A 144,179-nucleotide genomic window follows, 5' to 3' on the forward strand; every position below is an offset into this window, starting at 1 on the left:
TTAAGCTAAAAACGTGTAAATGAAATTGAAATGTAATAGGAAGAACAAAGAGTATTTACCATTGAAGAGAGCAAGTGACACTCCAAACAAGAGTACTAAGATAGCCAGAGTCCTCATTTTTTTTGTAAAGTCATGGTGGATTGTTGATTTATTGATGGCTAAAAACGTGTAAATGAAATTGAAAGTATTTACCATTGAAGAGAGCAAGTGACACTCCAAACAAGAGTACTAAGATAGCCAGAGTCCTCGTCATGGTGGATTGATGGAGGTAGCTGAAACTGGAAAGAGATGTAGGCTTTCGGTACTTTGAAGGTTGGATGTGAAAGCAAAAGAGGATTCAGGTTTATATAGGCTCAGGTTTTATCACGGATAGTGTTAAACACAACTAAACATGAAAACAAACAAATGTTCTCATTTACAGTGATTAGTTAATTGTTGTATTATTAACAAAGGTTACATGAATAGTGACAAGAACATTGCCTGAAAGTCAGGGTGTGACTCAGCAATGCTCAACATCAAAGATAATCTTATTTGTTTCTTGAATTCAAAATTGATAGACAATGTTTCAATTCAGAAACATTCAAGAGTACTTTCCTTTCTTCATTCTAGGTCTAATTATAAGATTTTAGAAATAATACTTGTTCATCTTATCATTGATTCGACTGACATTGCTTTTTAGGTAGATAGCAGGTTTGTTGAAGTCGCTATAGGATTTAACGTATAAAGCTTACCGCGTTTACATTATCAAACTACAAACAAGCAAAGGATATCTTCATCAGTACGCAGAATAGATGAAATATACATTGAAGCCTAATTTTTCCGTAAAAGTTTTCATTGATATATAATTAAAAAATAAAGGATGAATTCATAAATATATTAAAGTTGTTTTTATGTGTTGAAATATGCAAGGCTAAAATTAATTCTATTTTCCAGAGTAAATGTATTAATTCATCATTCTTTGCATATATTAATTCCTAACATGCGTCATTTTAAAAAGAAAATTGCGTCACAATCGACAAACTGTCAAAAACTTTTTGCAATGCCATAACATGCCATTGTAATTTAACTGTGTGAAATGTATATACATGTAAATTGTCATTTGTGTACTTTATGTATATGTATTATTATTATTACTAATTATGTCTTTCAAAAGCTCTACAGACCTTATTTGATTTTTTTTTAAATCTGACTTGAAATAAAATTTTCTGATTCTCATAAATGGGACGTTTGTGCCTTACAAAAGAAACAAAAAGCGTTTTTAAAAACAAAAAATCGGTACGAAGATGGCGAGTTAGCGGTGTTAAAATCTCTGTGTTTCATTAAAATAGTGCCACGCTGTGGGAAACAATGACAATGTTTACATGAACACAGATAATAAAATTTGAATACACGGATCACATGCATTATTTTGTTTGAATTATTGATGAATTCATATCTTATTCAAGTCGCTCAGGCGCTCGAAAATATTGACAACGCACTGACGTAATACACATGTATAACTTCTGATAAAAATATAATACTTTTTTTAAAAAAATTGTAAAACTTCCTTTTTTAACATTTATTGTGTTGATAAATATAAAGTTCGTCTGTTTCATTTTAATATTTTGAGCGGGGTTTTGAATTGCGTGTCCTGGTGATAATGGAGTAATTTACAATATATTTCATTAAAATGGCGTCAACTGTTCTCATCAACAATGGTGCAATTGAAATTACAATATAAATGCACAGACGAAAATAAAAAAAAAATCAGAAAGAAGATATTGAAACGTAAGGATTTTGTAAATATCAACTCCTTGACAGTGGGGGGCTCAAAGTTGAAACCAAGAGAAGCATCATTTGATATGCTGTTTATAATCATATATGTTCGTTATTTTTATATTTTATTGAATATGATTGATACCTAAAGCGATGATATTTATTAAAAATCAAAAATTGTGACATTGTGCATTAAAATTGATATAAAACACTGCGCAGAATGGAAACTGGTCTCTTCCTTTGTCTTTTGTGGAAATTTCATTGTATAAAGAATAAAACAAAACCATAAGGAAATGTCAAATCCTTGATCAGTCACACTCGAGATATAGCATCAAATACAAAAGAAGTTCCTTACATCAGTCATTTCCTTCCATTGCCAACTTTTCCCATGTTATATTCAAATGAAAAATCAAGTACACAAACTAGAAAGATGTAAACAAGGTTCACTAACTATTTCCTGATAAATCTTACTATTTATACAAAATGCTCTTTCCCTACTTGACAATATAAATATAAGAACATGTAGAAGATACTTTTTAGGCATTTTGAGATTTCGTTATTTTTAACAATCCTCACGCTGATGTCTTATAAAAATCTATAACATTAATATCTTAGCTTCAATAAGAAAAGAATGAATAAAATTTCATATTTGGTCGAAGCTTTATAATTCAGTCTGTCCCTTCTTGAATGGAGATGGCCTCTTTTATTACGTCGCAGAAGATACAAATATGATGTTTTCATGAAACGAGGCAATTCAAATATGGAGATAACGTTAACTAGCATTATTCTCACTCAAAGTCAAATAAAACCACGTTGATACGAATATAACAAACAGACTTCAAAATCAAAGTCAATTTAACAATACAAATCCGCAGTAGAGCAAACTTGGATCTCCCAAATCATCAGAAGCGGGATAAAGTGTCATCTAGGAGTAAATATTCTATGCCAATCCTTCACAAACGCTCTATGCTCAGCATATATACAATATTATGATAGTTTACATTTGCAGACGACAATGTCATTGTATCGACCATTAAATTTGCGAAACGATTACTTAACACCATCTCTATGAAAGTGTTTAATTTGATATTTTTTTCAAATTTAGCAAAAACTAACTGCAGTGAATTTGCCTAGCATGAGAAGACATAAAATAAATTTGGAGACATAAGCTCCTTATGCAGTTTATAGGAGTATAATGCTGTATAAGTAAGGGGGTTGGTGGTTGGAAATTTGAAATAATCACTTTTATCATTAAGGATTGTCGTTAAATTTTCAAAAATATTTATATTTCTTGTAAAATATCAAAATTTGAACAATAAATAATGTCTCAGATCCTGTGGATCTCTCATTCCAAGTTCACGGAGACATATCAAGTTAAAAAATGAATGTAAGTAAGTATTTGGAATTAATACTACTTTGTGGAAATATTTAAATATCGAATTCAGAGCCGCATTTATCCTTGGAAATTCCGACAGACTGTTGAAAGTCCTGAAATTCAAAAAAAAAAAAAAACAAACGTTTTAAAATCAAAAACTCAAGCATCTTTTTAATAGAAACTTGAAAGTTTTGTACGTACAATCAAAATGTTTTATACTAATAGTAAAGTGCAAATAAAGAGTCTTGTTTGAATATTTACTGCCTTTGTTCCTTTGATTAAATGAATTTGTATGGTCGCACATGTTATGCAGTGTTTAGAACGTCTGCTCTAGAGTCGCGGAGTAGGAAGTTGATTCTTACAATGCGGAATCGAATTCCACGGTTGGACCTTGAGCCCAGTCCTTCGGATGAGACCGTATAAACCGAGGCTCCGCAGTAGAAGGTCCCTCGCTGCTCAGTGGCCCTAGGTGCTGAGTATAGGTATAAATTTGCAGCCCTTCGTCGGGAAGGCCTGGATTTTCCGCATGAGAACAATACTCGAGAGGGACCTTAAGCATCAAACAAACGGACTTTTTTGAGGTTTAGAAATCCAGGTCGGTATTATAATTCAAATTCACTTTGATAGTTGGTAAAATTAAACTTATTAAGAACTGGCATATGATTTTGAAGAAATTCCTCTTTAGAACTGGAGACAGACATGTGTTCAAGTGTCAAAGTTGGATAATCACTTGCATAGTTAAGTCCAAGGTCCTTTAAACTACATGTACATTAACCCTCACGGGTTCTTTTTCAGCATGATAGACCTGACCTAGATTGCGAGACTGCCATCTTGCATCTTTAACATTTCCAATTTGTTTGAAAAATTGCTCATCTTTTTTTTTATTTTGAATGTACATGCCAATGAAAGGAAAGCAATACCAAACTTTTCGGGATTTTTTAATGAAAAAAATGAAAAACGAAAACTTTTAACAATTAAGAAATCACACCATTATCTTTTAAGTGACTAATTCATGATTAAGGATTCTTTCGGGAAAAAAAATTCAAGACAGGTAACGATATTTTGTTTTCAATATGAAGGTAGGTCTACATGCTTTAAAATGAAAAACAATACCAAATTCTGAAAATTTCATTGAAAAATCAAAACGTCATGGTTAATCATTAGAAAACTGGCTTATGTTCACACAATAGACGATGTTTCGTGACTTAATGGTATGTCCTGAAAAATCACTCAAAATTAATACCAATTTACAACATTTTGATATGAAATTTTGAAGACCTGTATCCGCGTAACTTTTGAACGGCCCTCGTAAATAATAAAAAAATCATCTAATATAAATACAAGTCGAAGCTTATTACAATAATTGATTTTATATTGAAAAGTATGGGAAGTATTACACGAAAAACAATATCAAATTCTGCACATTCCAGTGATTTTTTTTAAATTGTCACTTAAGGTCATGCCCTATTATTCACGACCTTACATGTTGAGGAATGTTTTTTTTTTTTATAAAACTTTAAGTATTTTACCAATATTCTAACAATATCAAAAAACTTTATATTTTCTAAACTGTAAATATTAAGAATCCTTGGTTATTTCCAAATGGAAATATATCCGGTATATGTTATAAATTGGATAAGAATTCCAAGGTGTGTACCAAAGTGCTCTCGTATTCTTGTATCTTCAAAATGGAAAATGGCTCATAGTCTTCATTTTATTCAATTTCAATATAATATGATATAAAATTCCATTTCACAATCCTTTTTAATATACTTTTCATTTAAAATAAAGGAATTATGTTCCCTAGAAATAAAACACAACTTTTATAACCCACTTGACATCAGAAGCTAATCAAGGTTATATAAGATTCGACTTTTAACACAAAATGGAGATTAGACGTACATTTCATGTATTCTCTCTTTTGAGTTATATTTTCAAATCCGTCCCATCTTTGTTTTAAACATTGCCTCTTTCTTGAAGCCTGTTTTTCGTATTTTTTATGATCATTATAAATACCATTAACACTGGATCATATTTTAGGTGACATTTTAATACCAAATTTTACACCCTTTGCTTTTACGTATTTTTCAGTCTACCTGATCAACGAATGTGGCTCACGGCAGGTGTAAACAGTCATCAGGAGATACTTACTCCTCCTTGTAATATGCTCATATTTTTGTATTTTTCGGGGATCTGTATTTTGCATATTTGTATTGTTTGAAGTTATTTTTTAGATGATAATGCTCGTTTCTTACCCTTTTCATTATAATACATTTTAACTGCTAGGGTTATGGAGATCGCCACATCAGGGCAGTCTAGGGTAAATTATTTAAACTGAAGAAGTGTGAAGTTTTCCTAAACTTTGTTCTTAATGGCATAATGAAGGGCAACTCGTCGTCACGTTTCAGTTCATAGAGTCAGATCATATTTATCTTTCTTTGTATAATATAACATTAGCTTAATTTACGTGTTTCTATGACCGACATACACAGCAATTACTTCCAGTTGATCTTGCTTGTCTGATATCAAACAGTTTTCAAATGTGGGAGGAAAATAAATCAATCAATGATAGGTTTCTTAACCTTTATTACTCAGAGCACCTACTCTGAAAATGAAGTAATAATGTTCTTTATAATCGTTTCCGCGTTATAATTAGATCAGACATTAACCTTTGATTTGATATATAAATAGGAACATAGCGATAGAAAATTCAGACGGATAAACATCTGATAAATATAGAGACGAAAGAGAAGAAGGTCACTGAAGAAAACTTGATCTGGATAATAAATTTTGTTCTTAAAATGTAATAAATTATAGTTTTAATTATGTATAATTCTTTTACTATGACAAAAAATACTTGCACTATAACTTTTGTCCGTTTTCCAGATCATGATAAGCACACGGCGGGTGTGACCTGTCGGCAGGGGATGCTCACTCCTCCATTGCACAAGATCCCAGTTTCGATGTTTTGGAGGTCCATGTTTGCTTGACTCCTTATATGTATTGTTTGAGTGGACTTTGAACTTGATTTTTTTTTTCATTATCTCTATGTTTCATTCTCCTCAATATAATCATTTAGTCCGTGTTTCATGAAGATATTGCTGTGAGAAGATATACAAACATGCTGAATAAATCTTGATCATACTAAACTATCACTGCTTTTAAGGAAACTTGTTAATATTTCTATCCAAAACATTTACTGCATAATCAATGATTATTTTTGTGTCATTTCTGAGTTATTTAATAAATGATAAATAATAGCATACAATGATGGTGGAATGTTTCACATGTACAATAATTTTTTTTTTTTTTTTTTTTTTTTTGCTATTTAAAATTGTTTTAAAATTAAAAATCGTTATTTTTTTAATATTTCCTGTTTAGGTTAAATTAGAGGATGCTCACTCCTCCATGGCACCTGATCCCACCTCTGAGGTTTCGGAGGTCCGTGTTTGCTCTGCTCCTATTTTGTATTGTTTAATGGGCTTTGATATTGAATACTGTTCGGTATCTCCATATCCTTCATTATTAAAATCAAACATTGTTTCTAATAGCTTACAGTTCATTATACTTTCTGAGGGAAAAAATCAACATTAGCATATCGAGCATTTTTAAAGATGTAAATTAAAAGCTCGAATAACGTCGTCAAATGAACTCTATCAAACGTTTGTGATATAAAATTATCAACAAAGGGGATTTTATTCAGCGTTTCATGAATCAGCATAAAAGAGCTATCATTTATCTGCGTCCCAAAAGTCCAAATTCCTCGATTCAGTAATGAATGTTTTAATTGTCCATGATTAAATCACTTGCAAATAAACTTTCTAAAACCTTGACATGACTTGACAGTGGGAAAGATAATTGTTTATATGATAACCAAAGCCTACTTAAAGAAAAAATATGAAAAATACGTCTCCTTTATTCACGTAGAAAAAATTCTGCCACCTAATTTGGACCTCATCTAAGAAATTACTGGTACCTGTAACATGTGCAGTGTGTTTTGTAAGGGTTTTATAGAGTTTTGGAATACAGTAAAGTAAATCAATATCATTTTCATGCACTGAAATATTAAAGTATTTGCAACAGAAAGATTTTAAGAAAGTCTTTGAGTGTTTAATCTTATGAAAGAAAGGGATAATTCTAGTTTAAGAATGTTCATAGTTTGGATTACTGGGTCTTCAATTTAAGCCAAATTCTTTACAAATGCGGTTGTAAGTCTTATAAACATCCCTTTTTGTTAAGAGCTCTGTAAGTTGCATCCAAAAAATGTTCTTGTGGTAGTTCTCATTCCTTTTTTACTTTCAGTTTATTGAAATTGAAAGATAGTTTTACCATAACATTTTGCATTTTAATGTTCTGAATTTTGTGCATCTTTTCTACAGAACGTGAAAAAAGAAATATATATCCATTATTGTGACTATTCCAACTTTTGATTTTAAATCATATCATGGTTTATATAACCCATAGCTTAACTATTTCTCCATCAAAAAAATTTAATTTGATGTCAAAGTTGCAAAAATAACATCATAGATCTTGTATACATTTTTCAAAATAGACAGTTGATTCTACTTATCATGGATTCTTATACATGCGTGCAAGGAGTTCTTCATTCGTACAATCAATCATATATTGTTCTTACCATTTTCCTTCGAAAGAAACATGGAATATCGATGTAAACAATGAATTCAACATAAGTTATATTTGTCATGCAAGATGATTTACGGAAAAAAGATTAATCAACCCAAAAACACAGACAGATATAAAATCGAATTCCAAGCTTTGTTCAAGTTTTGATTATAATACAGAGTGCTCATTCAGCAGCGATGAGGGAACTTCTACTTCTATTGTTGTTTATTTGCCTATTCATTGGATTTTCATTTGCTCAGTTTCGTAAGTTGATGATCAAATTAAGAGCTTTAAGAAGATTTGCAGTAAATGCCAATTAAGAACAGAGTTCAGTTTTGCAAATTACTTCATTCTGTTATTGTAATTTTTGAAAGTTGCCAATATATCTTTTACAATTGTACATTAATAAAATTTTGATAGAATAAATTTTATAACTTGCATATTTATTTATTTTTAGCTAACGTTAACTCTCAAAAGGTTAAATATTTTGAATAAATAAGACACGAAACCTTTAATTTGGTGACCTTCCTATACCAAAAGAAGTCATCACGATGCAAAAGCCTAATACTCATTGTATACAATCATGACAATATAGCTGGTCTCTGTAAGGTTTTTCTCTAACAACAGGCTGGCGTCGAGGAGGTTTTGGTTGGAATGATTGGAATAATGGCTGGAACAACGACTGGAATAATGGATGGGACCCGTGGTGGGACTGATTCCTTATAAAATGTCTCTACAGGATCCAGGCTAGCTAAAGATACGGGCAGAGGACTTAAATACCTTCTGGATTTGATGCTTATTTGTAAATATTAATTATATTGATAAAATTAAACATGTAAGAAAATTGTTATGTTGTGTTTATCTTTGAGGGCTTACACCACACAATGTGAAATAACTTATTGATATCATGGGTTTGGAGACAAAATAAACTCATTACTAACTCATTACAAACTCATTACTAAGTACTTGACCTTAATGGTTGCCAATGTCTACCATGACACTGAATCCATTGGTTCGATACGCTAGAACATGTTTTACATATGAAACATATTTTAAAACGAGGTAAGTTTTCAAAACATGTGATGAAACAAGAATATCAAAAGTCTCGTATACAGTCTTCATTTCTAAGTTCTATGGTAGATACAATGACCTTGTCAGCAAACACAATCAATCATTAGGTCAAATGCTAATTATAGTTTTTTCTTCATACTAATTGTTAGATCATTATTTACACACTAGGTCGTAGATGGATTTTCCCGTTAATTCCGCATTATGACAAGGAATAGGTGATACATGGCAGGTGATACAGGTCTGATCCCACCTCTGATGTTTACACAATTTAATGTGAAAATCACGGTTTAATAATTAAAGTGAAAAAATGTCAGTAAGCATTCGTCATAATGACAGACTGTACTTCTGACATGGTCGATGTAACGACCACAGAACTTGTAAATAAAGGATATGGAGATAACGAACAGTATTCAATATCAAAGACCATGAAACAATACAAAATAGGAGCAGAGCATACACGGACCTCTAAAACATCAGAGGTTGGATCAGGTGCCATGGAGAAGTGAGCATCCCGTGCTGACCTTCACACCAGCCCTGTGCTCCTTGTAATGATCGGGGAGTAACGGAAAAAATCCGTCGTCAATTTAGTGTACAAATAATCGAATAATAACTGGAATGAAAAAGGTCAGTCAGCATCTGACTCAATGATAAATTGTATTTCCTGACAAGTTCATTGTATCGACCATAGAACTTAAGAATCGATGACTTTAAACGAGACAACTGATATTCTTGTTTCACCAACTTGTTTGTCAATAATTTACCTCGTTTTAGAATTGTTCATACGTACAGCATGCTCTTGCGTATCGAATCAACTGAGATGAATAAACGCCGTATGCAGATGATGAAGGTGTATTGCTGCATAATTAAGGGAAGTTGACGATAGAAAAGTTAAAGTCATCACGTTTATCATAGAGCCTGGTTGTTAGATTACCATTAAAGTCTTTTTCAAGTAAGATATCCAAAAATGAAACAGATGTGTCAGACTCTGTGGTATCTTTTATTTCAAGCTCACTAGGATATATCGTATCGACATAGGAATGGAAATTACCATTGATAATTGAAATACGTCGTCGATATATCTAAATGTTGAGTTGAAGGCCACAGCAAGTATTTTCTTCTTTTCATGTATAAGATTTTGCACAATTCTGCTTCATATGAATACAAAAATAGATCTACTAATAGCGGGGCGCAATTGGTTCCCATGGAAATTCCAACAGATTGTTGGAAGACCTGGTCTCCAAAAACCACAAAGATATTGCCAATCGGAAACTCAAGCATCATTTGGATGTCAATTTCAGAGTACTTGTGTGTGCAATCAGAATATATTTTAACAAAATAATTTTGCAAATGACCAATGACCAGGTACGAAAATTTACGAGTTCCATTTTTATTGAAAATGGAGCTGTCAAATATATCAAAAAGCTTGGACTATAATTTATCGTATGGAATGCTTGTGTATAAAGTTGATAAGTCGTACGTTTTTAAGCTGTTGATTTTCGTAAAATCTTTCGATTTCAAATTGTCCAAAAGTTCTTTGGAATTTTTGAGTATCCAGATCTGATTCACACCACTTCTTGAATATATTGTTTAACAGTATTCTTAGAGTTCTTTCTTCACTACTGTCAGTATCTTAGTGAGGAGTAAAGAAAGAGGCTTGGTTGAACATTTACTGGAACCCGCAATGAATCTTTGTTTGTAAGGATACGTATGAACTATCGGAATTCAATATATATATGGTAGTTCAAAATCATTTTGGTTCTTTGGGATATTAAAAATATTCAAAACTGCCATATGATTTGAAGAATTTCCTCTTTAGCAAGGGAACTATGAGTATAAGTTCGATTACCATTTTTAGAATTAAATCCAAGTTCTTCGAAAATGCAATTTATGTAATGAGCTTTACAAACGAAGACAATGTTGTAACCTGCGTGATGAATTTTAACAATCATAGAACTTTCAAAATGATTTCAAACGAAACTGTTGGTATTCTTGATTCGTCAACTTTATAAATAGGTTAACTCCTTTTGCAAATTGTTTGTATGTAGAATCTCTTGCGTATTGAACAAATGGGAGACATATTTTTTTTTAGAATTAATTGTTATATTATTAAAGGCAGCTGACGATAAAAAAGGAGTCATCACGTTTATCATAAAGTTTATTGTTCGGTTATCATAAACATCCATTTTTTTCTAAACTATCCAAATATGAAACATTATATTATGTTAAACACTGTAGTATCTTTTATTTCTGATTCAAGGGGACATATTAAGTCGACATATAAATGAAGGTGTTTATTGTTCATATATAATGCGTTGTCGATATATATCTATATGTCGAACTGAACCCAGCAACAAAAGTTTCCCTCTTCCCAGTCTCTGAATAAATTCAGCTTCATATAAACACAAAAAGGCTTCCTTATAACGAGGTATAATTGGTACCCACGAGAATAAAATGTATGGAGATAACCAACAATATTCAAGCTCAAAAGTCCATCAAACAATACAAAATTGGAGCAGAGAAGACACGGACCTCCGAAAAAAATTCAGAGGTGAGATCAGGTGCCATGGAGAAGTGAACATTTCCTGCCGACTGATCACATCCACCATTTCCAAGTGGCGGATTCAGGGGATGGGGGTGGGGTTGGGAAACTTTAAAAATGTTTATACATAGTAAATTTTAAAAATATGAATATATAGATACTTTAATCCCAAGGCACCACAATTTTTTTCAAAATATCAAAACAATGGCATTATTGTTCTACCTGGAGATGCCTCTACAAAAAAGAAGAAATTGTTTGGTGTTTATAGTGCCCTAAAATTAAATGTTTTGAATGATAATAAAATAAGCTTGAAATTAATTTGATGAATGAAATATAAAAAGAGAGATAAGCAACAGTATTTAAGCTCAAAATTCAATAAACAATACAAAATAGGAGCAGAACAAACATGGACCCCCAAAACATCAGAGGTGGGATCAGGTGCCATGGAAGTATGAGCATCCCATGCCGACCGTCATACCCACTGTGTGCCCTTTGTCATGATCGGGAAACTACGAAAAAAAAATCCGTTGTCAATTCAGTGTATAAATAATGGACTAAAAATGAGTACGAAAAAAGTTAGTCAACATTTAACTCAAATGATTAATTGTATTTGCTGACGAGGTCATTGTATCGACCATAGAACTTACAAAATAATGACTTTAAAGGGGCGGGATGGGAGTGGGGTTGTGGCCACTCTCAGACTATTTTGACCTCATGTAGAAAAAGAGCTCCATATAAGGTTATACAAAAAATATCAAATTTTAAAACTAAAATGTGTGAAATTTTTCTTTGCCAAATGATAGCTGACAGCTTAAGATATCAGATATAAAAAAAATAAGTTAAATCTGGTGGTGAAGTTGTTGACCCCCCACCCTCCCAGCCTCCTGAAAGGAGACTGCTGGTATTCTTGTTTCATAAATTTGTTTGTCAATGATATACACAAATATTTAAAGTGTATTTTTAAAGCTTTATAAAATTCACAATAAAAATTTGGGTCAATGCACTTCTTTTAGTGCTGCTGAGCATTCATTATGACCTTTTCCTGCACTTTATCTAACACATAAATCAATTTTTAAAGTTTTTCCTCTAACATTTTTCATTCAAATAAATCATGTGAACAAACACAGTCTTTTTTCATCTTAAAAAGTGCCATTAATTTTTTTCTTAAAAACAAGTTTCAAATTACTTAGCAAAAACAATTAACTAACCTTTCTGCTCTATAAAATATCCTCTTTCTGGAAGAAAAAAAATAACAAGCAACAAAATCATTAGAAAGTAATACATTTTACTGAAAATATATAGAATAGTAAAACATTATCTTATATACATGTATTTTGAAAAGAAAATCATAGCTTGGATCTATGCAGATCATGTTTATACATTACTAAAATAGAGTTAATTTAAAGCTTAATATTTTTCCCTCAGGACTTTCAAGATGTATTTGCCTCATTTATCAATAACATGCAGATGTATAAATTTTTTTAAAAAAATCATAAAAGTTATTTTAAAATATAATTTAAGATTACCATAAAACATCTTATGAATCTATTTGGGGGTTAAACAAGTATTCTCTTTATTTATTTTTTACATGCATGTTTAAATACGCCCAAACTATACTTAATATCTGAATTTCTCGCTGTCCCATATCGTTGCAGTTTTTCTTTTACGTCTCATTGTGACGTCACGTAAACGAGTTTCACCGTGTATATTTCTACGCGTGTGAATGCACGAAAATGGAGTTAATCCTTACGCCTTGGGTTCGACCCTATTGTGGGACATAGAGACCAGTCCCTTGGACGAGATTGTTTAAACAGAGGTCCAGTCTCGCAGTCGGTGCTGGCTTCAGAAAGAACCCTCACTACTCTATATATATGTATAGGTTATAATTTGCAGCTCTCCAACGGCAAGTGGTGGCGTTTTTATATGAATGAAAAATTCTCTAAAAATTGTACTCTGACAAGTATAGACCACAGAACTTACGAAATGTTGATTTTTTTTAACGAGACTGCTTATATTCTTGTGTCATCAACTTGTTTGTCAATAATTTACCTCGTTTTAGAAATTGTTCATACGTAGACTATATATGCCATTGCGTATTAAATCAACTGAGAGATATAAAACCCGTATGAACATGATGGGGGAATTAATAATAACTTTATATTTCAAAGCATAGGTTTCGTTAAGGAAAACATTTTTTTATGCAAATTAATTTACACTTAAAAGTAAAAGTTGCAGATCATGAAAAGTGAAACGTATTTTTTACTGTGATTATTAATTAACAAGAATTCAAAGGAAAATATATTTGCTTCGTAGGTGGTGATCTTTTCATTTATCATATCCATCTTTAGTAAAAGATTTTTGAGCTAATTATGGTCTATTATTTGTCATGAATCTGCATTAAAGTTTGACACGATGTACTTTGTCATTTACAACGTATGTGCATGTGTCCAACTGCTTAAATAAAAATGAAAATTATGGTGGACTATAAATCAGATCAGAAAAAGTCCAGAATCTAGATCAATCCGACCTTTTATCTGAATAAAAAACAAATAAGGATATAAAAAGCGGTTGGACCCCTCGTCATTTTTATTTGTTTAAATATAAATTATTAATATAATTGTATCACATCTTTGCTCCAAAAAAAGAAATTTGTCAACAGAAACATAACTGCGACTTTCTGTTCCAAAGATTTGACATAATTGATCTCTGAAAATACATAAAAAAATATTTGTTAACATGCTGTTTGACAGAAATATAACAAAAATAACAAATGACATCAAGAAACCTTATTTCTGCATGTTCCATCTGCTCTACTATAAATATGGAGCAGGATTTTGGAATCGACAGTCTTTCTTACAGCCATGTTGAGACTTCTGTGTTTGGCATTCCTCCTCTTCTGTATTGGTGTGACTGTTGCGCAACGACGTAAGTGTTTAGAACTGTTTTAAATAGTTAGTGAACGGTTTATTATTTATTTTCATTATTTTATTACTTTTAGTCTTCAAATATGTCAAATATTGAAACATTTAATGTTATTTTAGATGGAATGTAAGAACCCAAAAATTTCGAATATCTTTAAATTCAGATTTTAACTATTTATGAAGAATTTCTCACATGTATAAGAAAAAGAATTAGAATATGTATCCTTAGAATACTTTATAACGTAAATTGTAATTTTAAACTTAACAGGCGGTTGGCGTAGAGGAGGGTGGAACAATGATTGGAATGACGGATGGAACAATAACTGGAACAATGATTGGAACAATGGATGGAACAATGGCTGGAACAACAACTGGGATGACGGCTGGCGCGGGGGCCGCTGGCCCAGGCGAGGGTAACAAGTGGTTCCCAGGGTCATCACAGCTTTAAATGTCGGAGTACTCGGAATAAAGAAGTGTCCATGGACAACATGGTGGCTTAATTTAGTCTGTTCTTCAACCAAAATATTGTTATCTTTTGGATACATTTAAACTTTTCGCGAAAATAAATATTTTTTTGTTTTTTTTTTCTTTGATTTATTTACTGCAGTCTTTCTCCAAATGGCATATAGAGGTGAAAACATAGTAGTTTGAGGAAAAAGAAAAAATATTGATTTTTAAAGCATGGTATTGTACACTACAGATATTCAATTCGTTAAAGCACCTGTATTCATGCATTTAATGTATTGTGCAAAGAACAAGGTGCCTTTAATTGCATTCTTCTCTTAAGAGGTAATAGGATTTTGAGCTAAATAAGTGTTACTACCTATGTAATCCCTGAGCAGGATATTCTAATAGAAAAATGTATGACGTTACCGAGTTAGGGAACATTACTGTATGGAAACAGAAAGATGCTAAAAAAAATTGCAAAGTTTGTTTTAAAATTTGATTACTTAAATTTCTTCTTCCATTGAAATATTTTTGAGAGAAGATAAAATAAATGATGTTTCTTATAAGTGCATTACACAAACGGAATATGAGCCTGATCAATTAATTTTTTCGTAATAAGATAAACAAAAAAGTTAACATTAAATACAAGGACTCAAAAGGGAAAATTTAATGTTTTGGGCTATAACGAATATCATGTACTAGAAATAACTTTGAATTTACGAAAAGTCTAACATTAATTGAAATGAATTTAACCAAAGATGTATATGAACAATGTATGTAAATCTGCGATGAAAAGACAGAAAATTGAACACATTGTTCAATGAAAATTTAAACTGAGAACTGCACAAGCATAGATAGAATGAGCAATTTGTTATATATATATTCTTAAAATAAAAAAAAATACCTCTTGTAAAAATGAATTCCTATAAGTGAATATTTTTTTAAATGCTTGGTGTAACGTAAAACCATTAAAACAATAATACTGGTGAATTTATATGGTCCTCAAATTTCAAATAAAGATTCACAGCTGTTCATGATGTTATTTTCATTAATTTTATTTTATTTTCATGCTAATTACTTGATAGTTATACATTCTTAAAAGTATATAGTGAAATATTCGCACCTAAACGTTTGGCGAAAATATTGCTTATCTGTATTGGATGTAATGAAATGATAATCTATTCATAAAATGACATAAAACTAATAAATATCGCACCCAACTATATCGTTTATGTTTCCCAAATTTTATTACTTTTTTAATTAGTTCATATTGAAATACTATAAAAGAGATTAGCAATACATATTCCTTAAAAATTTTTGTCATGGCATCTCAAACGCTAACCATTGTAGTCTTGGGATTTCTATGTCTCCAGTCCGTTGTAATCTGTCAAATTTATAGAGGTGAGATATAAATCAGTACATATCTAATATGTTCTTCAGAGAGCAATTCTAAACAATACGTATTGAAGGGAGATTTAGACAATCAGTACTCTATTAAATATTATTGTATTTTTCAGCAAAACTATTTCATCAAACTAAATTATCTTCCTCTTCAAACTCTCAAAGCCTTTTTATAATATGATATTCAATCTTTTAATTGGTACAATTAACGACAAAAACCAATGATTAATTAGTAAAATTAATAAGGATAAGTAAAATCATATATCGTAAACTTTCCTTATATTATGCAGCAGCATAGTTAACTAATCATGTGGGATTTATGTCAGTTTTTATTTCAAAGCAAGCTATTTTAAAACAAGTTGATAAAATAAGGATATATGTCTCATTTAAAGTCATCATTTTGCGAGTTTAATAGTCGATACAATAACTTTATCAGCAATTACAATCTATCATTTAGTCAAATGCTAATGCTCACTCCTCCATGGCACCTGATCCCGCCTCTTTTGATTTGAAGGTCGATTCTTACGTGCTCCTGATTTGTATTGGTGTCTAATAACATTGCATTTTATATATGATCATATATTACTTGATCTATTTTTATTTTTTAGAAATCAAATCTATATACTTATGATTATGTCGTTATTATACAGAAATTTATTATATACAGGTCGTTCGAAATGTAACAATGGACTTCCTAACTGTGGTTGGCATGTTGACCCCTTCCCTAATCCACAACCAAATCCCTACCCACCACGCCGTAACCCCTACCCTCAGCCAAACCCTTACCCAGGGCCTAATCCAGGATGCATACCCCCTGCTTGTCATGTTGATCCCCTTCCCAGGCCCCGGGTACGGGGAGGAAGTGTTCGATTAGGAGGACGCCCCGAGCATGGATATCCAGGATAAACTGAAGACAGAAAGAAAAGGTAGAAATCGTCAGATACATAAAACATAGGTAATTATCATTCTAAAACATATGTATCTTTCAAGTAGAAAACTTAATCGTGTTCATTTGAATTTAACTGTTTTTCCTCCTAAAGAAAGGGTAAATTATTTCGATTAAAAATTAGTTTATAAAAATAGACATTTATTCGGATTCTGTGTTGATTCGACAAATTTCGACACATTTAATCAAACTTTCCAAATAATTATGTTTTAACTGATAAAATACAACCCGCGAAAGGAGGAATTGTTTTAATTGTAGAAAAAAATTTAAAAATAACAATTTTATCAAATGAACAATTTAAGTTTAAATAAAATTGCATGTCGTTTTATGCACTTAAGAAATGTGTATATTATAATCCTTTACTTTAAAAAGTCTACATTTCCAATGTTCTACTGAGGGCATATTTCAAAAATGAAGGTTTGATCTCAAAGTGAAATGTTGAACATAACGGCCTAAGGCAAACAGTTTGATTCTTGAGTGCAACAAAACAGACCCTCGAATCCAGTCATTAAATGTATATTTATACGATTGAACATATTTTGGAGATAGGTGTTTGTAGAGGATTTTGCAGTATGTTAATTGCCTTTGAATATTGAGTAAACTATTTTCCTTCTCTGTTTCAGGACAATTGATTGGCAGTTTGATTTGACGTGTCATTGTCAGTACTAGTGTTTTCTTGATAAATATGAATTAGAAATTTTCTCTGTTTTCCTTGTATAGATTTCTTAAGTGTACTTTCATATCTATTCAATAAATTTAAACTGAATGTTAAAATTGTTTCTTCTTAAAGTAAGAATGGTACTTAGGTTTCGGATTTACATTCGGCAACAATGTTTAAAACCTAGTACAGGGTCTGTCAACTGTTAACTGTCAGGGTCTAGGGGATATCAACAAACGTCGAGATGTTTTTAATTTTTTAAAAGGATTAAACTATAATACATATTGTTTACAAGACACACACTTTACTCCCAACTCTGAGAATGATGTTAAAAATTTATGGGGTTTTGATTGTTACTTTAGCTCATATTCCTCAAATTCGAGGGGAATAGCTATTCTTATTAATAATAACTTTGATATACAGACTTTAAAACAAAAAGGGGATGCTGATGGAAACTATCTCTTTCTAGAATTCAAAACCGAGGGAAAAAAAAGCTGCTGCTTTGTAACATTTATGGCCCAAATAATGATAACCCAGACTTCTATGAAAACATACAAACTTGTATAGATGATTTTAATTGTGATAATGTCATTGTATGTGGTGATTTCAACCTTGTATTGAACCCAGATATTGATTATTATATTTACAAACATATAAATAATCCTAACGCAAGGCAAAAGGTTCTCGATTTTATGGAAGATGGGGGTTATATCGATATATACAGACAGTTTCATCCAGACACTAAGATACACATGGAGGAAAAAAACCCACTAAAACAAAGCAGGCTCGATTTCTTTCTAATCTCAGAAAACTTATTGCCAAGTGCAATAGGATGTACAATTGAAACATGTTATAGGTCCGATCATTCCATGATTAGTTTATCGCTAGCTTTTAATGATTTTAAAAAAGGTAAAGGTCTTTGGAAATTTAATAATTCGCTTCTTAGTGATGAGAAATTTCTTGATACTATAAATGAAGTCATTAAGAATGTTAAGAAACAGTATGCTGTTCCTATATATTTAATGGAAAACTTACAGCAAGTTAATAATGAAGAATTAGTCTTTACAATAAATGATCAATTGTTCTTAGAAACCCCACTCATGGAAATTAGAGGAAAATGTATTTCCTATTCTTCATACAAAAAGAAATTAACAAAACAAAAAGAAGAAAAACTTGTGGAAGAAATAAAATATCTTGAAGAGACAATACATACTAATGCTGACAATGTTGAACTCTTGGAAGAAAAAAATAAGGAATTAGAGGATATAAGAAAACAAAAGATGAGGGGTGTTTTAATCAGATCTAGGGCAAGATGGGTAGAAGAAGGGGAAAAACCATCACACTATTTTTGTAACTTAGAGAATAGAAATTTCACAAGCAAGATCATTCCAAAAATAGAAACAGAAAACGGTAACATTATTTATAAGCAGGCAGAGATTTTGAACGAAGCAAAAAAATATTATGAATACTTATACAGAGACATAGATAATTCTGTAAACGATATAAATGATCTTGATGATGAATTAAATTTTCCAAATATCGCTAAACTTTCAAAAATAGAGTCCTTGGAGACAGAGGGTAAAATAACATTAAAAGAAGCTTCAGAAACACTCAACAATATGAAATCAAATAAATCTCCAGGTTCGGATGGCTTTACATCAGAGTTTTTTAAAGGTTTTTTGGAAGTCCATCGGTGTTTTTGTAGTAAGATCTATTAATTATGCCTATGAAAATAAGACTTTAAGTATTACACAAAGACATGGTATAATAACCTGTATACCAAAAGGTGAAAAACCAAGACAACACTTAAAAAACTGGAGACCCATTTCGCTACTTAATACTGTTTATAAAATCGCATCAGGCTCAATTGCTAATAGAATGAAAAAAATATCTTGATAAAATTATTCATCGTGATCAAACTGGTTTCATACAAGGAAGAAATATTTCTGAAAATATAAGACTTATATATGATATCATGCAATTTACAGAAGAAGAAAATATACCAGGACTTTTGCTTCTAGTGGACTTTGAAAAAGCTTTTGATTCCTTGTCTTGGTCTTTTATACAGAAATCCCTCATTTTTTTTAATTTTAGCAATTCTATTAGGAAATGGGTTGATATTTTTTACACAAATATTACAGCTTCCATTAATCAAGGAGGAAATTTGTCGAAATCTTTTAACCTACACAGAGGCTGCCGTCAAGGAGACCCTTTTTCTCCATATCTATTTCTTATTTGTGCAGAAATCCTTGCAATCAGCATTCGAAACAATAAGGATATAAAGGGGATTCAATTTATGAATACTGAAAAAAAGTTAAGTATGTTGGCAGATGATACTTCTTTAATATTAGATGGAAGTGAAAGATCACTCCAAACAAGTCTCAATACTCTTAAAAAAATTGCGAATATGTCAGGCTTGCATATAAATTACAGTAAAACTCAAGTAGTCTGGATTAGGTCTAAAAAAGGCAGCAATTATACCCTAAGTACAGATCATACATTAGAGTGGGGAAAGGTAACCTTTAAATTATTAGGCATTGACTTTGACACAGATCTAAAAAAGATATTTATGCTTAATTATGCATCAAAAATAAGTAATATAAAAAAATCAATACAACACTGGAACAAAAGAAATTTAACTCCTCTTGGTCGTCTAACGGTTCTAAAAACTCTTTTATTGCCAACATTAAATCATGTTTTTGCATACTTCCAAGTCCTTCTGAAACTCAAATGAAAGAATTAGAAAATCTATTTTATACATTTGTAATGGGAAGTAATTTTTCAAGACTAAAAAGAAAAATTTGTGTAATGAATTATAAAGAAGGGGGCTTTAAGATGATTAGTATAAGAGAGTTCATTATGTCCTTAAAACTAGTTTGGATGAAAAAATTGTTACTGCAAGACAATGGGTTAGATTCCTTTTTAGATATTGACATTAAAAAAATTGTATGTTGTGGACAAGAGTATGTTGTCAAAAAAATGAATAAATTAAAAAATATTTTTTGGAAGGATGTGTTACATGCATGGCTAAGCTTTTGTGACAAATCATTACAAAATGACAAACTTACTTCCTTAGAACCATTATTCCACAACAAAAAATTAACCATTAACAAAAAGCCATTTTTCTGTAAAAGATGGTTTTCTCTTAACATTTTATTTATTAACGACATACTCAATGAAGATGGGACATTTTTGAGTTTAAATGACCTACATATGAAATATGGGATAAAAACACATTTTCTTGAATATAGTGGCATTAAGGCATCAATATTAGAATGGCTGAGAAAGATAAACAGAGATCAAAATAACTTATCAAAGATAGCTTACCCATATATCCCAGATAATGTATATTCACTCCTGAATGCCAAAAAATCACATGATTTATATGAAATACTCATTCGACAAAAAATTGAACCGTTGGGTAAAATCTCTTGGAATAGAATATTTGACTTGAGCAATGGTGAATGGGAGATAATTTATTTACTTCCATTCAAAATTACAAAAAACACCAAACTTCAGTGGTTTCAATTTAGAATAAACCATAAAATACTAGCGACAAATTCCTTCCTACACAAAATTAATAAAACTGATAATAAAACATGTACCTTCTGTAAAATAGAAACTAAAACAATAGAACATTTGTTGTGGGAATTTGAAAATGTGCAATCTCTTTTAGAGAATTTTGCAAACTACTGTTTCAATAAAATCAACACTACTATAACTTTTTCCAAAAAAGAATTTTTATTAGGCTCTGTGCAGAGAACTGATAAGCTTAAAAATATTATTGCCTTACAAATTAAACATTATATCTATCTGTACAAATGTACAAACAGAAACATCTCCTTAGATGGGTTGATATCCTCTATTAAAACAATGTATGAATTACAAAAATATATATCTTACAAAAATAATGAAAAAGAATCTTTTGATGAAAGCTGGAGGCCATTGACTGATTTATTTTCTTAATCATCTCTCTCTCTCTCTTTCTCTGTCCCCTCTCTCTCTCTCTCTCTCTCTCTCTCTCTCTCTCTCTCTCTCTCTCTCTCTCTCTCTCTCTCTCTCTCTCTCTGCCTCTGCAGTCTCTCTCTCTCTCTGCAGTTCTCTCTCTCTCTCTCTCAATGTTTTCTTTTTGTAAAAAAGTTTTTCAAAAAACAATAAATTATAAAAAAAAAAAAAAAAAAAAAAAAAACCTAGTACATAAATAACTAAGAAATTTTACAAATGATTATTATATAGAAGTTTAATAATTTACTATTATGATTTTATAACCCTGTTGAGTCAAGATAGTCCCAAAGATGTCCGCAAGTGTTCCATACTTTGTACACATTAAATCTACAATACTTTTTTTTTTTAAATTATGACAATATTTAAAGAAAATTGGGGAATAAGGCGGACAAAGTGCCTATAGTGCGACAGATAAGAAGTAAAAAAAATTAATCTCAATTATTATAAAAATTTTATTTGATATTTCATCTAATATTAAAGTATACTTAATGTAAAATCTCTACAATTTACAAAATGTTCACAAAGACTGAAAATATTTGTCAATGAAAAAGCATACACACACTAGAAAGAACAAAAACGATCATTTTCTCGTACTTTAAAAAATTTTTTCAATATGAGTGGGTCTTCGCTCCATTTTTTTTAAAGATAATTCTAAAAGTTTTCAATAAAATATACATTTTTTGGTTTACAAAAACTTGGAGCGAAGACCTTAAAAGTCCACTTTTATGACAAAACATTCGCATCTTTCCATGAAATACTTGAAGTCCATTAAGTCAAGGGTCATATCACAAACATGATTTTTAAATGCCCGAAGTCTACATGAGCGATGTAGTACAGTGGTTAGCGCGTTGGCCTCAAAGCTGTTAAAGTATATAATGCGTTGGATTTTTTATTGCTTAGGGTTCGAATCCCACGAATACTATCTAATATTTTTATAAAAGAAAAAAAACGAGTTTTTTTTTTTAGAAAAGTTTTTTTTTCTCAAAATTACATAAATTTAGATAATGAGAAGTTAAATTAAATACTCAATTCACGTACTGAATTTGATTTCTTGATATACGACGCTATAGGCATTCTGTCCGCCTTGTTCCCCCATCTTCTTTCAAAGTAAAATAGATTTATTTGAGCTTCTTGAAGACTTATTCAAATGTTGGAAAAATGAGAAGACAATGTCAATGAAAGGAAGACCAATCTCATTAATACAGTAAAGAAAACGAATCGTGTACAGAAAAATACATAGAACCCCTAGAAACACCGGAGTTAAATCGGGGGGCTAGGAGAGATAGTATTATTATTAATTTTTTAATAGTATATAACCCTTCATAATAAATGCTTAGTTTACAATGCGGTCCTGTATATAAAAACACTTACAACATTAAGGAGATAACGAACAGTAGTAAAGCTTAAGAAACGGATATAAGACAGACGAATAAGAGAATCACGATAGAAATTAAAGGTATACATGTAAAATAGAAGCATTTACATGTCATTATGTATATAACGCCAATAAAATATGTATCATATTTTTTCTCTGCGCGCATCCAACAACTGCACGATTTAAAGTTTTTATTTTTATGTATTTACTGAGTATTAGATTTACGTAGCTTACGTTTTAGAAGAAAATCTTACACATCCAGAAATGAAATAAGAGATCTGTCCAGAATTTTTAATTACACTGGGAGTTTAGCGACGTAACATAAATTATAGAAATTCCTCTTGTTTCAGTAGTTTAATTTTCATTTTTCCATTACCAATAGCAGAAATAAATGTTTGATTGTAAATATCAGTTGAATTACGCCGTTGTATTTTTACATTGTAAGGATTGTTTACCTGTCATCATTGTAACTAATTAACTAGTCCACAGAAAATATGACCACAAGATTTATATTGATGTCACCTTCCTTGTCTTTATGAACTCTGTGCAGATTCCTCATGCATAAATCATTCATTTACTACGTTCAGAATAATATGAAATTTATAGCTACATACAATATGACAAGTGCAAATTACTTTAATTAAAACAACAATGAATTAGCATAGGCTTCCATTAAGTACAAACTTCAGTTAATCTGAAAGTTATAAATCAGTGATTATAAGAAAGGTATTTTACGAATTTCTACTTTCTTCTTTCGAAAACAAGTTCCAAATGCAACTTCTGATCCATATTGTCAAATTTGTTGACTGAGAATTATGATAATTTTGTTTAAAAAAATAATTTTCATATAAACTTATTTACTTAAACGATTAAAAAAACTACCTTTTCTTTAATGGCACGTTTTATGTTATAATTGTGCGTAGTAATTAACTAATGATTAATCATAAAAGAATAGATTTGTAACAAATTATAAAATTTTAACGGCGGTTGTTCATGTCTTGATTTCTTTTTGTTTTATCAATTGTTTACTAGTATCTATCATAAAGAGTACCATTCCCGAACGCAATTGAACTCTTAGACTTTTGAAACAGACAATTTTGATATTTTATTGTTCATTTTTCTGACATGTGAAAAAATACATAATATTATCTAAAAAAAAAAGAAAGTTTTTTTAATTCTTACTATTGGCAGGCAAATAAAATTTTCCGCAAAAATATTTGATTTTCATTCTGATTAGAAGGTTGATATGATGTGAGATGTAGATAACGTTGTCATTTAAAGAAAAAATAATAATAACGTCAAACTAGGAACACATGGCATCTGGAAGACAACATTATGGTAAACGTGCAAACAGTGAATGGACGAAAGAAGCGTTTCTGATGAAAATGAATGAAATCAAAATACTATTTATTGATTATTTAATATTTTTCATATACCAAAATATATTTTGATTGTGTAACCGGGCATCATTTATTGTGGTAGTCTACTGGACACGAAAATATTGCACTCATCTCCTTCCCGAGCAATGTTTTATCCATATGGACATACCTTCAATCCTTGTCAGTGTTTGTATAATATGTCCGAGGAAATCATCATTACCTTCAGCATATGACTGCAGTAATACTGATGTATTTAATTTATATATATTCCATCTAAATAAAAGTTCTTATACTGATTTAAATATCAGAGGAACTTGTTATTTATACTTGTTAAAAATAAGAGTAAGTACTAGCATTGAGAAAAAGCTTGAAATTCTCTCTGTTCCAGTGGGAATTATTGAAATTGAATAAATTTAATATCTATCCAAGATATAAAGTGTAACTTGGGTTGACGTAGCACACACTTTATCAACATCGAAAAAAAATCAAGCATAAACTGGAGAAAATAATACAGTATATCTTTCAATAATGCCTTAAAATCATATATTCTAGAAGTAAAACTTCAGGTGGATTGATACGTTTTTTGACGTTAGTCGTTGGTACGAAGGCAACACAAGATATATAATATAAATTAATTTTATCCAATAAATTTGAGTGTTAAAACCAAACTTTAATTATTCTGTATTAGTATAAGAGTATGCATTCATATGACACGATGTCATGAAATTTAATTTTAACTATGCATATATTCGGGGTTTATGTACAAAAGTCAAGACAAAATTTTATTTTCGATAAAACTATTCCCTTTATGAGTAAATATCATTTTCGGAAATACGAATATGTACTAATAGATGTGTTGGTTTGACTAATTGTCCTCTTAAACTGTACTGATATTGCACCGAAAAATTAAAAAGATTTATTTAAATTAACTTATCAACAAAGTGTATAAATACTCAAAAATTAACTTCTTAAAAGCACAGTCGTTTTTGACTTCAACGAATCAACAGCCATGATCCGAGCTCTTCTTCTCCTGGGAGTCTGTGCCTCCACAATCTACTGTAGTGGATATAGACGTAAGTCTCTCTCTCTCTCTCTCTCTCTCTCTCTCTCTCTCTCTCTCTCTCTCTTTAAATGTTTAAGTGCTTAAGAAAAATAAACGTTATTGTAAACATAATTTTCACAGAAATAAAAAAAATCTTTTGCGACTTATAAATAAGGATATATTTATTTCTGGTGTTTCAGCCGGTGGTATCATAGGTGGCGGCGGACATAGAGGAGGGCACATCGGAGGAGGAGGAATCGGAGGAATCATCAGAGGTGGGGGAATTCCTTCTGGTCACATCGGTGGTGGTGGCAGTTCGTGGAGCCAGCAGTCCTCCTGGCAGTCTGGTGGTGGTCAGGGCGGTATAATCGGTGGACACTCTGGAGGAGGCATTATTCCTGGGGGTTCCGGGGGAATTATCCGAGGTGGCCATGGGGGAAGTGGATGTGGACCTCACGGATGTAAAAACTACGGACGTAAATAGGTAAAAAAAAAAAAAGGGATCGATTCAAATATCGGAGTGAAGAATCTTTTTTCAATATTCAACATTAAAAGTAATGCATGTACTATGTGACAATTTTAAACTTTTTTTTATAATTAATTTCTTCTCATTTCTGTTTTTGTTTCTTTTTTGCAGATCACAACTGGAAGACAATCGACTATTTATCTATTTGACTTATAAAAGCAATATTTTATGTTCCTTTAATGTTGATTTACTGTTTAAACCAAATAAATAAAATTATATAAAATTGAGCTTCAATTTGTATTAATTTGTATTGGGTTTTTAATTAAGCCCATAACTATATTCTTTTGAGATGACAAAATATGGAGAAAACGAACAGTGTTCAAGCTTAACATCCGTCACAACAATTAAGATAAGTCAGGAGCAGAACACAGATCTCTAATACACCAGAGACTAGTAGACACGTAAGTCTTTCAACAATATATTCGATATCCAATGGGCAATAATTGAGGTTTTTCCTATAAAATATATATTGTGATAACGAACTAGTATTCAGGCTCAAAAGTCAATTAAATAATGCAAAATAGGAGCAGAGCAAACACGGACCTCCAAAACATCAGAGATTGGATCAGGTGCCTATAGTTCAATATATAGACAACTTTATCATTGAAATAGTTACTTTCTTTTATATTTCGTATCAATATACACAGAAACTTAAAAAAATAAAGGTATCTGACACGGAGTGTACGAAATCTGTTCAATAGTAAGATGTTTTAAAGACTATAGAAATTAAAGGCCATTATGTGTCAAATTAGATGACGTAAGTGACCAATCCTCAATTTCTCACTGATTCGGCAATATTCCATTATCACCAGCATTAAATATAGAGCTAAGTGAACGGTAAGCAACCTTAAAAGTCCATAAAACAATATAAATCGAATGCAGAGCAACAACAGGCCTCTGAGAACTTGAGAGATGGGATCAGGTGCCATGGAGGGGAGAGCATCACACCCGCCATATGTCCCTTTTCATGATCGGTAAAACAGGAAAATTCATTGAGAATTCAGTATGTAAATAATGGTCTAACAATGTGTGAGGGTGTGGGTTATTCACCCTGGTGAACTTACATAACTCAAAAGAACAACTTTAAAATTTTAACAAAATTAAAGAACAAAATAAACAAAAAATTTAACAAAGAAAATTAACCAAAAAATGTACAAAAATAAAATATATCGAAAGAATGTCTTTGTTTAATTTGCTCTGGTCCACCTCAGTAAGTGTGCAAGTCCCTTTGGATTGAATTGGTCCCGTTTGCCCTGGTCCTTCCGTAAGTGCAGAAATTCTTTAGGAATAGATTTGTCCAGTTTCTTTTATTAAGGCTGCACGGAACAATGTTTATTGTAAAAGGGCTGCGTGGCACACTGGGTATTTCATCTCAGGTTCCAAACTCAACGGTCCAACGCCAGGCTCAATACTTTGAAATGTCTTTCAATGAAACTAAATATTCAAATTATTTTCAAATTCACAATACAAATCGTTATCAAACTTTCACAATGTTTTGTTTATATATTGACTTTGAATCAAATGATAAAATATTCCACGTGGGTCACCGCCAGGTGATATAACTCACAAAACTGGTTTTAGAGATGTGTCGTACGGGCCGCCATAGCTCACTAACATGTTAGTATTGTCTCTTTCAAACACCATAACATGGAAATGGCTACTCTCTAATAAAGGAATTTCAGTACCCGACAGTTCACATATCATTGACAGCTATTAACGTTCTGTAGAGATACTTTACAGGTATGAAAAACAATGCACAAGACCCATATGGATTTCTATGGACAAGCCCCTGGTAGCATTAGACAAACACGTCTATCGACTGATGTTTTTCCCGGATACTACCCAGAGCACGCTTTAACTTTACTATTTAAAGTACAACAAGGGGCTCCCCACAGGGCTGTTATGTTACAATGAGAATCAAAGGTACCCAGGGTCTCCCCACAGGATTATCATACAAATTACCGTAAGAGTGAACCAAGGGAATATATGTAAAAGATAATGAAGAATTTCAGTTTGTTGCACAATGATTATAAAAAAAATGTCAATCAACTTCGACTTTTTCCTGACAGTGTCATTGTTTTGACCATAAATCTTGTCTCGTTTAAGAAATTATGCGTGGGTAGAATAATTATGTCTTTGCTTATCTATTTAATTTGGACAGATAAACTCCATATGCAGGTGGTAAGGGTATATTGCAACATAAGTGAGGGACGTTCACAAAAGAAAAGTTGAAGTCATAACGTCTGTCTTGTTTTGCTGTCAGGTAATCATTTAAGTATTTTTTTTGTGAAATATACCAATATTACACAAAGATGTAAAACTTTCTAGTATCTTCTATTTCAAGTTCACTAAAATATCAATCAACATATGAATGCATATGGTGGTAACTATTTTTAATTGAAAAAAACCCACGGTGATGTTACTTGAATTTCAACTTCTTACTTTTTAATTCTTAATGTAGAAATATTCTGCCATCAGCTGCATAGGGTGTTTACCCATCCTGAAGGTTTCTAGATTTTTATGTTTAGTTTGTAAGACTTTTTTATGCTATTGAATATACAGTGATGTAAAAAAAAAATAATCTTTATATTTTTTTTTTATATTTTTCAAAGTCTTTGAAAATCAAATATTGAAAAGTTATCGCTCTCAGAAAATCTAAAAACAAAACATATATGTACAGAGGGAATAAGTGACGGACATCTGGAAATCCCAATGGTGGAATCGGGTGTCTAGGCGGAGTAAGCATCCCCTGTTGACCTATCTAACCTGTTATGTTTTGTTATGTTTGATTATTTTTTGACGCCGAGTCGGTAATATTTCAGTAGAATGTAATTTGATTATGTTCAAACCCACTGAATATTATTTCTTTTATTTATTTACTTATGTTTTTGAAAACCCTCGCCGTTTATCAGTCAGCAAGCCACCTATATAGATTTTCTTTTTTAACAGCTGCGACATTATTTTCCATACAAAAAATAATTCTATTGTTTAAATGACACACAGTAACGCATCAGTCAGTTTCTGAAAAAGTTAAGATAACGTTGTGATGGCATCCTTTTTACTAATGGAATATTTGTATTTTTAATTAATCATTTTTATGCTAATTGATATTAAGTGCTTCACCTGTCATTACATGTACACGTTCCAAAATCAACATCGCGTAAAACGCGTAAAACACCGTTTGACACTGTCAAACTCAAAGGCTGGAGGTGTGCTTGTAATCCAAGCATCGCTGTATTTATGTCAGGAAGAAAAATTAGTTTAATCGTGCAAAATAGCAACTAATATACTAACTAGAAGAAAAATGATTTTCTTTTACCGTTTGCTCTCGACAATCTTTATTTTGGGAGGAAAAAAATGGCATATTTTATCTGGCTTGCTTAATTTTGAATCGTAAAATAATATTATCTAAGAAATATAGATTTCCCCATAAAAATTCAGGCATTTTTCTGCCTGTTTATGTGTGGTCCATTCTTAGTTGTAAGAATTTGAAATCCTCCTAAACACAAGACTTGCATATAGAAAAAACAATTAGATAGAAATAATTTATACTGTAGAAGTACTTTTTTCCGCGTGGTATTAATTTACGTCATGTACGCGGTCACAATTTCTCCGCGGAAATCTGTCCCATCGTACTCAAAATACGTGTAAAGAATATAGTGAGAATTCAAGATATCCGCCTAATTTTCTACCCGTGGACTTAAGAGAAATAGAGATTCCGCATAATTATGACCCCGTGGAAAATAGTACGTCTACAGTAACTGAAAAAAATCAACCTACTTATTTCTCAAAGAATGATGATTTTAGAATGTGGTAAATAAGAAAATACAAATATATAACGAGGATTTTCCCCAGCTATCCAAAAAAGTAAAACTTTCAAAATTCATATTCTTTTCATGTAAATTTCATTTTGTTTAAATCGAAGTATCTTCAGAAGAAAAGGTTCTGAATTTTTCAATGAAAATGGATAGAATTTAATTGTAAAAATCAAACAATTCTATGCTTAAAATCTCCAAGAGATTAGTTTTTATTGTTTTTAGCCTAATTACAAGTAAGGTTTGGAATTCAAAGTGGATTCAAATTTTTTGAGACAACAAATCTACTTCTCTTTGTGAAAATAGGGTAAAGGGGGTGCATAATATTATTGATAAATTTGATTGTTTCTATGCCAAAAACGCCAGGTATGCAAAACTACGATATCAATTTTGTACATTTTTACAAGTGTTTTAAAATAAAGAAAGGAAATTATACTTATTCGAAGAATCATAATATAAATCTAAAAATAATTTGCAAAGATGTCTATAAAGACCACCAAATTAAACGTATAAATTATAATTTACCTATCAGTAAAAATGTAGATTGGTTAGAGGAAAATTCAGTTACATGTTGAAATTACATGTGTTCGAATTTTTTTTTTTATTTCAAAGAAATATTCCGAAATTTACATTGAAAAGTTCATGGAATCCTCATTGCATCCATCGATATAGTCATTCAAGATTGGGTCTTCTAACAAGGCATATCATATAAGGCATAACTTGGTATTGTTTTAGGTTTTTTAATTATTATGAAACAAAATGTTTTCAAAAAGAAGAATAACGATATTTTGACATTCGTATAAAAAATTTGTTTTACCGACATTTTTTTCAAAAATAGAAATATTGTTTAATCCAGCGAATTCATAAGAAGACATTACAGAGTTTGTCACATCTGTTTCAAAGTTGAATATTTTACTGACTATGATAGTCATTGGCAGGCTATATGACAAATGATATGATTTCAACTTTCCAATGCTCTGTTCTTCAGGAATACAGCAATATCCCACCATAAGTGGCGTGACATATCGAGACAACGAACAATAATCAAACTCAAACGTATATCTAAAATACAAATACGGAGTTGAGCAAACACGGACTTTTAAAAGCATCAGAGGTTGGATCAGATGCCATGGAGATGGAGCATCCCCAGTCGATTGTTGACATCCTCTCGGTGCTTCTCGTTATGATCAAGAAAAGGATAAAATCCATACATAATTCATTGTGTGAAATAGTGGTATAACAATTAGTTTAAAAAACGTCGTTTAGCGTCGAATTAGAAGTACATTTTATTTCCTGAAATTTTTATGCTAAACACTTTAAGTACTTCAACTGCCATAACATTTTCCCAAAATTAATATCACAAAAAAAAAACACCGCTGGGCACTGTCAGACAAAGTCATAGGAGGTGTGATTGACATCCAAGACTCCGCTTTATTTGTGCTTTAAGGCGAAAAAATGAAGTAATTGATCGTATGAAATACCTGCAAACAAAAAATTGAAAAAAAAATTATAATATATGTTTTTGTTGCTGTTTGCTTCCATGGATGTTTTTCCCACAAAACGTCACATATTTGTCTCGCTGCATATGTGAGTCTCATTGTTTAGTTATAAGAATTCATTTATTTATGATAAAAAACGAACAGAATAGAATAGGTCAATATATATGCATACATGAATAAAAAGCTAAATTAACTCTTAAATAATGATGATCAGGGGAAAAAATTGTAATATCTTTTAAGATAGCAAAAATTTCAAACTTTCAAATCTGTCATTTTCTTCTGTTAAGTCTAGTAGCAATATGTTTAGTATTAAAATCAAGAAAATGTATATTACTATTCGGTAATTACATATAAATAATTTAAAGAATATTCCATTCTGATGTTTAAGGGGTCCGTGTTTGTTCATCCGATTTTTAATGTTACACTTGGCTAAAATAATGTTCGTACTCTACACATTTCATAAGTTCAAAGAAAATTGTGCAAAAAAGAGAGAGGACTCGTTTTTCCAATGAATACAGAAGTACTTTCTTTGAGATCTCTTCTAAAGACCTAAAGTAGTTGATTTGAGATAATAGTCTCCTTAACGTTTCATTTCTAGTTTCTTAAACCTACAATCAAATGCAGGGATTGAAGTAAAAAGTGCAATCAATTTTTTTTAAACTAATGTACAATATTTGAAAATCGAAATAAGGAATGCCTAAAATTATTTTAAATCATACTGGTCTTGTTTCTATACCCAAAACGCTAAGTAAGCAAAAAAATGTTTTTTTCATTTTTATTGAGGTTATAAAATAATTTTTAGAAATCAAGAAAGGAACTTATCCATATGTGCACGATAATAGAAATTTGAATGTGCATAAATTTGAAAACTTGCCCTTAAAGTGCACCAAATTAAACAAAATAATTCACAAAATGCTTCCCAGAAAAGTATAAATATTAGGAGTGAGTGTATGTTGAGAATACAGTTACTTTTTAACTTAACACAACCAACAGCCATGATTCGAGCTCTTCTTCTCCTGGGAGTCTGTGCCTCCACAATCTCGTGTAGTGGATATACACGTAAGTCTCTCTCTCTCTCTCTCTCTCTCTCTCTCTCTCTCTCTCTCTCTCTCTCTCTCTCTCTCATTGGGCATCGTTTGCACTCAGTTTCCAAAACTAGAGTTACGTGTCTGTACACAATGATATATATCATATACTAGTGTTCCTGGTGTTTCAGCTGGTGGTATCATAGGTGGCGGTGGACACGGTGGAGGTAGACATAGAGGAGGAGGAGGAATAGGAGGAGGAATCGGAGGAATCATCAGAGGTGGGGGAATTCCTTCTGGTCACATCGGCGGTGGCAGTGCGTGGAGCCAGCAGTCCTCCTGGCAGTCTGGTAGTGGTCATGGCGGTATAATTGGTGGACATTCTGGTGGCATTATCGGAGGTGGTCATGGGGGAAGTGGATGTGGACCTCACGGATGTAAAAACTACGGACGTAAATAGGTATGATAAGAGATCGATTCAAATATCGGAGTAAAGAATGTTTTTCAATATTCTACATTAATAACAGTAATTCATGTACTGCATGACAATTTTAAACGTTTCTTTTATAATTAATTTATTCTCATTTCTGTTTTTTTTTCTTTTTTGCAGATCACAGCTTGAGGACAATCGACTATTTATTTATTTATTTGACTTTTAAAAGCAATATTTGATGTTAAACGTTGTTTTTATGTTTATTTATTGTTTAAATTAAATAAATGACATTTCTAAAAAAAAAAAATGGAGCTTCAATTTGTTTTGATTTGTATTGGGTTTCTTATTAAGTTTATCAATATATTCTTTTGAGATGAAACTTATGGAGAAAATAAACAGTGTTCAAGCTCAAAATCCATCACAACAATTCAAATCAGGAACAGAGCGAACGTAGCCCTCTAATACATCAAAGACTACATTAAGTCTTTCAAGATTATATTTGATATCCAGTGAACAAAATAGGAGTCTATGAAAATAATGAACACTATTTAAGCTCAAAAATCCAATAAACAATACAAAATAGGAGCAGAGCAAACACGGACCTCCACACATGACAGGTGGGATCAGTTGCCTATAATTCTCATTTATTCGGCAATATTCCACTATCACTGGCATTAAATATAGAGCGAACTAACCGGTAGCAACTTCAAAAGTCCATTAAACAATATAAATCGATTGCAAAGCGATAACGGACCTCTTAACACTTGAGAGATGGGATTAGGTTCCATGGAGGGATAAACATCCCCCGCCGATGTGTCACACCCGACAAATGCCCCTTTTAATGATCGGGAAAACAGGATAATTCGCAGACACTTCAGTATGTAAATTATGGTTTAACAATGATTATAAAAAAAAATATCAAATAATAATAAAAACGACTTTTTCCTGACAATGTCATTCTTTTGACCATAGAACTTGTTTCGTTTAAGAACTTGTAGGTATAATAATTATGTCTTTGCACATATATTCAACTTGGAGAGATAAACCCCATATGCAGATGGTAATGGTGTATTGTAACATAAAAGAGGGAAGTTAACGAAAGAAAAGTTGAAGTCATCACGTTTGTCTTGTTTTGTTGTCAGAATATCATTTAAGTATTTTTCTTGTAAATATACCAATATTATGCAAAGATGTCGGACTTTCTAGTATCTTCTATTCTATGTTCACTTGGATAACAGTTAACATACGAATGGATATGGAGGTAACTATTTTCAATTGAAAAATAACCACGGTGATGCGACAGATTGATAGAGGACCTGTTCTGCAATAGTCAATGTTGATAAAATTGTTGAGTTGTTTCTGTAACAAACTAAATTTCACACAATCAATGTAGCATGATCAATTTTGATCACAAGCAAATACACTGGAGTTAATATTACAAGGATGCATAAGTTCCTTTTTGACATTTCTATTTTTCAGACACTGGGTCTATTAACAAACTGTAAAACATACCAATTTGGACTAAGTGTGCTCCTTTACTGGCCGACCTGTAATTTATTTAGTCATGACTTCTGAAGGAGCGGAATACACGAGAGGTAGCCTTCAAATTGACATTCAGATCGACGACGTTTTCTCAATTTCAATAGTTACTTTCACTCATATGTTGATTCGGTGTGTTCAAGTAAACCTGAAATATGCAACCGAGTCTGTCACATCTGTTTCATATTTAGATGTTTTTTTCTCTAGATGATAAGGACAAACTAACAGCTAGTCTGTATGATAAAAAGATGACGTTAAATTTTTAATCATCAACTTCCCTTATTCTTTTTTATGTACTAGTATCTTTGAGGTTTATGGAGACCATGTCTTCAAACAATCTATTAGAATTCTCGTGGGTACCAATTGCACCCCGTTATTAGCAGATCTATTTTAGTATTCATTTCAAGCAGAATTTGTCTAAGTTTTATACGTGAAAAGAAGAAAACACTCGCTGTATCCTTCAATTCGACATTTAGATATATCGAAGAAGTATTGTCAATTAACAATGGCTATATTAAGTCTTAGGTCGATACGATATATCCCGGGGAGCTTGAAATAAAAGATACTACAGAGCCTGACACACCTGTTTCATATTTTCTACTTGAAAAAGACGTTTATGGTAATCTAACAACCAAGCTTCTTAACAAACGATATGACTAACTTTTCAATCGTCAACTCCTCATACATATGCAGGAATATATTCATCACCTACCTACGCAGTTTATCACTCTCAGTTGATTCGATACGCAAGAGGATGCTCTACGTATGAACAATTTTTAAAACGAGGTAAGTTATTGACAAACAAGGTGATGAAACAAGAATATTGTTGAAATTCTTCGTTTCGTAAGTTCAATGGTCGATACAATGAACTTGTCAGCAAATACAATTTATCATTGAGTCAAATGCTGACTGACAACATACTAAATGTTAAGCCATTATATATACACTGAATTGTTGACGGATTTTTCTGTTATTTCCTGATCATGACAAGGAGCACACGGCGGGTGTGACCCAAGGCACCTGACCCCACCGCTGATCTTTTTGAGGTTCATGTTTCCTATGCTCATTGTATTGTTAAATGAACTTTAGAGCTTGAATACTGTTAAAATCCGGGCTGACGTTTTTAGGATAAGGGGATTTTACATGAATTTCAACTCCTTAAGTAGTTCTAGTAAATGGTCAACCAAGCCTCTATCTTTACTCCTCACTAAGATACCAACACTAGTGAAGGAGAAACTTCATGAGTACTGTGCAACAATATATTCAAGAAGTAGTGTAAATCAGATGTGGATACTTAAAAATTCCAAGTTACTTTTGGAAAATTTGAAATCACGAGATTTCACCAAAATCAACAGCTTAAAAACTTGCGACTTTTCAACTTTATACACAACCATTCCAAACGATAAATTTAAGTCCAGGCTTTTTGATATCATTGACGATTGCTTTTTCAATAAAAATGGAACTCGTAAATTTACTTACGTTGTCATTGGCCATTTGCAAAATTATTTTGTTAAAAAACATTCTGACTGTACACACAAGAACTCTGAAGTTGAATTTGACATGAAAAAGATGCTTGAGTTTTGATTGACAATATCTATGTGGCTTTTTGAGACCAGGTCTTCCCATGGATACTAATTGCGCCCCGTTATTAGCAGATCTATTTTTGTACTCATATGAGGCAGATTTTGTGCAAAATCTTATGTGCAAAAGAAGAAAACACTTGCTGCACTTTCAAGTCGACATTTAGATTTATAGACGACGTATTGTCAATTTACAATGATAATTTTCATTCTTTTGCCGATACGATATATCCTAGTGAGCTTGAGATAAAAGTCACCACAGAATCTGACACATCTGTTTCGTATTTGGATATTTTACCTAAATAAAGGACATTAATGGTAATCTAACAACCAAGCTCTCTGATAAACGTGATGACTTTAACTTTTCTACCGTCAACTTCCCTTATACCTTCATCACCTGCAAACGCAGTTTATATATTTCAGTTGATTCAATAGGCAAGAGCATGCTCTACGTATGAACAATTTCTAAAATGAGGTAAATTATTGACAAACAAGTGATGAAAAAAGAATGACAGCGGGTTCGTTTAAAGTCATCATTTCGTAAGTTCTTTGGTCTATACAATGACCTTGTCAGCAAATACAATTTATCATTGAGTAAAATGCTTACTGACGGTTTTCATACTAATTGTTAGTCTATTATTTATACACTGAATTGACGACGGATTTTTCCATTATTTCCCGATCATGACAAGGAGCACCCTGCTGGTGTGACCGGTCAGCAGGGGATGCTCACTCCTCCATGGCACCTGATCCCACCTCCGATGTATTGGAGGTCTGTGTTTTCTCTGTCTATTTTGTATTGTTTTATGGACTTTTGATCCTGAATACTGTTAGTTATCTTAATATGTTTCATTTATATGTAGAATTATTCCGCTATCACCTGCATATGGTTATTTTCTATTTCAATAGCTGCGACATTTTTCCCGTTCGAAAAAGAATTTTATTGTTTAAATGACACACTCATTAGTCAATTCCAGAAAAAAAGGGAAGATATCGCTCTAGTGAAATACTATTACAAATGGAATATTTGTATTTCTACCTAATTAGTTTGATGCTAATTGACATTAAGTTCTTCACCTGTCATAACACGTTCCCGGAATCAACATCGCACAGAACCCGCTGAACACAAAGGCTGAAAGGTATATAGAATTGTTAATAAATTATGCTTATCTTTTTCTATTCCAAAAAAGCCAGGTATGCAAAACTAAGATAATTTGTTAATTTTTACGGTCCTACAAGTGTGTTTAGAAATTGAAAAAAGGTAATGATACATATTCGACACGATCATAACAAATTTATTTTTGCAAAAGAATTTGCAAAAATGTATTTAGAGAGCAGCTAATTAAACATATGTATTATAGTTTACCTGTCAATAAAAGTATAAATAATTACAATGAAAATTGGGTTACTTGTTGAAATTATTCGAAAAATGATATTTTCAAAGGAATTCTCCGAAATCAATATTAAAAAAATGATGGGATTCTTCATTGATTCTAGCGATATAGCCTTAAAAGATCCGGTCTTCTAATAATGGATATTCAGTAGGCCTTAATTAGGTATTGTTTTAGTTCTGTTTTATATTTTGATGTAGCAGAAGAAAAAAAAATAATAATGATATTTTGACATTCATTTCAATAACTTTTTTTAAATCAGCAATATAGATATTAATACAGTGGATTCGGGAAAAGACATTACAGAGTTTGTCACATCTGTTTAACGGTTGGGTGTTTTAACGACTATTAAAGTCACTGGCGTGCTATATTACAAATGACATGATTTCAACTTTTCAATGCTCTGTTCTTCAGGAATACAGCAATATTCCACTATCACTAGCGTGAAATATCGAAACAACGAACAGTAATCAAGCGCAAAAGTATATTGAAAAAAAAGTACAAATCAGGCACTGAGCAAACTCGGACCCTTAAAAAATCAGAGGTTGGTCAGATACCATGGAGATGGAGCATCCTTAGTCAATTACTGATACCCCATGTATGCTCCTTGTCATGATCAAGAAAAAGATGAAATCCGTAAATAATTCATTGCGTAAAATTATGGTATAACAATTATTTTAAAACATCGGTTAGCTTCGAATAAATGATAAATTTTATTTCCTGAAAATTTTATGCTTATCACTTTCAGTACTTCAGCTGTCAAATAAATTCCTCAGAATTAATATAACAAAAACACCACTGGACGCTTTCAAACAAGACACAGAAGTGTGATTGACATCCAAGCCTCCGCTTTACTTGTGCTTTAAAGAGGATAATATGAAGTAATTGATCGCATGAAATACCTGCAAAAATTAAATTAAAAAGATGATAATACATGTTTTCTGTTGCTGTTTGCTCCCATGTTTTTTTTTTGTTTTTTTTATTAAACGTCACATATGCATTTGTCTCTCTGCATATATGAGTAATTTTTTTAGTTATCTGAATTCATGTATTTATGATTTTAAACAAAACGAACAAAAAAAAGAAAGAATAGATGGAAATTATGCATGCATGAAAAAAATAGCTAAGTTAACTTTTTAATAATGATGATTAGGGGATAGAATACTGTAAGATTTTTTTAAGATAGCAAAAATAAAATAAATTTTCAAATCTGTCATTTTCTTCTCATACAATATTTTATATTAATCAGCTATAGGTTTGGTGTTAAAAGCAAAAAAAATGTATATTATTCTTCGGTAATTACTTAGAAAATAATGTTGAGTATGTTTCATTCTGATGTTTAAGAGGTCCATGTTTGTTCATCCGATTTTAAATGTTACACTTGGCTTAAATAATGTTTGCACTCTACATATAAGTTCAAAAGGAATTATCTTAAAACGTGAAGGGCCTCATTTTTTCAATGAACATGGAAGAACTTTCTTTGAGGTCTCTTTTAAAGATCAGAACTAAATGCTTGAGGTAATAGTCTCCTTGGCGTTTCACTTCTAGTTTCTTATGCCTAAATACAAATGCATGGATTGAAGTAAAAAGTGCATTCAAATTTTTTCAACTAATGTACAATTTTTGAAAATCGAAATAAGGAATACATATAACATTATTACAAATAATGCCGATCTTTTTTTCTTAATACCCAAAATGCAAAGTAAGCAAAGCTACTGTTTTGAACTTCATTTTTATCGATGTTATAAAATATGTTTTTAGAAATCAAGAAAGGAACTTATCCATATTTGCACGATACTGAAAAATTTGAATGTGCATAAATTTGAAAACTTGCCCTAAAAGTGCACCAAATTAAACAAAATAATTTAAAAAATGCTTCCCAGAAAAGTATAAATATAAGGAGTATCTGAATGTTGAAAATACAGTTCCTTTTAAACTAAACACAACCAAAACCAACCAACAGCCATGATCCGAGCTCTTCTTCTCCTGGGAGTCTGTGCCTCCACAATCTACTGTAGTGGATATAGACGTAAGTCTCTCTCTCTCTCTCTCTCTCTCTCTCTCTCTCTCTCTCTCTCTCTCTCTCTCTCAGTGAAAACGGACATCGGTTGCACTCAGTTTCCAAAACTAGAGGTAAGTTCCTGTACATAAGGATACATATATATATATATATATATATATATAAAAAGCACTAAAAAACCAACAACACTGTATATCCTAAACGTCGGATCTACCAAGTAGATACAAGGTCACGGATGGAAATTTATATAAAGCACTAAAAATGACCCACGACACGAACAATAGAAATTGTCAAATTTTCGGGACGCCCTGTCCCTTCCTCAGGACAAAGAAAAAAGTTAAAAAGTCATAAGAACAAAGGAAAAAGAGAAACAAAAACAACTAGCACTACTACTAAACTACTAAACACTAGATATTTACATACTTAATTACATGATGAATTGGAAATTTTTAAAAACACTAATAAAGAAAGAAATCCGGACCGCTATGAAATGCGTCCGGTCTATCGGGTATACTCGGGCGAGTATACCCGATAGACCGGACGCATTGCTTTCTTTATTAGTGTTTTTAAAAATTTCCAATTCATCATGTAATTAAGTATGTAAATATCTAGTGTTTAGTAGTTTAGTAGTAGTGCTAGTTGTTTTTGTTTCTCTTTTTCCTTTGTTCTTATGACTTTTTAACTTTTTTCTTTGTCCTGAGGAAGGGACAGGGCGTCCCGAAAATTTGACAATTTCTATTGTTCGTGTCGTGGGTCATTTTTAGTGCTTTATATATATATATATATATATATATATATATATATATATATATATATATATATATATATATATATATATATATATATATGGATAGAATGCACTTTACCGGTACGGCCGCCATTTTGATTCTAGATCCGCGCGTGAGAGTGCGCGGCGTAAAAACTTAGCAACGTATCAACTATGATGGGCGACGCCATTTTGTTGTGTAAGAAACTCTCGAAGCGAGAAAAAAAGATATCTAAATGGGTTTTCGCTTTTTTAAGCGGGGGTGTGGGGGCGGCAGCCCCCAATACGTAAAAATAAATAAAACAAACTTACCTTAGTCGTTAGATAAATCTGCGTTAAGACTCGGGGCCACACCTACGTGTCACTATACATGTAGAACCATTGTGTCTTTTTTTTGATGAGTTGTAAATACGTTTTTATGGGTGATGAAGGAGATAAACGTCAATTTTAAATTATAGCTACTATCCTAGTGCATTCTTGTTTTAGTAGAGATTTCCTATATAACTGCATTCCATGTGGTCTCAATGATTGTAAAGTATCCAGTGTTTTGCAAATTGAAATAGATAAATTTTAGTTCGTAAATCCAGGATTTACTGCAGCTCTGTTTCCAGAAATCTAAGATGTGACTCTTACGTTTCATTTTTCTTATACTGCCGATTGCTGTTTCTCGAAACAAGACCGTCCTCACTGCATGTTTACAAGTTTTGCCCCTCCACTTATTCAACATTTCCATAAACTAAGGATCACATTTATCGCTAAAATTTCCAAAAATTCTAGTATGTTGCAGTCAGTCAATTAAAAATATCCATTCATAGAAAACACAACACAAATCATCTTAAATAAGGTGCATGATGAATCACTGTTTACAATCAAATAGAGTGGAAGTCAAACTTTCTATTTCACGTCACCTACCCTGACCAATCACAGCACTGAAATAAGTCACGTGCTTAACAACGTCACGACTTTGGAATGTGGCCGACAAAATGAAAGCCAAAGGTTTGTTTTGAAAGTGCTTTTAGTTTTAATTAATAACTTCGTTAATTAAACGAAGTTTATTAACATAAAAAATGACGAGGAATTCAAAAAATGGGTTATTTTTGCATTTTATTGCCGTTTTAGCGAAATCGTCACGCTGACGCGTGACTCTCTTATAGAGAAGGAGCACGTGCTATTTCCATGTTATTTGTACGTACCGGTAAAGTGCAGTTTATATATATATAATATATATATATATATATATATATATATATATATATATATATATATATATATATATATATATATATATATATATATATATATATATATATATATATATATATATATATATATATATATATATATCAGTATTCCTGGTGTTTCAGCTGGTGGTATCATAGGTGGTGGACACGGTGGAGGACACATCAAAGGTGGAGGAATCGGAGGAATCATCAGAGGTGGGGGAATTCCTTCTGGTCACATCGGCGGTGGCAGTGCGTGGAGCCAGCAGTCCTCCTGGCAGTCTGGTGGTGGTCATGGCGGTATAATTGGTGGACATTCTGGAGGAGGCATTATTCCGGGTGGCCACGGGGGGAGTGGATGTGGACCTCAGGGATGTAAAAACTACGGCGGACGAAAATAGGTATATCATAGATAAGTACGAAGTATTCTTAATTTTGTAGTTATTTTGTTATTATAGATTTCATGAGCTTAAATAAATACAAGATTGTTTGAATTTCTTTGCCGTTTTTGCTTACATTTCTGACTTTTCTTTCTTTGCAATTGTTTGTTTGCAGATTACATTAAAAGAAAAACTTCCAAGCCTTAGAATGTCTGTGTTTATTAAAGTGTATACAACCCATATTCCAAATAAATACATGATACTGACTATGTGTTTTGTCATTGTCAGTAAACTATGGTTAAGTCCATTCTTATATCGATACGATATATCCCGGTACATTTGAAATAAAAAATACCACAGAGTCTGACACATCTGTTTCATATTTAGATATTTTATCTCAAGAGGACATTGATGGTTGTGTAACAACAAAGCTTTTATGATAAACGATATGACTATATTTTTTAAAATCGTCAACTTTCCTTACTTACGCAGCAATATACCTTCACCAGCTGCATACGGAGTTTATATTTCTCAGTTGATTTGATACGCAATCTCTTGAGCATGTTCTACGTATGAAGAACTTTTAAAACTATGTAAGTTATTGAAAAACAAATTGATGAAACAAGGATATCAGCAGTCTCTTTTAAAGGCACCATTTAATTAGTCTATGGTCGATACAATGACCTTGTAAGCAAATAAAATTTATCATTAAGTCAAATGTTGACTGACTTTTATATGTGACGCGCCAAGCAAACACCTCCCTTATCTCTATTATGACGTAACGTCAAAAAACGCGTCTAAAGTCAATAAGGTAAATGCGACGTAAAAACGCCTCCTCGAGAAAAAAATTCTCCCCTGCAGAACAATGGGATGTTGTTTTATTTATTTGCTGAAAAAGATTCTTGGGTGTGGTTTGATGTAGTTTATTCTTTAAGACGTTTTTCTCCGTCAGGTATCTGTGTGACGTATCCTTTTCACAATTATTAAGAGTATATTTTTAAAGATTTCCAGTGATGGTTAAAAAATTCCAGTAAGGCCATTTTTAAAGTGGAGTTTGTTTGCCGTCTTTCTATTCACTTAAAAAAAATTGCGTCGGTAGGTAGGTCGTATTTTTTTGTCGGATATGTTCAATATTGAATGAAGGCGTTTCTGAAATAAAAAAAAAAATAGTTATTGATTGGATGAGAAAATTCCGGAATGAAAAATTTGGAGGTTTAAAAAATATTTTGGTCGGTTCATCTTAAAATGTCAAACAAACAAGTTTTTAAAAATTTTTAAATTCAAGCTGTTAATTTCCAGCTGTTTTATCGTGATGCACATGCAAGGAAAATTAGACAGGAGCTTTAAACTAGGTAAAGTATCTTTTTTTTTAAATAGCGATGCAGTGAAAATTGACCTGAGTTACCTCTCTTAGCTACCCAATTTATAACGCTGTGGTTTATATTAAAAAAAATCGTACAAAAATTGTACAATATTGAAATGTTACGTCAGGCGGATCAATGTGTTTTTATGCAAGTGATTGTTACATAGGTAACCCTATTTTTTATGCAATAAAAAGTAATTTCTCTATCCAATCAAATACCAGGTTATAACCATAATTAAATTAAAGAAGTATATAATATTACATCTTTTTCATTTCCGTCTGTAGATGATGTAAGTTATAGAAAAACACATCGTCTTTGTTGCACTTTTCTGTGCAAGTAATAAGAACTGTACATAATCTTTGATAGCTTGCCAAGGATATTGATAAATACATGAAGTAAAGTTTAGTTTAAAAATGTAATTCTCTATAGATACGACACAGAATGTTTGACTTGGCCACTTCTTCCGGAGTTAGTTTTTAGCTGTTGATTTAAAATGAATATTTTGAAGAAAGAGCGTTTGAGCTTTTCAATTTTATTTTTTTTTTGTTTAACACTTTATCATGTTGTACGCCAAAAAGTAGGAAAAATTCGCCCCCGTTCTCCCGTGTCTGCTCTATCTCTTTGGAGACTTGTAATCTCTTTGGAGATTTTGTCGTGAATATATACAGTACGGATGCTCGCATACATTGTACAATGACTGTCCCACTTTCTACGATATTGTATGATTGAGAATGAAACAGATTGATATATGTTTATCGACATTTCCGGGGAAAAAATTAAACATTCCGTTATTTTGCTTCACTGTTATGTATTCATAACCCGTTTGTTGAGGCTACATGATACATCGCTAAAATTGTTATAAGTAATACAAATTGTTACAAATTAATACAAATTGTTTGAACACTTTTAAAACATTCCAACCTATTATTGTTTTACATAGGCGTCGGAACCGGGGGAGGGGGGCTGGGGTATTTGTAAAAAAAATTTTGGTACTGAAGTTCGAACCTAACACCCCCCCCCCCCCCACACACACCTCTCCCGAAATAGGATTTTCGTGTTTGTTTAAAGGACATTCCCCCCTTTTTTTTTTGCTTGTCAGGTTGTTTTTTTTTAAGGTTTAATTTTTTTTACACTTAGTCCCCACTTTCAATTTGCTTCCGACGCCAATGTTTTAAGCATGATTTTTCTACCAAAGAAGAAAAAATAAGGCGAAGAGGTGACTTTAACGTTTTGGATTCCTGATAACAACATAATGTAACGCAGTCACCGGTGCTGATTAAGCCCTTTGAACTGAGAACAGAAGAACAATTTACATTAAACATTTAAGAATTATAAATTTTCATTTTAATGATTTTATTTTAACCTTCAATATTAAGCCTTTATTAAAACCTGTAATAATTATTTCCCCGACAAAGATTTTACTACCAAAATTTTATCTTTTCACATCTACCTTGGAAAATAATAATCTTGTTTCCTTCTGTTGAATTGTTCATGCATTTCAATTTATGAAAGTTTGCTACCAATTACATGTAACAAATTAAAACAATTTCAATAATTTTTTTTACCTGCAGAAGTCGCATTGTACATACATGCCATCGTCGGAAACTCACGGGTGATCTCGTCTTGTGATAAGTATATACATGTACATACATGTACATACGTATATGGGGAATTTTGTGAAAAATTATCAAAACGCTTTATGTTTTAAGAAAAAAGATTTATCGTTACAATTTAAGATTGTACATGTGTGCCTTGTTCTTGTCAAAGTCAATAAAGAACTTGTCTGATATTAGTTCAGGTAATTTATTAAGCGTGAATGTCCATAGCACAGAAAAAAGATTTATCGTTACAATTTAAGATTGTACATGTGTGCCTTGTTCTTGTCAAAGTCAATAAAGAACTTGTCTGATATTAGTTCAGGTAATTTATTAAGCGTGAATGTCCATAGCACAGCCCTCCCTCCCCTTACGATAATGGTAGAATATGAAGAAACCCATTCTCTTACTTTCTGTTGCAATTTTTAACATGCATGTTTTAAACAATACTAAAAAGCAAATAATATTTGATATGATTAATATAAATCATAATGTGTGCATGCACTTTCTCAGGAAGGTAACGGTAAAGTTTAGGCTAGATCTTACAGCCCTTGTCTAGGAATGAATGTAAATGAAGTTGTGGAGTGTGTTACCTGTGGGATTAATGTATATTCTGATATTGTGGTTTGTTATTCGGTTAGTATACAATAATCGGTCAGAATTAATTCAAGATCCTCCTCATAATGCATATAAATTACAGAATTTCTTTTTCAAACCATATTTTTAAAAATATACATATTTTTTTTATTGGATAGGGGTGTGTGTTACATTCTGATTTACTGAAAAGTATGCAAACTCATTTAGTTACGAAATGATTCTAAACATATTTCTTTTCAATAATTTAAGGTCATACACAACGTAGTTTGAATTTTATTGGGTTCTTCCCTGGAGTTGAAGAGTTCCACTATATGAAGGACCTGTGTGCGTTTTTTTAATGTCTATATGGATTTGTACACCTCTTTTAAAACAATTTTTTGATGAAAAAAAAATCTGGAATTAATGTTTTGTAATTTTGGTACATTTTTCTTTGATTAATGCAAAATTTTTTAAAAATTTGACATCTTTTCAAAAACCCTGGTAACGCGTGTTGATTTTTTGTCTAAGAACATGTAATGGTATTATAAGTTTAAATTTAGAATATCTTGAAAAATTATCAGTAGGTAAGGTACGTTGCGTATGTCCTTAAGCATAAATATAAAATAAGAAATTGAGGGCCAGGAAAAATTAATAAAATGTTTAAAGATTAAAGACATGCAGCCCAAGCTGGTTTAGGAAGATGAGCATATATAGTTTGTACTACTACAATAGGATTATTTTCATCTAAATTTTGCTTATTTCCTTTTACTGTTGTCTGCCATTTTCTCGCAATTAAAAAAAACATAAATTGGAATAGCTTTTAGAGGAATGGAAGATTTTAGATATGAGTAAATAGCTTTTAGAGGAAGGGAAGATTTAAGATATGAGTAATGGTTTGTTTTTTTTTGCCCTTGTCAATCATTTCGGTGCCCCCCTCTCTTTTCATTTTAGAAAGATATAGTTACAATGTTTATTTTTATCATTACGATTAAAAATCTTAATTATTGATATTTTTCAAATGTTTGAAAATATATATCATCAAATCATTACATGTATATAGCTTCACGTCATTTTAACGTTATGAAAATTCATGCAGTTACGCACGCGTACACTGTACGTCAAAGTAAATATTCCGTCTTTGTCGTACGGTATTTTATACATTTATACACAGAAATATATGTCATGTTATACATCAAACGAAAGAAAAAGAAAAACTCTACAAGAATCAATAAAAAACTGAAAATGTCAAAATTCTTCGTTAAGGGAGGTTTTTGCTTGGCGCGTCACATATACTTATTGTTAGGTCAATATTTACACACTGGATTGTAGGCAGATTTTTTCGTTATTTGCAAATCCGAAAGTGTACTCAGCGGGTGTTACTGGTCGGCAGAGGATGCCCACTCCTCCATGGCACCTCTCTCTCTCTCTCTCTCTCTCTCTCTCTCTCTCTCTCAATTAATCAATCAATCAACAGTCTGAAAACTCACAGATTCAATTGAATTCTTTAAGTATCCTCTGAGTGTGTAATTTTTGAAATTTTAGTATTATGAAGATTCAGATTCAAACGTCAATATAATCTTAAAGATGAAATAGCATACAATTATCAATTTTATTAATACAGAAAATAAATCGAATCATGAACAGGGCAAACATTCGCACCTCTGGAAACACATCATGTTAAACAGCGCCAGGCACTGTAAAACATAAGTGGGAGCAAGAGAGAATTATAATTAGAGTGAAAGAATGGTTCTACTCAGATTGTGCATCTAAGATTCTTACATGTACAATACTTTAATTGCACATCGACATTTCTAATTTTAATAATTTCAACTCATTGAAATCACCACTGGTATAATATTGATCGCATTACTCCAGTCTTATATAAAAAAATAAATAATGATATAATTGTACAATAAATGAAGGTGGGATTAAATTATTCTTATTTTTGTATATGCATTATATCATAGGATACCTTTTCTATTTATTATGGAAAACGTTTACTGACTCACTGATTACATAAAAAAAAATGAAGCGTTTACTGAGCTTTCTTCCAGTATTGATAAAAAATGATTCATTTTCAATGTTTATTTTAAGAAATAAGGACAACTATTAATTTGGAAATTTATTCGGATTTATTGAAATCAATACGCTGGTTAATGTACTGTAAATCACTTTTTTCGCGAGAACTTCATTTTCGTGTAATGTCGTAAGACTCTATAAACGCAAATTATTATTCTCTCGTATATTAAGTACGATTCGTGGACATTTTGCTTTGTTAATACAGATTAAGTAAATGTCTTTCTCGCAAAAATAAGGTGTCGCGAACATTTAGAGGTTTACAGTATACAACAGGAAAAATTTTAATAAGGAATAAGGTTCAGGTCCCGTGTTCTGATATTATATTAGTCTTTGTCTTTAAAATCTCACCTCAGGTATATTAGCTGAAAGAAAGACAAGAAATGAGTATTCAGTCAAGGATTTGAAATTCATAATCTCTGCGGTAAATTTAAAGTTTCTCCAGAGTTAGACAACTTTAGGTATTATCCTTGGACTGCATGATACCTTTACAGTGCCTTTGAAAATCCTTACTTTTGGTGTTTAGCAGGTATTCAGTTGCTATTATTATTATTGAATACAAATTATCTTAAAGTGTTTTATAATTTAAGGCAACAGGATATCATAACATCTTGTTAAATTATAAATATATTGTATGTCTATTTTAAATGGGAAATTAAGCTAAAATAGTAACAAACCGAAAAATTAGATAAACTAGAATATAAGAATTAGAGTGTCGATACAAAATGATAATTATTCACGAGTTATCATTTATTTTCCAGGGATCTTGTCCTTTTTCATGTTTCCTATTAATCTAAAATCTATGATATTGATCATTGTTCCTTACATTTTTCAATTCATGTTATTACTTTTTCATTTTCCCTTTATTGTAGAGCTTCTGTGTACGTGGATTTTGTAATTTTGACAGGTTATATTACATAGGTATATATAATTTCGTTGAGAAACCTATCACAAATTCTTTAACACCATACAATGAACATAATTACTAAATTACAATTTGTCGTTAAATCGAATGTTGTCATCGACTTTCATGAAAATAGTTAAGCCTATTTTTTGAATTTGAAATATCTGCGGATTCTTTCATTTTGCTGGTCAAGACAATGAGCACAAAGAGGTTGTGAACAGGTTGAGAAGGAATTTTTATTTTACCTTGGCACCTGATCCTACCCCTGTTTTGAGAGGTTTATGTTGGCTCTGTTCATCTTTTGTGTTAAAAAATTTGACTTCTAGAAATGAATAATCACGTGTTTAATATCTTTTCCATTAAAAAAAAATACGTTTAATCTCGTATGAGTAAACGAAAGTAATCGCGTTTTTCAATGGTGTTAATGAGAGTATCAGTTTTTACAAAAAATACATTAATTAATTTTTCGTATTGTTTAAATGAATAGTTATGCATTCATTGGTGCAAAGATATTTACACTAATTAAGCGTTTGATTTTGTCTTTAAAAATTTAATTGTCTCTCTGTTTTGTGCACTAACTGTCAGAAGCTGTCCTGTCGTTATGTACTTGTTAAGCGGACACGGTGTAAATCACCATCGGACACTGTCAACGAAAAATAAAGGCGTGAGTGACAAAAACTATGCTTCCGAGCTCCCTGTGTCATTTCTAGTGGACTAAATAGAGTTCATAATCAAACGAAAGAGAGTAAAGACTATTAGGTTTTGCATTATATTTAATAAAAAAGATTGTAGTTTAAAGTTTTCATTTCATACGTTCTATGGTCGAAATAATAACCTTGTCAACGAATACAGTTTATCATTTATTCAAATGCTGACTGACGTTTTTCATACTAATTGTTAGGCCGTTATATACACCGTCAGTTATCGAAGGACCTTTTCCGCTATTTCCAGATCATGCCAAGGAGTTCACGGCGGGTGTGACCGGTCGGCAGGGGATGCTCACTCCTCCATATGGCACCTTATCCAAACTATAATGTTTAAAATGTCTGTATTTGCTCTGTTCCCAATTTTTCCATTCTTCATAGAGTTTTTTTTAATGCTCCGCATTATCTCAATATGTTTCTTTGTTTAAAAAAAGATGTTGAAAGATGAAGCTTTGGGGGCTTTACTGCGTCTGCAGGGTACAGTTATTCCTATAATGTTTTTTTTTTCAATACTGAAAAACCCCCACCCGTAAAACTGACGTTCAATATTCTCAAGATTGGATCAAGTTTATTTTTTTCTTTCACAGATACCACGAATTAAAGAAAAAAATTGCTATTTACATTATGCTTATTTCTGTTTCATATAATCTAATATTTGCTTTTTGCATCAAAATGATGCTACCATATAAGGTCTATCAGAAGATATACGAAAGTGACATAATTATTTAACTAACATAAATAATAGTCACGCGCATTTTCTGTATCTATTTTTCTAGGGGGTGGAGGGGGTTAACATGCATTGAATATTAAATTTTATTTTTCTTATTTCTCATAAGATAAAGTGGTACAAAAAAACTTGTATCGTTTACAAATCTGTTCTTAGTTTGCACCCTTTTAAAGGTAACAAGATTAAATTTTGCTTCGAAAATATTGCGTTTTTTAAAAATTATTTTAAGTCTTTGAATGTTTCACATACCGCTCTTTCAACGAAAAATTAGTCAATGCTACATTTCAAATTCAGTTAACCATTTGTCATTATGAGAAGGAAAGAAAAAAATTGATCTTCTGAATACCTTACATTTGTGGATATAAGGGATAAAGCAAGTAGGCTTTGAATATTTCATATATTCAGAAACCAAAGAAGATCCCCTCCTTCGGAAATAAATTTGATTATAGAAATACATTTTTTAAGGCCGTTAATTGATATAGTACTTATGTAAATATTTGCTGTTAATTGTAAACATTTCAAAATTAAAATTTGATATAATGAGTACTATAAAAGTTCATTAATTACGTTTTCTAAAATCAGAAATTAAAGGAAATCGTATGCACTCATATAATTATATTTTCTTTAGTGCATAATTTGAATACAAATGTAAAAATGTACTAATGATCCAGTAAGTTTAAATCCTTACATATTGCATTCCAACAAACAGTATAAATATTCCCAAGCTATGGTGTTAAGAGCACAGTCGTTTTTGACTTCAACGAATCAACAGCCATGATCCGAGCTCTTCTTCTCCTGGGAGTCTGTGCCTCCACAATCTACTGTAGTGGATATAGACGTAAGTCTCTCTCTCTCGTTGAAACTATATTTCAAAAATAACAAATCAAAATCTTCGGATTATTTTTCACTTGTCAAATATTTTTCTTCTTTGTTTGGTATTTTTCTAAATATAATTTCCAATCTTCTTATGTTTTATTTTTTAAATTACCTTTCTGTGTTCACTCTTAATCAGTTTTTCATCTTTATATTGATATTAAAGTGGTTTATAAAATTCATTCTACAAGACCTTTCACTTTATTTTACAAATGTTAGCTTGGAATCGAAGATATTTTCAAAGATTACAGACTTTAAGGCATTTTAGAATCATCTTATAGCGGGTTATGTAACGATATCTTGTTTTACAGCTGGTGGCATCATAGGTGGTGGACACGGTGGAAGACACATCGGAGGAGGAGGAATCGGAGGAATCATCAGAGGTGGCGGAATTCCTTCTGGTCACATTGGTGGTGGCAGTTCGTGGAGCCAGCAGTCCTCCTGGCAGTCTGGTGGTGGTCAGGGCGGTATAATTGGTGGACATTCTGGAGGCATTATTCCGGGAGGTTCCGGGGGAATTATCGGAGGTGGTCATGGGGGAAGTGGATGTGGACCTCACGGATGTAAAAACTACGGACGTAAATAGGTTGGTAAAGATGATTTTAGAGCGATGGCTACAGTTGTAAAATTTGTAACCGATTATATATTTTATTGAAAGGTTGAAATTACATCTTTAATGTCACTTTTTTTTCAATTAGTGAATTTTTCTTTTTCTTAATTTTCAGATTGCTCTCAAGGAAGATATGTTCATTAATTTATTTATTTATTACAAAATCAGTATTATCTACCAAATGTTCTAAATAAAAACTATAATAATGTGCAGCAAACTTTTTAGTTTTTCTACAAAAACCGAACCAAGTGGTTTAGACATATATATGACTATTTTAAAACATTTGAGTGTTCTTGCAATTTTAATTTATGAGTGGATTTGAACAAATTAGGACCGATCAACATATAATGAATGAAGCTTGGTGATACGCTAAACAGTAGTTAAGACGATCCATAGATGTTAAGAGTATTTCAACAAACAGAAAACATAACATAATTAAAATGATCCAACTTCTGGAATTTTCGGGGGTCTGTATTATGCCCTCCTTACTGATTTGTTTTTCTAACTTGATCACTTGTCATAATCTTCGCCTTTTTCATAGAAAATACAATCAAATAAGAGACAATGAACAATATTCAAGATCAAAGTCAATCCGGGAGCAAAGCATAACAGATCCCCAAATAACATAAGAGGTGGAATCAGAAGCCATGTAGGTGTGTACACCCCCTATCGATTGGTCACACCCGCCGTGTATACTTGTCATGATCAGGATAAACAAAAAAAAATCCGTAAATAATAAAGTGTGTAAATAATGGCCGAATTATTATGCAAAACGTCAGTCAGCATTTGACTCCATGATAAATTGTATTACCATTTTCAGCCAAAATACGACACAATAATAGGATAATTTCTTAACAAAGTCATTACAAGACAAAGTTATATAAGAAATAGTTATTTAAACGAGGTTGTTATTATTCCTGTAATCTCAACTTATTTGTATCATGTCCTTGACTCAATTTAAAGACAAAAATGTAAATTTTATGTCTTCTGGTGAAACGTTGGAAGTCGCTAACTCGAAATAATTGCTTATGACTGTGTTATGATCTAACGATGGCCGATATTAGCCTGTCTAAAATAAAATTATTCGGCCTATAATTTTGTCTTTTGTACATGTACATTTCTTGAAAATTGTACATGTACAGATATATAAAAAGTTTATACGGCCTATAATTTTGCCTTTTGTACATGTACATTTCTTGAAATTGTACATGTACAAAAAAATAAAATAAAAAGTTAACACGGTCTAAAATTTTGTCTTTTTTACATGTACATTTTTTAAATTGTACATGTAAAGAAATATTAAAGTTAACACGGCCGATAATTTTGTCTTTAAACATGTACAAATTTCAAGAAATCTACAAAAGACAAAATTATAGGCCGTGCAATTTATTTTAGACAGGCTGATATAGGCCATCGTATGATCTTGACCCAAGGACTAAATTTTCTATTAGGAAAAAGGTTTTTTTTTAGGTTCTCTAAAGAAGTTGAAAAAACTAGAACTGTCCAAACGGGACAAAATACCCCCCGCTGGGTTTTTCAGAAGTAAGATATGTATCAAACATGAATTATGAATTTTTTTCCAGTGACCTTGAAGTTCCCCAAATGACCTTGGGTAAAGGTCATGACACACCCTTGGGTCATGGGCAATCTTTGAATGAAATGAGAACCTACCAAGTTAATCCATACAAAAGATATGGACCGGACACGAATTATGAAATTTTTCTTCCAATGACCTTGAACTTCCATAATTGACCTTGGATCAAGGTCATGACAAACCCTTGGGTCATGGGCAATCTTTGTGTGAAATGAGAATCACAAAGTTTACCCAAAAGAAAGATATTTACCGGACACGAATTATGAAATTTTTCATTCAGTGACCTTGAACTTCCCCAAATGACCTTGAGTCAAGGTCATGACACACCCTTAGGTCATGGGCAATCTTTGTGTGAAATTATAAAATAACAAGTTTATCCATAAGAAAGATATGGACCAGACATGAATTATGAAATTTTTCTTCCAGTGACCTTAAGTCCCCAAATGACCTTGAATAAAGGTCATGACACACCTTTGGGTCAAGGGCAATTCCAAGTTTATCCAAATGACGAATTATGAAATTTTTCTCCAGTGACCTTGAAGTCCCCAAATGAAGGTCAAGACACACCCTTGGGTCATGGGCAATCTTTGTGTGAAATGAGAACCTACCAAGTTTATCCATAAGAAAGATATGGACCGGACACGAATTATGAAATTTTTCTTCCAGTCACCTTGAACTTCCCCAAATGACCTTGGGTCAAGGTCATGAGACACCCTTGGGTCATGGGCAATCTTTGTGTGGAGTAGTAGATTCTAATGTCCCTCCGTAAAAAAGATATGGACCGGACATGATTGCATAGACAGACGGACAGCTAGACAGACGGACAGACAGACGGACAAGGTGATTCCTATACCCCCCTAAACTTCGTTTGCGGGGGGTATAAAAAACATGTGTGCAATATGTAAGAGATGTAGCGCACAGAATACTTCCGGTAAAGTTTGTTTACTGAAGCAATGTCACAGGTAAATATATTTCAAGAAACAGATAATATCAATGTTTACATAGAAGGCCAAACTTTGAGAGAGGGTATCACACTTCTTTGTGATCCTGATCTTGGATTTAAAAATTCAAATAATTATCTGGAAGTCATTTACCCCAGAAGGACATATCGCAATTAATGTTTCTGTGGAATATAAAAGCCAGAGGTTAATAGGTTAATTTGTTGGTATCCTTACAATGATCTTGTCACAAGGAATATACCTGTGAAATAAGAAAGCCCTTATACATGTGTTACATGAAAAGTTTAAATTTAAAGTTTAAACTTATCTATAATTACAGATAAGTTTAAACTTTAGATTTACAATTTTTTGAAAAGTGAAACTCAAAGTTTAAGGTCAGAAGTATTCATATCCATGAAAATGTTTTATCACAATGATTACACATGTGAGGTATGAACGCCCTAACTAACACCAACTGTTAAAAGTTATGGCCAAGTTTAAAGATTGGTACATGTAAAATTATAACAAAAGTGGGTCAATCTCAAGGGTCAAGAATTTGGTATCAAAGTAAAAGATCCCTTCAAAAGAAATACACTTGTGGAACATGAAAGCCATAGCTGCAAGAAATCAAAAGTTATGAGCAATGTTTAAACGTTTGCAAAAAGCTAGACAGACAGACGGCCGAGCCAAAATCTATATGCACCCAAATCTCCGATTGCGAGAAGTATAAAAGGAGTGGTCAAGGTGTGAAATGGGGTGTCTCAGGACTGTGACGATAACCATTCTCAAACGGACCACAACATAAAGGGTAAATTCATTTTAATTTAAAGGCTGATACATCTACGTTAGCTTTATCAACTGTTCTATCAATATCCTAATATGCATTAAAAATTCTGAAGATATAGAGTAAAATATTTGTTGATAATAAAATCATTTCTGATTGAATATTATTCTTGTTAAAATAGAAAGAGTCTATTTTTACTACTACAGATTTGGTCATTATTCAGCGACAAAGATAATTATTAGAGAAGGGAGATCATTAGTGTGTCTAGACTTGTACTTTAGTCATATCTATTGAACAGAGTAGGTAAAGATATATAAGAGATCTATATGGCATGAATTAGCTTTAAATTTGACCCTTCAAATGAAATGAAGTGTAAAACAGGCGCAATACAATATCTACACGTATTTAAACAGCAAGTGGTGTAGGATGAATCGGTTATTTAAAAGATCGGATCCTCTATACAAACATTTGACTTTAAGTGTAACTCGGAAATGTGTTGTTTTGAATACATGTCTTACATACATGTTCAGTATATAATGTTTCAATGATTATAATTCCTATTTTAATTTGTTTATATTTCTCCTTTTTGGATTCAGTTAATATGTTGTTGTGATGAATTCAAAGGAGGTTGAGTTACGATAGATTATTTATACCCTCTTGCGAAACATATCAACTACTTAAGATTACATCACTTAATCAAAGTAAACATATTATCATGTATCATAGTTTAATCAAGCATATGAATTAGTCCCGATGCAATATACACGTTTAAATACTTTCCGTGCGTTAAATACATTTCCTGGTCGTATTCTGAATGGGTTTCATCGTTCTACAACTATGATTTTATTCAACTTTTGCCACGTGCTTCTCAACAAATCACGACTTCACTCCCATTACACGTAGCTTCTCATATAAGATTATCAAATGATAGCATGGTAGATAGTGATTTAAATGGTGGACTCACAAGTCTCCGTCCACTGTAATCTATTAAATATTCGTTCCTTTTTTAAAAATCATATTTACGGAATTATATCCTTTAATTGTATAAATATCAAACCTTTACATGATATCTTATATTGCCCGTTTAACCTATTTAACTTTGTCAGCCAAACACTTCACTTAACATTCTTAAAAATTCTATGATATGATCAGATAACAATGAAAACTATTTAAATCCTTTTTGTAAAGTAAAATCTTAAAACAGTTATAAGTGTGAATTAGATAAACTTTCAGGACCAAACACTTTGAGCATTTCAGACAAAATTTATAATTACAGCACTGGTCCCAAATTTTTATTCCAAAATTTTAAATAACACAATACATTTAAATGAAAAGCATTTAAATCATGAAAATCTTGATTCAAGAAAAAAAAATATTGTCTTAATAGATTTTTTACGCCCCAACTATGACATTTTAGTGCAAAACGGTTAAACAATACTTACTGGCATTAATTTGATATATATTGTTTTCAATTATTAATATAACTCAAACTATTTTATCTTTTTAAAAAATGATTATGTATTTATTGCGATGATTACAGCTCGTAAAATGTGATTATGCTTCATGTCAATTTTTGTAAAAGTTAAAATTAAGTGAAAAAGGTCAAGTTAATTGCTTTCAACTAACTTCCTTTGCAATTATGAGTCATGCTTTGTGAGTTGTTATATTCTGAACGTTAATTTATTATGGGAAATTTTTGTATAAATAAAAGCCTCCGAGCATCACAACTCTTTCCAAATTTAAAACTAGAGGCATACAACCTCAAACTTTTACACATATTTTTATGTGCTTTTTGTAAATGTTTTACCAAGGTCTTACCTCTTCAAACAATCTGCAATGACATATTTGGGGAGTGATTTTAATGAGATGTGGACACTTAAAAAGGAACTTTGGAAAATTCAAAAGCATAACACAAAAAATTAAAACATTTCATCTTTTTATACAATTTTACCAAAAGATAAATTAAAGTCCAGGCGATTTGATATCAGTGATAACTTCTTTTTCAATAATATGGAACTGTTAAATTAACTTACTTTGTCATTGATTATTTGCAAAAAATATTTTGTTGAAAAGTATTCTCAAGTACTCTGAAGTTGATCTTAAACAGAAGCTATTTTTGTATTCATATGAAGCAGAATTTGTTCAAAATCTTGAATGTTAAAAGGAATAGCACTGTCTATGTCAATCACCTCGAAATTTAGATAATGAGTATATCGATGAGGTTTTGTCAATTAACAATGGTAATTTCCATTTTCGTGTAGATACGATATATCCCGGTGAGCTTGTAAAAAATACCACAGAAGCTGACACATATGTTTCCTATTTGATAATGTACTTGAAATTAACTTGAAAAAGGCATAATGGAAAGCTGACAACCAAGTTTTATTATAAACTTGATGATTTTAACTTTGCAATCGCCAACTCCTCTTTCGTATGCAGCAATATATCTTCATCACCTATTAGATCTAACGGGGTTTATATCTTTCAGTGGATTTGATACGCAAGCCAGTGTTTTACGTATGAACAATATCTAAAATGAGGTAAATTATTGACAAACAAGTTGATGAAGAAAGAATATCACCACTCTCGTTTAAAATCATCTGTTTTTCAATATTTTCTAAGGCCGATACAATGAACATGACAGCAAATACAGACTATCATTCAGTCAAATGCTGTATGACGTTTTTCATACTATTCGCTAAACCATTAATTGCACCGAATTGTCATGATAAGGATTGCTCACTCAAAAGGAGCACTTGGTCAAATGACCGGTCGGTGAAAGATGCTCACACCTCCATGGCACCTGATCCCACCTTGTGTTTTAGGGGTCCGTGTTTAAGGGACGTTTAAGTTTGAATACTGTTCGTTATCTCGATATATCTCACTCAATTTATACTTAGTTTTATACTTTAGATGACATAGATACATGCATGCACGAGTTTTGTACACTCCTATATTAGTTATAAAATGTCCTTAATATTTTCATACATATCCTCATCTTAAAGTTCTAAACTTACGTGTGTGTTGACTTGAAGTTGTTTGGTAAATAATTAAACAGTTGATAGCTTCAAAAATTCCACCAGTAGCATATACGGGATATATCGACTTTCTAATCGATATTAGCCTATATATAAAGCAGTGAGTGGAGGAATTGATCGGAGTGCAGTGGCATCATACTCAAGAGATTCCCGAAAGCATTTAAAAAGTTTTTACCTCATTCCCATTGTTCCCAAACTCCTCTGCTGAAGATTGCATTTCTATTGCATGTGAGAAGACTTACTTTTAGAATGTCAATTTCTTCTGTCAGCCTTTATATGTTGCATGATAGGCCTGATGTGGGATTCAGGAATGAAAGAAGACCTTGAATTTTGAAGTGAATTGAACTGAAAATCGAATAAAGTTCTGAACGAACGATTCTGGTTATCTGCAGCAAGTAACAACGGTATGTATCTGAAACTTCTTTTTGAATTTTTCTTCTTATTACTCTCTCTCTCTCTCTCTCTCTCTCTGTCTCTCTCTCTCTCATGTTACTCCATACATCTTCCTACAAGTACATACCGAATTTATTATTATGAATTAAAATATTCCAACAATGGAAAATATTACTTACAAAAATAGCAAACTTGTTTGAACTGCAATTCTCTATCTATTATTTAACATGTCTGTTAGATAATCGGCCAGTATCACGTGCAAAATGGGAACATTTGGAATAAATGTCAATATTTTTACCAACTTTTAGACTTCTTTAGACCCTTTCTACAACTAAATTGTTGTTATATAAGAACTCTAAACATAAAGAATATCACTCTATTTTTACATCAAATTAGTGATATTAAATTCTTTTCTGTTCATTCTGATAGTGTTATAAGACTTCAAAATGATACAAATCAAATGATCGTGAATATGAAGGGAAGCATTAATACAGATGATACATTTCGACCCTCAGAAATTGCAATTTTGCAACATTCTGTTTATGAAGCATTTTATTTTCTAACATTCTCGCATGTTTGCGTACAATATTCTACACAAAATGTTTACTGATCTTACTGTTAATAAGACCATAAAAAACAGGTTTTACCGCTCTCACTTTTTGAGACCATAAAGAACAACAAATATCTGGAGATGTCTGTTTTGTGTAAGACATATCTTCTTGGAAACACTAAAATTGATATTCCAGACATGATAATGCCCAACACGGACAGCTCTGTGAAGACTAGAAATTACCCACCGTCCATGATGCATTCCGTGATATTAATGGTTCCAAGGGGACCTTAGGATTAAAACAACACCTATTGATTAGGCTGAACGCGAGCTTGGGCCCACCTAACTCTTATTCAAGCGTAAATCGACATCATTGATCCCGATGATGCATACAGATAAATAATATGATGTTCCGATCAACATAAATGTTCTAATTCATTGTTGTTCTGATCAATTGAGGACACTTTAAAGGCTTTATTTTTTCTAACACTACTGCATGTTAATGAGAGGGTGGTTCGATGAGAATTGAATGTACATAGGGCATTAAATTGGATTGTCATGGATTGAGGCATTTGATTATTCTCTCATTTTAATCAACCATTTTGTTAAAGTTGGTCAAGATGATATAAATTTAAAATTTTATTTTACAGAAAATGGCAAAGTTATTCCGAATAGTGAAACTCCCCGACCGATTCAACACAGAAGTTTTCACTTTTCAGCTTCCAGCAAAACTTATTAAAGAGAATGCCCCCTCGTCTTTTTCGAAAGACTTTATCTACGGCTACCAAAAATGGACTGTAAGTTTTGTCAAGAGCGAGCGGCATTTGGGTGCGTTTCTGAAGCTCCAAACAGCCTCTCTTCACGTGGTATGCAAAGTTGATTATGCTTTTACCATGGTTAACACCGAGCATTTCACCAAAAACGAATCCTTCATCGAAAAAGGGTCCGAGTTTACTAAGGAATGCGACACCAGAGGGCGCCAAACTTTCATATCACTGGAGGACCTGGTGAGACGAACATTCATACAGCAAACTGGGGATTTCCTCGTTGAGCTGGAACTCAGACACGTTACTACTGCAATGGAATGTTTCGTCAGAATTCCAAAAGACTACCAAGCACGATACGCAAGTAACATTAAACTTGAGACACCTTATTTTAGTTTTGGATTATTTGACTGGAGCATCTCTCTCTATCCGAACACTCCCACCCATGAGACGGAGGGTAATGTAGCAGTTCAACTTCACAGGCACACAAACTTTGACCATCTATGTCGTGTTCAGTATGAAATAAGAATAGGTGAAAATCAGGCATTTGAGTCAGGTAACATAGAACAGTGGCTAGACGGAAGTGGAAATGGTGAACCTTACATTATCGGATCCACTATACATATGCTGTCCAGGGGCCGCTCTACGGTCCGAGTCCGTGTAAACATGTTTTCTGTTGTTTCCATCAGCGAAGCTGCACTTCCAGTATTAAACAAGAACCGTAACCGTGTCCACATGTACGATAGAGACAAACAGGCTTGGATGTTAGAATCTGACATCTCTGGAAAATATCTGGCCTTCAAACTTTACTACACTGACGTATCACATGTTCCTCGAAAATGTACCCGGCTTGTCAGCTTTGACTTGGCGGTTTTATCTACTGACGTTGACCGTCCTACAATCAAAGCTAGCAATGGTCCGTTCAGCCGCTATTATGTACAAGAAGACTTAGATGAAGGATTCAAAATGCACACAAATATACCGGTTAGAGAGGTAGGTTCGTAAAAAGCTTTGATTATACAGCTGTAAAAATTATTTTTGATTAAAAGAAATAATTATATGAATGCTGACGTTTTTCATACTTATTGTTAGTCCATTATTCATACACTGAATTGACGACGGATTTTTCCGTTATTTCCCGATCATGACAAGGGGCACACAGCGGGTGTGACGATCAGTAGGGGATGCCCACTCCTCCATGAGACCACCTCTGATCTTTTGGAGGTTCGAATTTGCTCTGCTTCTGTTTTGTTTTGTTTTATGGACTATTGATCTTTAAAATTGTTCGTTATCTCCATATGTTTCATTCATATTCTTCCTGTTACTTTCGGTCTCCTACGTTGCGCATTGGTTAGAGCGTATGCTCTAGAGTTACGAAGTAAGGAGATAATCCTTACATCGCTGGTTCGAATCCAACTGGGGGACGTGGAGACCGGTCCTTCGGATGCAGTAGGTGCTGGCACGAAAAAGATCCTTCCCTGCTCAATGGCCCAAAGTGCCGAGTATAGGACAAAATTTGCAGCTCTACATCGGCATGTGATGGCGTCTCCATATGAGTGAAAAATTCTCGAGAGAGACGTTAAACAATATACAATCAATCAATTCTGTAACTTTCGTGTACAAAATTCACTGTTTTCTCAAAATTACACATTTATAAGGACTTTTCCATAAAGGAGTTATTCTTTCCAAATGAAAAATAAGCACCTTTTCAATCGAAAACCTGATTGCAAGGATATCTATCTCCTATTTTATATGTTGACCTTAGGGTTTTTGTTATAGGATAACTTTTGTTATAAAGTTGCATCAACTTCATTTTTAAACAATTTTTTTATTTTTTTGTATCTCTTTTAATGGATTGAGGACATCATCAAAAATGACTATGCTTCAATACATCGATGTGACACCACTGCGCAATTTTCGTGAAGAGTTGCTCAAGGGGATTGACTATAGGCTTTTTGGAAGAAACTGAATTGCACGTCTGCAGGATGAGCAGGCGTTAATTGTTTATAAAAAGATACATGAAACCGTATTAGCTTTTAAATTTCCTTGGGAAAATAATTTCAATGATTCATGAAAGAAATGCTACTACTTTTCTGTAACTGTTTTTTCTCTAATATTTCTTAGAGATGATATATATCTAAAGACTTCCTAGAAATTAATTCGTTATTTTGAGCAGGTCCTGGGTTCGAGTCGCAGTCGCGACTGACCTAAGTCGATAAAAAATAGGTATTAGGAGTCACTGTTCCTTCGCATTTAAAGTGAATGTTGCGGGTTCTTCGGAAGATACCTTTAAAACCGAGACCCCGTATTACGACAGGTGTTGGCACAAAATAAAGGTCCTTCTTTGCTCAATGGCCCTAATTGCCTAGTAATTGTTTGATTTTGAAGCCGGTAGATGGTGACGTCTTTTATGAGTGAAATATCCTCGAATGGAACTAAAACAACATAAAAATATTCAATCTTGTGCAACTGTTAATTTCAGACTCGTAAAATGCAGATAAATAAATGTTGGTCTCAAAAATTGACTAACAATGATAAAGCATTTGATTGAAAAGCATGCAAAATTAAAATTTGTCTAAATGTTGTTTTTTCTTAACATTTAATCCCATTTTTAAAGAATTAATTGTTTTGAAAGGATACTTACATTTTTAAAAGCATTATTTGCCCCCCCCCCCAAAAAAGATTGTCAGAAATACCAGCCAAAAGCTGTGATAGTTTAAGTCGTGTCTTCCGTGCTCTCTGTGTGCAATGTAAAGCCAACAAATTGTTTGCCAAGTGACAACGTCCGTTATTATACAGTTCTCCCGGCGGGCCTGGGTGTAAGGAGGCAATCTGAGACAACATCTCTCGCCTATTATCTTAGAATTAAGCATCCGATTTCTACATATTTACTATAATGAGTAATAAGCCCCATGGGTCTTAAAATTTTTGTTCTTACAACATTCAATTTGCTTTTCCATTACGGGAAATGATCCGTATGTTCAATCTCATCGCGTTTAATACAATGTGCGTATTTTTATTTTGCAAGAAGTCCTTCTTACTTGCATCAGATGCGCTCTTTCAGGCAATGTTATCCTCTCTATATTCTTTTACCCTTGCTCTAATTAGGTTTTTGTTTTGGGGGTTGTCTTACTACAGAAATTGATCGGACCAGAATTTTTTGAACGAAAAAAGTTTCTTTACTATACTTTATGCATTTAACTTATTACTGTTAACCTGTAATATCTATGTGTCTCCGAGAACTGTAATAAATAAAACTATCAAGCCTTTATAACTATAACATATAAATACCTTTATACCTATATATTAAAATTCTCTTACTTAAACAAGTTCTATCAACTAGCGGTAAATTTATTTTTCTTTAATTATGTCAAAGATTATGTAAAACGTTTGGCAACGTTTGAAGATGAAGACCTAAGAAGGAATTTTGTAAACTTAACTTTTTTTGTTAAACATTTTAAAAATTTTGAAGAATACATTTCTATCCTTCAATCTTTAATAATTCAGAGGTGAACAAAGTTAGATTACATAATCAGTTTGTCCTTATTCCAGTTGAAAAAAACAAGAAAATACATTGTCTTTGTAGGGTTCATCATTTAAAACATATTTCAGAGGAACTGGGATTTAATTTTGGAACTGGTAATCCAACTTACACCCACAATTCACTTTAAAAGGTGTAGCTTCTTCAAAATTAAACGTCAGTTTTATATATTACTAATACACCCAACAATCGAATAGAATTGTCACACCTATCCTTGATTCCTTAACATAAAGTTCTTTACAATTCCTAATTTCACAATGATACATAGCGAATTTCAGTAAAGGTTTTACCAAGCCGCTTTCTTTACTCCTCACTAAAATATTATATGATTGATTGATTCTTTATATGTTTTTAACGCCCTTCTTGAGAACTTTTTACTCATGTGGAGACGCCACCACTTGCCATGGAGAGCTGCAAATTTTGGCACTTATGGTCATTGAGCAGTGAAGGGTCTTCTTGGTGCCATCACCTACTGTGACACGGGATCTCTGTTTATACTGTCTCATTCGAAGGACCGGTGATGAATATCGTACATTATCATTGTGGAGTGATGTAAATCAGATTTTGATAATCAAAAACGTGTACTTTTTGTAAAATTTGAAATCACAAAATTTTACCAATATCAATAGCATCAAAACGTACATCGATTTAAACGATAAATTAAAGTCAGGCTTTTTAAAGTCATTGATGGCAATTTTTCAATAAAAAATGGAAATTGTAAATTTATATACTCTTTCATTGGTCATTGCAACAATTCAAAGCAAAAAAAAAAAATTCTGTTTGAACGCACAGGTACTCTGAAGACAATATTTAAAAAATGCTTGAGTTCCAATTGATAATATCTCTGTAGAATTTGAAATCACAATGTTTTACCAAAATCAACAGCTTAAAAACTTACGACTTTTCAACCTTGTACACAACCATTCCCCACAATAAGTTCACGTCCAGGCTTTTGTTATCATTTACACCTTCTTTTTAAATCAAGATATAACTCGTAAATTTACTTACCTTGTCATTTCATTTGCAATGTTATTTTGCTAAAAAAAAAAACATTCTGATTGTACACACAAGTACTCTGAAACTGACATAAAAAAGATGTTTGAGTTTCTGATTGACAATATCTGTGTTATGTAGCTTTTGCAGACCATGCTGGTCTTCCAACAACCAGTCGAATTTTCAATAGGTACCAATTAGCAGACCTATTAAAGCATGTATTCAACACCTTGTGAGTGAGAAAACGAAAATACTAGTACTTGCTATATCCTTTAATTCGACATAAAGATTTATCGACGACTTATTATCAATCAACATAGGTACTTCCATTCATATAAACAGACACCAAATATCCAAGCGAGCTTAAAAAATACACAACGGGAACTGCATGTTAAATGACCCAAGTTAGCTACACTGGAACCACAGCACTGACTAATATTTCTTTGTTCAAACAACTGATAAGGGACTATATAGACTTTTATGGTTTCATTTCTGAGTGGCAGTATTACTTATTATTATTTGCACTATGTTATTAATTTTTAATTTTCCAGCTTCAAGATCCTCGGTGCGAGTTTCTCTCGGCTGAGGATCAGAAAGTAACAGTCCACATCCATTGGATAGATTCTCATCTTTTAACCACGCCCACTTACCACAGTCTAGATGACGTCAGCAGGTTACACAAACACCAAATGATGTAAGTATATTTGGACAATAAAGAACTTGGACTAAGTAAAACTTATATATCTGTTACTGAAACAAGAATATCAGCAGTCTCTTTTAAAATTATCATTAAAATCATCATTTTGTAAGTTCTATGGCCGATACAATAACCTTGACAGCACATATTTATCATGAAGTCGCACTAATTATTAGACCATTAAGTACGGGTCTCTGTAAGAATCAGACAATATGTGTATAAAAGTGAATCATGAGGGTTCTCAGAATTCGATGATTTTACACAAATAGGTTTCTCTTACACTATGAATCACGTATGTACAATGAAAATTATTTTGGGTCCTGGTTACTATGGAAACATGGCCAAAGAAATTTTCCCTAGCAACCGCTCAATTTTCAATGTGGATGGACAAATATATCACTAAACTTGGAGGTTTGAAATTGAATGTGAATATTACCAGAGGGATTCTTAAATAATGTTATCATAAAGATAAACGTTTCAAGTGATAAAACCATGTAATACAAAGAATTTTTATTTTAAGATATTTCCCTTACGGGCAATGGAAGATATGCATGTTTTGCATTTTTGCTGATTCAGCATTTTTGTTAATTTGGGCAATTTTCAAGGCCATATATCTCAAACTTCTGGCACAATACAAGAGTATGGTATATTTTACATAAAGGCAGAGAAATATCCTTTTTAAAATTTAAATTCAAAAACGTGTGTTTTTTAATATTTACATTCGGTTGCCTAGCAACAAAAATGGATCTTTTGATTAAGAGAAAGAGACAAATTGTCAAATATGCGAGTTATTTATGGACTTAAATCTTATCGGTGGATACCAAAATCAATTTTTAAAGTAAAAACATATTTCTGAGACTTCTTTATGAATTCAGAAATATTTTGCAAACACTCATCACCATAGCAACAGAAAATTCCCCATAGCAACAAAGAAAACAAATCCACTTTTGACACGCACTCATATATGTTTGTAAGGATTATTCAGGGTTTGACAGACCACAGTGATTTAAGAGCATCAGTACATTTTTTGTATTTTATAAGTCCCTTATAAGTCCCCAACCGATGAAACTGGAGGGCTACAGGTTTCCTATGAGCCTATCCTTTGATCTAGCTGTCCCCATGTCTGTGTGTAAGTCTGTCCTACTTGACAATGGGTTTCCGAACTTAATTTCTAAACGGTTGCAGATATTGAGCTGAATTTCGGCATGTGAGTGTATCCTGGTGAGTTACAGATTAAGTTTGAATGTCGTTACGCTTTATTGATTTTTGACAGATTTATGGCGTTTTAATTTTTTCATAATGGTTTAAGATCGGGTTCGTGCTTAAATGTAGGATAGACAGAGTTAGAAGTCCCTTCTATAGTATATCTTAGGTAATATCATTACATTGAATAAAGTTAAACTCCATATTCCACAGATAAAAGGTCTCCATGCATTTAATTCAAAGATCGTGAAAAAGGAGGGTTGTCATGGCGTCTACCATGTACATTCGAGGTCGTTTTTCCACCATTCGGAAAGGCCCGAGAAGTTGCGATTGCATGGTAAACATGAAGCCAAAAGAAGATGTTGAAAAAATGAGTTGAATTTCCGTTATGTGTTTTATTTATTTTTTTTTTAAATTAAAGTCATGCAGAACCTCAAAATTTTAACATCAAACACTTTTACCTTGGTCATAACTTTTGCATACTATAAAATGACATTCTAGAGAAAAAGGGGAAACCCGGTAGGGGACATGCATTGCTTATATGCAATAATCTCAGAATGCTTGTAAGGTAAACCCATGGCAACAACAATGAGCATGTAGCTATCATGAAAAGTTATTAAGCGCCTTTATCAATAATGACCTGAACATTTTATAGAGGAGCTGTACATGTGGTATGTACTGTCTCTGAATTTCTTAAAACTCCCTTTAAAGTCTTTGACATTGTAATTGAAAGTTATGCAAAAAATTGGTTGCTATATGTCATTGTTACCATGGCAACATGTCATAAATTTTGAAAAAATATGGCATATTTTAACATGTTTAGAGTGTTTTAGTTAACATTTGTACCTAAACAAACAAGTGGCAAGGTTCCTGCAGGCCATAAAAATTACATGTAAAGGTTGAAATACATGTACAACAAATATTAGAAAAAAGAGCCTTGAAACATTTTCCAGGGACTAAACCACAACAAGCTTTCAACTGTAAAATATGCATGTTTTTATTTCATCCTATATTTAAAAAAAATCACATTTCTACATAACTCACTCTGATGATCAATATAAAGACATTGTTTTGTCATAATTAATATAGATTTTCACATTTCAAAACTTTCAAACTTTATTCTTCCAAAAAGAGCAGTGCTAGGGAATTAAGCAGAAAAGAATATGCATCAATTAAAATTTGAAACCAAAGGCCCAGGGACCACATCCCTCACCTGAGCACCATAGCTGGGATCAAAGCAAAAATCAGTTAAGCCTTGGAAAGATTAAATGTATTTGTGGTCCCAACCTACCCCTAAAAGGGAGGGGGTATGATGTCTTATTATACTCCACGCAATGTTTTTGACCCGTCCGTCAGAGTGTCAGTCAGTCAGTCCTTTTTTTTTGTCAGCGCAACTCCTCATAAACCGCTTCACAGAATTTCGTCAAACTTTGCAGGTATTTGGGACACAATGTGTAGATGTGCATATTACCAGGAAATTCCGATTCCATTATTTTTTCCGGGAATTTCCACACTTTTTAACTTAGGCATTTGGCCATACCTTGAACATAGAGATGAACAGTTTTTCAGCGCAACTCCTCATAAACTGCTGCACAGAATTTCGTCAAACTTTGCAGGTATTTAGGACACATTGTGTAGATGTGCATATTACCAGGAAATTTCGATTCCTTTATTTTTCCCAGGAACTTCCGCACTTTTTAACTTAGGCATTTTGCCATACCTTGAATATAGAGATGATCAGTTTGTCAGCGCAACTCCTCATCAACCGCTGCACTGAATTTCGTCAAACTTTGCAGGTATTTAGGACGCAATGTGTAGATGTGCATATTATCAGGAAATTTTGGATTCCATTATTTTTCCCGGGAATTTCCGCACTTTTTAACTTAGGCATTTAGCCATACCTTGAATAAAGAGATGAACAGTTTGTCAGCGCAACTCCTCATAAACCGCTGCACAGAATTTCGTCAAACTTTGCAGGTATTTAGGACACAATGTGTAGATGTGCATATTACCAGGAAATTTCGATTCCATTATTTTTCCCGGGAATTTCCGCACTTTTTAACTTAGGCATTTGGCCATACCTTGAACATAGAGATGAAAAGTTTTTCAGCGCAACTCCTCATAAACTGCTGCACAGAATTTCGTCAAACTTTGCAGGTATTTAGGAAACAATGTGTAGATGTGCATATTACCAGGAAATTTCGATTCCTTTATTTTTCCCGGGAACTTCCGCACTTTTTAACCTAGGCATTTGGCCATACCTTGAATAAAGAGATGAACAGTTTGTCAGCGCAACTCCTCATAAACCGCTGCACAGAATTTCATCAAACTTTGCAGGTATTTAGGACACAATGTGTAGATGTGCATATTACCAGGAAATTCCGATTCCATTATTTTTCCCGGGAATTTCCGCACTTTTTAACTTAGGCATTTGGCCATACCTTGAATAAAGAGATGAACAGTTTGTCAGCGCAACTTCTCATAAACTGCTGCAAAGAATTTCGTCAAACTTTGCAGGTATTTAGGACACAATATGTAGATGTGCATATTACCAGGAAATTTCGATTCCTTTATTTTTCTGGGAATTTTGGCACTTTTCAAATTAGATTTTTGGCCATACCTTGAATATACAGATGAACATTTTGTTAGCGCGACCCCTCATAAACTGCTGCACACAATTTCGTCAGACTTTGTAGATATTAAGACACAATGTATAGATGTGCATTTTACCAGGAAATTCCGATTTCTTTATTTTTCTGGGAATTTCGGCACTTTACAACTTAGATTTTTGGGGTATCTTGAATATAGTTGTGAACAGTTAGTCAGCGCAACTCCTCATAAACCGCTGCACAGAATTTCATCAAACTTTGCAGATATTTAGGACACAATTTGTAGATGTGCATATTACCGGGAAATTCCGATTCTTTAAATTTTTCTAGGATTTTCAGCACTTTGAGTTTTGGGGAAGCGTGGGGTATGTGAGCTTGCTCACTTTTTCTTTCATTTCTTAAGTGATACATGTATCCAATATAACTTATTAATAAGTTCTTCCAGATAAGTACTATTTAGGGTGAGTCAAATAACAAGTTTCTTGATTAAAGCTGAACACTACTCATAAAAAGGCATAGTCCGCCATATTTCCTGTTCTTCAAAGATCTCCCTATAAGCCATATATAAGGAGCAGATCGCTTATGACTTCAGTGTATTTTGCTGTAAAAATCCGACAAGTGTAGACGTACATCTTACATAGCCGTGCTACTCGGTCGTGATGAAATTATCAAAGTTAGCGTACTTTTTCCAAAACAGGACAAAAGTATCATGAAAAATACAGGTCGATACATCATTTACAAACAGAAAATGCACATAAAAACAAGGAATAAACGCAAAAAATTTAAAACCACTCAAGGAGTACTACATGTCGGCCACGAGTTTCGAGTGTGCAATGGGGTGTAACAAAATCGAACTGTTTATATACCCGTCTTACAGTGCCTATTTATGAGAAATTTCCAGCTTTACATGTAAATAGTACCCAAGAAAGCAAATTCCAAAAGCAGCAAGATATTACTTTAAACCACTGGTACAGTGTACTTTGTTTCCGTGGTTACACGGAAAAGAAGAAAATGATCAAAATTTCTTATGTTGTTGGTGTTGTGGTGTTGCAAGGTCCTAGGGATGTATACATGTCACAAATGCAGATCCAGGGCCGGTGTGCCGGTCACCCCCCCCCCCCCCCCCGTTAGAAGATTTTAACCCTTTATAATCGCCTCTACATGTATGTACAGTAGTGTACAGCTGTATATAAAATTAAAATTTATATGTCCGTTATCCTAAAATCATCTTTCATTTGTGGACCCCCACTAGTGCCTTGTCCTAAACCAACAGGAGACTTCAGTGCAGCCCAGGACCCCCTGCCTTCTACTGCCCCCCTCCCAAACCCGCCCCACGACAAAATTCCTTGATCGACTTTCTTGAATTTTGCTGGGTTTTTTTCTCATGATAGGAGCATAAGCCCAATCTCAGTAAAGTAAACAGATAACTAATGAAACATGCAAATTTATGCTGAAGTCAGAAAATCTAGTGGGTACTGGTATTTTAAATAGTGCATGCATGAAGTAGAAATCAGATTTTGCAAATATAAAAAAAAAAACATTTTTTTTTTATTAATTTCAAACATTTAAAAATGAATTTATTCTTTGAAAATGAAGGTACATTGATGACATTAGGCATTCTATTAATTTTATCTCAGTTGCGTTCAGTTTATTGAAGTCAAGAGACATATATCTCACAATTATACATGTTTAGTAACAAATATAACATGTATAATAATGAGTTTAACATGCAACATGTATAGCACATATATTTTCTATAATGTATAAACAAGTGAAAGGCACTGTTCTTGATGCACTCGCTTGTTGCACAAATTTTCCTAGATTACATAATTCTTTTTTATATTCTGTGTAATAACATGACTAAGTGACTAAGTATAACTGTACTAATTTGAGGTCACTTGGTCTTCGGGAGTATTTATAGCACATATGTACATTGTGCTACAGTTTCTATTGAACATGTACAATTTTGCTAAGCCTAGCCAATGAAATTCATTTTCAATATTTACAATATGCAGTCATCATTATTTTCTATCCTTTTTGGAGACATGCTTGAAGAATACAATTATCACTACTTAAAAAGAAAGAAAACCCCAATATTAAAGGATTTTCTTTTCCCTGATCAGTTCAAGAGGAAATTCGTCTAATTCACAATGTATTACCATAATGTTTTATGTATTCTGAAAAGGGTACGTAGTGCGGTGTGCAGATATAATTATGTTTTGTTGTACAATTTTTAGTGTATTGATGTATACGGGTATACCTATTGAATACATCAAAACAACCCTCCTTTTAAATAACACTATATATCATTGTAAGTTACAAACACAGTTTGAGTAATCTTTTGAAATTAATGCTTTTCAAGTTTAAAAAAACACACACACACAAAATTAAAGAGAATTTGTACACTTCAATTGATTGATTGTGTATATTGTTTAAAATCTCTCTCGAAAATTCTTCACTCACGTGGAGACGCCACCACTTGCTGGTCGAGAGCTGCAAATTTTGTCCTATACTTTGCACTGATGGCCATTGAGCAGGGAGGGATCTTTGTCATGCCAGCACCTACTGCGACACGGGTCTCATCCGAAGGACCAGTCTTCACATCCCACAGTGGGATTCGAACCCGGGACGTTAGTTTGAACATCTAACCTTCTAAGCAAGCTACTCTAAGTATCCATACAGTGTTATGTAGAGATTGTGTCGGTCACTGTCTGACCTGACATATGTCTACATTGTCTCTCATCAACGTGTTTTTAATGTAATATTTTTATTGCGAAATGTACCGGGGTCAGGGGAGAGTCAGGGCAGAGGCCCCTTCAGGTGTCACAATTTTCAAAGCAGAGGAATCTCGGGTTAAATGCATGAAAGCCAAAAAATGGAAAAGAAAAAGCACAGGGGCTTACTCCTGGCATGAAATAATTATTTATTTAAAAAAATTATATCCAAGGGAAGTAATTGGGAAGCAAAGATTATTCAAAATGCAGAAAAAATCCATATTCACCTTTAAAATTCTTTTATGCATATCATTTGCCCACCGATTTTTTTTTTATTTAAAATGTTTAATATGATAAGATATTGACCTTCATTTTTCTATGCTTAATTTGTAAATGATTGTATTTTTTTTTGTACTATGCCTTTAAAAACAACAAAATTCTCCATATTTTGATATTTTCCAGTACCTAACATTATAGCTGCAGAACTGTAGCTCTCCGAAAAATATATTGATAGACCGTAGAGGTACAGTGCCACCTATTGAAAAAACTAATTATTTTTTGCACACAAAAAGTTGCGCTTCTGTATGGATTAATTCTTCCAAATTCTTACCTCAATTGCAAAAAATGTAGATTTCAAAAAAATTCCGTACTCTTCAATTAAGTACTTTCGTAATTGACATCTACACGAAGCGCGTTGGGTCGAATTGTCTTACAAATCAAAATGGCAGTAATTTTCGAAATTTTCGATGATCTTGATTTCAGGGCCAGGAGGGCTATAAACAATAACTATACGGTATGTTTTGTTGTGGAAACAGTGAAAAATTATGCTAGGAATACACCATTAGTAATATTTTGAGATTATAGTTTTAAAAACATGGAGAAATAAATCGATAAACAGCGCACTTTTTTGTGCGCAATAAACATACAGATTTCTCAATGGGTGGCACTGTAGCTCTCCAATCTGTCAAATTTTGCAGCTACTAACATGACCACTAACAAGTGTGAAATTAAAATTGAACCGTAAACATTGTTGTTTGAATCTCTAGCATTGGTTTGAAAAAAAATAAACACAAATTAAGTAATCTCCTTTCATTTCTAGATATCTTCATGAAAAGAGCAGATTTTCATGCTTTACAGAAATGAGAAAGTTTGTATCCCGTTTCCATGGCAACCGAGGTTATAATTCAAAATTACTTCTAAATTTCACAATCAATCACACATTTGTTTAAAATTAATATGATAGAAAAAATCCAAATCTGTAACTACGAGTTGCTAACCAATTTTGATAATTACGGAGAATTGGTCTCAAATGCTTACGTACAGAGACTTTAGAGAATAACTTTAGCTCTTTGTAATGCATAATTTTATTAACGTTATAAGCTCAGTAATATTGCTATGCATTAATTAAGATCAAAAACTACTATTGTTAAAGTTCAACACTATTTTTTAATATTTACCAAGTCATCATTTCTAGACGAAAATAATCAAATCTGTGAATGAGTGCATGTCAAATGTGAATTTATTTTCTTTGTTGCTATGGGGAATTTTCTGTTGCTATGGTGATGAGTGTTTGCAAAATATTCCTGAATTCATAAAGAAGTCTCAGAAAAATGTTTTTACTTTAAAAATTGATTTTGGTATCCACCGACAAGATTTAATTCCATAAATAACTCGCATATTTGACAATTTGTCTCTTTCTCTTAATCAAAACATCCATTTTTGTTGCTAGGCAACCGAATGTAAATATTAAAAAACACACGTTTTTGAATTTAAATTTTAAAAAGGATATTTCTCTGCCTTTATGTAAAATATACCATACTCTTGTATTGTGCCAGAAGTTTGAGATATATGGCCTTGAAAATTACCCAAATTAACAAAAATGCTGAATCAGCAAAAAATGCAAAACATGCATATCTTCCATTGCCCGTAAGGGAAATATTTTAAAATAAAAATTCTATGTATTACATGGTTTTATCACTTGAAATGTTTATCTTTATGATAACATAATTTAAGAACCCCTCTGGTAATATTAACATTCTATTTCAAACCTCTAAGTTTAGTGATATATTTGTCCATCCACATTGAAAATTGAGCGGTTGTTAGGGAAAATTTCTTTGGCCATGTTTCCATAGTAACCAGGACCCAAAATAATTTTCATTTTACATACATGGTTAATAGTGTAAGAGAAACCTATGTGTGTAAAATCATCGAATTCTGAGAACCCTCATGATTCACCTTTTGTCTGATTCTTACAGAGACCTGTACTTAATAAAACACACTGAATTTTCGTCGGTCTCCTCCATGGCACCTGATCCCACCTCTGATGTTTAGGAGGTCCGTGTTTGCTCTGCTTCAATATGAATTGTTTAATGTACTTTTGCGCTTGAATACTGTTCGTTATCTCAATATATTTCATATCTATATAGGGCAAATTGTTACATAATGTTTAGATGGAATAGTAACTAACGAAATGAATTATCAAACATTTGTGTACCAATATATTCATCTTCGATGAATTCACAAATCATGTTCAGATGTAAAACAGATTGATGAGCCTGCGGAAGTTAAAGAAATACCAGCCTTGCTTCCAGGATTGGATGTCAGGTCGATCATGCTTACATTATTGATTAGGATCAGGGTAGCCTGGATATTATTAATTGAAATACCATACAATTTCACTCGCTCTCTGGCATCGTCTACAGACAATCAGTGACATAATTACCCAATATAATTAGCGCGGAAATGAAATTACTCCGCGCGAATCCCGGGCCAAAAAGAGGGAACGTCTAAGATAATCACTGAAAAAAGTAAGGAAAGGTTAGGTCTGCAAACTTTACGTGAGTATTAGAATGTGGAAATCGTTCACGTAATGGTTGAAGATCGAACGTTTCGAGTGTTTCTTTAATTGTAACCAATCTCGAATCAACTAAAACTGAAAAACATGGCTTCTTCAGGGAGCTTTTAAAATTAAAGAAACTCCAGCAAAATTAGATGAACCTTTAATAAAAATACTTACATGTAGTAACTTACCTTCAGAGGAAGAAAATTATGCATATCAATTTATCAAGACTTTGAGGTTTAATAGGCTCTAATATGTGTCTTTTCATTGGGTTGATTTTTTTTTATTTCACTAATAATCTCTTTTTACATTTTTGTGACTCTTCTATAAATCTTTAAACTTAAAGAGATTATTAAAAAATTGATAAACCCTTTACCTTTATGAAAATAAACATGACTTCAGGGAAGAAAATAATCAGGAATATGAGGTATAGTAGGCTGTAATGTGACAATTTTTCTTCTGTTAGGGTCCTAACAAGCAAGTTATACAAATAGTTGATAAAAATTACTCTTTTTACATGACACTTAAGTTAGCTTCTTGGCGAGTTGTAAATTAAACTTGTTCAATGCAACGCTAAAAATGCTGTCCTTTAAAATCGATTTAAGAGTTTACTTTAAATTAAATATTCCGAACATTATCTAACATGCAGTGAAATTCCTTAAATCAATTAAATGGTATGCATGTACAGTTCCGTGCATTGAAACAGGGTTTCCAATGCTGAAAAATTTGATATTGACGTAATTAGACCTGGGGTGGCTTCTTTCCAAAACACTCCACATGTCCAATCGACTTACCGTCTAAAGAGGGCAAAATTGAGCAAACAATTCTGGCATCGCCTGAATGTTAAAACAATCTGGATATAATCATTATAGAACTGATGAATCGTATACAATAGAGATGACATTATATAAACAGTGTGGAATTCAATGCTAATATTCCCTGGCTGCTGTCCATTGTGAGTTATAGAAAGGTCATATGTCAAACTAAGGTTATAATAGTGTAGCAATATAGAGAAGTCCTAAAGATTGCTCGAAGTTAGGGGTCATGAAAACAATGTTTACCTTATCGATGAAGAAAGAGTTGACATCTTAAAAAAACACATTCAGTTAAGTCCTACATTGTATGAAGTCCATGTATATTGTCTATGATTATACTTTAATAAAAATTAAACATAATCTCACAAATTCTTATTTTTTCTTTGTTTTTGTTTTTTTTGCGTTTTGGTCATGAAATCTAGAAACTGGAAAAATACCCATTTAAAGATAAATATATATGTATAATCTTTAAAAATATAATAACCAAAACCTAAATACACAGGCCTAGCAATAGGGTTAGGTATTTAGGGTGAGAGCAGGAGGTAAGGGTTAAATGTTAAGGTTATTTACTTATTTACCTCAGGAGTTACAGTTAAGTTTAGGTAATTATGGTAAGGTTTGGGCTAGCTCAGGAACCTATGGTTAGGATTTTAGATTTATACTGCAATTCTAGGCGACTGACAAATATCCGATAAAATGATAGCCACTAGATATAAAACAATAAGCTATGGCAGATGAATTAAAATATATCAAAAGAATACATTATTCCGTGCATAACTAATGCATGTAGTCAATCCGTATCTTTACTTCCAATATATTAACTGCAGTTAATTAAGAAGAAGCTACAGCATATTCTAGTAGTGGTAAAATTCAGTTGCGGTTCATCAAATTTTTTAAAGAATTTTTAGAAAATTTAAATATTTTCAAAAGCCAATATAACATCAAAACTTAGGAAATTCTCCACATTATGCAGCTATTCTACGCGATGCAACTAAGCTACACTCACTGCTTCTTCAATAAAAAAAATAGGAAATTTTCTCATCTTTGATTGGTTATCAATTAAAAATAACGTCGTTAAAAGTCACACTGATTCTACACCTAAGTACTCTGAAGCCGAAATGAAAAAGATGCTGGAGGTCCCGTTGACATTTACGTTTAAAGTTCTCGGAGATCCAGTATTCCAACAAACTGTCGGAATCCTGATGGATATTAATTGTGTTTCTTTACTAGCTGTTCTGTTTTTATATTTTATTCAAAACTTTCTACACAAGAAGAAGAAAGCACTTATAGTGGCCTTCAGCTTGACATTCATATATATATCGACACCGTTTTCTCAATTAACAATAGGTATCTCCACGTGGACTCAATAAATATATCCCAGTAAATTTTGAAAATATGGACACCACAGAGTCTTCCACGTCATATTTGTATGTTTTACTGACAATAGACAATTAGTATGAAAAACGAGATGACTTCAGATTTTCCATTGTCAAAATTCGAAAATTTATGTACATGTAGTTTTAGTCCGCTACCACCTGCATAAGGCGTTTGTGTATCCCAATTAATTTTGATACTCAAAAGCATTTTCTAAGTACGGTGTATTTTAAACCGAAGCAGGCTGCTCACAACATGCACGATTTGATGTTACATGTATTTCAATAACCTCATCAGCATTTCGAAAAATATTTGGTCACTAAAATGACCTTACAAGAAACTAGAGATACTGTGAGCAATGAACTCACTAAATGATACCCCCGACTTTTATATACTTATAAAGGCAAAGTCCATGTTTTGTTCTTGGAGACCCGAAATAAGTGACAGATCAAGAAGTAAAACAGGAGGTGCACAATGAAATTATGTAACAAAGATTCTGTGAAAGTATTATTAAATTTCATTACTTGGTATAGGAGGATTTGCGGATAAGAGTTGGGTACACTTCGATTTTATAAAAAGAATGGCAGTGTCGATGTTTTGCTTTGGGAAATACAAAATATGCGTCTGATCAAAGTTAAAATAAGAGGTGCACAATGGCACTCTGTAACAAAGATTCTGTGAAAGGCCTGTTACATTTCATTCAGTGGTAAAAGAGGAGTTGCCAGGATAAGAGATGGGTACCCCAAAGCGTAACAGACAGACGGACACCCCGATCACTGTATACCCTCCAAGTTTTCAAGCGGGGGTATAAATATAACCTACATTATGGTCATATTGTGGCTGATTTGTTTCATACCAATTGTAAGGCGTCTAGCTTTGTTCAAAATATTTATTATGATAAACTTAATTGCTCAATATACCTATGGCTTACGACAGCTGCGATCGGTCCGCAGTAGATGCTTCCTCCTATGTACTTGGAATTTCGACGGGTTTGGTATCTATCCCTGTTAAAAAAAATTGTATTGTTTGAAGTTTTTATGATATTGATCACTGTTTGTTAAAATATTCAATTTTTTTTTTCTAAAAGAAATCAGTACCCACATGTACGTGTATTACTAAAATAACTCTTAGTCATTCGATGGTGATTCTTTAAGTGATATTGATGAAATGCCGGTGTTATATTTTTTTATCTTAAATAATTTCTATATTTATGCCTCTGTAATGAACTATCTTTGTCTTGTCCGCCTGTATGTCTGTCTTTAACCTTGACCTTAGCTTTTGATTGCTTGGAACTATGACTTCATATTTTCTATGTGTTTCATAATAAGACCTTTCTTTGGCACCATCATTTTCCCCTTAAGGGGATGAAGGATGTATGGTCACGTGACTCAGTTGATTTACGTCATAATCTCTGATGAAATATGTACAAAACGAGATTGAAACCACAGTACTTGTATTTTTTTTTTTGACTGTTTATTTGTGTTCACCATCTAGTATAAAAATATCTGAAAACATTCAAAATTTCTTGCAAATATTATCAAATTACGGAATCGATTAATCCACTCTGCCGTTTCCCTACTCTGCGCGTCCAGTGCGTCTTTGACGTCATAGTGGATCTCTCAGTTCAGTAAGATCATACACGGTGAAAACGGGTAGTATAAAATCATAAAAACGGGCCATAATATGTACATGGTAGGGTATTTTGTAAATTTCAGAACGCAAAAAATATTTTTACATGGTTGTTGATGGAAAAGTTCTGTGGGTTTGTCTTATTTCGCTTATTTCAGGAATGTGTGACGTCATAGTTGGGTTTTCCCGTACTCGAGAAATGTAAACATTACTCGTTTTTCTCATGATCATGACGCGTTTAACTTTGCCCCGTGCAATATTAAGCTCAGCTTCACCAATCGATATTTTTACAGTTAATCAATACAATGACGACCTTGAACTTCGACGTAAATATTCAAATATTGAATGATAGGATTTTTTGCAAATTAATTGTTTTATGGTTTAAGTTGTCCTAAAAAAAGTCGTAAATTTCCGTCTCCAGATGTGGTGTTACAAAAGAATTTTGTTTTTTCGAATTTTTAACCCTATTCATACTCTAAAATATTTTAAAAGACACATTTCCGCTGGTATATTTTTTATCAATGGTGAAAATTTTCAATTATCGACCGAGTAATGGACCCAGAAACACGGAGAATAAAAACTCCGCTCAGACACTGTGGGATATGGTATTTGTCACTCAATATCTCAGAAATCAGTCTAGAAACCTATTGATATGTCTGCTTTATAGTATGTAGGACATACTAAATAAAATATATACAAAATATGAAAAAAATTAAATGACAGGTATTTTTTCAGCTAAAGGTCCTTCATCCCCTTAACCTTAAATTTGTATTTTTTTTTACAAGTTTTAAACTTGTCCAAAACTTTAAAAGTTTATACCAGGGTTATTTTTTAACTTGCAGCTGTATTCATTGTGACGAGAGCTTTCAAACTTGATCAATTTAGAAATCCAGTTGTGAAATGATAAGATTAAAAAACTATAGTATTCGAAATCTATTGGCCAGTTTGATATTAAACATTTCAACATTTCTCGTATTTCTTTTTTTTAAGAATGAAATATATGGAGATAAGGAACAGTATTCAAGCTCAAAAGACCTTTAAACAAAAACAAATTTTGGATTAGAGCAAACACAAACATTTTAAACATCAGATGTGGGATCAGATGCCATGTAGGAGTGAGCATCTCCTGCGGACCGGTCACTCCCATCTTGTGCTCCTTGTCATGATCGGGAAATAACGGGAAAATCCGTCCACAATTCAGTGTGTAAATAATGACCTAACAAGTAGTATGGATAACTTCAGACAGCATTTGACTCAATGATAAACTGTATTTGCTGACAAGGTCATTGTATCGACAACTGGGAATAGAACTTACGCAATGATAACTTTAAAATGAGACAGCTACTATTCTCGTTTCATCAATTAGATTGTCAATAATTTACCTTTATTTGTTAATACGTGAACAATAAGAGCTATTCGATCTTGCGTATCGAATCAGTGAGAGACATAAGCCCCTTATGCAGGGGAAGGTATATTGCTGTGTAAGGGAAGTTATTGACGATTTTCACGCTTCAATTTGAATGTTACATCTGGTAACTTATATATTAATGTCATAATGATCCATCTTCCACAAACAACTTCCATGTGAAATATACAAAAAGTGTAAAATTGTTTACAATAAATCACAATGTTTTGGATTCGTTAAAAAAGCAGGCTCCATGCACTACAGACACATTTACCATGTAAAATCTCTCTAAAAGGAAATGCCTTGTTTCCTGATAAGAAAACATTATTACAGCGATTCAGAATTTTATTGCAATTAACGTTGCAAATTCCATATTGAAATTTTGAATTATTAAACAAGCGAGGCTTTGATAAAATAAAATTTTCCATTTGGCTTTTTCTGGTTCTCTGGAGCAAAGCAAGCTCTGTAAATCAGTATGTTTTTTTCCGATAACTTCAAATTAAAATTAACCGCTCAGAAGGCTAACTAATTTCTTGGAAAACGCTAAACGAACAATGTCGATAATTTAGTTACTCCCGCCATACCTTTTACTGTTTTACTTTGATTGTCTTGTCCTACTGAGTGATGAGAAGAGTTATTTTAGAAGTTAATGATTTAGTTCAGTGTATTCTCTCTAATCATGGAGAACCCTTAATCAAGATCCCACCTTCAAAGAAGTAATAACTTACGGCCTGCGCAAGCTATAAAGTTACATTCAGCAGTAAATCGAAGATCATGTGATTTTCTTGATTTTTTTTCTTCCATTCTATCTACTTCTGTCGCATTAAATGACAGTTATGTCATAATATGCGTAATCAAATAAGGCAAACAATGCAAAATTTTGATGCATTGTTAGTGTTAGGAACATGTTTTAGGTTCACTGGTATCAAATAGGCGAACATAATGAATGAATGTTCTCTATTATGTAATTGGTATTCAACTAAAGAAGAATATTCATGGTTATTGCAACGAATCGTTATTTTGAAAAAAAGTTATTGTTTTTTTTTTATTTCTACTGTATATAAGAATTATAATAACTATATACCTTTTAGACATTTTTGCTTTCCCTTTCTTTTGATAAAGAGTAACATCATGAACTTCTTGAAAATGTTTTCGTTCTGTTAAATAAGGTATCCAAAAATCTTCTTATACATCTGTTCATCATTAATTTTCAATCTTTCAATGAAATATGGAGAACATGAACAGTATTCAAGCTCACAAGTCCATTCATACAATCAAAATTCAGTATCAGAGCAGAACGGACCCGTAACAGTGACATGAGAGCCATGATCACGTGCCATGGAGGAGTTTAAACATTCCCTATCGACCGCTCACACCAGCTGTTTGATCCTTGCCATGGTCGGGAAAAATTCGTAGACAATTCAATATATAAATAATAACCCTACAATTAATATAAAAAAATCATCAGAACTTTTATATTAATATTTAACCGAAGGTAGATTGTATTTGCTGACAATGTCATTGTATCAGTGATCGATCATAGAATATTCAATTTGTGAACTAGTGACTTTAAACGACTGCATGTTGATAATTTGTTTCATCAACTTATTTATTAAGAATATAAATGTTTTTTAAAAGTATTTAAGATTTTAAATGCTTTTTATAAATGCTTTTTTAAAGAAGCCAAGCGCCAAGGCCAAAAGGTAAAAAAGTTGTCCCCAATAAAGAGGCAGGTATCAAAAGGAATATATGTGACATACGAAAACTCTTGCTCCAAGATTCAGGTGTTTTGACCAATACAAACGATTTTACTGATAAAATAAAAAAAGAATGACAATCAAAAACTCAGTCTTGCACACTTTTTATGTAGACATACATATACAGGTAATAACTGACTATTTAGCATCTACGTGTCTTGATATTACAGAAAACGTGCATGTACACTAAATTGATTTACTTGTTATTTTAGGAGGGAAATTATGGCCCTGCAGGCTGAGAATTATGCCCTGGAGAAACAACTGTATAGCTACCAGAAATCTATCGCCCGGTCAAGCTCCCGGGGACAGTCCGAATCCGACGACTATCCTAAAGAAAAGAACCACTATCGATAGGAAATAAAATATCCGTGGAATCCAACGAACTGTTTTCAACGGGAAATGTAATCTCCGAATAATCCGGATATTATCAAGTGATAAGATAATCGAACCATACTGTAAATCAATGAATTTTGGGAAGCGTTTTATTATTATCATTCCTCACTAAATAATTGGAAATTCTGATAGTAATTTGTTCACTAATATTACACGATTGTTAGTTGTTGGACATTGAAAAAAATCATCAGTTAATATTTGTTACATTATTTGCACATGTTAAGTAGAAATTTATTCAAAAATAAATGTTTTTCATCATATTGCACAACAGAAAGAGTCGAGGAAATTTTGTGTTCGATCAAATGTGCCTTCGTTTGCCGACATTGATGAATGATAAGCTCTACAATGATGGCAGTCTTGCAATGGAACCACATCGTTTCTCTTTGATATGTGCTTAAGGTTTTCAACAAATTCATCACAGGATATGAGTCCTTGTACTTAGTCATATTTGAATTGAAGAATCAAGAAAATTAAGGTTATCGCAAATGGAAACATATTATCTTACATAATCTTTGTAAATCGTTAATCATGTACAACTAAAACGCAATCAATTTACTGTTTGTGAGGACAAGAAAAATCACGCTATGTCACTCGAAACACGCATTATTTTTTGCAACGAGCTGCAATATGGATTTTATTAAGGTGATTAATATATTTAATTCTTTCATTTAAGCAAGTACCATTAGGATACGAACAACAAAAGTAAAGATATTAATTAACAAGAAGTTGATATGTGCACTTAATAAACTGATTCAACATGTTAAGCTAATATCAATGAATTATTTAAAAAAAATTATTTTTTTGAAATTTCTCCTTTTTTCTCTTTTTAGTCCGACATTTATACGGTTTATTTTAGTTCAAACTGTAAAGAAATTAATACTGCGTAAAAATAACATTACTATCTTATTTTATTTAAAAAAAAAAACTGGTCAGATTAATGTAGTTAGTCTTGACCAGTCAACTATAAACTCGATCTCTATCCGATTTGTTTCAGTGTTTGTAAAGCATAAAAATTAACATATAACCTATTAGAATAGGTGATAACACTCAATTATTCAGATTCAAAAGCTGGGTAGGTGATATCATTCACTCGATTAGGTGATAACACAATCTGAATGGGTGATATCAATATATTTAGGGTACATCACTTGCTGGCAGTCATATTACCAAAAACGGTGACTTATTGTTATGGGTCGATATCACTTTTCCAATCGACAGTTGAGGGAAACAAAAACATGGAGACGTTTTCAAAGAGATCAGCACTTTCAACAATAAATCTTACCTAAAAGTAGACTCATTTGTATTCTGATTGAGTCTGTCCATGTTATAACTGAATAATTAGTGATGCGGTCCGAAGGAAATGTGTACATGCATTCTTCGACTTTTATTATGCATACAATTTGTCACACTCTAGATCTGTTGTGTTGTATTTATATATTAATATAAACAAATCATGGACATTTTATACCCTCACATTTTACTGAAGGAAATGCAACTAAACAAATCCGCGTTTAATATAAGTAATATCCTTAATTATAAAAGGGTCCAGTCTTGCATTCCACAATATTTCAAGTTAAAGACTACACCTTGTATTTCCTATAAATATACATCGACTATTGCTTCCAAACAGTTTTAAAATTACAAGAAGATTCTACATGGCCTTGATACCGAGATCTGAAACATAAATACTCCGTCGTGTTCTTCTTAAGTTATAACTAAAGTCCTGCTGGACACGTTATTACTGGTGACGTAAATATAAAGGATATGGAGATAAACGAACAGTATTCAATATCAATGTCCATAAAACAATACAAAACAGGAGCAGAGCAAACATGACCTCCAAAACATCAGAGGTGGGATTAGGTGCCATGGAGGAGTGAGCATTCCCTGCTAACCAGTCACACCCGCCGTGTGCTCCTTGTCATGATCAGGAAATAACGGAAAAATCCGTCGTCATTTCAGGTATATATAATGGACTAACAATAAGTATGAAAAATGTCAGTCAGCATTTAACTCAATGATAATTGTATTTGCTGACAAGGTCATTGTATCAATCATAAAACTAACGAATTCATGATTTTAACCGAGACTGCGGATATTCTTGTTTCATCGACTTGTTTGTCAATAATTTACCTCGTTTTAGAAATTGTTCATATGTACAGCATGCTCTTGCGTATCGAATCAACTGAGATACATAAACGCCGAATGCAGATGATGAAAGTATATTTAAGGAATAACTGTCTTATTTTTCGATTTCATGATGTGATCAATCGATTGGCTTGCGTGATAATTTGCATAAACGCCGAAGGCGTTTTTGCATAAAGTTATCACGCAAGCCAATCGATTGATCGTCTTCACAAAATTGAAAAATAAGACAGTTATTCCTTATATTTACATGCTTTAATTCCGCCAATCCACGTGCACCAAGCCCTGCTTCTGTCTAGCTGTTTGTCCCGCCCTGTACGTGGTTTTTTTTTTTTTTTTTTTTTTTTTTTTTTTTTGAACCGCGCCAATACATTGATGGGGAAATAAACTACATTTACAATTTGTAATTTTATCTCGGACAAAGATATTGGAAATGTAAATATTACTGTATAAGTAAGGGAAGTTGACGATAGAAAAGGTTTAGTCATCACGTTTATCATAGAGCTTGGTTGTTAGATTACCATTAACGTCTTTTTTAAGTAAAATATCCAAATATGAAACAGGTGTGTCATAATCTGTGGTATCTTTTACTTCAAGCTCACCAGGATATATCGTATTGACATATGAATGGAAATAACCATTGTTAAATTACAATACGTCGTCGATATATCTAAATGTTGAGTTGAAGGCCACAGTAAGTGTTTTCTTCTTTCCACCAGGAGATTTCGCACAAATTCTGCTTCATATAAAGACAAAAATAAGTCTGTTAATAACTAAACGCAATTGGTACCCATGGGATTCCAATAGATTGTTGGAAGACCTGGACCCTTGATCACTTATTTTAAAAAGGTCCCAAATATAGGGAACCCCGCTCCTTCAGCTGGCGTCGGAATTTCATAAATATTATGGATTCTGTAGAAGATTACGTCAGACGATACGCCAAATGTGAATACGTTGCCACTTTGTCAGAATGGATTAAATGTATCAGATCTATTTACAATCTCGTATTAAAAGATTGAAGGGAAATAAGGGAAATATGAAAACCATCTATCCTTCTGTACTCAACAATCCAGAAGTGATAAAAAGAATTAGATAGATTACATGACCAGTACGTACTGGTCCCTGCTGACAAAGGAGGTAACAACATTGTCTTCGTTTGTAAGGCTCATTATATAAATTGTACTTTAGAAGAATTTGGGATTTAATTCTACAGGTGGTATTCCAACTTATACTCCTAGTTCCTTTTCTAAGGAAGAAATTCTTCAAAATCATATATGCCAGTTTTGAATATGTTTAAGATCACAAAGAACCAAAATGAATTAAAACAACCATATCTATATTTGATTCCAAAACTTCATATAAAAATACCGGTATACAAAGATGCATAGCAGGTTCCAGTAATTGCTCAACCAAGCCTCTTTTTCTTTACTAAGATATTAACAGTAGTAAAGAAGAAACTTCAAGAGTACTGTGCAACAAAATATTCAAGAAGTGGTGTAAATCAGATGTGGATACTTAAAAATTCCAAGAATCTTTTGGACAATTTGAAATCACAAGGTTTTACCACACTCAACGGCTTAAAAACTTACTATTTTTAAACTTTATACACAACCATTCAGTACGATAAATTAAAGTCCAGGCTTTTTGATATCATTGACAGCTTCTTTTTCAATAAAAATGGAACTCTTTAATTTACTTATCTTTTCAGTGGTTAATGCAAAATTATTTTGTTAAAAAACATTCTGATTGTACACACAAGTACTCTGAAGTTGATATCAAAAAGATGCTTGAGTTTCTGATTGACAATATCTATGTGGTTTTTGGAGACCAGGTCTTCCAACAATCTATTGGAATTCCCATTGGTACCAATTGCGCCCTGTTATTAGCAGACCCATTTTTGTATTCATATGAAGCAGAATTTGTGCAAAACCTTAATCGTGAAAAGAAGAAAACACTTGTTGTGGCCTTCAACTCAACATTTATATATATTGACGACGTATTGTCAATTAACAATGGTAACTTTCATTCTTATGTCGATAAGATATATCCCGATAGAAAGAAAAGATACCACAGAGTCTGACACATCTGTTTCATATTTGGATTTTTTACTTGAAAAGGGCATAATTGGTAATCTAACAACCAAGCTTTGTGATAAACGTGATGACTTTATCTTTACATTCGTCAGTTTCCCTTACTTAATATGCAACAATATACCTTCATCACCTGTATACGGAGTTTATATATCTCAGCTGATTCGATCTTATACGGATGAACAATTTCTGAACTAAGGGAAATAATTGACAAACACATTGATTTAAGTCATCATTTCGTACGTTCTATGGTCGATACAATGACCTCGTCAGCAAATACAATTACAATTGAGTCAAATGCTGACTGATGTTTTTCATACTAATTGTTAGTCCATTATTCATACACTGAATAGACGACGGATTTTTCCCGTTATTTCACGATCATGACAAGGAGCACGGGTGTGACCGGTCGGCAGGGGATGCACACTCTTCCATGGCACCTGATCCCACCTCTGATTTTTTGGAGGTCCGTGTTTGCTCTGCCCCTATTTTGCATTGTTTATGGACTTAAATTGATCTTGAATACTGTTTGTTATCTCCATGCTTCTATACAAGTACCAAGTATATCCAGATTTGTATTGTATGTAAAGGGTGTTAAGAAATTTCACCCCCTTTTTTTGTTTAATTTTCGAAAAGAAATACAATGAGACGATATTTGTAAACAATAAACTTGATATTTCAAGTTTACCGAGTCCATTCTTGCGACTGATAAGGTTTTAGCTCTCTTTTGTTGAAACTAAAAGGGGAGGGCAGGTATTAAGACAGATTATGTCTGGGCAGAAAAGTTAGGGATTTAGCATATTTGTGACATGATATATTAAGCACACAGGTCAAAATATTCTTTCAAATACTTTGCAAAAATTATCAAGTCTGTGAAAAAAATTCAAAGTGACAAACCTATTCCTTTAAGTGATTTATCGTTCATATACCTAAGCTCATCAGCTTGCCTGATGCAAGATAAGCTATGAAGAAACAAAAGTAAATTAACCTGACTCAAAAATAAAACACTTTATCGGTGCTTTATAGTTGTTACTAGTATATATACTAGTATTTTCATATAGAAGAAAAACCCTATAATTTCCTGCTAGAAATGAATTGCTATATTTAGTCTAATCTGACAAGAAAAGCTATGAAGAAACAAAAGTAAATTAACCTATATTTTCACTCAAAATGACCCGTACTTAAATCACTTAATCGGTGCTTAAAGCTGTGCTTATAATTAAATCAGTAGTTCTTTGTCAGTTCAAAATTTCACGACCAAAGAAATCCAGTTCTTAATACTTTATTGCCTTCGAATCAACAACCCTTATGTAGAGTTGGAACTATGACATTCAAACGTTTTTTCGCCCTAACATAAAACAATTGGTTGTAATTAGGTCAACAGTTTCAGAGACCATGTAGAAAATGCGTAAACCCGCGAAAGAATAGAGAGACATTGGTAATCCTTGAAACTCAGGAGCCACACACAATGACAACAGCGTGATGGTGTAGGCTTGTTAAGTTTATATCTATTTCTTTACTCAATTTGTGATCTGAAGTCAAGACTGGCATGAATGACTTGTTTGAATTTATAACATAACATACACAAAATGCTAGATTTTCGAGAAAAACCAAAATTTTAATACCATAATTCAGTTTTTGTTCCTATAAATATCTCCCAAAGTCGTCCAAGATCCAATTCAAACAAAACAAATAAAACCTGCTTTATTTTATATTTTATTAGTTAGTATGCACAAAATATTGTGGCAAGAGAGATAACTCGAATATTCACTGCATTATTGTAAAAGAATTTTTATCAAAAGAAAAAAACTGGTTACAAATGAGTGTATACTAATTTAAAAAGTATCAATCCTGGTAAAAGAAATAAATGTGTAATAAATTGTAATTTTTTATCAAACACAGGCGCACTAAAGTCAATGATGTGTATAAAAATCATTATTTATCTCTTTATGAATCAATGTTAATAAGTAAACAGTGTAATGCTTTGTCTGAAACATGCTTTTATCCATTCTTTAAGAAAAAATACTGTTCTGGTTCAATTCTACAGAAAAAAAAAACTTTTACAGCCTTCACACATTCTTTTGAAAATCTTACTTTTCATTATCAAACTTTAAAGTTAAAAAAAAATTATGATTGTAGAAAAAGAAAACTTGTACAGTCTTTACAGTTTTAGAGAAGAGAACCTTGCGTTTCATTATCAAACATTCAAGTTAATCTATATAAAAATAAGAAAGAATTCTTGATTAACATACATCCAGTAGCAGTATTTGTGGTAATTAAGACAAGAAAAAAATCATGACTAAATAAATATACAAATATTTGATCACATCTTCACATAGGAATTGTCGTATGCAAATCGCTCACAAAATGAAAATACCTGTACTTAGAAAGTACATCCTCATTGATTTATATTCAAATATTTTCAAATGTAGATGTACAAAGCACTAAGTGCTGGCAAAGAATATACATGTATTCTATTCAAACAGCTTACTTTAAATTTACTTTTACATGATTTTTTTTAGTTCATTTCTTTTTTTTTATGTTTTTCAAGAAAACAATTTTTTGGTTGTAATTCATTTCAGTACTATTCCATTCCTACAGTTTATAGTCACATTGTTCATTTACAACTTATTGTTCACACTCAGATAGGACTTAATACTCAGGAATCCTCAGTCACTAATACATCATCTACCACTATAACTCTCCACTCTGTCCACTGTCTTCTTTCTCCTCTTCATTTATCTCCTCAGTTTTCTCATTCTCTATCTCTTCTTCCTCCTCTACTTCATTGCTTTTAACCTCTTCTTTCATATCCACATCATCATATATGTCTTCTACACTATCCAAAGTTGAGTCTTTCTTGAAGGATACCTCCTCATCCACTTCTTCATGTCCATCATCCATCATGCTATCTGCCTCTCCTTCTTCCTCTTCCTCCTGATCTATCATTTCCTCATCTGACATCTCATCCCCAAGAAGATCTTCTTCTTCTGCATCACTGAGCTCTGCCAACATCTGAACTTGTGACAGGTACTCCTGAAAAAAAATTAACAAAAACTATCAACCCATCTTAATTGACTTCAACAAAGTTTATTTCTTTATATTTACATCTCTAATGTCTTTGTCCGAGATAAAATAACAAATACTTAATGTACATTATTTCCTCATCAATGTAATGGTTCATCAATAGGCGAGATTAAAAAAATCACGTGCAGAGCGGGACAAACAGAGACAAGAAGCGGGGCTTGTAGCACGTGGATTGGCGGAATCAAGAGCATGTAAATAAAGAACCTTGCTTTTCGATTTCATGATAATGAACATTGGCTTGCATGATAATTTTATGCATAAACGTCTCAGCAAATTATGCAAATTATCACGCAAGCCAATCAATTGATCACATCATGAAATCGAAAAATCTGACAGTTATTCCTTAAATATATACAGTATATTGTAAGTACCGTATAATCCCTATTAACCGCCCCTGCCCCTATAAGCACCCCCCATGGTCTTTTTCAATTGTCAGGAAATAAGGGCCCCCTGTACAGTGATTAAAATCATCTAGAATCGTATCAAAATTCTGCCTAAATTTGAACAAGAGGCCCATGGGCCACATCGCTCACCTGAGCACTGTGGCTAGGAAAAAGTAGAAATTGGTTTATTATTGAAAAGTTTAAATCCAAAAGTAGTCCCATGACCAATCATGGCTTTGCTATTCTTGACAAGAAGATTTTTAAAGAATTTTCCTTTATATTTCTATGTAAAAATTTGATCAGTCAATGTCAGGATTTGAACAAATTTGAATCTACACTACCTGAGGATGCTTCCATATAAATATGATCAATTATGGCTTTGCTTTTCTTGAGAAGAAAATTTTTAAAGAATTTTCCTATAAATTTCTATGTAAAACTTTGGTTGGCCATTGTGGCCCCACCCTACCCCCAGAGGAAATGATTTGAACAAATTTGAATCTACACTATCTGAGGATGCTTCCATATAAATATGATCAATTATGGCTTTGTTATTCTTGAGAAGAAGATTTTTAAAGAATTTTCCTATATATTTCTATGTAAAACTTTGGTTTTTGGCCCCGCCCTACCCCCAGGGGTCATGATTTGAACAAATTTGAATCTACACTACCTGAGGATGCTTCCATATAAATATGATCAATTATGGCTTTGTTTTTCTTGAGAAGAAGATTTTTAAAGAATTTCCTATATATTTCTATGTAAAACTTTTATTGTTCACCCGGGGGTCATGATTTGAACAAACTTGAATCTAAACTACCTGAGGGTGCTTCCATATAAATATGATCAATAATGGCTTTGTTTTTCTTGAGAAGAAGATTTTTAAAGAATTTTCCTTTATATTTCTATATAAAACTTTGCTCGGCCATTGTGGCCCCGCCCTACCCCCGGAGGTCATGATTTGAACAAACTTGAATCTACACTACCTGAGGATGCTTCCATATAAATATGATCAATAATGGCTTTGCTATTCTTGAGAAGAGGATTTTTAAAGAATTTTCCTTTATACATGTATTTCTATGTAAAACTTTGGTCGGCCATTGTGGCCCCGCCCTACCCCCGGGGGTCATGATTTGAACAAATTTGAATCTACACTACCTGAGGATGCTTCCATATAAATATGATCAATAATGGCTTTGCTATTCTTGAGAAGAGGATTTTTAAAGAATTTTCCTTTATACATGTATTTCTATGTAAAACTTTGGTCGGCCATTGTGGCCCCGCCCTACCCCCAGGGGTCATGATTTGAACAAATTTGAATCTACACTACCTGACGATGCTTCCATATAAATATTATCAATTATGGCTTTGTTATTCTTGAGAAGAAGATTTTTAGAGAATTTTCCTATATATTTCTATGTAAAACTTTGGTCGGCCATTGTGGCCCCGCCCTCCGGGGGAAAAAAAATTGAACAAACTTGAATCTACACTACCTGAGGATGCTTCCATATAAATATGATCAATAATGGCTTTGTTATTCTTGAGAAGAAGATTTTTAGAGAATTTTCCTATATATTTCTATGTAAAACTTTGGTCGGTCATTGTGGCCCCGCCCTACCCCCAGGGGTAAAATTTGAACAAACTTGAATTACAATGTTTCCCCATAAGTTTCATTATTTCCTGGCACAGTCAATGTGAGAAGAAGATTTTTAAAATATGCAACCAAATTTTCATTAATTCCAAATTATCTCCCCTTGAATTCGGGCGTGGCCCTTCGTTTGAACAAACTTGAATCTCCTTCACCCAAGGATACTTTGTGGCAAGTTTGGGAATTGGCGGAATGAGAAGAAGCAAAAATGTGAAAAGTTTACAGACAGACAGACGGACAGACGGACAGATGCCGGACAAAATGTGATCAGAAAAGCTCACTTGAGCCTTCTGCTCAGGTGAGCTAAAAAACTGAAAATGAAACTTGTCTATTATCCAATTTCTCGGTGGAAAATCAATCATTTGCATAATTTTGGTGGATTATTATTGCTTAAAATAAAGTTAAACATTATTTTAGTAGTTATTTCAATTTATTTTTTTTAACAGATTTTTTAAGTTAAAATATGATATTGAATATTATAAAAAGAATATCAAAATAACCACCCCCTTTTTGCAATTTTCTAAGTGCCTGGGGGCGGTTAATAGGGATTATACGGTATTTGAATAAGCTAAAATTGAAACTACAGAAAATTTTAAGTAATATTCACAAACCTCATAGTTGTTTCCCACCAAGTGTTGCATTTCATGTTTGACAAGGATATCTGATGTTGAAAACTCCCTTTCACAGTATTGGCAGATGTACTCAAAGTTTTCCTTCTCGGTCTTGGCCACCTCTGGTTCCGTCTGGGAGATTTCAGGACTTTCCTCCAGCTGACTCTTCTCTGGTTCTTTCTCTATCACACTCTCCAACTCTTTAGTATTTTCTGTCTTCTTGTCATCTATCTGATCATGCTCTGTTGGTTCCTCTTCTACTTTTTCAGTACTGGTTTCATCAAGTGCAGCAGACTTAGTAGTGGTTTCATCAACAGAGGCTGAACCATTCTCCTTGACTGAATCATCTGTCTCTTTTTCATCTTTGACTTTTTCATCTTTGACTGTCTCTGTTTTCCCATTGTCCTCACTACCAGTGTCATCCAAGTTTGACTTCCCACAACCATCAGCACGATAGAGTTCTGCCACAAATAATGCTTCAGAGAGATCTGGATTTTTGGTTTGTTTGACACGGTCAATCTCACCATTCTGAGCGAGCCAGCTTGAGAGCTCTGGCAAAGGGCAAAAATGAACCCCAATATGTTGTGTTAGTAGATGTTGTTTAGACACAGAGTAATCACAATATGGACAAGCAAGTTCACTCTTGATCATGTGAAATTTTAAATGAGCCAGAAGATGGTCTCGTCTGACATTGGCATAAGGGCATCTGTCACATCGGTACAATTTCTTTGGCTCTATGTCCAGCTCAGGTGAGTTTTCATACATGTCCATATGATCATGGGTAACACTGACAGAGAAGGTTCCTTTCTTGTCCAAAGGAGGCAGGGCACTAGATAAAGCAACATCTGCTGGAACTTCAGACAGCATTTGGAGGTTAGAGAGAGACTGTACAGCTAGAAGATTCTGGTTAGGGGTCATATGAAGCTTTGTGTGTTGATTCAATAGGTTGTTAGAGGGTACACTATAATCACAGTACAAACACTGGCATCTCTGCTTACTGCCATGCAGAGCAACATGGCGCTCATAGTGAGATTTCTTTGCACTCGCATATGGGCATTTCTCACAACTGTATTTTTTCCATCTTGCAATTTCAAAGAGCGTGTCCACTTTATTGTCATAGGAAATGTCTCCCACATCTGAGCTGGACTCTTCCATTTCCTCAATCACAGGAGCACTCTCTTCACCATTCTCCATCTCCATTGAGAGGTCCATAGATGTGTCTGCTCTGTAGCTTGGCTGATGTACCTTAAGGTGGTGGGATAGAAGGCCTTTAGATCCCACATAGTAATCACAATGAGGGCACTTCAGCAAAAGGTTTTTGGACTTCCTAAATCCATGCATAAGTTGATGAAGTCGAAGGTTTCTCAGACGTAGATTCATGTAGGGACACTTGTCACAGGTGTGCATTTTTCTATATACACCATTTTTTAGAGCATACCCAGGCCTATTACCAACAGAACAGGCTATTTTCATTGGTGACATGGCTGGTTTTTGTGAAATACTGGGAGTAATCTTAGAAGAGATCATGCGCTGCTTGTACATGGCTAATGTGACGGTGTCTTGTATGGCACTGGATTCTGTTATGTCAGACTTGCATGGTGAGGATGATGCAGGGCTTGCGTTTCCTGGGGAATGTCCAGCTGCTTCATGCATCCTCATATGTTGGTTGATCAGTCTCCTGTGTGTGACCCAGTAATCACAGTAATCACACTTAAACTCAGAGGTTGACTTCTGGCGATGAAACTGTTTATGGTAAAGGAAGTCATTTTTGCTGTTAGTTGTGTAGGGACATATGTTACACTTGTAACGTTTTGGTGTACCACTTGGTGACTGTGGTGGAAACATTGACATCTTCTTGGTGGGTGTGGACTTTATGTTGGCAGCCTCTTTCTGTCTCAGGTACATGTCCTGAAGATGGAGTCGCATATGTTGGTGTAGCAGGCGCTTTGCAACAACATAATAAGGACAGAATTTACACTTTTCCTGTGGAATTCCTGGTTGAGGTTTATGACAACTCATGTGGAAGTGAAGCAGATTTGGTTTACTTGTCCTGTAGGGACATATGCTGCACTTGTGTTTCTTGGGGTCAGTGGGTTGTTTGAAGACATCATCATCTTTAGGTGGTGGCATTTTATCAGATGATGTGGAGCTTGTTCGTTTCTTCTCTTCTGACTGATAATATTTGTGGACAACATCTATCATGTTTGAGTAATCCTTTGTTTTATGAGTTTGACGAATGTGACGACAAACTGAAGACCTCCAACTGGCTTGAAAGGAGCAAAGTTTGCATCTAAATGATTCAATGTACCTCATGGAGTCCTCCTTATCATCAGAAAGATAGTCACTTTCCTCTGATTCCTCTTCTACTTTTTCAGAGTTGTTGTCCTCTTCTTTCATGATATCACTTTCTGCTTTCATGTCTCTAATGTATTTTATAGACATCTTACACATTGACATATTTTCTGTACCATGTTTTGCCTTAATGTGCCTGAAAGCGGAACTCCTATAATTTGTTGCATAGTGGCACTCGTTGCACTTGTAAGCCTTAACTCCATGGCAGGAAAGATGCTTTATGACAAGAAGTTTGTCTTTGTTACTGAATTTACACCTGGCACATTTCCAGATCCTACCAGAGTCTTTTCTCTCCAAATTCTTCATAGCATTTCTTCTGATCCGTGGATTATATTCGTATTCTGTTAACGACTTTTTGGCCTCTTCAGTCCCCAAGAGAATGATTTTTGCTCTTATAACACCATGCTTTCTTTTGATATGGCGAACCAGGTCACTTCTCCAGTTGGACCTGTATGGACAGGCTGAGCACTTAAACTGCTTGAAAACACTTCTAGAAGGCATCTTGGTTCTCTGAGATTTTTCTTTCTCAGGTGATTTTGGTTTTTCCACTGACTTATTTTGGTTAGCAGTGTTAGCTGCTGCAAGCTGTCTCATGTAATCATGGTATGTTCTCTTGGCTTCATCCTCATCCAGTGTTATAACTGTGGAATGCATATTTGGATGTTTCATTCTCATGTGCTTGTTCAAATCCCATTTCCAGTTTGAGCGATGACCACAAGCAGAGCATTTGAATGGCTTAATGTAGCCAAACACCTTGGGGTTAGCAGATCCAAGTGGTTTGCTATTAGGAGTTGGTGTGGACTTTCCACTCAGAGGTTCATCAATATTTCTACGAGTTGTTTCATTCTTGTAGTATATTTTGACTTCCATGTTTGGATGTATAAAGCTATAGTGTCTTTTCATGTCTCCTTGACTGTTGGTTCTCTTCTCACAATTAGGCTCACCACAGCGGAATGGTTTGTGTGCTTCTGCAGGATTAACTTTTGACAGTTTCTCCAGTTTGTTCTGAGACTTTGGTTTTAGTTCTTCTGGAGAGAGCAATGTGCCACTGGATCCTTCTATATAAATTATCTTTACATCCATGTATGGATGAATGTAATGATAGTGCTTTTTTATATCTGCTTTGAAGGCACATTTCTTTCCACACTCAGCACACATGTAGGGTTTATCGCTTTTTTCTGTAGATTGTCTGCTATTCTTTGAGGTGCTGGGTGAATCTGTAGAGTTATCAGATTTGTCATTCTTGCCTTTTTCATCACCTGCATGATAAACAATATCGATAGCCTTGCCATTATGAACCGTTCTAATGTGTCGACTTACAGTCCACCGCATACTGGATTTGAAGCCACATGCTGCACATTTGTATCCTTTCCACTTTGGACTCAGTGCATCTGCATCTTTCTTGCTCTCTTTGGCTGTTGGGTCATAATTTAGATGGTGTTCTCTCCTGACTACAGGCATAGTGTCCATGTAAGATTTGATAGTAGCCTCTGCTTCTTGCTCACTCATCTTGACAACATCCAAGCTGCTCTCGGGATGGTCACGCTTTATGTGTTTACGTATATCCCACTTCCAGTTAGCTCTCCTGCCACATACAGGACACATGTACTGCTTTAGGTTGGTGTGAGTTGAAACATGAGCTGATAGCTTAGAAGGAGCATTGGTTGTAAAGGGACAGTATTCACACTTGAATACAGTATCCTTGGAAGGGGATGGAGATACACTTCTGGAGTTTTCTCTTGAAGTTGCTCCATCATTTCCAAAAGAGGTTTCAGTGTTAGAGCTGATATTGCTCTCTTCATTATCATTATCTAGATGCCCATACATGTCGCTTTGCATGCTTGGATCTGAGAGGTTGGAGTCATTGTTTTCTGATAAGTCCTCTGCGTATTTACCATCTTCACTATCAACATCCATTTGGCTAGAACGACTGCCTTTTTCTTTTATTTTGTTCTCTAGGATGGTTATGACCTCTTCAATTTTGACACCACCTGTCATCACTGCTGGGTGATGTTTGAACATGTGTCTTCTGATGTCCCCTTTCCAGTGTGTCTGATATTTGCAGTAGTTGCAGCGGAAAGGCTTGCTATCTTTATGCTTTCTTGAATGACGGTCCACCTCAGATTTCCATGGTGATGCAAAGGAACAGGAAGGGCATTTGAACACTGCTGGAGAGGACTTCCTGTTAGGCACCATAGGGACTCTTAAGATTGGTACATTTGAAGGTTCCATTTTATGATCACGTCTCAGATGAACATTTAGATCTCCTACATATTTATATTGCTTGGAGCACTCTGGGCATTTATATCTTTTCTCTACAGAATGGACTGCAGAATGCCTCTTAACATCACTTGGCACTTTTCCAACAAAACTGCACTGTTGACATTTAAGGTCCTCTATAGTGAAGGGTTGTTGGTTAGATACATCACTGCTGTTTAGGTTGGAGGAATCAGAGTGGTAGGACATATCCTCCATTGCTTCAAGACTATCATTCTGTTCCTCCTGTAACATCTGCAGCAGATGATTTTTCATCCTTTTATTGTGTTTTAGCTTCATATGTCTATCCAAGTCCCAAGATCTTTTATACTTCAAGCCACACCAAGGACATGCATATGATCCATCAGGTGTTTGGAGTTTGTAACTATATTTGGCCACAACATGTTCTTTTTGGTCAGCTCCTAATGAGTTTGGGGTCAATTCTCTACTATCATCCATTTCATAGTCCATCTGTTCTACCTGTGCCTGGTCCATTGCTCCATGATTTGATTGGTCAATTGTTCCTCTGGTGGTGTCTATTTCTACTGCTGCTTCGTCTTCTTCTTCTGGAGCATGAGGGATCACCACAGTGATGTCCTCATGTATGCTGGAGTGACTGGTTGCCATGTGTCTAATGATTGCCCTATCATTATCACTAGAAAAGGAACAGAAATTGCATTTGTTGGCAAAAGAGTTGGTGTGGTTATTGCGATGTCTCTCATAATTGGGCTTGAAGTCTGTGCTGTAGTCACACTCAGAACACTGGAAGGCTGAAGATTTAGTCTGCCTCATACCTTCACTGTTTTCTATTTGGTAAGCTTGATCATACCCACTATCACCAGAGGCTCCGGTGTCCTCATAGTAATTAGAATACTCCATTTCATACTGCTGGCTTGGCACACTGGCCATTACTTCAGTGTTTTGAATCTGGGCCTTTATGGGCTGATCTCCTGCATTGCCATGCTCAGCTTTGTGGGCAAAAAACTCAATTTTCTTTGTTGTTTTAAAGTCACACAATGTGCAAGAAAACTGCTTGGCATTTAAGTGACTGGAGTTCACATGTTTTTGTACAAAGCTCCTGTCTGGATTATTGAATGCGCACTTCCTACATTTAAAGTTAACATGACCAGTTGAGCTTACAACTTCCTCTATATAAATATCCATGTCTACTGAATTTTTCATGGTGCCTTTGGACACTACAGCAACACTGTTGCTTCTTTCTGGTTTTACCATGGTTGGGAGTCCGTCTAAGGAGTCCTGAGATCTGTTGGTTGCTGATTTAGGAGTAGGAGTCTTGACAATATTTTTGGCTTCATACAACATCTCAATGTCTGCAGAATCAATATCTGTCTTGTGCACCATTTGAACATGTTTCTTTATTTTCTGTTTAAACCTTGAGCAGTACTCACAGTAAGCACAGGTAAAAATGCTCATGTTGTAAGCGTGAGCCTCTACTTGATGAAAAAGATAAGTTCTTGATTTCCCTGTGCCAAATCCGCATTCAGAGCAGTTGTAGGACCTGTTTTTGGCCTTCCCTGGTACATGGTTCTCACTGCTCTTCCCCTCTGTAGACTTTGGTAAAGCCTGGCTGTCAGATGCTGTAGCTTCCTTAGGTCGTATTCTAGAAATGGTGATTCCCTTTGCAGTAGCTGCTGAGGCAAACATAGGGACAGCAGACTTGGTTTTGCCTTTTGTCTTTTTGCGTTCTTTTTTGCATCTTACCCTATGTCGTTTGAAGATGTAGATATTTTTTGTAGCAAACTCGCACAAGTCACATTTGTGCAAAGGGAGACTAACAGCCTTATTTTTCCCCATCACTATTACCACTGGGCAACCTGAAAATTATAAACAATAACAAGGTGCAATGTATGATGATCAATGAATACATGCATATTTATTCAATGTCATATATACTATTTAACAATTATATTTTTAAAAATCTCTTCTGAGAGAGAGTGAAATGACTTTTACTTTAATTAACTACCCATCCCTGTACCTTTTATTGATACTAAGAAGTCAGTTATGTCCAAAGTGAAAGTGGGGTGTCAATTTCATTGACTTTTGTGAAAAGATTGTGGCTCCACTGTTCATGAGAAGAGATTATTAAAAGATTTATTTCCTATAACATTTTTAACTAGTGCTAATTGTAACGGGGACCGTTACAGATGTTCCCCAAACGCTCCTCAACTCCCTTTTGGTGCCATATTACATGTAACTGTAAGCTTTATTAAATAAGACAAACTCTATGCATTTGATACTTTAACAACGTTTACCCAGAAGTGTACCAAGTTCATTCAAATTTTAGCATTGCACGCCTGTGCATGTGAATGCATGTGCGTAATGACCATATCATCTTGTCTACACAATCTATATATTTTAATATACTAAATATTAAAGTTTTTAATCCAAAAGTATTAATAAATACACTCATTCAAGTGTATTTTTGATTTTACTCATTTCACGTGCACGCACGTGCATACATGAGCATGGTGACCATGCCTTCTTGTAGAAGTCCACTACATCTATCTATGTTCTAAATTCCACCCCGTTTGGTTGAAAAGCAAGGGTGTTATAGCTGTTTAAAGTTTCAGCCAATCACATTGCAGCGCACGTACACGCATGTGTATGCATGTGCATGGTGACCATACCTTTTTGAAGAGGTCTATTATATCTATTTATGTTCCAAATCCCATCCTGTTTGGTTGAAAACCAAGGGAGTTATAGCTATTTAAAGTTTAAGCCAATCAGATTGCAGCGCACGTGCATGCGCGTGTTTTCATGTTAATTGCTTTATATCATCTTGTAGGATATCCTTATGCATCGCTATGTTCAAAATTTCAAAGAATTTCGTCAAAAAACAAGAAAGATATTGAGACTTTAGATTCAGCCAATCAGAGCGAAGCGCACGTGCATGCGCGTGAGATTTTGCTATTTTGACCATGTCATATTGTCTATGCTACTAATATATCCTTATATTATGAGTTTCAAAGCATTTCATCAAAAAGGTAAAAAGTTGCGCCTATATCAATTAAATCGGTCATTTCACGTGTTGCACGTGCACGCTCTTGCAAGCACGTGCGCGCAAAATGACCTTCGTTCCGCAAATCTACATAACATGCCTACTGACCCTAAAAAGGTTTTACCTAAGTCGGATGTGTAGTTTACAAGATCATTCCCGGACAAAAAAGTACCCAGGAAGAAGAAGAAGAAGAAGAAAAATAATAATAATAATAAGAAACAGAGTAAAAACAATATGTTCCCCAACTTCGTTTGGGGAACATAATAAAACTTTGATACCTTACTCTGGTCATATCCTATATTTTTTATCCCTGTGGATATATGATAAATAACAACTTGAATCTGCAAGATCTGAAAATGCTTCGAATCTATGTCAATGTGACTAAATATAGCCCAGTACTTTTGGGCAGAGTAAAATTAAAACTTTTATGACAGAAATCAACAACAGAGGATGGACAAATCTTCATCAGAAAAGCATATACTCAAAGCTTTAACTCATTCTCAACACTACAGTCAGTTTTAGGCCATAATAAATAAATTGCTAGATTCTCATCCGAATTTTTTTAAAAATCGAGGCGGGCGGGCGGCTTTAATTTTATATTTTTTATTTTTTCAATTTTGTATATTTTTTATTGACCTGGTCAATCGGTGTAATTTTATCTACAATACTCAAATAAAAGTCATAGTAAAGGTTCAATTATCTCTTACTTCACATCATCACCAATCTTTTTCAACCAAAGACCCTTGTTTAAAATACATACACATGTATTACAGCAATTGCCATCTTTTCAGCTTCAAAATCATGTCGACTTTCGCAGGATTTAAAACGAAAGTAGAATGATAGATGAATACCAATCCCGATCAGAATTAAGTTGAAGAAAAACAGAAATAAAAAAAATCGAGGCGGGGGTATAAAATCGGGGCGGGCGGGGATGAGAATCTAGGAATATTTTCATTATGGCCTTACAAAAGATGTTTGTGAAGCATTTATGCCCCCTCCCCCTGCACAAATATGCGAAGAAAATAAGTAGAAGCTACAAATAATTCGAATTTTTTCAAGTCCAACGGGCATAACTCTGTCAAAAATTGCTTGATTTTACCTATAGAGAATTTGATCTAGATACTGTACTGTAAACCAACTATTATTTGTGCATCTTTTATTCACAATTCACAAGTTTGAGATCAATCCACAATGATTAATTTTTGCCAAAAAGGAAATTTTATAGATCTACAAACAAAGCAATATTCCCGAGTTAAAGTGGGAAACTTGCAGATATTTCTTCATGCTAATAAAAGTTAGTTAACAGTATTCTTATGATGAATCTGCACACCAAATTTCATTTCTGATCAGTATGAGCAACCTCTGTGAAGAAACTGAGTGGAAACTTGATGGACCAACAGACCAGCCAACCTACCAACCAACAGACAGCAGCAAAGCACTATGCCCTTCCTTCTTTAAAAGGGAGTATCAACATTATTCAAGAGATATTATTCAATTTTTAGTAAAAATTATATGTTAAAACAAAATTATGAATAAGATATGTACCTGCTGTATTTGTTTATCTATTCCGTAAAATGGTCTTCACAATACACAAATGGATCATGCTGACATCATGTCTGCAAAAAAAATTTCAATAGTGAATTATTTGTATACTTTAGTTTAACTAAACAAAGAAATGATGCAATGTATGATAATCAATTTTTAGTAACTGGTTAATCTCCTGTCTACCTGTTACGCTATTATGAGGGGAAATTATTCTCAATTGTGAAACATTTTGTTAATTTCAGTACAAAAATAAGATTTTTGACATTATTAGAGATTCCTTTGCATTATGAATTCATGGAAAAATACATTTACAGTATGTATGAAAGCAATGTCAGAAAGTGGTGAATGAATCACTTTGTAACCTGAGCAGTCTCTGTTTGTCTGAGAAGAGTCTTATTTTCCAATAACAAGGTCAATTTTAGGTCATCTGCAGACATTAAAGAATGTTTCCTCCAATATTTCATTTATCATTTCTTTGGTGTGGAATAGTAGGTTGCTCAAGAATAGAAATTAACTAATATGTAACTGTAAGTTATATTAAACATAACCAATAAAAATGCACAGTAAATCTGTTAGGATCTAATACTCTGTCTTTAACTGTCAAACCAAAAGTCATTCTAGACTTGACAGCACCTACATGTAAATGACTAGACATGCTCCGGCTCGTCTCTCTTTTTTTTTTCTTTTTTTTATGCTCTAGTGTCGAGTTATGGCCCATATTCTACAAAGTTTTTGTATGCCACACACTGCACAAATGTCCACCATTTAAAGCAATATGAGCTGCAACTTTGATGTCGGAATTTTTTTGTGATGAAAGTACATTAGCTTTGTCATTACTATCTTTGAGTGTTGATATTGCTGTTATATGTCTTTCTGAGTGACAGTTGCAAGTCACATAGTCCCAAATTTCCTCCATCACATGGACAATGTTGCTTACCGATACAGCGCGTGAGACTGAACATGCCGAAGCGTGGGTATGTTTCTAGGTGCAGCTTACTAATGTTTAAATGAAATATCTATTTTTGAAACCAAAATGATGTTTTTTGTTGAAACTACATGACAAGATACTCTGCACTCATAGTTAGTACACATTTTTGTAAAAACAATAACCTGGTTCCCTGAACCAGTTTACGAATGCATTTGGCGCGAACTAATAAAATAGTAGTACAGTTTCACTTTCATTTGCAAGTGTCTTTTTGCGATTAAGTTTCATGGACTTTTATTTTTTAATTAATATTTGCTATGGAAATTGGGAAATTTACATCTTTCTTTTGGGAAAAAATGTACCTTTTTGGCATTGGGAACGGGGCCGAATATTGGCCGCAAATTTAGAGAATCGAGAGCCCTGCATCCTGTACAATAATGATTTCTTATATAAAACTGTGCATTGGATTGTATTTAGAAGTCTTTCGTCTGCTTTATTTTCGTCTAATTGATCATAAAGATTTCATTTACAAACAAATGTATCATATTAATAACATCTTAACAGCAAAACAAGATTTTCAAAATTGCAGCTCATATTGCTTTAAGGAAAAAAGAAGAGCATGTGCAGATTTAGAGGGGGATAGGAGGGTGGTGGGATGGGGGACAGGGACACCTTGAGAGGGGCCAGCAGTGACCATAGTTAAACGTTATCAAACAAAATGATCCCTGTTTGACATTACATGTATCAAGAAAAAAAATAAAACTTGAGCAAATCTAGAAATAGCTCTTACTGTAAATTAAGACAGTAAAGACACTTATTTTCATGGAGTCAAATTGTCATGGTTTGAGAAAATATTGCCGGGTGAGGGAATTTGATTTCATAGTTAAAGAGGACACAAGTAAGAAATAAAGTATTAATTTGAAACATCTCTCAGGATATAAATATGAGGCACTCAAACTGATCAAGCCCAAAGGGCTTCATGGTCAATTTGATCATGTTATAGACGTGACATATGGGACCTCAGTTATACGGTCTCATCTGATGGACCGGTCTTCATGTCCTGCAGTGGAATTTGATACAAGGAGCAACTCCTTCTCTAGTACTCACTGAGCAGACTCACTAACCACTGTGCCACCAATTCAGATAAAGATATCTATATAAAGTATATAATACTTTTATTAAGATAAAGATTCTGCATGCAAAAATATTACTAGAAATACCAGAAACGAACTGCATCGCTGCATTAGCAAGACTGTTTATGTATCCTGATTATTATGCAAAGCAATACTGGCAACTCATACCATGATTCCATGGATTCATAACCCGATTTAAGTTCCCACTGTAGGGAGTCCTAATCAATCATGACCAAGCAACATAACTTCAACTACCATCAATCTTCATTCTCTGTTTTAAGTTTGTCTTCAGAAGGGGCATATCAAATACACTCCTAGATCATTAAGAAGACACCAATAAATCTCATCCATTTCTTATGTTGAGTATGACAACCCTTAATCTATTTATGTTAAAAAACAGAATGCTTGACTAAGCCATATTATATTTTAAACTACAGATAATTGATTTTTACATTTATTGACCCATTCTTGAAAAAAATTTTCTCCAATATCATCATTTCCTAAGTAAAATTTTATGAATTTAGCCATTTTGTTGCACGGCTCCCAGATGTATACCTTGATCCTGCATGATTAGATCTTACTCATATGACATTGGATTATTATCACAGTCACAAATTTGTCCTCTTGGAGATTTGTCAAATACTGTCAAACTTTGTTCTCTGGAATTCCATGGAAAAGGCACTTATGCATAAATCAATTGATCGATCATCATGAAATCAAAATATCTTAGTTATTTGATCCTTATATTTACATGCTCTTGATTCCGCCAATCCACACACTCTAAGCCCCGCTTCTGTCTCTATTTGTCCAGCCTCGCACATGATTTTTTTTTAACCGTGCCTGTTGATGAACCAGTACATTTATGTTGAAACAAAGTACATTTACAATTAGTAATTTTATCTCGGACCAAGACAATGGAAATGTAAATATTCACTTATGAATAAAAGTTACCCTAATCGATGTCTTTGCCAAAAATATTTAGAACTGTTCACTTCCAAAAAATAATTTTCAACATTGATTATACTTTTCTGCATTAATATTTTTCCCTTTCAGTTTAATTGGTTCTTTGGGAAAAAGGGTTCCAAATTCTCCTCCTAACATCAGATTTGTCAATAAGAATATTTGCAAAGATGTACATGTTAGTACAATTGTTTTAGTCATTAGTCTGGTAATTAGTTAAATTTCAATATAATTTAATAAAACAGTTAATTAAGGTCAGACAATATGTTTTTCAAATATCTGTTTTGTATATTTTTAAAATGTATGAAAAATATTCAAAATTTCAATGATACCCGATTTCTAAACCAGTTTCTGATCATTTAAAAGTTATTTTTGACTACCTGATTTCTAAACCAGTTTCTGATCATTTCAAAGTTATGTTTTGTCAGATTAAGTTTTTCCCGTAAGCCTATAAGCAATACTACCCTCTGCTATCTTGCAAAAATATCTGGTGGTACCTCCATTTTTTGTGAGTAAACAATATTCAATGACTAGAAAAATTAAGTTATATGTTATTGAGGTATGTATCATCTGTCCTTAGATCTCTGAACACAGGTTCCAGGGATCACCACAGATTTTACTTCTACAAAATTATCACCCATGTGCCAAAGTAAATATAAACAAAAATTCAGAGACACAGGTGACTTCTAACTCTCAGTTGTCCTGAGTCATGTCTTGTTTGACTCAGTACACTGGTCAGGAGGATTAGTTTACACTAGTTTAAACTTGTGTGTCTCCATATATCAAACATATGCCTTGAAGCACCTTATACAAACATGCAATGAATAACAAGCAAACGAATTGACATGATACACAATATGCTCAAGCCAACACAAGATGCCAGACTACCTAAATGGTAGTCTCTGCATACAACGTTTTCTTACAGAGTAAGATATTATGTAGGTCGATACACGGGCCTCGGCAACGTAGAACTAGTGAGATTACAAATCAATGTCTATAGATAGCGCACACGGAAGGCGTCTGCTACAACCCGAGTGTTTACACCGACACGAGTTGTTTGTCCTCGTCAACACTGTCCATATATTATTTATTTTCATAAATAATTCTAAACAACTAACATTATACAACATATGTCCATACATTATGAAGGTTTATCGCCATATCCTTGATTATTCACCAACACAAAGAAGTTCCTGCTTTATTAATGGTGTGGACAGCAGCCATCTTGATTGCACGAGAATCGCCTCGACAATCCGAGACAGTCCTTGCGGATTCGTCTAGTCCAGAGACCACTCAAAACAAAAACAAAGAGGACATAAAAATGCATTGTACTTACAATGTACTTTGAATTCGTTGAATTCCATGTCGGAAGTTTTCAGTGGGACATTGATAAACGCTCCAAGAAACACGTGCGGAAGGCAACTGCAATCTAGAGCACGATTCAGCCAGCAAACAATAGAAGGCCGCTTAGGTCGACGCAGAATCGATTGGGCATCCGTCCAAAGTGTCGAAGATCGTTAGCGCGAACAAGTTTCAGGGCGAAGCAGATGGTCCGAATCTGGAACTTATAGTCTTAAGAACAATATGCTATTGTTACAATTAACGCAAAATGTAAGAATTTAGGCAATCAGACTTTTGGAAAATATTAGGGCTTATTTATAGTTATTATAAGAATGGCAAGACTGTTCCGAATTTTTTCATTGTTTTTAACACATGTTTAATAGGGCTAGTACATTCTACAGCGTGGAATGTTAAACAAAATCTAACAATCCAGTACGGGTACATTTTGTATTAATTATATTCCATTTTAAGAGTAAACATGGTAATTAAAGGGATTTGGATTTTTGCGCGTGTAAATCATGTTTATTTTGCTACAGGGTGCACATTAGAAGCCATTTTAAAGAAAGGCTTCAGTTGTTCCCATTGTTCTCCAGAATTTCGAATGTTTCTTTATTTTAAAAGATACTTTTCTTCCTAAGCGGTCACAGCAGCCTTGTAGTAGGGCACTTGATCGGGTTCGATTCTCGTTTAATTGACGCGCCAAACCCATAAGACGTTTAGCATAGGTAGTAACTGTTCCTTTACCAATTTAAGTAAGCAACCAAGTTTCACTGGAAGGGTGATTTAATCACGTGATCGACTTCATTTCAGACCTCAATGAACATAGGCGTCGGAACCGGGGGAGTGTTGGGGGGGGGGGGGTCTCACCCCCATTTTTTTGCAAAAATAGACATCAAATAGGTATCAAACATTTGGGCTAGGATTATCCCCCCCCCGCCACTTTCAAGAGGCACATTGCAGTGTAGTCAAAGAAGGGTTAAGTGGTAGTGTTTGAAAGAAAAATTTGGCACTGAAAGAAGTTTGATCCCCCCCCCCCACGAAATGGGATTTTCGTGTTAAGACAATAGACATATTCTCCTTTCTTTCTTGTCAAGTTTTTTCAGGTTCGAAATATTTTTTTCTCTTTCACTTAGCCCCCCCCCCCCCCAATTTGCTTCCGACGCCAATGATGAAACTCTAAAAATTATATCTTATTTCATAAATAATCAATCTTCCCAGTGGCTGCATATGGTCAGAAAAATTGGATAGATGACGACCAAAGAGCTGAAGTGCCATTCGTAAAAAAAAAAAAAAAAAAAAAAAAAAAACTGTTTATTCATTGCTCACAAAAAGTTGCGCTCGATTTTGGATTATAAAATTTGATCCAAATTTTTAGCTCACGAAGTAGGTGTACAAAAGCAGTTTATATGCAAAAGCAGATCAGCAGATTTAGTCTTTATTTTGTTTTTCTAATATATATTAGTTTGTCTGTTTTACAATGAAGCGCATTGAAGTGGTAAAATTTTCTGTTTGGATGACACGTTATGAGTCATGTTTTGAACGTCAATTATAACAATGACACGCCCATTTCTTTAGAAACGAATAAGAAATATTCGTCGAAATGTTTAGGACACCCCACTCTTCGTGACAAACAACATAAGTTTCACCGAAATGGAGATTTTTAAAGTTATAAGAGAGAGAAAGTTAGATAGTTCCTGCTTCTGTAAAGCATGTATTTCAGAGAATTTGTCAATAATCATTAATTTATCATGTTTATTGGAGTAACCATAACACATGCATCGGTCGAACACGTGCTTACTCGGTGTTTATGTAGACCGTCAATTTGATTATATTTATGGAATACCTGTTCTACAGGTATTCGAATGAACCATTTGACCAATTTTTCCTTTCTAAAGAAATGGGCGTATCATTGTATGACAATCATCGTTCTAAAGATAGCTCAAAACGTTCCAGTCAAACGGAAAATTTTACCACTTCAATGCGCTTCATTGTATATTTTATGGTCTGTCTGTCTGTTAATCTGTTTGACCATAAAAACTTTAAAAAATATGTTGTCAGAGCGTATCTTTTTTTTTTCTTTTCTTCTTTTTTTGACTTGTTCATGTTATAGGGTTTTCCTATTTCACGTGTGTATTTTTGGGGGTGAAACGATCTCTATAAAAGTACCAACACATCTGACTTGTAATTGACCTCGACGGAATTCTAAAATATACCAAAATTTATTCAAAATAACCTTTATTGGCCATAACTTTGAATGATTGGACCTAGGGCTTTTACATTTCACGGGTGTTTCCATGTGTCCTTACTTTTCTTCAATATTCTTCCCTTTTTGGGGGAGGGGCAAACATTGTTTATTATATAATTACATTTCGACTTAGACCTGTCATACTTTTGAAAACTTTAACCTTAGTCATAACTTTAAAACTGTGATTTCCAGGACTTTCATGATCACACTAGTACATTGTGTATATGTCTAGATCAATAAAAATGTTTTATTTTGGTCATACATGTGTATTTTCATAATGGGTGATATACCTTAGGGTTATTATATATTCATTCCTTGGGAATAGTTTTTCTTCTGGAAATCATCTTTTCTTTTCTTTTGACCTTAACCTTAGAGTTTGACCTACATTTTGAAAAATTAGATGAGTCATGTGTTCAAACAGGATCACTCCTGTTTCACAAACACATCTTTTCAGTGCCTCGATCCCAAAACATCTGCTTGTGCCATTTTAGAGTAAGGACCTACTGAAAGCAAAATTTATTTTGATAAATGAATATCCATCACGCATATCTGTCAGTGAATGGAGAATAGTACTATTTGCATGCCTTGACATAGAAAGGAAATAGAATCATGATATCCGGGATATCAAAAGTTCTAAATTAAAGTGCATGATTTTTGCTTTTGTTTTGTTTTGTTTTGTTTCGGGAGGGGGTCTACATAAGTTATTTTGTCTACTTTCAATCAAGTTGGATTGAAATTGAGGAAGGGAAGGGGGTTTTAACATATATACAATAATAGCAGCCCAATTTGATACAAAAAGTTTTTTTTTTATCATTGTTTAGCTGTTACCTGTTAAATTCTATAAGGGGGTGCTTTGACCAAATCAGGGGACGCTTTGACTAAAATCAGGGAACATTTTGACCAAAAATCGGGGGCGTTTTGACTATTGCTTTGGGACGATTATGAAACGATTTTTTACCTATAAAAATATGATAGGGGGTACTTTGACTTAAATCAAGGGGTACTTTGACCAAAATCAGGGGGCATTTTGACCATGCAAAATTAGGGGACGCTTTGACGGGACGGTTTTATTTTGGGGCGCTCTAACTGGTATTAAGCATTTAAAAACTTCATAAAACGTATTTGTTGGTTATAATACCTTGGGTGAGGGAGTTTCAATTTCAACAAAAAATTACATAACTGAAACATTTATTTATTTATTTATTTATTTATTATTTCTTTCCTTCATTCCTTCATTCATTCATCTAAACTAACATTCGTGTGTTACAGGCTTTTCGAGCATGTGTGGCCTCGGGGTTATGACGTGATACATTAATAAAGGTATCCACCCACCCACGAAATTGCTTCTGGCATTCACCTGTCCAGTTTCATTTATCATGTGTATGATGTTTATTTATAGAAAACGCGTAAAATTCACTTTTCAATAAAAGCTCACAGCAGTTTCTATATCCGGTATATTTCTAATTTTCTTTAAATTTTCTTTTTATCTTCTTTCTCGACTCAAACCAGGAAGTCCCAGAGAAATAACGAATCGCCAATGGGTTCTTTTGGATCCACTCCTTACGTTTGAGTTACCATTCTTGACCGAGAGGCGTCGCTGTTTCCAAACGTCACGTCTATTCTTGTGTAAAGACCTCGTGAAAATGGCAGACACAAAGCTCTATGACATTTTAGGTGTGAATAAGAATTCTTCAGACGGAGAAATTAAAAAGGTAAACACACGGTGAATGATAATGACGGTAACTGTATTAATGATTTTTCCATTTCTGCGATCAACAGTCCCTGAACAAACCACGAGGTTTACGGAAGTTATGGTTCTTGAATCCCACCGGAATATCCTTTTCTAGAAAAATCAAATTGCATTCAAAATGCATTTTTTGTTAAATAAGCTGGGATTTATGAAGAACACTTAAATAAAACTATTGTTAAATTCTTTCAGTAAACGTATAGTAATTAGATTTAAGTTAAAATGTGATGAAATATTATGAACCGATGCATTTTGATCATGGTTGATTGGCACAGTTTTTACCCTGCACTGGTATTTCATCAGTAATGAAATTAAATAATGAATATTTAGATTATAGATATAATATGTGTATTATATGATGTAATGCCGAAGTTTAAAAGGTTAAAAGCAATATATCTAAACTGTCAATTTTTCTGAAATTGTGGGAAGAGAGCTTTTATTGCATAATTTCAACCCTTTACCAACACTGACCAATGAATGACCCTACTCAATACAACAAAACCCAGTTAAAATGGTTAACAGCAAGTATGCTTTTAAGGATTTGTTGTTTACAACAAAATAATTTCATTCGTCGTTTTCATTAGAGTTTTGAAATCTGTTGTTTTCTAGGGCTGCCACGGTTCAGACATTTTTCGGTTCGGTTCGGTTCGGTTCGGTTTAGCTGCAGAACTGTAGCTCTCCGAAAAAATTATATTGATAGACCGGAGAGCTACAGTGCCACCCATTTAAAAAACTGTATATTTATTGTGCACAAAAACGTGCTCTCGGTTTTGGATTAATTTTTCCAATTTCTTACCTCAATTGCAAAAAAGCCAGATTTCAATAAATTCCTAGCTCTTCCATCAATTACTTTCGTAGTTTACATCTGTACGAAGCGCGTTGGACCGAATTATCTTGCAAACCAAAATGGCAGTATAAATAGGCGAAATTTTTGATGATCTAAATTTCAGGGCTTGGAGGGCTATTAAAAACAATTAAAAGGAGTGTTTTGTTGTGGAAACAGTGAAAGAATATGTTAGGAACACACGGTTAGTAATAATTTGAGATGACAGTTTTAAAAACATGGAGAAATAAATCGAGAAACAGCGCACGTTTTTGTGCGCAATAAATATACAGTTTTTTAAATGGGTGGCACTGTAGCTCTCCGGTCTATCAATATATATTTTTTCGGAGAGCTACAGATCTGCAGCTAGGTTCGGTTCAGAAAATAAATTTTCGGTTTTCGGTTTTTTCGGTTCGGTTTTCATTTTGAGAATTTAAATAAAACATCTTTATATATATCAAAGGATAATAAGGATTAAGGACATTGTAGAAAGTACTATTTTGCTGACACAAATTTCTGTCCATTTTATTCAACAGAACAAGTTGTTAAATGTAACAAAAAATAACAAAGTAATAAACTTCTTGTTTAAAATAAAATAAAATAAATATAGTTATTGACTAGAGTTATCACCAAATCACAAGTGTGGGAATACTTCACGTTTTTATACGCCCGTCTTAAGACGGGACGTATTATGTTATAGGCTTCGTGTCCGTCCGTCTGTCCGTCTGTCTGTTAGCTTTTTCGTTTCCGGCTCATAACTTTAATACTACTAGGCCTAGGATTACCAAACTTTGTCATCTGATGCATCTTGGGTAGAAGGTGTGTCTCGCACAAAAAGTAGGTCGCTCTGACCTTTAATTAAGAAGTTATAGCCAAATATGGAAAAATCCTTTCCGGCCCATAACTAGAAAATCATAAGACCTACAATCATCAAACTTGGCCAGTTTATGCATCTTAGGTAGAAGGTGTGTCGCGACCTATTTCAAGGTCACTGTGATCTTTAATTTAAGTGAATTTTTTAAAAAAAATGTTTCTTTTTACTATTCATTTACACATCCCAAATAATGTAAGAGTATTGCACTGTTCTTATTAAAAAAGTGTTAAATCAAGAAAATACTTATTTTTTTTAAGCATATACAGTACTTGACAGCAATCTAAAACAAATATAATGTATGTTAAGGCGAGAAATCCCATGTCTCCCATGAGTGTAATTATCAAGCACTGGTCAAGAAGAATTTTGATAACAGAAAATTGCATGTCAAATTAGAGAGAAATTAATGGGTTTTGAGTGCAGAGGAGCTATTGACAGAGCATTGGCGTTATCTATATCCCTTGAGAATTGGGCAAATTGGGTAAGCCTGGCTGTTTGATTAAAAATAGCTCTTGTTGACTAGCTTAAGTTTTGAAATGAATTTGATGAAAAGTAATTAAAACTAATTTGATATTGCATAATAGACTAATCTGATATTATGTAATATTATTAATTTAAAAACTAATTTTTTGGGGTGGGGTTGAATCAGCATGTCCATATGAGTTTCATACTAAAACCTGTCGGACATTAAATCTCAACCAAAAAAAAAAAATCTGAGAGTATTTTATATGTTTTTAAAAACATATTATAGTGCAGACTCATTCATCTCTTGGTAGTAATGAGTAGACAAGCATCCAGTTAAAGATTAATTAATGAGTTCAATGTAGGAAGGCTAGCTGTCTCAGTCGCTCTGATTAAGCAGCCCTTTGGGGATTAGACAGAAGAACTGCTGGTCAGTTTATAACATATGTCATTTGATGGCCAGCCTTTTTTTTCAAAATTAATTTGGTATAGATTAAGTTGTTAAGACTAATTTGATGATGGGCATTTGACAAGGTCTAACACAACCAGCACAGAAATCTATCAGTGATGTAATATTTATTATAATTGATGCCTACATCACAGGGGATGGATAAATGACAAATCATCGAAATCTTAGAATCAAAGTTGATGTGATTTTCTTGCACCTAAACTGTTCAAGAAAATTGTAATTTTTTGACGGGCGTATCATGCTGTGGCGCGGCACTTTATTGAAAGTAGGGGACGTGGTTGACAAAACAATTACTTGTGATTTGGTTTTCCTTCCACATGTGTTTGCCATGTTTAAATGTCTTCGATGTTACCTGTATTTTCATTGGTTAAAGAACCCTTCATTGAAATAAACAACCAATCACAACGCGTGTTGCAAGCTAATTAGTATTATATAAAAGATAAAAAAAAACGAACCGAATTCCGGAAAACCTGACTCGAACCGAACCGAATGCCATTTCGGAGCGGTTAACCGAGTTTTCGGTTAACCGTGACAGCCCTATTGTTTTCCCTAATGGACTGCGTACGACAAGGCTTTTTTGTTTTAGCTATAATTAAACTTCACTTGTCTTCAGCATAACATCATGATACACAGCTCATTACTGATGAAATACTAAAGAGTAAAATATTAAAATTTCAAAAATCAGTTCATAAAACAGTAAATAACCTGTCATCATGGTCATTGGATAACACTGACCAAAGAGACATATGTAATGGTTCAATAATTGGACTGACCCCTTTCACTGAATTATGGAAATCCAATTAAAACTCATTCCTGGATATTTCACAATAAACTTTGGCCAGTTCAAGCTATTGTTGTAAGCCCAGTGAGACAGCTGTTAGGACATAATTCTGTGTGATATAAATTTAGTACCCTTTTAAGTTCATCTTGGAGGTCAAATTGGTAAAAGTTTTCTTCTTTAAGCAACCAATTTCAAACATGTGTCATGATGGTAGAAATTTAAGGGAAAACTCTTTGAGGTCCTAAAATTGTGAATTAGACAAAGCTTTTGAAAATGAATATTAATTTTAAAAAATTCACAATGCCCAGTTTGACATGGTTAAATAATGAAGGAATTTGGGTCTGTTGACCTCCAATATGGTTTCCCAACAGGAAAAAAACCGGCTAAAATTGGGTATATCGAAAATTAACTTAACTATACCCATGATACCAGGATTTGGGTGTGTTCAGACTGATTAGGAATAGATTTTATCAGTTTGAATTAAAATTTAGTACACTGAGACTAACAGATGAATTTTGAAACCTGAAAATAATTGCATATCACAATAAAACTTAATACATGTAATATCATAACTTGTGTATGACTATTTATGAAGTTACTTACTGGTAAAGTAGTTATTTTACTTGGTTCTTACACTAGGAACTAATACAAAATTGTGCAATATAGACATTACTTTGAAATTTCAGGCCTACTACAAGTTGGCAAAGGAGTATCACCCAGACAAGAACCCAGAGGCTGGAGAAAAGGTAAATTATGACCCCCCCTCCTCTATCCAGTTAATTGTTAAGTAATAAATAAATATTGATATCTTATACAAAATAATATGACTTTGTGTGGATGTCTCTCATGCTTATCACTATATTGCATATTGTGGTGTAAATCTTCAAAATCATAATTTAAATTCTGAAAAATGGATCAATTTAAAAAGAGAATGTGTGGTGCTAGTGAAGAGATTTGAGTAACACTTATTTTTCTTGCAGTTCAAGGAGATTAGTTTTGCATATGAAGTTTTGTCCAATCCAGATAAGAAGGAAACTTATGACAGATATGGTTTACAGGGCCTCAAAGAGGGAGGGGGTGGACCAGGTAAGTCAAAATTGCTAAATAAGTATCAGTTACTCAGTGGTGCTGTTTATTCTCAAGGTCACTCATAACTGGAAAAAGCTTATCACTGTTTAAAAATTCTCATATCTGTATTATGGTATGGAATGAAGAAAGTGAAGCAATTTGAATGTTTGTGTGTTTCCAGCACTTAATAAGATATATGCTTGTTTTACAGGAGGCTTCCCAGGGGACATTTTTGGTGACCTGTTTGGAGGAATCTTTGGCGGGGGAGGAGGACCTTTTGGAATGGGAGGTATGGGTGGTCGGCGAGGCAGGCGCCGGGGAGAGGATACTCATCATCCACTCAGGTAAAAAATAAACAGCGAAAATAAAAACAGGTAGGAAGTAAACACACGGGGGGGGGGGGGGGGGGGGGGGAGACAGGCGCCGGGGGGAGGATACTCATCATCCACTCAGGTAGAATGTAAACAAAGAAAATGAACATTGAGGTAGGGAGTAAATACACAGGTATGGGGGGCCAGAGAGGCAGGGGCCGGGGGGAGTATTCTCATCATCCACTCAGGTAAAAAGTAAACAGAGAAAATAAACACAGGTAGGAAGTAAACAAACAGGACACACAAATACCACATACATTGCACCCTGAACAGAAGCTGTCAACTTCAAAATCTCAAACTAATTTTTTTTATTTAGATAGAGAACATGGCAAATACTTTTGATCTTCCTAATTTCATTGTTTTTTGCCTAACATGAGATCAAATTACTTGGGTAATATGGAATAAAAACTCCTTTCTTATGATGCTTGAAATAATTTTGATTGAAAGTGTCCAAAATTGTTTGCTTTTATTCTTGTATTCAGTTATTAACTTTAACTTGAATTTATATAAAACGTTTTCTTCAAATGTCCCATTCATTGCTGAAATAATAATATTCCTCCTGATTTTGTTTCAGGGTGTCACTAGAGGATCTGTACAATGGAAAAACAGCCAAATTACAGCTTAGTAAAACAATCATCTGTTCCAAATGTAAAGGGTAAGTCTGGAAAAACAGCCAAATTACAGCTTAGTAAAACTATCATCTGTTCCAAGTGTAAAGGGTAAGTCTGGAAAAACAGCATAATTACAGCTTAGTAAAACAATCATCTGTTCCAAATGTAAAGGGTAAGTCTGGAAAAACAGCCAAATTACAGCTTAGTAAAACAATCATCTGTTCCAAATGTAAAGGGTAAGTCTGGAAAAACAGCCAAATTACAGCTTAGTAAAACTATCATCTGTTCCAAATGTAAAGGGTAAGTCTGGAAAAACAGCCAAATTACAGCTTAATAAAACTATCATCTGTTCCAAATGTAAAGGGTAAGTCTGGGAAAAACAGCCAAATTACAGCTTAGTAAAACAATCATCTGTTCCAAATGTAAAGGGTAAGTCATTGTCAGTGAAGCTTAAATAAGTTGGAATGGTACTCTGTTAAAAAAAATTGCTTAAGTTCCTTTTTATGGTTACACAAATTCAAGGAGGTATGAATTCTATATCCTCATATAAAAAAGATGAAAATCTGACTAGATAGGCTTTATACTAATATATAATTAATTTGAAATGAATTTTGATGAAAATGATCAGGTAATTATAATAATACATATGAATCCAATGATTACACTGTGTGGAGGAATACCTGATGAGTGTAATGTATTTTATTGTAGTGCTGGGGGTAAGCCTGGAGCCATGCAGAAATGTCGAACGTGTAACGGACGGGGGGTCAAGGTCACATTGAGACAGCTGGGTCCTGGAATGGTACAACAGATGCAGTCTGTCTGTCCAGATTGTCACGGAGAAGGTAGCTAGAGATGGTGTAGAAATCATTGTTGTGATCATTTATCACTTGAATGTTTACATAGATGTGTATAATGTTTACATGGATACAATGCCGTAAGAAAATGGAAACACCTCTGGATGATTATTTTACCAAAACATTGAAATTAATCTTTTATTTATTTTAAATAATCCATTTTTTTCAACACACGTTTTTTTTTTTTAAACTAAATTTTAGAATTATTTTAAGTTCATAGTTAAGCATATAGTGACTAGCAAGTTCTAACTTTACCAGTCAATCATTCAATAAGAAGATTATCCTTTTCCATTACAGGAGAAATCATAAATGAAAAAGATAGGTGTAAAGAATGCAAGGGAAAGAAAGTGACCAATGAAACCAAAATTCTGGAGGTCCATGTTGACAAGGGTATGAAGGACGGGCAGAAAATTACCTTCCGAGGGGAGGGAGATCAACTGGTAAGGCACCTATCATTGGAGAGAATATTGTCTGATAATAAATCAACCTGGTATAAATCTGTTATATTTTCTAAATGATATAAGATAAGTGCTTGCCTTCTCTTTAACTGTCAGGTTGATATATGAAAGTGGGTTTAAATGATACTTTTCATAAAGCAGTTTCTGAATTTTTAAAATGAATTATTGTCATTTAATATTTTATCATATGAATTAATACTTTTTAAACTTTTTGGAAATTTAAGACAAATTTCACTGTGGAGCACCGTAGAACTTGTAATGGGTATTTTATTTGGTGTTCATGTTTTGATCTTTGAATTCATCATTACAATTTTTTAGCCGGAGATAGAACCAGGGGATGTGATCATTATCCTGCAACAGAAAGAACATGAACTTTTCACACGCAATGATAATGACTTGTATTGTACATATAACCTCTCACTGACGGAGGCATTGTGTGGTTTCCAGTTCACATTAAAACATCTGGATGGAAGAGATCTTGTGATAAAAAGTCCCCCTGGAGTTGTTGTTAGTCCAGGTAAATTATTATAATTATCTGTCAAAAATACAACAAAAGTTGTTAGTCTAGGTAATAGCAGAGTTGTTTTCTGAAGCCACTGTTTTGGAAGTTTGTTGCAAACTTGGTATTAAGAGATTTCAGTCTTGTGTGCAATTATAAAAGGAAGGAAACAAGTTGGATTGGTACTGTCTGTATTAGTATTTAGATACAAGGTCAGTACAGTGTCTTATAATTTATTTTCAGGATCAGTACGATGTGTAATGGGAGAAGGAATGCCCTTCTACAGAAATCCCTTTGAGAAGGGGAACCTTATTGTTAGGTTCGACATCACATTTCCACCTCAGAACTTTGCCTCTCCAGAAGATTTACAGGTTAGTGAACCATTTGATGTGAATCTGTTTTCAACACATCCTAAATAATCGTAAGAAAATTTCTTGAAATTTTTATATGAAATAGATTTCAGATTAAATTTTCAAAAAACATGTTTACCCAGTACATTGTATATCATTATAATTACACGATGATCTAAATAAATTAAGAAAGTCTTTAACAAGAATAAAATTTCTTTACAGAAACTAGAAAAGTTACTGCCACCAAGACCAAAGATAGATATTCCCGCCGGAGAGGATGTAGAGGAAGTAAATCTGGTGGAGTTTGAGGAGTCACGAGGTCACGGTTCCCGACGGGAAGCTTACGATGACGACGATGATGACGACCATCACGGACACGGACCTCGAGTTCAATGTGCACATCAATAACGATGAGACATTTTAGGAAAATTTTTAAACTTTTCTGGGGGGAGTTTTATCCTTTGTTGAACAATTCCATGTTGCTATTGAATATGTTGACCAGTCTGTAAACTAGAACTTGAACTTTAACCGAAACATATAGATTTTTTTTTCGTTTATCAGTAAAGGACATTTCATTGTGACCCAAACATAACAGGATATTACAGGATGTTTTGCATTTGTGTGGAAAAAGAAGAGAAACCTAAGGGTCTTCAGAACTCATTATTGAGTTTTATTTCGAGATTTCTGTGAGACACAGCTGAGTTCCCCTTCCTGCTGTGACCTATTTGTTGAGGCTTTCCAGTGTAATTGTTGTGCTGAATTTTGTCATGTATTAAGCTTTATTTTATTGTCTTATGACTATTTTAAAATTATGACTTAAAACCCTGTCATTTTTACATGAATTCAGTACCAGCACTCTCATTGTCACCAAAAGCACTTAGCAATTTTACCAACTATTTCCATTCATCTTCAAGACTTGTAACATGAGGTACATGTTTATCACCAGTTCTAATGGGAATGCAGGTTTTCAAATCCTAAGTACAGTGTACATGTAGATGCATTTTTATGTGTAATTTATACTGCTCCATCAAAAGAAATTTAATGTTAAACATGATGAATTCATATAATTAAATTGTATTTTCAGATTTCTTTTTTAAAACTGGTGTACAATTTGAACAAACATACAAGTACTTTCATTTTTTTAACTGAGTACCAGTACATATATTAGCTATGCCTGCCAGCACAGATGATGGTGCAGGCAGTATGTTGTGCCCTTTAGAGTTACATTTCCTGAATGTTCAATGTCTTTTAATTTAATTCTTAAATGAATTTATATGTATGTTAACAACAAGTATCGAAAAATTGTAGATTGTATTCTAAATCACATGTAGCTATTTTGATAAGGACATTTTAAAAGCTTACATTGGCCTTTTTCTACATACCTGTATGGATGTTTGTTATTGTTTGTCACTGTATAATTATAATCTTGCTGACCATATAAATTCCTCACCAGATCTATAGAAATGACTATAACATTTTTAGAACAATTTGATGAATATTTAGATTTTTCCTTGATTATGGAATGCTTAATTTTCTCTAAACATTTCAAGCAGTAAGTATACGTTAAAATTTTCTATAAAGAATTAATAGCATGGGGAAAGTTTGAAAGATTCCATGGTTTAGGATCCACGATGGGATGAAATTTGACGCATAATTGAAAATACATGCATCTTAATCTTTTTAAATGGAATGTTGCATGGTTATTAATGGTACGTAACCCTTAAACATATTCATAAATTCCTGGTCCCAATTGGAGATCTAGATACAGCAAACCTTTGAGAAAAAGTAATTTATCCAGGAAAATTTAACTAGCATACCTCTACAAAATTTGTGAAGTGGGTGTCCCTTTAAGTTTAGGCTCCAGGTGGATTAAATTAATCACTTTATTTTGAAAAATCTTCTCTACTCAAAATCAACAAGAAACAAGTTTCAGATAACATGCATACTGAACAAAGAGAACTCGGATTGTAGAATTTGTCACTTGAGTTAACATGGATACTCAGGTGACCTTTAAAGCCCCTGGGCCTTTTGTCCGAATGTCCAACTTACTTGGTCTAAACCTGTTAGGAGTTGTATGTCAGCAAGAGTAACATCATGCCATATTCAGTATTCATAGCAAACAAAGAACATCAGGTATTCTGTAATATTTAACTTTGTCATCAATCTATACATTATCTGACAAGGTCTATACTTTTTCCGTATGGGTCTTATATAGAACAAAATAAAATGAACTTGAATGAGATCTGCTGTTTTCTTGGTTTAAGGATCACTTCATTATAAATAGGGATTTGACCTATAGGACCGGGCTTGGTTTTTAGCTCTACTGGTCAGAGACCAGAAGAGCTTATGCGATAGTAATGCGTCCGGCGTCCGTCCGTCTGTCCGTCTGTCTGTCTGTCTGTCCGTCTGTCTGTAAACAATTTTTCAAAATGCTACTCCTCCTACAGTTTTGGTCTAATTTCAATATAACTTGGCACACAAGTAGACTACACTAAGATACATAATTATCTATATCGGTTTTTGATTTCGTTGAACGGCGTTGCCGTGGTTACTAAAAATAGAAATTTCTGTGAAATTCTTTCAAAATGCTACTCCTCCTACAGTTTTGGTCTGATTTCAGTATATCTTGGCACACAAGTAGAATACACTAAGATACATAAATCTGTGTATCGGTTTTTGATTTCGATGAACGGTGTTGCCGTGGTTACTAAAAATAGAAATTTCTGTGAAATTCTTTCAAAATGCTACTCCTCCTACAGTTTTGGTCTGATTTCAGTATAACTTGGCACACAAGTAGACTACACTAAGATACATAATTCTGTGTATCAGTTTTTGATTTCGATGAACGGTGTTGCCGTGGTTACTAAAAATAGAAATTTCTGTGAAATTCTTTCAAAATGCTACTCCTCCTACAGTTTTGGTCTGATTTCAGTATAACTTGGCACACAAGTAGACTACACTAAAATACATAAATCTGTATCGGTTTTTGATTTCGATGAACGGTGTTGCCGTGGTTACTAAAAATAGAAATATCTGTAAAATTGTTTCAAAATGCTACTCCTCCTACAGTTTTGGTCTGATTTCAATATAACTTGGCACACAAGTAGACTACACTAAAATACATAAATCTGCATATCGGATTTTGATTTCGATGAACGGTGTTGCCGTGGTTACTAAAAATAGAAATATCTGTAAAATTGTTTCAAAATGCTACTCCTCCTACAGTTTTGGTCTGATTTCAATATAACTTGGCACACAAGTAGACTACACTAAAATACATAAATCTGTGTATCGGATTTTGATTTCGATGAACGGTGTTGCCGTGGTTACTAAAAATAGAAATATCTGTAAAATTGTTTCAAAATGCTACTCCTCCTACAGTTTTGGTCTGATTTCAATATAACTTGGCACACAAGTAGACTACACTAAAATACATAAATCTGTGTATCGGTTTTTGCTTTCGATGAACTGTGTTGCCGTGGTTACTAAAAATAGAAATATCTGTAAAATTGTTTCAAAATGCTACTCCTCCTACAGTTTTGGTCTGATTTCAATATAACTTGGCACACAAGTAGACTACACTAAGAACATAAAGAGACTTTATCAACGATCATTATTCTATTTATTGCTGTTGTAAAGTTTCAAATCCCAGCTGCTTAAGTACTTTTCTCTTCCTTTGCTATAAGTTCAAACCAGTAGAGCTTCAGTCTCGACAGAGACTTCTGGTTTTCTCTACAAAAAGCTTGTCGATTTCCGTTCCTATTAATGACATAAGGCTGAACACATATAACAATTTGTTTTCCCTATATCTTTATTTCAGTGAGTAGAGGTAGGAGGAATCCTTTCATTGATTTCTGAGTTTGTTATCTCCAGATGTAATAATTGATATTTTTCTTTACTTGCATTGTACATAATGGTAATGTTTACTGCCTCTGAAATTCTATTCTTTATGTCTAGGCTATTTTATCCATGAATATAATGAAACATGCTATTAATGTGTGCAAATTATATAGGCCTAAATCAAATCCGAGGGAGTACAATCACTGATATATGTACCCAAAATCAATGTCATTAAATTCTAAGGAATATATACAAATGACATTCTGCCAAGAATACCTGTATTGAGTAACACAGAGTGTTATTCTTGTCCTCAGAGAAAGTGTGCTTATACTGAGGTTTGTTCCGCCTGACTGACAACTGTACATTGGATTTTTACGATTTGATATCTCTTTATAGTGTTTCTTATATCAAGAATGGGCATGCATAAAGGATAGATAATTGAAGGAAAATAAACAAGTCTATAAAAAATATTAAAATAGTCTTTGAAAAGGCGAAAATTAAGAACTTTAAAAGTGTGGTACCAGGTGGATTCGAACCCCCGACTTTAAAATGTATGCTTACACGGTGTAAAAGTCAGCGCATACATCAACTGAGCTAGTCTGACTATAATATTTACAGGTATAAATTTGAAGCAGATTATCAAAATCAGGTTTCCTTATTTTTTGTAGTTTTTTTGTGAATTTCGACCTTAGGGCAGGGGTGCCCCTAAAAAAATCCTATCTTAAATTATTCCTTACATCCTAACCTATCAAAATATCACAATTTTATTTAGGGGCAGGCCTGCCCTGAAGGACTTCTAGGCCAAAATTCATGCAAAAATCAATGCTTTAACGGACAAAATGATGTTTCGGTCAACTTTGGAGGTTTATTGTAAAGTTGTAAATAATAAATTTTAGGTGTAAAATACAAATTTGAAAAATTTAGACATATATACGGTAGAAAACAATAAATAAAGATCAAATTTTAAATGTCACTTTTTCCGGGAAATTATTCTTTCCTATAGGTCAATTCTTTTGTCAAAGTGAATACATCCTTTATTGGTGAACTTTTTCTTATATCACGAACTAGCTGCAGATCTGTAGCGTTATGGTTTTATATATTTGTCTTTGACCATAACGCTACAGATCCCGTAGTGCGAAAAAGGTGCAATTTACGGCGCAATATTTTTTGCGCTCTTTTGGGGAGAATTTCTACACTTTCCAGCATCGTTCAATCAATTACCTTTCAACCCTAATTCTAGACACATTATTTAATTAATCTGTATATTTTATCCATCTCCCAACCCTTTATAGTCGTCTCTACAAGTGATAAACTCACTTGATTAAAATTATTTGTTAGATTACTGAAAATTCATATCCAGCGAGTTTATTGCCTGTAGAGACAACTATATAAATGTTTGGGAGGTGGATAAACTATACATATTGGCTACAGAATGTGTCTAGAACTAGGGAGTGAAAGGTAGTTGATTGACCAAAGCTAGAAAGTGGAGAAATTCTCCCCAAAAGAGCGCAAAAAATATTGCGCCGTAAATTGCACCTTTTTTGCACTACGGGATCTGTAGCGTTATGGTCAAAGACAAATATATAAAACCATAACGCTACAGATCTGCAGCTGATCACGAACATATATGTATCTGCTATCTAACTCAAACTTAATGATGCATCTAGGGATGTATATATACATGTACACTGTATCACAAGTCCTTGGCTTGCTGCAGATACTGGATCTGACCTACATTTTTTCGATGGAAGAAAAGGCTTAAGTTTTCCGAGTACTTTCATTTACAAATCACTGTAAGCCCTACCTTAACAAAGCTGGCACAGAGGATGCATTTTTGGATGCACTTTCTCAAACTTGCTTCATAATGCTGGATCTTGCCTTCATCTTTAAAAGTAGTTCATTCCTGTGTAATTTAAATCTTTTGATGATCTACACCTAGAGATGCACATTAGTCATTACAGACTCCTTTGGTAGTAGACCCTATTTGATTTTGAGGTCACAAAATCAAGGGTCAAATAACAGACTCTTGGACAAAGATATTGCCAGTTCAGTTTCTTAAGAACCATGCTTTCCAGACATCAAATTAGGTACACTAAAACCCTTTATGACGAATATTACATCTTCTGATAGTGAGGTTTGATGTACCTGGTATGATTACACCTACCTACCCTTAACTAGGAGATGCCCAATTATTTTTAATATTGCAGAAATTATAAATTTGCTTTTGTTCCCTCTTAAAAACTGCTACACATGGGGCACATGTCTCTGAAATATTTCTTGTTCCAAATTAATATGTTAATTTTAAATAAATTGAATCAAGATCCTCAGTATGTTTCGAGTACAAAAAATTCTATTTAAAAAAACTACATAAACCATTATGATTTATAGACATTTTTTGTGTCAAAAATCTAATAAAACATTACCTGTTCAAATGAAAGAAAAGGTGAGCGAGCTCACATACCCCACGCTCCCCCAAAACTCAAAGTGCTGAATCCCGGAAAAAATGAAAGAATCGGAATTTCCCGGTAACATGCACATATACAAATTGTGTCCTAAATATCTGCAAAGTTTGACGAAATTCTGTGCAGCGGTTTATGAGGAGTTGCGCTGACAAACTGTTCATCTCTATATTCAAGGTATGGCCAAATGCCTAAGTTAAAAAGTGCGGAAATTCCCGGAAAACATGATGGGATCGGAATTTCCTGGTAATATGCACATCTACACATTGTGTCCTAAATACTTGCAAAGTTCGACGAAATTCTGTGCAGCGGTTTATGAGGAGTTGCGCTGATAAACTGTTCATCTCTATATTCAAGGTATGGCCAAATGCCTAAGTTAAAAAGTGCGGAAATTCCCGGAAAAACATAATGGAATCGGAATTTCCTGGTAATATGCACATCTACACATTGTGTCCTAAATACCTGCAAAGTTTGACGAAATTCTGTGCAGCGGTTTATGAGGAGTTGCGCTGACAAACTGTTCATCTCTATATTCAAGGTTTGGCCAAATGCCTAAGTTAAAAAGTGCGGAAATTCCCGGAAAAAATAAAGGAATCGGAATTTCCTGGTAATATGCACATCTACACATTGTGTCCTAAATACCTGCAAAGTTTGACGAAATTCTGTGCAGCAGTTTATGAGGAGTTGCACTGACAAACTGTTCATCTCTATATTCAAGGTATGGCCAAATGCCTAAGTTAAAAAGTGCGGAAATTCCCGGAAAAAATAACGGAATCGGAATTTCCTGGTAATATGCACATCTACACATTGTGTCCTAAATACCTGCAAAGTTTGACGAAATTCTGTGCAGCGGTTTATGAGGAGTTGCGCTGACAAACAGTTCATCTATATATTCAAGGTATGGCCAAATGCCTACTATCTCTATATTCAAGGTATGGCCAAATGCCTAAGTTAAAAAGTGCGGAAATTCCCGAAAAAATAATGGAATCGGAATTTCCTGGTAATATGCACATCTACACATTGTGTCCTAAATACCTGCAAAGTCTGACGAAATTCTGTGCAGCAGTTTATAAGGAGTTGCACTGACAAACTGTTCATCTCTATATTCAAGGTATGGCCAAATGCCTAAGTTAAAAAGTGCGGAAATTCCCGAAAAAAATAATAGAATCGGAATTTCCTGGTAATATGCACATCTACACATTGTGTCCTAAATACCTGCAAAGTTTGATAAAATTCTGTGCAGCGGTTTATGAGGAGTTGCGTTGACAAAAAAAAAGGACTGACTGACTGACGGACGGGTCAAAAACATTATACCTCACGCAACTAGTTGCGTGGGGTATAATTAATGATACTTTTCTCATTTAAGTGTACTTTTAAATTTATATAATTTTGCAATAAATACTAACATTTTATTTCATTTTTATAGAACCCGTTTCAAAATCATTTGTGCATTATATCACACATTCCATACTTAATACAGATATATATCATTTACACATGTCTAAAATTAAATCCTACATGTTCTTTGTATATATCACAGCTTTGAGCTTGCCATATCAGACAGAGTCTCATGGTGAAAGTCTGGGATGACCTGGCCATCCCCAGCTGACGTGTTCACCGAGTGAGGACCACTAACAAGCATTCTGTTCATGACAGGGTATTTATCTGGAAGCTCCGCTATAGAACACTGTAAACTGATTGGTGGATTCTCCCCAACTCTGTCAGGGTCTGTGGGGTACAACTCATCGCCTGCAAAAAAAAGGGGAGGTAAGCAGGGTGTTTTTTGCTTCTAGTGAATATGAATCAGGCTTTTGAAAACACTGTACATATACTATCTGTTTAAAGACAAATATGCAGTCTATAATTGATCCCTGAAGATATAACCATATGGAGATAACCAAGATAATCTTGTAAACTTTCTGTTTTAAATTACATTCAAACACAGGTCCTTAAATTAAACTCTGTGTACACTCTCTGCATTTTGTGTCTGTCAAAGAAATGTATTTATACATGTATAATTAAAATTTGCTTGTAACATGTCATTTAAAGCCATATATGGCGTATGTACAATGAAAATTATTAGACTAAAATTATAAGAACTTATTATTTGTATCATTACTTTATATAAAGATAGAACTTTTCCCTAAATTACAAAATCTAAGTCAATTGCGTTATAAAGATATCACAATTTAATTTGGATTCTCAGAATTTTCTCCGACTCGGAAGAAAATACAAAAGATTTAAATAACACATTACAGAGAAGATAAAATCGTATTATTAATTGAAAAGAGGTGTTATTCGTGTTCAGAATTGTATGAAAAGTTTTAATTTAAATGTATTAACTATATTTCTTTACTTAATTTTGTATTTTTCAAAAATATATTTTTTTGATCAGTTACGCCATATATGGCTTTAATTGTTTTATTACATATTGTATAACATAAGTTGCCTTTGTCAGAATGAGTTGCATCAAAACGCATTACAGTTAAACATGCTTATAACGAAGTTCCAGGGACCTACAATTTTGTTTCCTTGTAAGTGTAATTTAATTTACAAAAATATTTCATAGTTATAGAGATTGAAAATCACTTCACAGTTAGAATCAATTCATTTTAAATGTATTTCCAACAAGTTCTACTGTTCTCACTAGCTTAAAGTTCCTTTTAACAGATGCTCATTTTGAAACCATTTTTGAAGGAAAAATTGTCAAACTGCCTACTCTGAAGGAATAAATTTAATAGCTACCCAAGTTATATACTGTTATAACATGGGTTGCAACATTTTACGCTATTTTATAAAGCATAAACTTCCCCAACCCATGTTATACAGTATAAATTGGTTAGTTATTAATTAAATTCATTTCTTAAACATTTTTAATATTAAAAAAATTTTGCTTTTAATTTTTCACGATTTATGTGCCACACATGCCCACATACTGACCTGGATAGACAACAATTATGCCATCTTCACATAGTACCACAACAGGGAAATATTGTGCAACACGTTTTTCCATTGCCCTTTCCCATGCAAACTGTTGAAGGTTTTCAATGTTTTGAAAGTTAAGAAGCCTACACACTTCATAGACTTGGGGTGGAGCTAGGCCTCCTTTATGTTTGTTGTAAACACTCAGCAAAGTGTCAGGAGCTGCCCACTATAACAAAAACCAGGTTAAGTTCTAGTTAACAAATTTAATAAACAATCATTAACATTATAATGTTCTTCATCTTCTGTCTTTATCTTAAGCTGTAGGTGAGGTTTAATTCATTTTATACAATTACCTGTAAATGTACAGTCTCTTTGTCATCATGCACAGCTTTTGGAAGATGATCGAGTACACAAAGAAAGAAAGCAGTGTCGTATCTTCTACCTGATTTTTTTGCATTCGTTGACAATGTCGTAGGGGTCAGCCAATTTGACCATTCTGAAAGTGACCAGACATCAGGAATCACATTAAGTGTCCGACACATCACAATAAATTCTGCTGGGTTTTTATCCACACGTTTACGCCATTCATCGCTATCCAGGTGATAACTTGTACCAGATACTGGTTGCTGAGGAAAATTATTTTTTAAACCAGATTTATCTTCAAATGTTCTTGCAATTAGTACCCCTGACTCTTCAAAAGTTTCACGAATGGCACAAATTCTGAAAGCTAACTCACTTGGTATTTGCTCAAATTCAGGGCTTCGTGGCCTACTGAACATCGGGGGACCTTCCCCTGCAACTTTCAGAGATGTGAGTAGCTCATGACATTCTGATGCACCAAACTTCTTGTATAAATCTAACCACTCTGTCGAAAAGTCGGCATCTTCTGCAATACCCCCCGGAAACACATACACATCTGGCATGAACTTGCTTTTAGCTGACCTTTTTAGCATCAGGATTTTGTAATTGAATTCTGACAGCTCGGAGGTCACACCTTCAAGCTGCATGCCGCCGCCATTAACAAGATTAGGAACGATTTTTCTAGATTTTGAAACGAGCAACAACGTTGCTGCCTCTCTCCAATGCTTCAAAATAGCTGCCATCATAGAAATAAGCAAGTAAACCTAGATACTGAACTTTTGGAGTTTTATGTCACGGGTGCATCCATTTTTAAAGTGCCCGTATGACATTTAGCAACTCGTTCGTATAGGTAGATTTTGGTCATCTCTATCAACTTTCTGTGATTCAGAAAGTGTAAATTTATAGATTTTCAATTAACTTCTGATGATTTTCATGTGAATTGTGAGTAAGAACTTTTATAAGTGAATAAACTTGTAAAATGAACATAGAATGGCGATAAAGCGAAACAAATATGATCGTATTGCTTGATCTTAGAGTTTTAGTTTCATTTTCGATTTGGTCATATCAAAATCTTGTGACACCACTCAATAAATTGGAAATCACCTGCAACTGACATAAAGATGGCAGCATACAGAACAGAGTCAGTAATTTTTTCCTCATGTTTTTAGTTTTCTCTCTTAGAGATCTAGGTACCAAAGATAAGAGTTTAATCTTTATCTGTTTATACATTTTATCAGGGACCTATACCGTATAATCCCTATTAACCACCCCGGGCGCTTAGAAAATTGCAAAAAGGGGGCGGTTATTTTGGTATTCTCATTATGATATTTAATGTCATATTTTAACTTCAAAAAATCGTTTGAAATTAAAAAATGAATACAAGAAACTACTAAGATAATATCTAACTTTACTTAAAGTGAAGATAATCCTCCCAAATTATGCTAAATTGTTCATTTTCCACTGAGAAATTGGATAATAGACAAATTTCATTTTCACTTCCTTCACTTTTTTGATACAATTCTAATTGATTTTAATCACGTACAGGGGGCCCTTATTTCCTGACAATTGAAAAAGACCTAAGGGGGCGCTTATAGGGGTTGGGGCGGTTAATAGGGATTATATAGTATACTAGGTATAGTATTACTATATAGGTCCTTGATTGTATCATGCATATATATAGGTAGATTCAAGGTAGTCGATCAAATGTTTTTCTCCTGTCTCGAGACAGCAAGATTACTAGAGTATTATATTCTCTCAGGTACTGAGGCTTAAGAATACTTGCGCCTGCTCCTTCCTACTGTAAATCACTTTTTATTTGCGAGAACTTTATTTTCGCGTAATTACGCGAGTCTGTCTGCTCGCGAAAATTTTATTCTCGCGTATATTTGTATTATTAATGTTTATATACTAGTGATGAAACGATTGTCGCCGACGATCGATTGTCGATCATTTTTGGGTGTTCGATTCCGATTATCGATTACGTTTTTCATAATCGATTGTCGCCCAAATAAACTTGTATGATTTGAACGAAACTAATACATACACATTAACAATACATGTAAAACGAAAGGAGGTCAACAAAAATGGCGTCTGAAGTCGTAGAAATTTACCCATATCCAGGGAATGCATAGATAGAACATTCTACCGTTAAAATGATATTTTCCTACGGACCCGGTTTAACGATAGAATTCGTTCCGTGTATTCATAATGTAGCAAAAGAAACACGGGCAGTAAATCATACTCAGTGGATTTACTACTGACAATCTAGAGAGTTCCGAATGTAAGCATGGCAGGTAAATTGGAAGCGAGAGAAAAACGTTGAGAACATTAATTGGATTTTCGTCTTTATATGGATTATTTTTTGGGATAAAATGCATAAGCAATCTCCAAAAGGATTTTTTTTTTATTTATTTGGAAGTTATTTTCAGTGCAAATCCTTTTATATTCTTCAAAATCGTGTCGGAGTGTATCCACTCCGATTTGCTACATTGCAAGTATATGGGACGTATTCTAACTGTGGTGAGGGCTTGTACCGAGAGACACAGTTAGATTATTCAAACTAGGGAATGCAAATTCTGATGTCATGACAAACATTTTTAGTTTTATGAGCAAATATGTAAAAAAAAAATTCTGTTTCTTTGTTACTTATACAACAAAAAAGTTGTCTTTAGAATAAAATTTTATTTATACCGTAGTTTGTTCCATAAATGGTAAATGCTGTAAAGAAATAGAATTTTGTATTTGAAATTTGAATTACCAATTAAGTCGATGATTGATCGATTAAGCTTCTCCGATTTTGACTGATCATCGATTATGAAATTTTCTCGATTATTCAACACTATTATATACAACAGAAACCACAGCTCGCGAAAATTTTGTCTCGTTAATAAATATCAAATAGCTAAGTCGTGAAAATAAGGTGTCGCAAAAATATAGTGATCTACAGTACATTGTTGCTCTCCCTTTGCATTTCAACTCCTGTTTTCCTACCCTGGAATATAAGTCAGAATTAGTTCAGAAACAGGTGTCCCTCTTAATAAACGGTAATTTTTTTTGACAATGTTTAATTACCAAAGTTTTCAACTCTTGTCTTTTTAAATATCAGACCAGCATTCTGTCGTGGAGAACACACTTTTAAAGTACCAGCTGAGATGTTCAAAGAGAACAGGAAACGGTTGGTAGAGAAACTGAAAGCAACAAAGAAGGTACCTGCGGGGGCATATGTACTCCTCCAAGGTGGAGAATCTGAAACACGACACTGCTCAGACCATGAACCTATTTTTAGACAGGCAAGTTCCTTTCTGTTTGAAGCAGTGTTGAATACCAGTTGAATGATAGTCTATAATATATAGTAGCACTGAATGCTTCACGCAATTTCTTGGGTCTACTTTTAACAGGAGTCTTACTTCCATTGGGCCTTTGGTGTGGAGGAGCCAGATTTTTATGGTGCTATTGAGGTGGACAGCGGGCGAGGAATTCTCTTTCCACCTAAGCTTCCTGATGCATATGCAGTCTGGATGGGAAAGTAGGTCAAGTTACCTTTTTCTTAATGATTTTCTTTTCAGTTGATTTGAAGTACCAAATGTATCTTTGGATTATCCCATGTTATTTGTACACATGTCAAAATTGATTGGAGATTATGTTTAGAGAATAAAAAGCTTAAGAAATCAAATTGACCATCAGTTGAGTTTTAACACTTATAAACAAAATTTTTTTTAGAAAACAGTTTTTTTTTTCCTTATAGAAAGTCATATTTCTTAACGTGCTTAATACTGTATAGTATATGATTCTTGTGTCTTGTGCCTGGAACAATTAATGTTTATACAAACAAGGTCATATAAAAAGTACATGCTGATTGATTAATTAGAAAAGAATAGAATTATACTTCATTTTAATTAATTATTGTTTAATACTACAGACTTCTAGATCTGAAGGACTTCCAGGTTCGCTATGGTGTGGATGAGGCCCACTGGGCAGAGGATGTAAGACTTTTCTACTAATGTAAACTCACATTAATAAGTAAAAAAGTGAAATACTTTACAAGTAATTGGAACATTACGCAAACATTAAATTTATTGTTTTTCTTTACAGATAGCCAAGATACTGAAAGAGAAAAAAGCTTCTGTTCTCCTTACTTTGGTAGGTCATTCTATATCTTGTACTCATATTGCACAGAAATGTCTATAGTGGATTTAATCAAATTTTGTGATTTTTTAGCTCACCTCGACGAAGTCGAGCTGAGCTTATGCTATACCCCCTGCGTCGGCGTCCCAGGTTAAAGTTTTCGAAGCAAGTCCATTCCCAAGTAACTATAAGCCCTACCTGGACCAAGCTTGCATGGATGATGCATCTAGGGATGGACACTACCAGACTTGCTTCAGATGCTGGATCTGACCTACATTTTCCAGATGACTGACCAGGTTAAAGTTTTAGGGGCAAGTCCATTCCCAAGTAACCATAAGCCCTACCTGGACCAAACTTGCATGGATGATGCATCTAGGGATGGACACTACCAGACTTGCTTCAGATGCTGGATCTGACCTACATTTTCCAGATGAGTGACCAGGTTAAAGTTTTAGGAGCAGGTCCATTCCCAAGTAACTATAAGCCCTACCTGGACCAAACTTGCATGGATGATGCATCTAGGGATGGACACTGCCAGACTTGCTTCAGATGCTGGATCTGACCTACATTTTCCAGATGACTGACCAGGTTAAAGTTTTAGGAGCAAGTCCATTCCCAAGTAACTATAAGCCCTACCTGGACCAAGCTTTCACGGATGATGCATCTAGGGATGGACACTACCAGACTTGCTTCAGATGCTGGATCTGACCTACATTTTCCAGATGACTGACCAGGTTAAAGTTTTAGGAGCAAGTCCATTCCCAAGTAACTATAAGCCCTACCTGGACCAAGCTTGCACGGATGATGCATCTAGGGATGGACACTACCAGACTTGCTTCAGATGCTGGATCTGACCTACATTTTCCAGATGACTGACCAGGTTAAATTTTTATGAGCAAGTCCATTCCCAAGTAACTATAAGCCCTACCTGGACCAAACTTGCATGGATGATGCATCTAGGGATGGACACTACCAGACTAGCTTCAGATGCTGGATCTGACCTACATTTTCCAGATGAGTGACCAGGTTAAAGTTTTTGGAGCAAGTCCATTCCCAAGTAATATAAGCCCTACTCACACCAAACTTGCATGGATGATGCATCTAGGGATGGACACTACCAGACTTGCTTCAGATGCTGGATCTGACCTATATTTTCCAGATGAGTGACTCCCAAGAAACTATAAGCCCTACCTGGGCCAAACTTGCATAGATGATGCATCTGAGGATGTACAATTGAGACTTGCTTCAGATGTTCATTTTCCAAATGAGTGTCCAGGTTAAAGATTTGGAACAGGTCAATCCCCAATGAACTTTAAGATCTATTGAAACAGAACTTGCACAAATATTGTTGTCAGGATAAATACTAACTATTAAAAAAATATGAAGTGAGATTTGTATTACTTAAACTGATAACATTCGTCGAGGTGAGCTTCGTAATCTTTGATTATCTATGGTTTTTTTGTAGATGGACTGTATTGAGATTTATACACATATTTATGTACAATGTCTATATCGAATTGAAATATGTATCATATATTTAGGTAGCTTGCAATACTATATAACGGTACATTTAATAACATGTAGTATTTAAACTGAAAAATATTTAGATGTCCATTTATTTCAAGAGGAGTATATATAGAGAATAATACATGGCAACATCTGTATCACACCCCGTATCAACCCGAGACTTCAATATGGTTGTTTTTATTATACAGTGTATATTTGATAATAGTTTACATTGTGATGTTGTAAAATGCACTATACTATTCCATTCTATTCTAATTAACAATATTCCACTTTATTATAGAGGGGGTTGAACACAGACAGTGGCAACTATAGCAGAGAAGCTGCCTTTGATGGGATCAGTGAGTAAGTAGGGAGGGGGGTTCAAGTAACAGTGGATAAATTTCAGTAATTAATTAAATTATCTTCTTAAGAGTTGTTTCATTACTGTTCTTCTAGGAAAACATACTTTCAGAGCAACTCAGTGAAAATATTGTGTATACATGCTAAAATATATATATATTTTTTTATGAGTTATTCTTTTGGTAGGTTCAAGGTTGATAATACCATCTTACATCCTGAGATTTCTGAATGGTATGTTTTATGTTTTAATTTTTTTATAAGTGTAAAATGTACATAATAAAACCTAATTCATGAGTGTAAATCTTGCATTATAGGAGCCAAGCTTTTATATGCATTGAAGTAATCATATATTTGCGTGTAGTTTAATTTAAGAAGCAGTCTGGAAAATACTAAAATTTGAACATCACTAAACTAAGTTTTGTATACAGTGTGATTGTTTTTCTTTCCTTTTTTGACATTTAATAATTTTGCAGAGCATACAAATGCAAACACAGGAGCTCTTATAAATACGGCATACCATATCTTTGAAATGGTATTTTTATCTCTTTGATAGCCGTGTGTTTAAGACAGACTTAGAACTGGAGGTTATGAGGTACTCCAACAGAATTAGCAGTGAGGCTCATAAAGAGGTAAATAGAACAGGTTTAAGGCATCTGAGGTCAGAAAATTTTATTTTAAATATATGTAATAATGCTGTGGATCAAGCAGAAGGTTTTATAAGCTATGAGGGAGAACAGACCAAACTAACAAAATGATTCACACAAATTCAAATTAAAAAAGAATTTTATAAAAATCCCTATGCAAGCTAAGAGGCCTGTAGAGTAGTAAACAAACAGAGAAACAGACAAAGTTGATGAAAAAACACAGGCGACAGGGGGTCCACGAAGATATGAATAGAACAGAAGCACATGACTTATGTGTGGTCTGTATGTAGGAGAAGCCTATAATTTAGCAAAACACAATTTTGACAATTTAATTTCAAAAATTAGGGAATAATTTTCTTCACAATTAATTTTAAAATTTCACAAAGTGATCTTATGATATCTTACATGATACATGTAACTCCTACCTCCTAAGACCTTATAGTGCTTAATAAAATTTCAGTGCTCCGTACAATTTAATCAATCCCATTACCCTAATTAATAATGTCAACATTGAATGCTTGCTAAAATCATAGTATGAGTTTGATGACGAATTTTACTGTGTAATTTATCCTACTATAGAATTGAAACAGAGCATTATGATTACAGGTGATGAGATGTGTAAGGCCAGGAATGTATGAATATCAGATGGAAAGGTAACTTTACTCATACAATGATATAAAAGACTAGTACATACCGGTAACTGCTGTATTTTGTAATCTTCCCTAACTTTCTCTCTACAGTATCTTCAAACATTACTGTCAGTTTAATGGAGGGATCCGACTAATGGCTTACACATGTATCTGTGGCAGGTAGGGCATAGTACAGAAATTGTCATACAATGTACTATTAAATGTTAAATTTTTTAAATGAAAGTTTTTGTAATATAAACATTGTTGATATTTCTATGAAGAGATGTACTGGTATTCTTTGTCTCAGCTTTGTGCATTTCTAAGATCATGCTTTCTGTATCTGTTCTTGTGTCCTACTCCAGTGGGGACAATGGTTCTGTCTTACACTACGGACATGCAGGTGCCCCCAATGCCAAAAAAGTACAGGATGGAGACATGTGGTGAGTATCCAAAGATAGAAATCCTCAAACTTATGACAAGGAAAAAAGATGGAAAACATGTTGTTTTATATTAACATTACTGAATATAGACATTGTAAAGGATGTAAATTACATGTACTGCAGAAGGATGGTGTTTTGATTGAAAACATTTTTTTTTGTCAGCCTTCTAGATATGGGTGGAGAATATTACTGTTACACATCCGACATTACCTGTTCCTACCCAGCCAATGGAAAGTTTACAGAAAAACAAAGAGGGATTTATGAGACAGTGTATAAATCAAGCCGGGCCGTAATGAAAGCCCTCAAACCAGGTGAGTCGTACTGAACTCTCTTGTAGTCAAATGTACATGACCATGGGAAGAATTTTTATATGTAGATTGGGGCATTCAGTATTGAAATGATTTGACTTAAAAAATAGCCAGATTTCTCGCTGGATAGCCAACGTTTGAAAAATGCAGGGTTCAAATCACAGTCTTTTTTTTTACATTTTCACCTTGATCTGTTTCGTGCTTCACGGTACCCTTTGGAATCTTTAGCAATGAGCTTTCTTACCTGACCTTCAAGTATTTTAAATTTGAAATACTGACTGGTTTTTTAACATTCATTTTCTCTGAAAATTAATTTCTGACTGCAGTCTGTCCCTCTGTTGTTTTTGACAGGTGTGTCGTGGGTTGACATGCACCTGTTGGCAGACAGGGTACACCTGGAGGAGCTTAAGAAGCTGGGGCTCCTGAAGGGGGACATAGAAGACATGATGAGGGTCCGTCTGGGGGCAGTGTTTATGCCTCATGGTCTGGGACACTTCATGGGAATCGACACCCACGATGTCGGCGGGTATCCTGAGGTGGAAATTTTTCTAAAATTTTCATTAAATTCCTATCCATCAGTACATATAAAATCATGAATGGCATCCTATATGTGTATTAATTTAGATGACAAACTATGCATAACATTGTTTATTTAATGGTTGATGATAATATTTCAAGTCAAAGAATATGACTGAATATAAATGTATGCCTCATTCTTAAAAAGAAGTCTAATTTAACTCTTAAGTTAAATAAATTACCATTCAAAGTCCATGAATTAGAAAGAAACTACTCACATAAGAAGACAGAAAGTTAAATGACATGCAATTCTAATTCTTGTGAACAGTTGTTTGGCATTCTATAAACAACAGTCGTTGATATGAACAGGGAGTGGAGAGGAGTGATCAGCCCGGATTGAAGTCCCTGAGGACCGCCAGAGTTGTCCAACCCCGAATGGTACTCACCATAGAACCTGGAGTGTATTTCATAGATGTGGTAAGTTGTGGGGAATAGCAAGAGTGGCAAGTTCCACTATGGTAATGAATATAGAACTAGGATTTTATATCTTAGATGTGGTTTGTTCTTTAAAATGGTGGGAAGCAAAGAAAGGTACTTTGGATGTACTGTATGTCACTAATTTTTTTTGCATCTTATTCTCATTGGACTGTATTTGGTGCTTATAAGGTGTTTATTACATATAACTTTAGCAAGATAAAGAATAGTTGTGAATTAGAAATAAAACTCTTGCAAACAATAAGTCATTTACTTGATGCTGAATTGAAGTTGTTGAAAGCTTTGTTTTTAATGAGCAATTCTTTTTTGTTTTCAGCTGTTAGATGCAGCCCTTAACAACCCAGAGCAGTCCCAGTTCATGTGCCGTGAGGTGATAGACCAATACAGGGGATTTGGAGGGGTGAGATATTTCTTAAATATCTAGAAATATTTATATCTCAATTTGCATTATATGTATACAAATAAAATTGTAAAAAATCATTTTATTTTATTTGAATTTGAAGACTGTTTTTAATTTGAAAATTCTTCATTCGAATATTCATTACATGAGTAAATATAAAGAACAATATTTTAATGGCAGGTTCGTATAGAGGATGACGTGGCAGTGACAGATGAGGGGATGGAACTACTGACTTGTGTCCCCCGAACTGTGGAAGAGATTGAGAGTCTGATGGCCGAGGGGAAACAACGACCCCAAATCCCCCTCCCACAGGAAGTGAAGTCATAATCGGCTGTTTTAGGGGAGACAACTACCCCAGATCCCCTGCCCACAGGAAGTGACATCACAACCAACTGTTTTCAGTTGACTTACAGAGTACCCATACCATTATATACATCATAAAAGTAACATTTGTTTTATAGATATATTTATTAATTTTCCTTGTCATTTTATTTCTAGTTGATTGAATTTGATAAGTTGTAATGTAATTTAATGTATGGTTGTAAAGTGAAAGACATTTTTGTAAGAATATGCCTCTAAACTAATAAGATTTATTATTAAGGAGGTGTAATATCAAGATGGAATATGTCTCAGAAATTTTTTTTATTGTGAAGACTTAGATTATCTAATACATGAATATGGTGCTAATCAGCCTGTGAGAAGGCAAGCTTGCAATGACATGTGATCAAGATAAATATATTCATTTTTGTAAAGGTACCGTAAATCTGGAAATTTTTACATCGATTTTATTTTGCGAATCTGGGTCAAAATGCTGTTGATTAATTTTTATGTTTCAAAATTTTGTGAATGACCACTAGTTTGTTTACATTTTCTTATTGTTGAATTATTTTTAAAAAAAATATTTTTGCGAATGCAATGAACTCGCAAATTTGCATACATGCCAACTTTCCCGATTTAGGCGGGATCCTCCCGATTTTACCCTTTCATCCCGCCTTCCCGATCGGGAGAGAAAAATTAACCCAATTTCCCGATTTGAAAAAAATTCAGATTTTAAGTTTCCCTACCGCCGAATTTTGTCAATCGGAATAAGAATATCAGAGTTGTTTATTCAATGCACACAGATAAGCCTCATTGTTTATTTAGCATGCAAAGTTAATTATCCACAGGAAATCACTTCTCGCTTCAACGCACACACTGCTGTCCAGGTACAGGTAGCTTATAGCCTGGAGCAGTTAGGGGATTAATCTTTTCAGTTTGAAGGGGTATGCAAAGTGAAACACATAGATTAATGGCTTAATTATTAGTCATTGTATTAAAAACAAAACTTAAAGTCAATAAAATGATAATCAAAGAATAAAATTGGAATCCAAAAAGATCGTTTTTTTTTTTAAAACGAAAGTAGAAAATTTAAAAGCATATATACATGTAGCTGCTGATTTTAACTGCTAATAATAAAAATATTGTATACTTTGTCAATTTAAAAAAATATTCGAAATAATTAGATTAAATAATAATCTCATGTTAAGTACACTGAATTCCCCAATCTCCTATGCAGAGTTGTCGTTCGTTCATCTCTCAGACACCTCTGCAATGGGCTCACGTCAAGATTTTTGACATAACGTATAAAAAGTAATATTTGCAAGTTAATTTCAAATTAAATTAATAGTTCTTGAACAATTTAGTAAATATCTATCTGAAAAGTCAGACATAAACATATAAATTAAATTATAATGAATGTAAACAAACGCACTATTTCTTGTGTTTATCACTGTGATAAACGCGAGCCAATGACAGAGGTGAATGTATGAGCCGATGGTAGAGAGTGTGAATTCCCCATCCCCCTTCTCCCATAGATCATACTCATACATTGTATTTGTTTACATATATGTCAAGGAAATACCAGAGACCCATATGGCACTGCCAAGACTGCAAAAGCTCATCATGTTCATGATGTAGTCTTTTACAATTTTAATTTTTCTTTGGGATGGGTGGGGGTGGAGCTTTTGTTAAAAAATTCATGATTTAATTAGGCAGGCCTATTTCTCCAAATTGTTTTGTGTGTGAGATAAAATTAATTATGCACTGTCTATATACTTACTTATAGGGAATAAAGTGACACTTGATTTCAAGGGTACATACCTGAAACAAAATGTAAATTAATAAAACAGAGTGACAACTATTATAAGAAAGATATTTAAATTTGGGAAAATAAAACTGTAATTTGTATTGTTTTATTTGTGCTGTGGTATTAATAAGTGTTATCAATATTATAATTAAAAAAAAAAAAAGCATTTCATAATCATTTATTTTCACGACAAAATGTCGCGAATTTAAAGCTTTGAAAATTGTCGTCACGCGCAAAATCCCCCATGGGAATTTTCAAAAGTTGGCATGTATGAAATTTGCTAAAAATTTATCTACAGCAAAAATTTCCGGATTTACAGTATATATTTTATTCCAGATGTTTATTTGCCTTAAGCTTACTACCAGTACATTCCAAACTATTGAGTTCATTATTCACAATAATATTTATTCACAATCATATTCAGACATTTTATATGTCACAAACAGTATACAAGTATAGGAAAAATGGTTATATGCGATGCAGAAAAACTTTTGGTAATTAAAAAAACAATTGCAAAGATCAATCAATTAAGCTTTAGGATTTCTATAAAATTGAAAACTTTTCAACTTGCAATTCAATACATATACATGTACATGTATTACACATTTTACCCTGGCAATACAGTAATACATTTGACAATATTTTTCATCTTATGATTTATGGCAGTATACATATATAACAAATAATTGTCTCAGTTTAATTACATGTGATATAAAGCTGTGATTTTTCATGTATATTTACAATACCATGCAATACTCAGAAGTGTATGATTACAGTAGTGCCATATGATTATGTAGACATGTGAAAATGTTACACAGATCCTGAATTGTTCTTTTATCATGAACACGGTCTTTATTCTTTTTCGGTACATAGAATAAATCAATTCCTGTAAAGTTCTGGGGTTTTTTTTTTTCTGTTTTTTTTTTAAGAATTAGTCCCTTCCGTTGTATATCAGTCTTTTCTCTGACTGTGATTCCTTTATTTTTTGCCAACTATTTTATTTAAGGAATGAATTTAATATCTACCCATTTTATACGGTATAAAGTGGGTTTGGGCAGTTTACACTTTATAAACCGTGAAGCAGTTAAATTCATTGCTTATAATTTAATTTTCATTCATTTGACGTAAGAATAAAAGATGATTGTTCTAACAAAATGACTTCAATCTGTACAAAATTTAATTGTAACGTCGGGCGGATTGATGTGTTTTTGACGAAAGTCATTGTGACATAGGCAACCCATTTTATACGATTTAAAGTAAATTTTTTATCCAGTCAAATACAGCGTTACAACCAGAATTAAATTATTAAACAGCAAGTTTTATATTTTATTTTAATAAATTTAATTGGTTGATTCCAACTCAAAATAATACTTTCAATTAAAAACTGAGGATGGCATAGAAAGAGAAACAATTGTATTCGCAAAAGAAAATTGTGAAGTGTAATTTTTTTTTAAATTTTGTTCTAGAGCATGTGTCTAGCACCTCAATCAATTTATAAAATAATTGCTCAACTTTATGGCAGTATACAGTGTATGTAATTTACATGCCAGTAAAGATAGTAATTCTACTTTAATTTTAATTACACTTAATAGATCACAGATGATTTAAAAGTAAAAGTTTAATTAAATCAATTGCATGTGTAAAATTTCTTTTATTTTGTCAACATCCGGTGCTTCTAAACTAACTATGTTAAAGGCACCTTTCTTGTTGACCGTATAACACTATTCCTCTTAGACATGGCTACAAGTCATATATGATTGCACCAAAAAGAGTAAAATGGATTTTTTTTAAACTGAAAAATTGTGCATAAATGCATTTTTTTTTTTTTTCGAAAAGTAAGAACAAATCTATGCCTGACTCTGTGAGCTGGTAAAATCTGATGATTTATTCACTGAGTCAGAATTAGTATCTGTCAGCACCATGCTACCAGGAATTCCTTTTTCCAATTCTTCTTTTCTTGTGTTTGTGGATAAGTTTGCTGTAGTAGTGTTTGAGGATAGGCTTGCTGTAGTTGTTTTTATGGATAAGCTTGCTCTAGTTGTGTTTGTGGATAAACTTGCTGTAGCTGTTTTTGTGAATAGGCTTGCTGAGAATCCGTCACTACTTAGAAAACTATCAAAAAGTGGGTTGCTTTTTGTATTGTTAGATTCGTAGTCCATGTTCGTAACTCCAAATGCCCGAGACCTATCATTGAAGGGTCGTGGGTCTGTGACTCGAACATTAGGAAATCCTAAGTTTGTGTTTGTCATAGGGGACACAAAAGATGACGATGACAACACAGAAGAAGGTTGGTGGTCAGTCACATCAAACTGTGCCATTTCTTTGTCATTTAGAGTAAATGACTGGGTAGAACTTTCAAAGTTTCTTCTGGAAGAATTGGAATTGGTATTCATAATATCATCATACTGGTTTTCTGTAGTCTGACCTAACATGTAATATCCTAAGCGTTGTTGTTTATCAGTGTCTCCAGCATCCAAATATCCACCATCAAGATTTTGTTCCTTGGTGATTGTTTCTTGGGATGTATCATTTTCATTATTTAATGATCTTTTGTCTGTTTTTAAACTTGAAGCTGCGATGCCTTGGTTCTCACTTATCCTATTTTATATACATGAATGCATAAAAGTAAAATAAATGCAAGTTTATTAATAGAAATATATATAATGAATGCTTTTAAAACATTAAAAAATCACTTAAGAATTACGAACCTCTCTGACATGATTCCCACTATGTCACAAATTGATGGTCTGCACGATCTATCGCTATGCCAACAAGGAATCATGACGTCATCATATAGCCAGCCGGGACACTTTTCTGGTTTTTCTGGTTTCTGTCCTTCATTAAGCACACCAAGTATCTGACAGAATAAGGTTTTTAAGGCCATTGTTTATAAAAAGCTAACTTTGATAGGTGAACATTCGCATTCTCTCATTGCAATACAGAAACATCAACAGTGTATACAGTGGTATAGGATGAAGAAAGTTACAGAATACAATAATAAAAGAGAGAAACAACGATTAATTATGAATAAGGAATTTAGGTTCGTTATTCATACAACGTCAGGTAGAACTATTGTAGTTAAATACAAAGATGTTTAAAAGGAATATGAAGATATATAACAGTAACTATGTTCAAAAGTCTATTGGAACAATAAAAATAGGCAGCAGCGCAAAAATGAACTTTTAAAAACATCAGATGTGGGATGAGGTGCCACAGAGGAGTAAACATTCCTTGTCGACAAGTCACATCGCCACATGCCCCTTGTTAATATCGGCAAACTAAAAAAACGTAGACAATTCAGGGTGAAAATAATGGCCTAACAATTAGTATGAAATTCTTCAGTCAAAATTTGACTTAATGAATTATAGACTGAATTTTCTGAACAGGTCATGATATCGACAATAGAATTTGCGAAATGTTAACTTTAAACGAGACTTAATATCATTGTTTCATCAACTTGTTTTCAATAGTTTGTCGCATTTTAGAAAATTGTTTGTACCTTTTGCATGCTCCTCTTGTGTATCGAATAAACCCAATATGCAGGAGATAAGGGATATTGTAACATAAGTAAGGTATACTGGGGATAGAAACATGGATATATAATATGGAAGTCTTCATGTTTATCGCAATGTTTTGTTGTTAGTTTAACATTGACGTATTTTTTGTAAATATCCAAATAAAACCTTTTCAGTAAATGCAGTCTCATTAGATCAAATACTGATGAAATTTTCATACTAATTGTTAGGCCGTGGTTGACTCTGATTTGTCTACAGATTTTTTCGTTACTCCTAATCCTGGTAAGGAGCACATGGTGGATTTGACCGGTCGACAGGGGATGTTTTCTCCTCCATGGCACCTGATCCCACCTCTGATGCTTTAGAGGTTCGTCTTTGCTCTGCTCCAGATTTGTATTGTTTGAATGGATTTTGAGCCTAAATAATTGCTGAAAGTTATCTTCATATTTATACCCCCGCCTGAAAAGTGGGAGGGTATACTGTAATCGGTATGTCCGTCCGTCTCTATGTCTGTCTGTTACGCTTTGGGGTACCATCTCTTAGCCGCAACTCCTCTTATACCACTGAGTGAAATTTAAGTGCACCTCCTATTTTACTTTTTGATCCGACACATAATTTAGGTTTCCCGGCCACAGCAAAACATGGACTTTGCCATTATAATCTTATGGGAGGCGGGGGGTATCATTTAGTGAGCTCATTGCTCACAGTACCTCTATTTCATGTATCAAATTCTATGATATCTTTTTTCGTTATCCTCTTTTTCTTATCATTTTAACCGCTGAGCATCTATATTTGCTGGTAGACAGTCTGTCCCCCAGGATATGCTTGTTCGTAAAAATTCCAAGTAACTTTTGGACAATTAGAAATCACAAGATTTTAATAAAATCAACAGCTTAAAAACTTACGACTTTTCAACTTTATATACAACCATTCCCCACGATAAATTAAAGTCCAGGCTTTTTGATATCATTGACAGCTGTTTTTTTTTTCAATAAAAATGGAACTCGTAAATTTACTTACCTTGTCATTGGTCATTTGCAAAATTATTTTATTAAAAACATTCTGAGTGTACATTCAAGTACTCTGAAGATGACATTAAAAAGATGCTTGAGTTTATAATTGACAACATCTATGTTGTTTTTGGAGACCAGGTTATCCAACAATCTATTGGAATTACCATGGGCATCAATTGCACCCCGTTACTAGCAGACCTATTTTTGAATTCATATGAAGCAGAATTTGTCCAAAATCTTGTACGTAAAAAGAAGAAAACACTTACTGTGACCTTTAACTCGACATTTAGATATATCGACGATGTACTGTCAATTAACAGAGGTAATTTCCATATCTTATGTTGATACAATATATCCTGGTGAGCTTGAGATAAAAGACACCACAAAGTCAAACACATCTGTTTCACATTTGGATATTTTACTCTAAAAAGACGTTAATGGTAATCTAACAACCAAGCTCCATAAACGTGATGAATTTAACTTTACAATCGTCAACTGCCCTTTACTTATGAAGCAGTATACCTTCATCACCTGCATACGGAATTTATATTTTTCAGTTTATTCGAAATGCAAATGCATGCTCTACGTATGAACAATTTCAAAATGATTGACAAGCAAGTTGATGAAACAAGAATATCAGCAGTCTCGTTGAAAGTCATCATTTCGTAAATTCTATGTCGATACAATGACCATGTCAGAAAATAGACTGAGTTTTCATTGCTGACTGACGTATTTCATACTGATTGTTAGTCTATTATTTATATTTCTGAATTGACGACGGATTTTTACGTTATTTCCCGATCATGACAAGGAGCACAGTGCGGGTGTGGCCGGTCGGCAGGGGATGCTTACTCCTCCATGGCACCTGATCCCACCTCCAATGTTTTGGAAATCCATGTTTGCTCTGCTCCTATTTTGTATTGTTTTATGGTCTTTTGATCTTGAATACTATTCGTTATCTCCAAAGGTTTCATTGTTGCTCGATATATAAGTTCTACTATTTATATTGTAAAGATAAAAATACTAAGTATATCAATTTGTACAATCTACATAGAGTTTAAAATATATCAATTTGTACAAATCTACATAGAATTTAAAAGGGGCGCAATCCTTGACATAATGGTTGGTGTCCCTCGGATTCCTCTTCATCACAATTTAACGTCGCGGGTTTGAATCCCACTGTGGGACTTGGAGACTGGTCCTTCGGATGAGACTGCATAAACCTACGTCCTATGTCGCAGTAGATGCTGGCACAAAAAGACCCCTCACTGCTCAATGGCTCTGAGTACCGAGTATAGAACAAAATTTGTAATTCTCCACCGGCAGGGCCGACTTGAACAACTAAATTGTATGACGAGATGATTTCAATTTTTTCATCGTCAACTTTCCTTATTTATGTAATATGAAAATAATATTACCCGATCATGACAAGGAGAACACGGGGTGTGACCGGTCGACAGGGTATGCTTACTCCTTCATGACACATTATTCACTGATGCTTTAGATGTCCTTGTTTACTTTACTCTTTATTTGTACTGTTTGAATGGATTTTTGCTCTTTATCTCCATATATTTCATGTAGTAATACCAGTATCTCGCTATCACCTGTATATGGTTATTTTTGTTCATCTCCAAACTTATCCAATACTAAGGAGCATGATCCAAATACTGTACGCTCTTAAACCGACGTAGGCTACTGACAGATAAATTGAGGTTTCAGTGATTTCAATAACTTTGTTTTAAGTCCGCAAGTTGTAATTTTCATGGTCGTAATAATGACCTTGTCAGTGAATATTACCTATTATTTGGTCGTATTTTGGCTGACATAATTATTTCATACCCATTGTCAGGCCTTTGTTTTTATACAGAATTTGATTACGGAATGGTCTGTCTACCTGGTCAGGTGTGACCGGTCGACAGGGAATATATACTACTTCGTTAGCACCTGATCCATTCTCTGCAATTTCTGCTGGTTCGTGTTTATAACCTGTTCACAGATTTAATATTTGTATTGTTTTAAGATTTTTGTAGATCAGCCATTCCGCTTTTTCTTCACCTTTTTCATTTTACTGGGTTTTTTTTCTGGTAAAAAAAAATCAAGGAAGGTGGATATATGCCTGGAATACTTTTTGGACAATTTGAAATCACAAGACTGTACCAAAAGGACATACGCTAGGTACCTTACCTACTACTTTTCAAGATATTCTTAATTTAAGATTATAGTGCCATTAG

The 144,179-nt window shown here is 33.5% G+C and overlaps 7 protein-coding genes across 9 annotated transcripts; 4 read left to right on the plus strand and 3 right to left on the minus strand.

The window, feature by feature from the left end:
• The first annotated feature begins 25,474 nt into the window (after positions 1 to 25,474).
• LOC134233987 (holotricin-3-like) lies at positions 25,475 to 51,341 on the plus strand. 3 transcript variants are annotated; one of them, XM_062716046.1, is made up of 4 exons: positions 39,302 to 39,374; positions 41,496 to 41,567; positions 50,910 to 51,136; positions 51,276 to 51,339. In XM_062716046.1, exons 1-3 carry the CDS (start codon positions 39,311 to 39,313, stop codon positions 51,134 to 51,136), a joined length of 363 nt encoding a protein of 120 aa, XP_062572030.1. In that variant the 5' UTR covers positions 39,302 to 39,310; the 3' UTR covers positions 51,276 to 51,339. The 3 variants fall into 3 exon arrangements, with proteins under 3 accessions (XP_062572047.1, XP_062572030.1, XP_062572039.1); XM_062716063.1 differs by lacking the exons at positions 39,302 to 39,374; positions 41,496 to 41,567; positions 50,910 to 51,136 and adding exons at positions 25,475 to 25,568; positions 32,594 to 32,862 and having other exon boundaries at positions 51,276 to 51,341; XM_062716055.1 differs by lacking the exons at positions 39,302 to 39,374; positions 41,496 to 41,567 and adding an exon at positions 50,420 to 50,515 and having other exon boundaries at positions 50,862 to 51,136.
• Positions 51,342 to 57,648: 6,307 nt separating this feature from the next.
• On the plus strand, positions 57,649 to 81,905 carry LOC134234007 (uncharacterized). The gene is made up of 4 exons (XM_062716070.1): positions 57,649 to 57,918; positions 59,108 to 60,214; positions 64,307 to 64,449; positions 81,010 to 81,905. The coding sequence occupies exons 2-4, from the start codon at positions 59,111 to 59,113 to the stop codon at positions 81,149 to 81,151; spliced, it is 1,389 nt and encodes a 462-aa protein (XP_062572054.1). The 5' UTR covers positions 57,649 to 57,918; positions 59,108 to 59,110; the 3' UTR covers positions 81,152 to 81,905.
• A 5,598-nt stretch (positions 81,906 to 87,503) lies between these two features.
• On the minus strand, positions 87,504 to 97,588 carry LOC134234040 (uncharacterized). The gene is made up of 2 exons (XM_062716094.1): positions 91,149 to 97,588; positions 87,504 to 88,461 (listed from the first exon to the last, which is right to left on the minus strand). Exons 1-2 carry the CDS (start codon positions 97,569 to 97,571, stop codon positions 88,120 to 88,122), a joined length of 6,765 nt encoding a protein of 2,254 aa, XP_062572078.1. The 5' UTR covers positions 97,572 to 97,588; the 3' UTR covers positions 87,504 to 88,119.
• Positions 97,589 to 108,485: 10,897 nt separating this feature from the next.
• Positions 108,486 to 117,973, plus strand: LOC134234054 (dnaJ homolog subfamily A member 2-like). The gene is made up of 10 exons (XM_062716102.1): positions 108,486 to 108,636; positions 112,764 to 112,823; positions 113,058 to 113,163; positions 113,357 to 113,489; positions 114,091 to 114,171; positions 114,836 to 114,969; positions 115,279 to 115,421; positions 115,758 to 115,956; positions 116,182 to 116,309; positions 116,511 to 117,973. Exons 1-10 carry the CDS (start codon positions 108,568 to 108,570, stop codon positions 116,694 to 116,696), a joined length of 1,239 nt encoding a protein of 412 aa, XP_062572086.1. The 5' UTR covers positions 108,486 to 108,567; the 3' UTR covers positions 116,697 to 117,973.
• A 5,869-nt stretch (positions 117,974 to 123,842) lies between these two features.
• Positions 123,843 to 126,686, minus strand: LOC134234018 (acyl-coenzyme A diphosphatase NUDT19-like). Its single transcript, XM_062716078.1, has 3 exons — positions 125,866 to 126,686; positions 125,528 to 125,738; positions 123,843 to 124,336 (listed from the first exon to the last, which is right to left on the minus strand). The coding sequence occupies exons 1-3, from the start codon at positions 126,616 to 126,618 to the stop codon at positions 124,122 to 124,124; spliced, it is 1,179 nt and encodes a 392-aa protein (XP_062572062.1). The 5' UTR covers positions 126,619 to 126,686; the 3' UTR covers positions 123,843 to 124,121.
• A 254-nt stretch (positions 126,687 to 126,940) lies between these two features.
• On the plus strand, positions 126,941 to 136,070 carry LOC134234059 (xaa-Pro dipeptidase-like). Its single transcript, XM_062716117.1, has 16 exons — positions 126,941 to 127,013; positions 128,979 to 129,162; positions 129,271 to 129,398; positions 129,792 to 129,855; positions 129,965 to 130,012; positions 131,805 to 131,866; positions 132,050 to 132,094; positions 132,417 to 132,492; positions 133,114 to 133,160; positions 133,248 to 133,316; positions 133,499 to 133,576; positions 133,739 to 133,887; positions 134,236 to 134,420; positions 134,770 to 134,877; positions 135,212 to 135,295; positions 135,476 to 136,070. Exons 1-16 carry the CDS (start codon positions 126,994 to 126,996, stop codon positions 135,620 to 135,622), a joined length of 1,494 nt encoding a protein of 497 aa, XP_062572101.1. The 5' UTR covers positions 126,941 to 126,993; the 3' UTR covers positions 135,623 to 136,070.
• Positions 136,071 to 139,084: 3,014 nt separating this feature from the next.
• Positions 139,085 to 140,304, minus strand: LOC134234030 (uncharacterized). The gene is made up of 2 exons (XM_062716088.1): positions 140,129 to 140,304; positions 139,085 to 140,018 (listed from the first exon to the last, which is right to left on the minus strand). Exons 1-2 carry the CDS (start codon positions 140,302 to 140,304, stop codon positions 139,268 to 139,270), a joined length of 927 nt encoding a protein of 308 aa, XP_062572072.1. The 3' UTR covers positions 139,085 to 139,267.
• Between the last annotated feature and the right edge of the window lie 3,875 nt (positions 140,305 to 144,179).

The sequence above is a fragment of the Saccostrea cucullata genome, unplaced genomic scaffold, assembly GCF_032062105.1.
Source record: "Saccostrea cucullata isolate Sc308-1 unplaced genomic scaffold, CSIRO_AGI_Scuc_v1 ctg688, whole genome shotgun sequence".
Taxonomy (NCBI): Eukaryota; Metazoa; Mollusca; class Bivalvia; order Ostreida; family Ostreidae; genus Saccostrea; species Saccostrea cuccullata.

Excerpts from the sequence above, each read along its gene's own strand:
- LOC134233987 (XM_062716046.1), top strand. The coding sequence starts at position 39,311 with ATGATCCGAGCTCTTCTTCTCCTGGGAGTCTGTGCCTCCACAATCTAC. Across the intron at positions 39,375-41,495 it reads CTACTGTAGTGGATATAGAC|CTGGTGGTATCATAGGTGGT; the intron begins GTAAGTCTCTCT and ends CTGGTGTTTCAG. Across the intron at positions 41,568-50,909 it reads AATCGGAGGAATCATCAGAG|GAGGAATCGGAGGAATCATC; the intron begins GTGGGGGAATTC and ends ACATCGGAGGAG.
- LOC134234007 (XM_062716070.1), top strand. The coding sequence starts at position 59,111 with ATGGCAAAGTTATTCCGAATAGTGAAACTCCCCGACCGATTCAACACA. Across the intron at positions 60,215-64,306 it reads CAAATATACCGGTTAGAGAG|CTTCAAGATCCTCGGTGCGA; the intron begins GTAGGTTCGTAA and ends TTAATTTTCCAG. Across the intron at positions 64,450-81,009 it reads TTACACAAACACCAAATGAT|GAGGGAAATTATGGCCCTGC; the intron begins GTAAGTATATTT and ends TTGTTATTTTAG.
- LOC134234040 (XM_062716094.1), bottom strand. The coding sequence starts at position 97,571 with ATGGGGAAAAATAAGGCTGTTAGTCTCCCTTTGCACAAATGTGACTTG. Across the intron at positions 88,462-91,148 it reads TGGTGGGAAACAACTATGAG|GAGTACCTGTCACAAGTTCA; the intron begins GTTTGTGAATAT and ends ATTTTTTTTCAG.
- LOC134234054 (XM_062716102.1), top strand. The coding sequence starts at position 108,568 with ATGGCAGACACAAAGCTCTATGACATTTTAGGTGTGAATAAGAATTCT. Across the intron at positions 108,637-112,763 it reads CAGACGGAGAAATTAAAAAG|GCCTACTACAAGTTGGCAAA; the intron begins GTAAACACACGG and ends TTGAAATTTCAG. Across the intron at positions 113,164-113,356 it reads AGAGGGAGGGGGTGGACCAG|GAGGCTTCCCAGGGGACATT; the intron begins GTAAGTCAAAAT and ends CTTGTTTTACAG.
- LOC134234018 (XM_062716078.1), bottom strand. The coding sequence starts at position 126,618 with ATGATGGCAGCTATTTTGAAGCATTGGAGAGAGGCAGCAACGTTGTTG. Across the intron at positions 125,739-125,865 it reads AAGAGACTGTACATTTACAG|TGGGCAGCTCCTGACACTTT; the intron begins GTAATTGTATAA and ends TTTTTGTTATAG. Across the intron at positions 124,337-125,527 it reads CATAATTGTTGTCTATCCAG|GCGATGAGTTGTACCCCACA; the intron begins GTCAGTATGTGG and ends TTTTTTTTGCAG.
- LOC134234059 (XM_062716117.1), top strand. The coding sequence starts at position 126,994 with ATGGCAGCATACAGAACAGA. Across the intron at positions 130,013-131,804 it reads CTTCTGTTCTCCTTACTTTG|AGGGGGTTGAACACAGACAG; the intron begins GTAGGTCATTCT and ends ACTTTATTATAG. Across the intron at positions 134,421-134,769 it reads ATGTCGGCGGGTATCCTGAG|GGAGTGGAGAGGAGTGATCA; the intron begins GTGGAAATTTTT and ends TGATATGAACAG.
- LOC134234030 (XM_062716088.1), bottom strand. The coding sequence starts at position 140,304 with ATGGCCTTAAAAACCTTATTCTGTCAGATACTTGGTGTGCTTAATGAA. Across the intron at positions 140,019-140,128 it reads GTGGGAATCATGTCAGAGAG|GATAAGTGAGAACCAAGGCA; the intron begins GTTCGTAATTCT and ends TATATAAAATAG.